At 45.9% G+C, this 144,179-nt stretch overlaps 1 protein-coding gene across 1 annotated transcript; it reads left to right on the top strand.

Annotated features, from left to right (window-relative positions):
* Positions 1-39,463: 39,463 nt before the first annotated feature.
* Positions 39,464-113,138, top strand: LOC141167328 (uncharacterized). Its single transcript, XM_073654750.1, has 13 exons — positions 39,464-39,473; positions 41,296-41,433; positions 58,064-58,117; positions 60,206-60,250; positions 61,702-61,752; positions 62,738-62,788; positions 62,870-62,995; positions 64,428-64,469; positions 76,600-76,677; positions 82,921-82,974; positions 101,149-101,300; positions 111,090-111,202; positions 113,006-113,138. Exons 1-13 carry the CDS (start codon positions 39,464-39,466, stop codon positions 113,136-113,138), a joined length of 1,047 nt encoding a protein of 348 aa, XP_073510851.1.
* Positions 113,139-144,179: the final 31,041 nt, after the last annotated feature.

The following is a 144,179-nucleotide window of genomic DNA, read 5'->3' as shown; positions in this document are numbered from 1 at the left end:
TGCTCGTCACAGAGCCTGTAACCCTTCAGGTGGGAATGCTGCACTCAGAGAAGATCTCCTTTCACGTGCTGTCCAGTCTCTCTCACGCTCTCCTGCTTGGTCTGCCCTGGATTCAGAAACATGGTCCCATCCTGAATTGGAGTTCCGGTGAAGTGCTTCGTTGGGGTCAGAAATGCCATGAGTCCTGCCTGGTTCCGGTCCGTCCAGCTCGACCTCCGTCAACTCCGGCTAATCTACCTGGTCTACCGGTACCTTACTGGTCCTATGCAGACATCTTCGACAAGAAGGAAGCAGAGACACTGCCACCTCATAGACCATATGATTGCCCTATCGACCTGGTTCCCCGTGCCTCTCCACCCCGTGGGTGTATCTACCCGTTGTTGCTGGCCGAAACTCGGGTCATGTTGGAGTACATCGAAGAAAATCTGGCTAGAGGTTTCATTCAGAAATCCACCTCCCCGGCTGGAGCAGGATTTTTCTTCGTAAAGAAAAAGGATGGCTCTCTGCGTCCCTGTATTGATTTTAGGGGACTCAACCAGATTACCATCAAAAATAAGTACTCCCTGCCACTCATCTCTGAACTGTTCGATCGTCTTAAAGGCGCGAAGATCTTCACCAAACTTGATCTTCGCGGGGCGTACAACTTGGTTCGGATCCGCCTGGGAGACGAGTGGAAAACGGCATTCAATACCCGGGACGGCCACAACGAATACCGTGTGATGCCCTTCGGTCTCTGTAACGCTTCAGCAGTCTTCCAAAAGCTAGTTAATGACATCTTCCGTGATCTCTTATACTCATGCGTGGTGGTATACCTGGACGACATCTTGGTCTTCTCTCCGGACCTACTCACATACCGGAGGGATGTTCGTCAGGTTCTGCTTAGGCTCAGGCACAACCACTTATACGCAAAATTTGAGAAATGCCTGTTCGAGCAAACCTCTCTTCCATTCCTGGGCTATATTATCTCTAAGACTGGTCTACGGATGGATCCAGAGAAGGTCTCTGCCGTCTTGAAGTGGCCTCGACCGGAGGGGTTGAAGGCGATTCAGGGATTCCTGGGCTTCACTAACTATTACCGCCTCTTCATCCCACATTTCTCTTCCCGGACTGTTCCCAACTCTGCGCTCACCCGTATTGAGCAAATCCTAAGGAAAGGATCTCCGAAGCGGAGGAGGCCTTCCTCTCCTTAAAACAAGCCTTCTCTTCTGCCCCAGTGCTGCACCGTCTGGATTGCAACAAACAGTTCTTCCTGGAAGTTGATGCTTCCTCCTCCGGAGCCGGAGCGGTGCTCACCCAGAAATCTCCGTCCGGGAGAATGGTAACCTACGGCTTCTTCTCCAAGCTTTTCTCCTCGTCTGAGCGCAACTACTCCATAGGAGACCGAGAACTGTTGGCCATCAAACTGGCACTAGAGGAGTGGCGTTACCTGCTAGAGGGGGCTCTGCACCTGGTGGTCATCTACACTGACCACAAAAACCTGGCATATCTACAAAATGCCCAAAGACTCAATCCGCGTCAGGCCCGGTGGTCTTTGTTCTTCGCCCGTTTCAACTTCTCTCTACATTACCGCCCTGTGGACAAGAACATTAAGGCCGACGCTTTGTCCCGATCCTTCCTGTCCTCCGACCATGAGGAGGAGCCTCTGCATATCATCGATCCCTCCAAAGTGATGAATGTGGCTCCGTTGGACCTGTCTCGTCTCCCACCCGGTAAGACGTTTGTAGCAGTTCTGGATCGTAAGACTGTTCTTCACTGGGGTCATTCATCTAAACTAGTCGGTCATGTTGGACAGTAGAAGACCTTCCTACTCATTACCCGGCATTACTGGTGGCCTTCCCTGCGCAAAGATGTTGAAGACTTCATCACGGCCTGTTCGTCCTGTGCTCACAACAAGGTTCCCAGACATCTTCCAGCCGGCCATCTCCTGCCTCTGCCTGTACCTGCTGTTAGAACCCTCCTGTTTGTTTTTCTTTCCTTCCTGTGTTTTGCGATCATGTGACCATTTGCCTTTATATTCCAGCTCCGCCCTTTTGGCTGTGCTGGACTTCAGTTTTTGACTGCTTCTCTAGCCAGGTGCTTCTGTGCCTATCTGGCAGCTCGCTTGGTCCTTCTGGGACCTTTAGTGCCTTTTTGTCAGTTTGTATTTTTGTGTTCTGCAGCTACTTCTCTGTTTAGGAGGTGTCCCATTTTTGGCCCAGTCCTTAGTTCTTTTAGGGACCTCTTCCCTAATGCTATAGGTCTCCGTTTAGACTAGCCGAGGACTAAGGCGGGTCTGTTCGCTAGGAACAGGCAGCCCGCTACATCATAGGGATTCAGCTTCGTCTTACTGTAGGGACAGCCTTCCCCTATCTTTCCTTAGTTCATGTTGCAGATCATAACAGTAAGTCCAGCCCAAAAAACTAAAAGGAAAGAAATGCGGGGATCAGTATGGTTTCCATCCAAGATTTGGCTCAACGCCTGCAGGGATTATCTCTGGAGGTGGCCGAGCTCCAGCAACACGTGAGTAGCTGTTCTGGAGCGCATTTTGTGGAACCGAAGGTAGGACTGCCTGATGGTTTTTATGGTAAACAGCAAGATTTTTTTTCCTTTAAAAATTCTTGTTTGTTATATTTTCGTTTGAGACCAAGGTCCTCTGGGAATGAATCACAGCGCATTTGTTTTATTATGTCACTTTTGCGCAAGGAACCACAGGGGTGGGCTCTTTCTCTCCAACCTAATGATCCGTGTTTTAGGTCGGTAGAAGAATTTTTTTCTGCTATGGGGCTATTATATGACGATCCTGATCGAATCTCATCTGCTGAGACCAGAACTCAAGCGTTTGAATCAGGGGTCAGGTGATGTTGAAAATTATTGCACACACTTCAGAAGGTGGTCCTCAGAAGTTAAATGGAATGATGCAGCGCTTAAATGTTTATTTCTTGCTGGTCTAAGTGAAAGGGTTAAGGATCTGCTAATTGCATTCCCTGCACCTGAGACCTTGCAGGATGCCATGCAATTAGCTATACGTATGGACAGGAGATTGAGGTCCAGGGTGAAGGATGTAAAAACTCCTGTAACATCAGGTCCTAGTCCCCAGAAAATCTGCTCAGACGGCGGAGAACCGATGGAGGTTGGGGCGATGTCACTCCGCTCTCAGGAAAGAGACCGGAGGTTTGCCGAGGGATTGTGCCTTTATTGTGGTAAAGCTGACCATTTGATTAAGAACTGTGAGCTTCGTTTAAGTAAAGAAAAAAAAAGGTCAGTTACGCCCGTATAGCGTCTTTACGCTCTGCAGGAGTGTTTCTTTCAGGGAGCACTACTCTGCAGGAAGATTTGATTAAATTTCAGGTATTCGTGGATTGTGGTTCAACACTTAATGTGATTGATAAGGGGTTTTTGGAAAACCTTTAATTGGAATCCAAACCTTTGTCATCACCTATTTCTGTGATTGCAATTGATAACACTCCTTTGAAATGTATTACTCACAAGGTTGCTGCATTTCCAATCACTATCAATGGAATTCACCAAGAAATTTTGGACTTGGTTGTATTAGATAATTTACCCTCTCCAGTCGTTTTAGGTTTGCCTTAGTTAAAGCTGCACAATCCTTTACTGGACTGGTCTACTAATGTGATTAAGTCTTGGAGTCCGAAGTGCTATGATAAATGTTGTAATGGTCGCATTGCGGCTGTGGAAAAAGGGGAATTACCTGTACCTATTCAGGATTTTTGGAAGGTTTTTTCAGAGGAGGAGTCGCAAGTTTTACCTCCTCATAGGGACTATGATTGCGCCATTGAGTTTGTTCCTGGAGCTACTCTTCCCAAGAGTCGCTTATTTAATCTGACTATCCCTGAAAGAAAGGCCTTGGAGGAGTACATACAGACTAGCCTAGCTGCTGGTCACATTAGACCTTCTAAGTTGCCTGTGGCCATTGGATTTTTCTTTGTTAAAAAAAAGGACTGGGGTTTATGTCCTTGTCTGGATTTTCGTGAAATTAATAAGATTACCGTACGCAATTCCTACCTATTGCCGTTAATTCCTGACTTATTTAACCAGTTGGTGGGGGCCAAGTGGTTCTCTAAAATTGATCTCCGGGGGGCATACAATTTGTTACAAATGAAGGAGGGTGATGAATGGAAAACTGCTTTTAACACTCCGATAGGTCATTTTGAGAGTCTGGTGATGCCTTTTGGTCTTACCAATGCACCTGCATTTTTTCAGAACCTTATTAATGACATTTTGAGACCTTTGATTGGTAAGAATGTGGTTGTGTATTTGGATGACATTTTGATTTATTCACCAGATCTAGAGTCCCATTGGCAGAGTGTACGTGAAGTTTTGCAGTTATTGAGTGATAATTCACTCTTTGCTAAGCTGGAGAAATGTGAGTTCGCTGTGCAGAGAATTAGTTCTTTGGGCTACATTGTCTCCAGCGAGGGCTTTGAGATGGACTCGGTGAAGGTTCAGGCTGTGCAGGAATGGCCTAGGCCTATTGGTTTGAAATCTATACAGAGATTTTTGGATTTCCCCAATTATTACAGGAAATTCATTAAGAATTTTTCTATAATTGTTAAGCCTCTGACCGGTCTCACCAGGAAAGGTGCGAATACGGTCCAGTGGACTACTGAGGCCATTGAAGCATTTGTGTATCTCAAGGAGAGGTTCAGTTCTGCCCCTATCCTTATGCAGCCTGATGAGACCAAGCCTTTTTTGGTCTAGGTCGATGCTTCATCGGTGGGGGAAGGTGCAGTTTTGTCTCAGGAGAACAGGGATGGAGTACATCCTTGTGCTTTTTTTTTCAAAATTTTTTTCGGAAACCGAACTGAATTATGATGTTGGTAATCGGGAGTTGCTGGCTTTTAAACTCGCGTTTGAACATTGGCGTCATTTTTTGGAAGGTGCTAGATTTCCTATACAGGTTTTCACAGATCATAAGAATTTGATCTATCTGGATGCTGCCAAGCGCTTGAATGCCCGTCAAGCTAGGTGGGCACTTTTTTTTTCTCGGTTTCATTTTTCTGTTACTTATATCCCTGGTACTAAGAATGTTAAAGCCGATGATTTATCTCGCAGCTTTTCTCCTACGGTTGGTGCCGAGGAGGAGGAGAGCATTTTACAGAAAGGAGTTGTGGTGGCGGCATTGGACTCCGTTTTGGAAGATGGGATTCTGAAAGCTCAAGATGATGCTCCATCTAACACTCCCCATGGGAGGTTGTTTGTGCCTAGAACCTTTAGGAGAGATTTGTTTGTGGAGTGTCATGAGTCTCGGTTGGCAGGTCATCCAGGAATTTCTGAGACTAAGAGACTTATCAGTCGCAATTTTTGGTGGCCTGGATGGCAGAAGGAAGTCATCAAGTGGGTGCGTCAATGTACGGTGTGTGCTAGGTCAAAGGCTTCACATACCCCTGCTGCAGGGTTGCTTTGCCCTCTGGAGGTTCCTAGTGCACCTTGGACGCATCTCACAATGGATTTTATTACTGATCTTCCTGTGTCCGAGGGTTTCACTGTCATCTGGGTGGTCGTGGACCGTTTTAGTAAGATGTGTCATTTGGTTCCATTCATTAAGTTGCCCTGCGCCAAGACACTCGCTAAGGCATTTGTTAAGGAGATTGTCAAGCTCCATGGCGTTCCCACGGATATTGTTTCTGATAGAGGACCTCAGTTTGTGGCTCGCTTTTTGCGTGCTTTTTGTGACAGGTTGGGAGTCCATTTGTCATTTTCGTCTGGGTATCATCCTGAGTCTAATGGACAGACTGAAAGAAAGAACCAGGATGTTGAACAGTTTTTGCGTTGTTTTGTGGCGGACAATCAAGAGGTGTGGTCTGAGTTTCAGCCTCTCGCAGAATTTGCTCTTAACAACCATACATCCTCCTCTGCTGGGTGTTCTCCTTTTTTTGTTGTACTGGGAGACATCCGTCTTTTGGTTCGTTCTCCAAATTGGGGTCGGCGGTGCCGGAGGAGAAGAATTTTTCTGGTGATTTGGAGAGAGTTTGGACTAATGTACGTTGCAACCTTCAAGAGGCTAACAAGAAGTCCAAAAAGTATTTTGACAGAAAACGTAAGGAGGTTTTGTTTACTGTGGGTGACATGGTTTGGTTGTCCTCAAAGAACCTGCGGTTGAGGATTCCCTCTAAAAAATTGGGTCCTAAGTTTGTGGGGCCATTTAAAGTGCTTCAGGTGGTTAACCCATCTGCTGTTAGGTTGGATGTCCCTACTTCCTGGAAGATTAATCCTGTGTTTCATGTTTCCTTGTTGAAAAAGGCTGATGTATCTGATAGGGATGCTACTGTAACAGTTCCTCCTGTGGTGGAAGACGGCGAATATGAAATTTCTTGTATCCTGAATTCTAGATGGCATAGAGGGAGATTGCAGTATCTCGTCGCATGGAAGGGTTTTGGTCCCGAGGATAACTCCTGGGTAAGGGCGGATGATGTCTCTGCCCTTAGACTTGTCAAAGCTTTCCACAGGAGTTTTCCAGATAGGCCTGGGCCTGGAGGATCCTCATAAAAGAGGGGGTACTGTTAGAACCCTCCTGTTTGTTTTTCTTTCCTTCCTCTGTTTTGCGGTCATGTGACCATTTACCTTTATATTCCAGCTCCGCCCTTTTGGCTGTGCTGGACTTCAGTTTTTGACTGCTTCTCTAGCCAGGTGCTTCTGTGCCTATCTGGCAGCTCGCTTGGTCCTTCTGGAACCTTTAGTGCCTTTTTGTCAGTTTGTATTTTTGTGTTCTGCAACTACTTCTCTGTTTAGGAGGTGTCCCATTTTTGTCCCAGTCCTTAGTTTTTTTAGGGACCCCTTCGCTAATGCTATAGGTCTCCGTTCAGACTAGCCGAGGACTAAGGCGGGTCTGTTCGCTAGGAACAGGCAGCCCGCTACATCGTAGGGATTCAGCTTAGTCTTACTGTAGGGACAGCCTTCCCCTATCTTTCCATAGTTCATGTTGCAGATCATAACACCTGCTGCCCAGTGGCAACACATTGCTATGGACTTTATTACTGATCTCCCTGTTTCTGCCGGTTGTACTGTCATTTGAGTGGTCGCGGACCGCTTCTCTAAAATAGCCCACATTATCCCTCTGCCTGGTCTCCCGTCTGCATCTGTGCTGGCTAAGGAATTCATCCATCACATCTTTCGTCTCCACGGCCTACCCCTCCACATTGTGTCTGATCGAGGGGTCCAGTTCACTTCGCACTTCTGGAGAGCTACGTGCAAGCTGCTGGATGTCTCCCTGGATTTCTCCTCTGCTTATCATCCTCAGTCCAATGGCCAAGTGGAACGTATCAACCAAATCCTTACCAGCTTCCTCCGGCACTTTGTCAATGCTCACCATTCCGATTGGGTAGAGCTTCTTCCGTGGGCAGAGTTCTTTTATAACAACCATGAGAGCGAATCTTCTTCCAAATCCCGTTCTTTGTGGTCTACGGTCAACACCTTCAGATTCCGCTTCCTGTCTCCTCTTCTGTGGACAATCCTGCTGCGGAGTCTCTGGTCAGTGAATTTTCCACTATCTGGGAGGACACTAGATCTGCTCTTCTTCAATCCTCCGAGCGGATAAAGAGACATGCCGATAAGAGACGTCTGTATCCGCCTCAATTCCTCCTGGGAGACAGGGTCTGGCTCTCCTCCAAACATTTTGTTTGTCTTAAAATTCCCTCCTATAAGTTGGGTCCACGGTTCATTGGCCCGTTTGAAGTCCTCAAGCAAATCAATCCAGTGGCCTACAAGTTAAAACTCCTGCCCACCTTACAGATTCCCAACTCCTTCCACGTATCTCTCCTCAAACCTGTTGTTCTTAATTCTTTTTCCGATGATCCAGGTACCACCCCTGCTCCAGTCTCCACTGAGGACGTCTATGAGGTAGAGAACATTCTGGCCACCAAAAGGGTAAGAGGAAAAACCTTTTTTCTGGTGGATTGGAAGGTGTTTGGCCCAGAGGAGAGAACTTGGGAATCCAGGGAGAACATCCACGCCCCGCTTCTTCTTACATTTTTTTTTACAGGCCTAAAGGATAGGGGGCGTAAAGGGGGGGTACTGTAGCATCAGCGTCTCTGCCCCCTGACAGGCAGAGACGCCGTCCCCCTTACCGCCGTGCTCCAGCCCCGGTGTCTTCCTGCTCTCCAACTGCTGCCGGCGCGAGCAGCTTCCCGGGCACTGTGCTTAGGGCGCGCGCGCACTCCCTCCCTCTTAAAGGGACCGGGCGTGCCACCCTAAGGAGTCCCCGGCCAATGGCCGGAGGACCTCTCATATAAAAGGCACCTTCTCCAAAATGTAGGTGCCCGTGCAAGGTTGTAGCTCTGTGTACTAAACTCTGCTTCAGCCCTCAGGTTCCACTGTTAGCCTGACTACCATTCCTGTCCGCCAGCTTGACTATCAGTCCTGTCCGCCAGCCAGTATACTCTCCAGCCCGACGGTCTGCCTACGGTCCAACCCGCCAGTCTGTCTATGGGCTAGGCCAAATCTGCTTACCCGGAGAACTTACCTGTAACCTGCCTGTTACCTGCCGTGCCTATCGGCCTGCCTACCTGGAGGCTTCTGCTTGTTACCTGCCAGCTACCCGTGGTGTCTGCCAGTCCGTCTACCCGGATCACCCGTCTGCCTGCCAGCCGTGCTCATCTGCTGTACCAGTCAGTCCCTGCCATCTGACCCTTGGGAGTCACCTGCTCTCATACAAGGTTGGTCCCAGAGTGGCACCTGGTCCCTCTGCTCGGTCCCTCCCTGGTTCACAGAGTCGATTGAGCTGCCGTGCGACCTTGGTCAGTCCGAGTTGATACTTAGTTACGCCCCTCTGGCCCCTCCTTGCACCGCAGCATAGAGGTTCCACCACCCGATTCCATAACAGCCTCTTTCTTACCTTGATGCTATGCATGAAGTCCTCTAATAGCAGGGCCCAGTAGGCCTCTGACTGCGCAACACATGTTTTGACATCGTGATGGGCATCGTCGGATGGACTGGCTAGCGCTACATAGCACCAGAAACCCCAGCACAAAGTGAAGATGCAGGAAGAGTACGTCGCACATGGTGTTGATTCAAGATATTTGATGGAGTTGTGCGGAGACAAGATGGGGAGTTGTGGTGAGCGTTGTGTGGGCTATCACACATTTTTATTCACTCTATGTTTGCTATACTTTGCAGACTGGTGAGATCCGGGAGCATAATAAGGAACATTTGATTAGCAATGAATAATCTTAATGCAAATCTTATTTCCTGGCTAAATTCGCACAGACTTCTGAATTGACTTTCGGCTGATTTTCTCATCACTAGTAGCTAATCTAATACATATAGAATAGTCCTAGACTTTACAAATTTTGGGAAAAAAATACTAAATCTTACTTGGAATGAAAGACTAATTATTGGCCTTTGGGAAACGAAGATGCCCAGATGGGTAATTATTTGTAAAAGGTTGTCTAATGACAGACAATAATGACATACCACTATCTACATGGTTGGCCGTTGGCTATAACAAGCGCTAAGGCTAAAGAAGTTGAAGCTGTGTCTGTTCACTTTTTTCTAGCGATCAGTGAGGTCAGACCCCTAGTGATATGCCATCCATGCATTGTTTTATCAGTATGGGTAGAGAAAAGTATAAAATATCATTATTTGTATTAACCATGTAAGATGTATTTATAGGGGCAATGGGTAACGTGTATGGATTTGTTTTTTATACCCTTACATCATAATTAATAAAGGTATACTCTTCTATATAATTTTTTTTTCTAGAATGTTAACATTGATCATCTCTCATATCAACCACTAGTTGGGAATTACAAATTTGCAAAACGGTTACAACAGAATTTAATTGCAGCTTCAAAAATCTCTGAACATTGAGCTCCTTCTTGTGGTTCTTGTTGAATAATAATGTTACCACGTGATGATGCAAAAAAGGAGTTCTGTGGGGCCCACTCTGACTAACGGCTCCATAACAGTTGCATGGTCCATGTCTACGTTAGGTACTCCACTGAAATTAAAGTACGGAATTGTACAGTACATTTTGTCAAAATGTACCCCCTAAACTGAGATCTCCGGTACTGTGGTTGCAGACAGTCTTATATATATTTACATATGCTCATGTACTTCTAGTGAAATGATCTCCATAAACACAGCATTTCAATACTGTATATACAGTTATACGGACATGTATGAGTGAACAAACTCTAACCAATTCTTCAACCGAGATCAAAGCTTAGGTTACGACTAAAATCTGAGATAATGTAGACTCAGCACATGTCCGATCTTCTGCTAAGGCCAGGTGCAGAAGACCTTATTTTCAGTCCTAGTGCGATCTGACAAAACATCGGATCGCATTGGGACAACTATTATTCTATTGGGCTGCGCACATGTCAGATTTGTTCCTTGGACTGAGCCTGTCCGAGGGAAAAATCGCAGCATGCACAAGCTTGATCCGATATTTGGAATACACTCGGCCATGCAAGTGACTGAGTCCTTGGAAACCATCAGACTGCAGATGACATTTAAGCACAATCCGATTTCGATGGACAGACAGAATGGAGAAGATATTTCTCTCCAACTTCTCATCAGAGAGAATAGGATCACACTCTGATCACAGTCTGATCAAACTCTGATCAGAGTGTGATTAGCATAATCAGCCTGATTCTTTCGGATGAGAGAATATACGTTCAAGTGACCCTAGCCTTACGAAGACCACTTGAAAAATTAACTTTGTCCACTTTTGCAAATAAGCTTGCAAGTGCCCTGAGGGTGGTCCAATGGCAGGCAATTGCTTCATCGGTCCTCAGTAAACTCTCCCTAGCACCCCCCTTTCAGTCTTGAAATCTTGCAAATGTACTGTTTGTCCTGGACAAGGGATAAGCACAGTCCTTTTCCTGTTGGGGGAGTAACAGGCTTATTGTCATAAGTGAGCCAATTGTACACAATAGTTGGAGCGCAGCATGGGCACTAGACCAGGAACGCATGATTTTTGTGCCAGTCATAATGGTGGAACTATCAATTAATTCCAAAACAGAGTCATTGATTTTGCTTAGGAGAGCTGGGCCACTTGCCAAAATTGGGATGTAAATGAAAAATGGAACCCCAGTCACTATAAAGACATATTAAGAAAATAATTTTGGATCCATTTAGTAAACTAAAATAATGCTGCAGTGGTAGATATTCACTGGAAGATGCAGCCATTTTTCCTTCATCTCGCTTTTGTTTTTTTTTGTGTTTTTTATTTTTTCCTCGACATATTCATAGGAGGTCTTGTTGTTTTGTGAGACAAGTAGTAGGTTCGAATGACACCATTCACTTTAATTTTATAATGTGCTAAAAATGGAAAAATAATCCAAGAGGAGTAAAATTGAATATAAAAAAGCAATTCACTGTTGTCTTTTCTGTTTTGTTAATACAATATTTGCTTTGTAGTAAAAATGGCCTGGTAACTGTTTTTTGAGCCAGTACTGATACAGCGATATACAAATTTATATATTTTTTGCTTATTATTTAAGAAAGTACCTTGTAAATAAAAATTATGGTATAAGTGCCTGTGTTCTGAGAGCCATCATTTTTTTATTTTTCAATAGGGCTATATAAGGGCTTATATTTTTCAGGGCAAGTCGTAGTTTATATTGGTATTATTTGGGGGTTCATATGGCTGTCTGATTTCTTTTTATTTCATTTTTTGGGGAAGAAAACAAAAAAAAATCCTGGCTGCAATGACACATGAGTCAACAGCGTGATACAGCAGCAAAAAAAGTCAAACACAGTTCTGGGATGTATTAAGAGAAGCATAGAGTCTAGATCACGTGAAGTAATTATCCCCCTCTACTCCTCCTTGGTCAGACCTCATCTGGAATACTGTGTCCAGTTGTGGGCGCCACATTTTAAAAAAGACATAAAAAAACTGGAGCAAGTTCAGAGAAGAGCAACCAGGATGGTGAGCGGACTGCAAACTATGTCCTATGAGATACAGTTAAAGAATCTGGGAATGTTTAGCTTGCAGAAAAGAAGGCTAATAGGAGACTTAATAGTGGTCTATAAATATCTGAAGTGATATTGTGGCGCCCTGCTACGCAATGGTGCCACAGATCCCAGAGGGGTGCATGGACGGATTTCTCCACAAGAGGCCCTCACAGCATACATACACCTCCATCCTACCACCTCAGACCACCAGAGGGAGCACGGATAGGGACATATATATACGGAGGGTGGAGTTAAGCAGGCAGTCGGAGGAGAGCCCTTGCAGAAGCTATACTGCAGTGGAGCTCAGCCAGTTTAGTTCAGACTCAGGGAGCTCAGAATAGTGAGCCTAAGGCATGCCGACGCCATAAGAGCGGTGAAGCGCGGCAAGCTGCTGCTAGTGTGTAGCCTAGTGAGGGCCTCGAGCGAGGCTGAAGGCTAGTGGAGTGAGTAACATAGGGGGCAGAGGCGATGTACCAGCTCACCCCAAAAGCATTTACCGGACACCGGGTCCGTGTCTGCAGGGTCCTATACTCCCTGCAGAGACAACCGGAACCCCTGGAAGACTTCAGGTCCCAGGATCACCCAAGAGCTGATACGTACCAGAGCCAGGTGTCACGGAGGCCCCGCTACCAGGGAGAGTGATCTCCAACCAAAGTCCCTACCACAAGATCAGCCAGTGCAGGACAGAAACGAAGTTAGGCCTAGCTCCAAGCAGGTCAGAGACTTACCAAACAAAGTCAAGAGACAGGAGGCCCTACACCCACTCACTGGGGAAAGTCCTGATAAGCACCCCTCACCCTACAGTGCTCCGGAACGTGCCTGAATTAACACCAGTAAAAGGTACTGAAGTGACTATCGTGTGTGTCCCTGTTCTTACTCCGACCCGGCTGGGTCCCCTCTGTCCTGCATCCCTGCATCCATGCTGCCCTGAGGCCCTGCTCCACCTGTGGGGAGCCATACCACCCAAGCTGCCTAACACTGGCCTCAGAGGACTGCTGCAGCGCTGGTGATCTTCACCAGAAACCACAGGTGGCATCACGAACATTTAAATTCCCCTTTTTAAGAGATACCCCAGGGTACGGGCCTGGGAGCCGACTACTGCGACATCCCCCAAGACCAGGCATCAAGGCCCAGGCACCGAGTCGTCCCCATCCCCTGGGCGCGTCAATATCACAGTGTGTAGAGGGATCATCCTTTTTCTCATTTGCACATGGAAACACGGGAACCAATGGAATGAAACTGAAAGGGAGAAGATACAGATTAGATATTAGAAAACTTTTTGACAGTGAGGATGATCAATGAGTGGAGCATGCTGCAACGAGAGGTGGTGAGTTCTCCTTCAATGGAAGTTTTCATACAGAGGCTGGACAGACATCTGTCTGAGATGGTTTAGTGAATCCTGCATTAAGCAGGGGGTTGGACACGAGGACCCTGGAGGCCACTTCCAACTCTAACATTCTATGATTTCATGGCAACTCATCAGCACTCCGCAAATGCATCGCTAGTGGTCGATGAGCTACAGAATGAATGTAGTGCCAATCAAACACCTCCCTGATGGTATTAGATGATGGATAAGCATCTGCATGTATTTCTCAGCATTAACACCAATAAGTGGGCAAAGTTCAGGACCACACATGCAGTAGTCGGTCAAGGAAACTTAGTGCAGCTGAAGAAATACACATCATGCTTTTTCCCTTCAAAATCAGATGTCCAGTACTGCTATCAGCTCAGAACTGTCAGCAACCAATGTTACCAAGCTACACCCATCTGCCATTTGGAGAAGTCTGGACTAAAAGTGTTTTTTTTCCTTTACTTTTTGTGATGTTTTAAGAGGAATTTCAAACGTGTAATACTGCAGTCACTTACCACAGTTTCATCATCACCGCCTTCTGAAGTAGTCCTAAATCCATGGTGCTGACAGAAGTTGTGGGAGAAGTGACCGAGGTGCTGACACTCTGCTTCTGTTCCTGCCAACCAACAGCTTCTTACTGTGATAGAAGACGTCATCAGGGGGCAGTGATAGAAGTACTGTGAGTGACAATGGGGCCTCCCCACAGCTTCTATCTTCACCTACAAATGAGTCATCATCTGTAGGCAGCACTGGTGGCACTCACCCTGCTTCTATCACTATCCCCTAATGATTCATTTGAAGGCAGTGATTCAAGTTGTGGGGTTCCACTGGTGTCACTCAACCTGCTTCTATCACTGCCCCGTGATGACGATTCGTTTGGGGGCAGTGACAGAAGCTGTTGGGCCCCACTGGTGTCAATAAACCTGCTTCTATCACCGCCCCTGAAAAAGTGGGATGGGGGGTAGAAAATAATCTAAAACCCTTGTAACTGAAGAGACAATGAGGAGGTTCTTTATAATAAATAGTATATCTTATTACTACTGTATACATATTCAAAACTTGTAACATCAATGGATTTACAAGGACATAATACTCCTAAAGATCTGTCTCATTACATGAGCTGCATAATTTGATGCAGTAATAATATAATCACAGACATAAATTAACCCTAATATTAGATCAAATAAACAGAATAAACAAATGTAATGTAGTTTAAGGAATAGATACAAAGTAGACAAGAAATAGTAAGCAGGAAAAATTCCAATCACTACAGGGGTCTATTACCTAATGAAATGATAATGTAAGTATTTTCGAACCATCCACACCCAAGAGAAGAAACAAGGAACCTTGATGTGTGTTTCACTGTTATACACAGCTTCGTCAGGAGGTAGAGTTAATTAAAAGGAGAGATATATAGTTCCAAACTTACCAGTATGGTGCACATTCAGTGTGATGCGTTTCTGGATGATGGCGGGGCCCAGGTCCAGAGTGCCTGGCGAAAGTGCGTGACTGGGGTCCCAGGTACCTCGCCAGAATGGCCTAAGACCAAGATGGACATGCAACATCGTGAAGAGTAAAGTGCACCTGTGGTAATTAAAGGCATAGTATTCGTTATGTAAGAAACAAAACATGCTGTAGCATAAATACAATTGTATACAGTGCATACCAAAAGTTTGGACACACCTTCTCATTTAAAGATTTTTCTGTATTTTCTTGACTATGAAAATTGTACATTCACACTGAAGGCATCAAAACTATGAATTAACACATGTGGAATTATATACTTAACAAAAAAGCGTGAAACAACTGAAAATATGTCTTATATTCACCTTTTGCTTTGATGGCTGCTTTACACACTCTTGGCATCTTGGCATTCTCTTGATGAGCTTCAAGAGGTAGTCACCGGAAATGGTCTTCCAACCCTTATAATATTTGAAAGGCAAAGGGGCCATTATACTGTGTGCGGGCCATTATACATTGTAGAGGGCTGTGTGGGGTCGATTATACTGTCTGAAGGGTTGTGTTGGGGCCATCATACTGTGTGCAGGAGTGTGGTGGCCATTATTCTGTATGAAGGGCCATTTTACAGTATGGAGGGCTGAGTGGGGCCAACATGATGTGTGGAGGTCTGTGTTGGGGCCATCATACAGTGTGTGGGGAACTTTGGGGGCATCATACTCTTGAGGCCACTGTGGTATCATACTTTGCAAGGGAGGGGAACCATAGGGTCATTATGCTGTGCTTGTGGAGGGTATCGTGGAGGAATTCACTGTGGGGTATCATACTATGTTTGGGGGTGCTTTTGTTGGCATCATTCATTATGGAGGCCATGAAAGGGGAATCTTAGTGCGTGGGAACACTAAGGGGCTTCAATAGGAGCAAAAATACTTTGTAAGGGTTGCAAAGTTGTGGGATTGGTCTTCTGTGATCCCATTGAATATTAGTTGTTTTTTTGGGGGAGGGGGCAATTAGGACTTCTGCTATGGGGCCCCATGGTTTGTATGTATATACTGTATTTAATATAATAATGGCATACATTTCACTGTGAATGTTCAATAATATCATACTGTTACATTTAGAGTGTTATATCATCGCAAATGATTAAGAAATGCTGATAATATTGGATGATATACTGAGATCGTACATAGAAAGGAGATTTAGGGTATTAAAAAGATCATATAGATATAAATTAAAGCTGTGCTGTTGGAAATTTGGATTATCAATAAGTACCAAGGCATGCAAAGGAAATACATTAATATAACATATCTCAATAAAGGAATTAAAATGTACAGTATTAAATTTAAGGAATTCAAAAATAACGATTTAATCAAGAAAAGATTAATAGCTGACTGTTTCAGCTGGCAACACCATTTTTAAGAGGACTATCCATTTTGTTTCTTTTTGAACACTTAGCTAAAGAAGCACTTCCATCGATATTTGTTTCATAAAATGTGTGTATATGTGCATGTAATGTAGTGTGAGTGTATTAATATACTCACCGACCGCTGCTCTCTCCGGTGTCCAGCGGTATGAGCTAGCTAGTCACAGTAGGGGTGGTGTCCCTGAGAAGAATAGAAGAATGGCGCTGGACACTTGAGAAAGCAGCGGTAGGTGAGTACAGTGACACCCTACATTACATGCACATATACACACATTTAATTAATAAAAAAAATAGTGGGAGTGCATCTTTAGAAAAAACAAATGACGAGCCCAGGGGATGGGGATGACTCGGTGCCCGGGCCTTGTTGCCTGGTCTTGGGGATGTCGCGGTAGTCGGCTCCCGGGCCCATACCCTGGGCCTCTCTTTAAAAAGGTGGATAATTATGTGAAAGTTCGTGACGCCACCTGTGGTGTCTTGTGAGGATCACCAGCGCTGCGGCAGTCCGCTGAAGCCGGTGTTAAGGTAGCTTGGGTGGTATAGTTCCCCACAGGTGGAGCTGGGCCTCAGGGCAGCGTTAATGTAGGGATGCAGGACAGAGGGGACCCAGTCGGGTCTGAAGAAGGATAGACAAACACACGATGCACTTCAGTACCTTTTACTGATGGAAGTTCAGGCACTTTCCGGAGCACTGTAGGGTGAAGGGTGCATTTCAGGATTCTCCCCAGTGAGCAGGTATAGGGCCTCCTGTTTCTTGCCTTCGTGTAGTAAGTTTCTGACCTGCCTGTAGCTAGGCCTAACTTTGTCTCTGCCCTGCACTGGCTGACTTTGTGGTAGGGCCTTCTCTTGGAGTACACACTCCCTGTTTGCGGGGCCTCCGTGTCTCCTGGCTCTGGTACGTATCAGCTCCTGGGTGATCCTGGGACCTGAAGTCTTCCAGGGGTCTCCGGTTGTCTCTACAGCGGAATATATAGCCCTGTAGACGCGGACCCGGTGTCCGGTATATGCTTTCTGAGGTGAGCTGTACAGCTCCTCTGCCCCCCAATGCTACTCACTCCTCTAGCCTTCGGCCTACTCGGGGCCCTCACTAGGCTATACACATTGGCAGCTAGCTGGCTGCCTCTTCACCGCTCTTAGAGCATCGGCATGCTCCTAGCTCACTAACCTGAGCTTGCTGCTGGAACTGACTCTGTTCCCTAAGCAGACTTTGTTCCTCTCTGCCTGTCAGCAGGAACTCTGTTCTCTGTCTCCACTCACTTCCTGAGAACTGAGCTGAACTGCCTAACTCCACCCTCCAGTGCCCTATATATGTCCCTATCCGGGCTCCCTTTGGTGGTCTGAGGTGGTAGGGTGGAAGTGTGTGTATGCTGTGAGCGGCCTCTTGTGGAGAAATCCGTCCATGCACCCCTCAGGGATCTGTGGCACTATTGCGCAGCAGGGCACCACATTCCCCCCTAGCAAAGCTCAGCACTCCCGGGCTGAAGCACATTTTTATCAACCAACAAACATAACAATGAACAATCTTCCCTTTATGGGAGGCACATTTTCTTAAACGTTGCATAAAAGATGAATAAATATATATGTACATATACTATAAGCAATGAGCAATGAGCTACCTTGAAAGTCCAAGTCTCTTCCGGAGAGGTTGTTCAAAGGGGCACTCCAGGGAGTGCAAATATGTACAAAGAAAGTCTTTGGGCTGCACATAGTCCTCAGCCACAGAGTTCTTAGATACCCATAGGGTAATAGAAAACAAATAAGCAAAGTGTCCATATCACTTGAATTGTCCATTCAGGGAAAAGACATAAATTAGATGCATACATAAAGGCAATACACAGTATAATACAATATACAATACACTACAATACCCCAGGGGTAACTATCTACATTTGTCAGTGTTTCTACTTTACTCAGTGTACCTGACAGGGGGTTGACCTCTCGTGGTACGTGTAGACCTGCGTAGTGCGGTGGTTTGTGTGGTGTCTGAATCAGCACTATCAGCTACCCTGTCTGTCCTACGTGTGGGTAGGTTGTAAAACTGCCTTAACCTCTCTATGGGACTAGCAAGTGTACCATTGGCTGGGCCTTCCTGCTCCGCTCCTGCCAGGGAGCCTTCATCCGGGGATTCTTCTGGAGTTGGCTGTTCTGCAGCACTAGGCTCTTCTGCAGCACTTACATGTTCAACTTGCTGTGGAGGGTCTTCTGGCTGTTGGAAGAAGTGAAGTACTGGAATTATGACTGCACCTCCGATTTGAGGCCAATCTGCCTGGAAATCTCCTAGTTCAGTATGTATTACTGCTTCTTCAGGTTCCTCTGGTATGATGAGAGGCACTTCTTCTTGGGGCTTTAGCAGATCTGGACACAACTTCAGGTGGTCTCTAGATACCGTAGCAGTTGTTCTTCCTCCATCTTTGCTGATCAAACACGTTTTTCTGTTATCAAATCTTTAATTCAACACAGTGTAGGGTTCTCTCTCCCACTGGTCATCAAGTTTGTGGTTTCTCCTTTTTCTTTTCAATACCACTTCTCCTGGTGTGAAAGGTTCTGCTGGTGCACTCCTGTTGTATTGAGCTTCCTGCTTGTCCCTCAGCCGAGTGAGACTGTCTTCGACACAGGCCTGTACTCTTCTGTACTGTTAGTGTCTGGTCGTGTCCCAGTCTTCAGTGGTCACATCTGCTTCTGGTTCTACAACACCAAGCTCCAGGTCCATGGGCAACTTTCCTGGTCTTGCTCACATGAGATAGACTGGAGTGCAATTGGTGGAACTCACAGGTATGTGGTTGTACAGATCTACCAGGTCAGGTAGTAAGTCTGGCCATTGATTTCTCTCCTCAAGTGGTAAGGTCTTCAGCAGGTCGATGACAATGTTGTTCATCTTTCCACAGAGACCATTGGTTTGGGGGTGGTACGGTGTAGTTCTTATCTTCGTACACCCGTACAAATGGCAGAACTCCTTGAACAACTCGGCCTCGAAGGCTGGGCATTGGTCTGTCAGCACCTGCTCAGGGTATCCATGGGGTCTGCAGAAATACACTTGGAACATTTTTGCTGCTGTTTCTGCCATCAGGTCTTTGACGGGGACGACCACCAGGAACCTGGAGTAGTGATCCACCATGGTCAGGGCATAGGAGTGTCCTGGCCTGCTGGGTGACAACTTGACATGGTCCAGGGCCACGATTTCCAGGGGTCGAGTCGTCTTGATGGATTGAATGGGTGCCTTCTAGCTGCTGTAGTCCTTTCTTCTGATGCTACAAAGCCCACAGTCTCTGCACCACCTCTCAATGGAGCTGCGCATTCCCACCCAGTAGAATCGACACTTCAACAGGGTTTCTAGCTTTTTCCAGCGAAAGTGCCCCGCCTGATCGTGGTAGGCCTCCAACACTATCTGGATGTCCGTCTTGGGCACTACTATCTGCCATGCCATCTTGTGGGTTTTTGGGTTGACGTACCTTCGGCACTGCTTCTCACTGTAGATAAACAGCCGGCTTCTCTCATTCCACAGCAGTTTTGCTTGGAGAGACGCATCCTTCTCCAGGGAGGAACCTTCTTGGGTTATCAGCTCCTTGATACGGCTGACAACCGGGTCGCTGTCCTGGGTCTCCTTCCAGCTGTGGTGAGGCAAGGGGTTTAAAGTCTTACCACGCTGCCTCCTGGAGGCTCGTTGCTCGTGGATCATCCCATTCCAGTGAAAGGCAGGTAGCTCAATCTCCTCCAGGTCATCCACTTCTTCTTCTGTGTCTGACTGGTGAGGCATCCTGGACAGGGCATCGGCGTTGGCGTTCTTGCGGCCCGCCCGGTACTTAATTGTGAATTGGTAGTTTGACAGCCGAGCCATCCATCGTTGTTCCATGGCTCCTAGCTTGGCTGTTTCAAGATGGGTCAAGGGGTTATTGTCAGTGTAGGCAGTGAACTTGCTGGAGGCTAAGTAGTGCTTGAACCTTTCAGTGATGGCCCAGACCAAGGCCAGGAACTCTAACTTGAAGCTGCTATAGCTCTCTGGGTTCCTCTCAGTCGGGCGGAGCTTCCTACTTGCGTATGCGATCACTTTCTCTTGGCCATTCTGCTTCTGACTTAGGACAGCTCCTAATCCTTCATTGCTGGCATCAGTATGCAGCAGGAACGGTTGGCTGTAGTCAGGGTAGGCTAGGATCTCGTCGCCTGTCAGGATCTCCTTCATCTCCTGAAATGACTCGGCTTGCTCTTTACCCCAGTGGAATGGGGGATTTCTGCCTTTGGGGGACTGTCCTACCAGGTCTTGCAGAGGCGCTGCCTTCTTGGTGTAATCTTTTACAAACCTCCGGTAGTATCCTATCAGTTCCAGGAACTGACGCACCTCCTTGAGGTTCTTCGGCTCCGGCCATTTCAGGATGGCAGTAACCGTCTCCGGGTCTGGAGCTACCCCTTCTGGACTGATAATATGCCCCAGGTACTGTACCTTTCTCTTGAGCAGGTGGCACTTTGAGGGCTTCAGCTTCATCCCGTACCGGGACAGTGACTCAAATTCCTCCGCCAGGTGCTTCAAGTGGTCCTCATACATTTTGGATTACACTATCACGTCATCCAGGTATAGTAACACAGTATCGAAGTTGCGGTGTCCCAGGCAGCACTCCATCAATCTCTGGAAAGTTCCAGGGGCGTTGCAGAGTCCAAACGGCATACTGTTGAACTCGCTGAGTCCCATCGGGGTGGTGAAGGCCGTCTTCTCCCGATCCTCCTCAGCCACAGCTACTTGCCAGTACCCACTAGTGAGGTCAAGGGTGGAAAAGTAATTTGCAGACTTACGTGGTAAAGGGTATGCATCTTTATGTGTAATGCGATTTACTTGTCTGTAATCTACACACATCCTCATGCTTCCGTCCTTTTTCCTGACTAAAAGTAGGGGAGCTGTCCAGGGACTACAACTATCCCTTACTACCCCTGCCTTCTTCATGTCATGCAACATCTCCTTGGCTTTCTGGTAGTGTGCTGGAGGTATAGGCCTGTACCGTTCCTTGATGGGGGGATGGTTGCCTGTGGGGATGTGATGTTGTACCCCCTTAATCCTCCCAAAGTCAAGTGGGTGTTTGCTAAATACCTGCGCGGATTCCTGAACCACCCGGTGTACCCCCTGTTTCTGGTGGGCAGGAGTGGTGTCTGTCCCAACATGGATCTGCTGACACCAATCCTCCACCTGGGTTGGCGGGTCATTATCCTCCACTTGGTCTGGGGAGGTTAAGGACTCGGCCGTGTGAATGGAGTTGTTATTTACAGCGTGTAACTTGGCAACAGTGGCATAACGTGGTAATCTGACTTCGTCTTCCCCATAGTTGAGAAGATGGATGGGCACCCTCCCATTGCGTACATCCGCTACCCCTTTGGCAGTTAAGAGTGTAGGTCTGTGCTCTGAGCTAAGGGGTTCTACTACCGGCTGGTAGCTCTGTCCTTTAAGACCGATTGCTGCTCTACACCAGATAAGCATTTCACTCATTGGGGAAATCACAATGGGTATGGGGTCTGTTACCCGCACATTATCAATTTCACCACCGGTTAGCTTTACTTGCTGCTGGTACATCAGGGCTCGGATCTCCTTCTGGATTGCTCTCCTCTGCCCTGGTCTGGTGGCGTTAGCGAGCTGTTGGAGCAAAACACCACTTCCTCCAAACAGTTACCAACAATGTTAGTGCCTAGTACCATATTCAGTCCTGAGTCATCAGAGACAGTCTCTACTACAATGAGTCCCTGGTCCTTCAGCTCCACTCTTCCTACCTTTACCATCACATCCTTATCCCCGACTAGGTTAAGAGGGAGGCAGTTAGAGGCATATACTGAAAAATCTGGGTTTGGGGGTTGGAGACTGTCTATGGACCAGTATCTCTTGTAAAGGACATCAGACATAATTGTTACCTGAGATCCAGTGTCTAGCAGGGCAGGTATCGCAATGCCGTCCAGGATTATGGACAGAAAAGGTCTTCCTCCCACGAACCTGCTGTGCCAGTCTGAGGGGCCTGCTGAGTCTATTCCTGGGTTTTGGCCCTCGGACCCAGGGTCTGCTCGTTTAAAGGGCAATCGCGCACTGTGTGGCCTGCCTTCTGGCAGTGGTGGCAGACAAACTCTCGTTGAGGGTGGCGCTGCTTGTTGGTCCTTCCACGGTGTGGCATTGTCCTCCTCCGGGGCGGCGGTGTTCTCCTCCAGGGCGGCGACGTCCTCCTCCTTCCTCTCATCCAGGTGACATCCTCAGGGCAGTCGGCTAGCAGGATCCTTCCCTCCGTCTCTGGCTCCGTCCGTAGCTGCAGGGCAATTCATCACAGTGGCTAGGTTTTTAGTCAGCTGGTGCACTTCTGAGCGCAGACTGTCCAGCTCACTAGGGGGCGCTGCTTGCACTTTGGCTTTGGCAGCCAGCGGGGAACAGGTGGATGCTGCGGGCGTTGGAGTGGCCCCACCCTGGTAACGTTGGATATCAGTATCTGCTGTTTCCAGGGGTTGCAGCCCCTTCATAGCCATGTCCTTAAGGGTGTCAAAGGTAGCATCTGGATGATCCAAGGACCACCAACGCACAGTCCTGCTCTCCGCTTGGGACCTCAGCCCCCGGACAAATTGTTCTTTTAGCATTTTACTTTCATCAATTATGCTGGTTGGACTAACCTGTTTCAGGGCTCGCAGGGCCCCTTGTATACGGCAGGCATAGTCCCGAACACTGTCCTCCGGTTTCTGAGAGCAGTGGTAGAACCTCATCCGGAGGTCTGTCTCAGTGCGGTCCTCAAAGACAGTCTGTAACTTTTTGAAGATTGCGGACACTGACTCCTGGTCTGCGGCCGACAAAGTTTCTACCTCCCGCTCCGCAGCACCAGTCAATTGTCCTATAACAACAGCAGCTCTTTGTTTGCCCGTCATCGAATACATGTCCAGTATGCTGCATATTTTCCGCTTGAATCCAGACAGGTTGTCTGGTTTGCCGCTGTACTGGGGGAGCCACTTTACTCCAGGCATGTACGGTAAAGTCAATGGTACGATTGGGGCTACAGGCCCTGGTGATGGAGCGGCTGCTTTATCAGGGCTGTCAGCCTGGGCCGTGGTGTTGGACTGCGCTTCCGACATCCTGGCGCCCCCCTAGCGAACCGTGGCCTACCTTCTTTTTCTGTAGGCCGCAGCTCCGCAGGTGACGGTCTTTTGCTAGGACCTTGCGTCGCTCTACGTCCTCCGTCAGAGCGCTCGCTGGGCTTCCTGCCAGGACCTGACGCTGCGTCAGTGCGTGGGGCGTGTCCGAGACTTCATGGGCTTTTCCAGGTACGCCTCCATGTTTCCCGCGGTTACGCCCTTCTTCTCGCGCGGTGACGTAACAATGGCGGCAATCTTCGCCACAGTCAATATACAGTTTATGAACAAAGGCACACAGTACCCGGTGGCAACGGGCACAATTTCTTCCGTTGCCGCGGGCACGCAATCATGTTCGTGACGCCAGGAAAGAGATGACGAGCCCAGGGGATGGGGATGACTCGGCGCCCGGGCCTTGTTGCCTGGTCTTGGGGATGTCGCGGTAGTCGGCTCCCGGGCCCGTACCCTGGGCTTCTCTTTAAAAAGGTGGATAATTATGTGAAAGTTCGTGACGCAACCTGTGGTGTCTGGTGAGGATCACCAGCGCTGCGGCAGTCCGCTGAGGCCGGTGTTAAGGCAGCTTGGGTGGTATAGCTCCCCACAGGTGGAGCTGGGCCTCAGGGCAGCGTTAATGTAGGGATGCAGGACAGAGGGGACCCAGCCGTGTCTGAAGAAGGATAGACAAACACACGATGCACTTCAGTACCTTTTACTGATGGAAGTTTAGGCACTTTCCGGAGCACTGTAGGGTGAAGGGTGCATATCAGGATTCTCCCCAGTGAGCAGGTATAGGGCCTCCTGTTTCTTGCCTTCGTGTAGTAAGTTTCTGACCTGCCTGGAGCTAGGCCTAACTTTGTCTCTGTCCTGCACTGGCTGACTTTGTGGTAGGGCCTTCTCTGGGAGTACACACTCCCTGCTTGCGGGGCCTCCGTGTCTCCTGGCTCTGGTACATATCAACTCTTGGGTGATCCTGGGACCTGAAGTCTTCCAGGGGTCTCCGGTTGTCTCTACAGGGGAATATATGGCCCTGTAGACGCGGACCCGGTGTCCGGTATATGCTTTCTGAGGTGAGCTGTACAGCTCCTCTGCCCCCCAGTGCTACTCACTCCTCTAGACCTACTCGGAGCCCTCACTAGGCCATACACACTGGCAGCTAGCTGGCTGCCTCTTCGCCGCTCTTAGAGCTTCGGTACGCTCCTAGCTCACTAACCTGAGCTTGCTGCTGGAACTGACTCTGTTCCCTAAGCAGACTTTGTTCCTCTCTGCCTGTCAGCAGGAACTCTGTTCTCTGTCTCCACTCACTTCCTGAGGAGAACTGAACTGAACTGCCTAACTCCACCCTCCAGTGCCTTATATATGTCCCTATCCGGGCTCCCTCTGGTGGTCTGAGGAGGTAGGGTGGAGGTGTGTGTATGCTGTGAGCGGCCTCTTATGGAGAAATCCGTCCATGCACCCCTCAGGGATCTGTGGCACTATTGCGCAGCAGGGCGCCACACAAACATATTTTTTGCAAGTGACATGCTCACTTTAAGACACAAAGCATTTAAAGGAGCTATCGTGCAATATTTTATTTTTTTTCTACAGATCTAAGAACTAACAGGCAGGTAGTTTCTAGCTACCTGCCTATAGTGCCCGGCGCCGATCTCTGCAAGCACAAACTGTTCCTGCCAAGCGATTCTGCTGCTTCTGTTTATGAGCAGCTACTTTTCTTCCACTTTGTTTTATTGCCTGGGTGTAACTGCCAATGTCATGGCGATTGACAGCCGGCTCCCCGCTGCCTAACTGTGGTGAGTCGACTGTCAATCAGCATGCCGTTGGCAGTCATGCCCCATGACCAGAGCGGAAGAAGAACAGCTGCTCTATTGATCAGCAGCAGAATCCCCGGCAGGAGCAGTCAGTGACCGCTTAAAGCCGGTGCCGGGTAGAACAGGCAGGTTGTAAGCAACTACCTACCTATTAGTTTTTAGGCCCATATTGAAAAAATAAAATAGTCCTGGACAACCACTTTAAAGGAATCTGTCATGTCAAAAAGTGCTATTAGCCTGCATATATGGGGTTAATCTGCAGGTTAATAGCATTCTAAAGCCATGTGTGCGCTGCACTGAGAACCCTGATGCCAGGAAGAAATTAACTTTATTTCTTCCGCCGGCCTCCGGCTTCAGACATAAAGTGTGGCCAGTGTGTCTTCAGTCACTGCTGAGTACATGGTGAGCGGTGGCTGTAACCACACTCTGGCACTGACAGTCGGCTCTGTATTGATGCAAACCACACCTCCTGAGGTTTCAGGAGGAATAAAGTTAATTTTCTCCCAGCAGCCAGGCTCTCAGTGCTATGGCAGCACGGTTTTAGAAATTTATTAACATCAGAACCTGATATCTGCAGGTTAATAGCATTTTTTTTACGTAATAAGGTCCCTTTAAATATTGACTAATATAAAGAAGACTTACTCCATACAGAGAGCTGTTTCCAGTTGGGTGTGGGTTTAGTTCTGCTCTGGTTGTCTGTTAGAGGAAGGAAAATATTACTTTGAAAACCTCAAAATACACAAATTTACATACCGTAAACTGCAGTAACAAATGCATCAAATATTTGGGCTGGGAAGGGGAAGTTTGGGTTGTGATCATTTGTATGTGGTCAGATACTTATAAAAAGCAGAACTAAATTATAACAATAAAAGGCATCAAGAGAGAGCCAAATATGGATAACATATACGGGAATTCAATGGGAAAAGCTAAACAAGGTATTACAAAGGTTTTATTTAACTTTTTATAATAATATTGAGCCATTTTCTATGGAGTGAATAAGAATGATCTATTCTTCAGTAACATTTTTATGTAGTTGGGGCAGGTAGTGATTTTATTCTGTATTTGGTATTTTTTTTGTGGTTTTAGGGTTATATGATTATCTTGTGATTTCTTTGCTTATTTGTTTTTGGGACTTTAATGTGGGTTAGATAGATATTGGGAAATGTTTTGCAGAGGGACTGATATGACTCGAAACCCTATTGATGCTCTTTATATTCTCTAACATTATCATGAAATGTGGCAGATTTATTGCAGACATTTTTTGGACTCACTCATTCATCTGAATATGGACTGCAGATATCTATGCAGATGCTGCAGTACAAATCCTGTTCACATGTATGGAGCTATTTATCCCCATCCCACCAAAGCCTGTTTTAATCTTCCTTGTGAAGATCTGAGGTTGTGGGTTGTAAATAATCACCTAGGTAGGTTACAATGCAACAATATTTTATTCCTTATATTATATATTTATAAAGATCAAGGTTTTCCAACATCTCCAGGTAAATGGCCAAAATACAATTGTCTGCCATCCCCTTCTCGGGATGGTAGTTCCACGGCCTTTGTACCAGCCGATACTTACCGTCTCCCAACTTTTGGTTGGCTCACAGATTTCATATCTCCAGCCAGTATAGTCTGTAGCCACAGTCCATGATCCTCCAGACGACAGATAAAAAAAGCAGAACATTAATAAAACACAGCAAACAAATTTCTAATAAAACACAATAATACTATCAACGGAAACGGAGCTCCGTTCTGGAAAAGTCTGATAGTCTTTAGTAAGTGGCCTGCTCCTCACATTCCTGATCAGCCCAATTTTTTTTAAATCTGAACAGTGTCACTTTATTTGGTAAAAACTCTGGAATGCTTTTCACGACACATTGTACTTCATGATAGTAGTACATTTAGGCCGATATGATTTGTATTTACTCATGAAAATATCTAACATTTAACAAAAATGTTGTAAAATTCGCATTTTTTGAACATTAAATTTTTATGCCCTTAAAAAACATAATCATACCACTCAAAATAGTTAATAAATACCATTTACCACATGTCCACTTTACATCAGCATCATTCTTGAAAGCACTTTTTATTTTTTAAAGAAGATAAATAACAGTGGCGCTGGTAGGTAGTCAATTAGGCCTGCAGCAAATTAGAACAAGAGCCACTACTTGTCCGAAGGTGCCAATACTGGTACCAAGAGTTAAAATACTATTAGAAATAATTTGCGCTGCACTAAAGGACAAGGGTAGGTCAATGAGGGTACAGGAGAATTGAGAAAAATCAGTTTATTAAAAATTAGTAAAATTGAAAGATAAAAAATATAAAATGAGGTCAATGACCAAGAGCAAAGTTGGTAAGAATTGAGGTCCCAGTGGAGATCCAATTGATCCAAATAATTTAGAGGTGTGCACCAATTTAGTGTGGTGGTAGTAGTCTTCCGCTAGAGAGAAGAGAACAAGGGGAGACGGATTAATAAAAGAAGGTGTCTTAAACAAGGTGTATTTAGAAATTAAGGTGCCAGCGATGGTTACCTGGAGGTTTGATGGTTCTAATATATGCACACAGGTGGCGGGGTCATCCACATTTGCTTGTGAGAAGGTGCTGATTAAAATTAATAAGGTATAGTTAAATGAAATAAAATTTGTATGTCTGACAATTAGGCTGAGTTCACACGATGCGTTTTTAATGCGTTTCCGCGGTGGTTTTGCAGTTGCGTAAACGCAGCGGAAACGCATTAAAAACGCATGGTAGAAGGGCAGCAATGTTCCCCAATTGAAATCCGCATGTGCTGTGCCCATGATGCAGATTTTTCCGCAGCGTAAACGCTGCGCTCAAAAATCCGCAGCATGTCAATTAATTTTGCGTAAACGCGGCATTTTTGCCGCCATTGACTTGCATTAGAACGCGCCAATTCCTCAAGACTGCATTTGTACTTGCGTTATTGGCGTGTTCTAATGTACGGATGGTACCCGGGTGTAGATGAGAGGAGACTCTCCTTCACACCCAGGTACCATTAAAAAAGCTGTAAAAAAAGAATAAAATAAAAAATAAATGTATATTTACCTTCTGTCGGCCCGCGCACCGCTCCTGCTTGGTTCCCGGCACTTTGCAGTGAGTTGAAGGACCTGTGCTGACGTCAGAGTCATGTGACGGGTCACGTGACTCTGACGTCGGCAGGTCTTTCAATTCAAAGTTGCCGGCGAGGGAGAACGGATTGAGCAGGACAACGCGGGCCATCAGAGGGTAAAGTATACATTTATTTTTTATTTTTACCACTCTCTCGGGTCACACTATATAAATCCATGCCGGTTGCATGGATTTATATAGTGTGACCTAGTTGTCACAAGCACTTTCCAGGTGATGCTAAAATCGCCTGGAAAGCGCTTGTCAATCCAAATGCGGAAACGCATGTGAATCCGCATGTATTCCGCAGGAAAAACGCATGCACAATCTGCATGCGTTTTTTCTGCTAGGGAGATGCAGAAATGATGCAGACATTTTCTGCTTCATTTCTGCATCGTGTGCACATACCCTTAGGATGTAAATAAAGTATTTAAAATATTTACCAGTTTCTGGATTGAAGCTGTCCTGAAATGATATATTGTGCTTGATGGTTTTAAAACCAGCTAATGGGACAGGTATAATAGTGGTTCCTGCTGCGAACCTGAGTGGATAAAGTGGGTAGATGTAATGGTAACCTAGTCCAATGGGTACTAATTGGAGCCAGTGGGGATTACCTGTTTTAGAGGAAGAGGTCTATGTCAGACACTGCGCTGTGAGGCACTCAGATAGGTAAAAGTGAGGCGTAGCTTCTCTGGTTCTGCTGTGCTGTGAAAGGCTGTACCCTGAGATCACTGCTGCAAACCTGAGTGGATAAGGTGAGTAGATGTAATGGTAACCTGATCCGATGGGTAATTATTGGGGCCAGTGGGGATTACCTGTTTTTGAAGAAGAGGTGTGTGTCAGACACTGCGCTGTGAGGAACTGTGCTGTGAGGCACCCAGATAGATAAGGAGTGAGGCGTAGCTACATTGGAATGCTGCGCTGTGGAAGGCTGTACCTTGAGATCACTGGCAGAGATGGTGGAGATGTGCAGCTTACCTCCATTCCACTATGCTGGATTCGCCAAGTGAGTAGAATAGGCGGTAGATGGGAGGAGCAATGCGTGTAGGAGCAGAGTCCCGGCCGGTGACTCGTGCTCAATTGTTACCTTACGTGGCAGTGCGGCGGCAGTGCAGGGCCTTACAGGACCTGACGTGACGTCACGTGATCTAGTTGAGTACGGTGCGGCAGAAGGACCAATTCCGACGCGTTTCAAAAGCGGCGGCTTTCTTTATCAGGGATACTATCAACGGAATCGGAGCTCCGCTCTGTAAAAGTCTGATAGTCTTTAGTAAGTGGCCTGCTCCTCACATTCCTGATCAGCCCAATTTTTTTAAATCTGAACAGTGTCACTTTATTTGGTAAAAACGCTGGAATGCTTTTCGCGACACATTGTACTTCATGACAGTAGTACATTTAGGTCGATATGATTTGTATTTACACATGAAAATATCTAACATTTAACAAAAATGTTGTAAAATTCGCATTTTTTGAACATTACATTTTTATGCCCTTAAAAAACATAATCATACCACTCAAAATAGTTAATAAATACCATTTACCACATGTCCACTTTACATCAGCATCATTCTTGAAAGCACTTTTTATTTTTTGCTAGGGTGGTTACAATTTTAGCAGCAATTTTTAATTTTGTCAAAATCTATATTTTCCTTAGAGATGATTTCACTTTTGAAGTGACTTTAAGGGGATTGTATATCAGAAAACCAACAAACGAGACCACATTTTAAAATCTGCACCCCTCAATATATTCAAAACTACAGTCAGAAAGTTAATTAACACTTTAGGTGCTTCACGGGAATTAATGAAAACTGGAAGAAAGACGTGAAAAAAATGAAACTAAAATGTTCCATTAGCCCCAAATTTTTCATTTTCACAAGGTTAAAATGAGAAAATAGACACCACAATTTGTTGTGCAATTTCTCCTTAGTACTGGGATACCCCATATGTGGCTGGATACTACTGTTTGGACGCACGGGAGGGCTCGAAAGGGAAGAAGCGATATTTTATCTTTGAAGTATAAATTTGTCTGGAATACATTGCAGATGCCATGTGGCATTTAGAGATCCACTGAGGTGCTAGAACAGTAGATTCCATCCACAAGTGACCTCATTTTGGAAACTGCATGCTTCAAGGAATTTATCTAGGGGTGTGATTAGCATTTTAAAACAACAGGTCATTTGCAGAATTTTATAACATTGAGTAGTGATATATTAAGGTTTTTCCTCAAAATTTAACCCCAAACTTCTTAATTTTCACAAAGGTAACAGGAGAAAATAGACCCCTCAATTTGTTGTGCAATTTCTCCTGCATGCTGCTATACCCTATATGTGGTCAGAAGAAAATGTTTGGGCACACGGCAGGGCTCGGAATAAAAGAAGCATGATTTGACTTTTGTTTGCCCAAACAGCAGAAACACCCTACAAGTGACCCCATTTTGGAAACACCTCTCCAGGAATTCATCTAGGGGTGTAGTAAGCATTTTAAACCTTAAGGTGATTCAAGGAATTGTAAGACATTGGGCTGTGGAAATATTCTATATAAAGTGGGGAAAATAAATATTTGATACACTGCTGATTTTGCAAGTTTTCCCACCTACAAAGAATGGAGAGGTCTGTAATTATTAACAAAGGTACACTTCACCTGTGAGAAACAGAATCTTGAAAAAAAATCCAGAAAATCACATTGTATGATTTTTAAATAATTAAATTGCATTTTATTGCATGAAATAAGTATTTGATCACCTACCAACCAGCAAGAATTCTGGCTCTCACAGATCTGTTAGCTTTTCTTTAAGACGCCCTCCTACTCTGCCCTCATTACCTGTATTAATTGCACCTGTTTAAACTCGTTACCTGTATAAAAGACACCTGTCCACACACTCAATCAATAACACTGCAACCTCTCCACCATAAAATATGAGCATGTCACTTATTTTAACCACTTTGGGTTTTCTGAACCCTGAAGCAGTTAAAAATAATGACACAAGACAGAACATGTGCACAACAATATCATTTTGACATTGTTGTGTACTATGTTCATTTTATAGGTCGTTTTTGTGTGTACATGATGTGTGCACATACCCTTACAGGGAAAAACAGGATAAAAAAGTGCCATAAGTCACGGGCAGAGTGACAGGTTCTGTTAGGACTCAGCAGGTGTGCCATGTAGGGCAGACACCCGTCGGTCATGTGACAATCATTCTATACACTGCATAGTGCTCATGCTATGTAGCTGGCAAAGGAGAAGACATAAGATGTAATAAACCACTTCTATCCTCTCTAGCTCCTCGGCTGTCTCTGATAGTTAGATTATAGTCAATGGCGTACAGCCAGTGGCGGCAGGCCATGCGACTGCTATGGGGCCCGTCAGCTGGTGGAGCCCAGTGTCAGCGCCTGCACCGAGCCAACCCTCTGCCCATCAGTGCCCAGACGCCACCTATCAGCGGCCACAATAATCATGGAGAAGGCAGCGTGAGTTGACGCTTCGGATGATCGCAGCTTCAAGTGTCCCATGGAGATTTTTGAAGCCAGTAAAAAGTAAAAAAAAAAAAGATTTTACAATTTTTTAAAAAATAAAAAAAATATTAAAGTTCCCCTTCCACCCCATTCAAAATAAAACAATAAGAAAAATTAAAAATACACATATTTGGTATCAAAACGCCAGAATTACTTTTTTTGGTCGCTGCAACATTGCTATCCCAAAATGGTATCAATAAAAACATCAGCTCAAAAAATAAGCCCTCACCCGGCACCAGATCCCTCAAAAAATGGAGTCGCTACAAGTCTCGTAAAATAACACCTTTTTTTTTCACCAACATTGGAATTTTTTTTCACAATAAAAATAAAAAAGAACCTATACATGTTTGATATCTATGAACTCGTAGTGACCTGGAGAATCTTAATGGCAGGTCAGTTTTAGCATTTAGTGAACATGGTAAAAAAAATAAAAATAAATAATTGTGGAATTGCACTTTTTTTGCACTTTTTTCATTGCTCTTGGAATTTTTTCCCCTTTTCCAGTACACTTATATGGTAAAATCAATGGTGTCATTAAAAAAAATTACAACTCGTCCCGCAAAAAAAGCCCTCACACGGTCATATTGATGGAAAAATAAAAAAGTTATGGCTCTGGGAAGAAGACAACCAAAAAATGAAAATGCAAAGCCGTAAAATCTAAAGGTGGTGAAGGGGTTAAGAGAACCGTAACTTTAAAAAAAAAATAAAAATTATTGTTAAAGCTGTTTGGGGGCTTATGTTTTTGGGACAAACTGTAGTTTTCAATGGTACCATCTTGAGACAGCTTTTTGATAATTTTTTATTACATTTTTTTTGTGTGGCAAGATTAACATAAAACAGTAATTCTTTCATTTTAATTCTCCTAAAGTGTTCACTGGGCAAGATAAATAACACGATAAAGTTATAACTTATTGCTTTATTAGCTCCTCTCTTTAAAATCCCTTTGTTTCCTTTTACGTTTTTTTTGTGTATTGCCATATTGTAAGGGTATGTTCACAAGGAGCTTTTTGGAGCAGATGTGACCTAACCATTCTTCACGCGAGTGAGCGTATATACAGTAGGAGCCGTTGATGAAGCCGTTTCTGGAAAACAATCACTGGCGGCATCTACCTAAAGTGACTTCTCCTGGGAAAACTTGGCAACTGCCCCCGCTTCAAAAAGATGTCATGTGCACATAGCCTTATGAGGATTTTTTTAACCGTTTTTTTTTTTCTGAAAAGATTTTAAAAAATGCTTGGTAGAAAAAAGGGCATTTCACTTCTTTGAAACAAATCCTGAAGGAAATGTTACAAGACTAGGCACTTTCCAATCAAATTGCGACAAAGAACGCTTCAGGAAAAAAACTCTTCCAAACCTCTTCGAAACTGCTTCAGGAAAACACCATCGGCGTCCTTTAAGACCTCTTTGCACCGATTTTGCCACAGGTGTTTGTTTTTGTTGTTAATTACATATTAAAGTAGTGAGCGACTTTCAAACAGGAGGCACAAGAAGATTGGATCAGTCACTTCTTTTAGCTGCTTCACGACTTTCGAAGATTGAAGCAGTTACAAGAAACTTAAAAACACTGAACGTACAGTATGCACAGCAAGTCGTTTTGACATTACTGTGCATTTGTTCATTCTTTTTAACGTTTATTGAGCACTTTTTCAAGTGGTCTCCAGGCGGAATTTGCCTGAAAAAAAAGTAGTGTGCATATACCCCAAAAGAGAGGGTTTAATGAAGCATTTTTTACCTGAAAAACTTGTCATTTTTGAATATCTCAAAAACTCCTAAAAGTTAAAACTTTTGTCATGTATACTGTGGTATAAATGACATGATAATTTGTAATTTGATAAAAAAAATGGAAGGTTTGTGATCTATATCCGCGCTGACGGATGATGAAGAAACGTCAAATGCCAGAGATAATATAAAATAGTGGGTTTTTTTTCCATACATTTCGAAGTGTAACCCTTCTCCAGGAAATAAAAACCATATACTATATCATTTATAGGTATATGTTTTTTACTTCTTGAAGAAGAAGTGGGTTATACTCTGAATCGCGTAGAAAAATTAAAAAAAAACTATTTTATGTCATCTGTGGTGTTTGATGTTTCTTCATCAGCCGGCAGCGCGGATATAGATCACAAACCTTCCATTTTTTTCTGTTGTTTGTTGAAATCACCCATGGATCTGCAACAGCCATACAACCTGGGATCAGGTCAACATACATTTATACAATTTTTGAGAATTATCAACCGGATAAGACCCCGTTTTTGCACTATTGCTTCTCCTCAGCTTTTTATAATTTGTAATTTGGTCATTACAGATGTGGTAATATCAAATATTTATAGTTTTTTTCTATTATTTTTTAATAGGATTTAAAGGTATTTAATCAGGAAACAAAACATAGATACATAGTTATGTAGGTTGAAAAAAGACCTAGGTCCATCAATTTGAACCTTTCTCCACCAATTGTACATTTCGTCACTAAATTCATTTTAACCCACAATGTTATGTGTAGCGAAGAAATCATCCAACCCTTTTTTAAAAGCTGTTATAGTGTCTGCCATTTACATTTTTATTAACTGTTTTTTTTTTTACATTTTTCTAAATATTTCAACTTTTATTTAAACTTTTTTGGTTAGTCCCACTCGTACACTTTTACAACCAGTGTCATCACTAGTATAATACACCTCAATAACTCTGTGTTCTAGTGTATTTCACATGTTAGATTTAGAGCGAATTCAGATATCTGTACGAATCGGTCCAAGACCGGACTGCAATGCATGGATTGGCCATGGCTCTCCTGACCCGAATGTGACTGCTTCATATATTTCTTTGAAGCTATCACACTCGGGTCTGGACACCCTCGGCCAGTCCGTGCATTGCAATCCGATCTTGGACCAATTTGTACCGACATTTGAATGAGCTTTTACTTTGACATACAGATCATTGGACCCTGTTTCAGGCTTCCATAGATGGCAAACCCCCGAGATGCTAGGAGACACATAGGGACCTCTGGGGTACAAATAGAGCCCCCTCACTCTGTCAACTGCTTAGATGCTGTGGCTGATGAGCACTTCTCTGTCTTTACTACACACGCGTAATATGTCTTGGGGCGGGAAAGGCTTGGAACACTGGACAGCTCAATCGGCAGCCACTCTCTCACTTCTTCCAACGCTAATGCCATAACATACAATACCAGAGCACCATCATTATACTGTGTCTATGTAGGATCGCCATTATGTAACCAAGTAAGGAAGTCAAATATTTAACTAAATAACAGGCCCCCGGTATATAAGCTAGGAGAGATGTAGCTGTCTTTTCATGATGTTGAATGACCCATGGAGGTGTACCGGGATTCCCCCATGAAGTGACTCGTGTAACTCTGCACCTGGTGAATGGTCAGGGTAGGCTGTGATAAAAGGGAGCCTATTAGAGATCCTTAGCGGAAAAGTAGGACAGGTGAGTCGTCAGTCCCTTTTTTGTGCAGCCAATATTCCTGCAGATATCATAGTTTTTAGTTTAAGGACTGATCCAAAAAGTCTCGCCACTTGTTAATAAAACAACTTGCTCGATTGCAAAGTCTGTGTCATTCTAAGAAACCCCGCTTAAAGAAATCCAACCCATCAGGAAGATTTTTGCCCATTCTTCACCTTTATCAAATACTGTTGGTGTGACTACTTGATCGTTAACTGGCATTGTACAAAAAAATCTGAAACTTTTAGTCACTCCCAATGCTCATTCCTGAGATTTACCTTTTGCAAGTTTCTGAGCTCCAATCAGAAATAGCTTGGATGGTGGCCTGTACTGTACTGGACACTTTTCCCCCTATCTGTGCTCCACAGGAGGAATCACTTTACTACTAAAGGGTTGAATATATATCTTTGTTCCGTGTTAGCCAGTAGACAGAAAAATATTAAAATTTGAGAGTCCTCAAAAGGTAACAACCACTGAGGCCTCTCAAATTTTAATATTTTACTAGCAGGGAGCAACTGGTCCTGATGGACAGCTCCTCTCCCCAGACCTCTAGGCCACGTGCAGGCGTTGAATATTTGGTCAGTATTTTACCTTAATATTTGTTAGCCAAAACCAGGAGTGGAACCAGGAGCATAATAAAAACAAGAGCACCACTTCCGCATTTCTCACCCACTCCTGGTTTTAGCTTCTAAATAGTGAGATGAAAAACTCACTAAATACTCAACGTGTGCACGTAGCCTTAGTGGGCTGCTGCACACTAGTGAATGCTGCAGGTTCTTCTGGCACGATGTGCGGTCTGAGTCGCACTGGTCTGCTCTTCTTTCTTTCTTAGCCTCGTATTCATTGTTACTGGTGTTTATGACTCGCCCAGGGGGATATGGGGGAGACTCGGTACCCGGGCCTCTACCTTCTGTGGGATGTCACGGCAGTCGGCTCCCGGGCCCGTACCATGGGGTCACTCTTTAAAAGGGGGTTTGTTAACAGTTTTGTCTCGTGACGCCACCTGTGGTTTCTGGTAATGGGTACCAGCACTGCTGCAGACCTCCGGGGGTGATGGGATGGCAGCTGGGATGTTTCTGCTCCCCACAGGCGGAGCGGGCCCCCGGGACAGGGTAGATGAAAGGGATGCAGGTGAGAGGTGGCCCAGCCGGGCCAGGGGAGAATAACAGACATGCACACAGGGGGTTTGCTTCAGTACCTTTACTGGTGTAGATGGCAGGTACGGTCCAGGGTACTTGATAGGAAGGGTGCACTTCTGGACTCTCCCCAGTGAGTGGGCATAAGGTCTCCTGATCTGTTTCTTCCTCTCTCTAAAGATTCTGGCCAGCCTGGAACTAGGCCTAGCTTCTGTACTCTTTCACTCTCCTCATCTGCATGCTTGGTGGTAAGAACTTTCTTCTGGCTACCACTATCCCTGGACGCTGGGGCCTTCGTGGTTCCTAGTTCTTTAGATGATTGCAGCTTCAGGTCGACCAGGGGTCTAGAATTCTCCTGGTATACCGGTTGTCCATACTGGGCGTAGAGGACCCTGTAGGTGCGGACCCGGTGTCCGGCTTGTGTTCTGGGGTGAGCCTAAGATGCTCCTCTGCCCCCATAATTCCTCTCACTCTTCTCCTTGCCTCCGGCCCCGCTTTAGGCCCCAAGGCTTCAGCACGTGCTTTAGGCCATGGCTGGCACTCAGCACAGCAGCTCACATGCTGCTTCTTCACTGATCTGAAGTCCCAGCACACTCTCTTCCTACATAACTCCACCCCCCAGTATATATATCCCTAACAGGCTCCCTCTGGTGGTATGAGGTGGAAGGGTGCAGGTGTCTGTTATGTAATGTGGGTCTGTTGTGGAGAAGTCCGTCCATGCACCCTTTTGGGTCCTGTGGTACCTGTAATAGTAGGGTGCCACATTCCCCCCTAGTACAACTCAGTACTCCTGGACTGAAGCATTTCTGTAAAACAGGTAACAACAACAATTACAATAACAATAACACATATCAAAGTTACAGTGAGTCCCATAACCAGGTGTCCATCTCACTGGTGAAGGTGCAACATGAATAGCATGAGGGACCCGCCAGAAAACCCTCAACGTAGGCCGTGGGCGTGGCTACAGGGCATAAGTGATCCAGGTGTTGGACCACGTCTTCGGCCACGCCAAACGGGTTTTTGTTCAGTGGTCTTTTAATATAAAACCAATAGAGGGCACTGTGATAAGTGCAACTATTTACAAAGGACAGTTTTTGGCTGCTCACAGTCCTCAGCCTACAAGTCTTTATACCCTCACGGGTAACTAAATGCACACATGTATTTTTTAGTTCTCACAAAAACAAATTTTTGTACCCTTACGGGTAACTATGTACAGTACTTTTCAGCAGTTCAATAATGGTGCTCCCTCCGGGGAAGCACCTGTCCACAATAGGCTGGCCCAGCCGGGTCATCAGCTCTAGGTGGCGAGGGTTAGCTCTCCTCCACCACCCTGTGGACATACGGCAGGGCCATGGGTATCACTGAAGTCACGACCCTTGCTGGTGGGGCGGCCGCTCCGGCCTGAGCAGTGCCGGGCGCGAGTTGAGCATCGAGAGCGTTAACCGGTGCTCCGGAGTCTTGCTGGTCGTCGGCCATGGTTGCGCCCCCCTAGTAAACCGTAGCCTACCTTCTTTACTTTTATCAGGTAGGCCGCAGCTCCGCAGATCACGGTCTCCTTCCAGGACCTGATGCTTCCTGGTGCTGCGTCAGAGCGCGATGCGGGGCTTGAGCTTCGCGCGCTACCAACGGTCACGCCTCTCCGGTTCCCGCGGTTACGCCCCTCTTCTTCCCGTGCGGCGACGCGGTAATGGCGGCGATATTCACCACAGTTCAAACACAGTTCAAATACGGCACACAGTACCCGGTGGCAACGGGCACGAAATCCTGTTCGTGACGCCAGGAAGAGATGACTCGCCCAGGGTGATATGGGGGAGACTCGGTACCCGGGCCGCTACCTTCTGTCGGATGTCACGGCAGTCGGCTCCCTGGCCCGTACCCTGGGGTCACTCTTTAAAAGGGGGTTTGTTAACAGTTTTGTCTCGTGATGCCACCTGTGGTTTCTGGTAATGGGTACCAGCGCTGCTGCAGACCTCCGGGGGTGATGGGATGGCAGCTGGGATGTTTCTGCTCCCCACAGGTGGAGCGGGTCCCCGGGGCAGGGTAGATGAAAGGGATGCAGGTGAGAGGTGGCCCAGCCGGGCCAGGGGAGAGTAACAGACACGCACACAGGGGGTTTGCTTCAGTACCTTTACTGGTGTAGACGGCAGGTACGGTCCAGGGTACTTGATAGGAAGGGTGCACATCTGGACTCTCCCCAGTGAGCGGGTTTAAGGTCTCCTGATCTGTTTCTTCCTTTTCTAAAGCTTCTGGCCAGCCTGGAACTAGGCCTAGCTTCTGTACTCTTTCACTCTCCTCACCTGCATGCTTGGTGGTAAGAACTTTTTTCTGGCTACCACTATCCCTGGACGCTGGGGCCTTTGTGGTTCCTAGTTCTTTAGATGATTGTAGCTTCAGGTCGACCAGGGGTCTAGAATTCTCCTTGTATACCGGTTGTCCCTACTGGGCATAGAGGACCATGTAGGTGCGGACCCGGTGTCCGGCTTGTGTTCTGGGGTGAGCCTAAGATGCTCCTCTGCCCCCATGACTCCTCTCACTCTTCTCCTTGCTTCCGGCCCCGCTCTAGGCCCCAAGGCTTCAGCACGTGCTTTAGGCCATGGCTGGCACTCAGCACAGCAGCTCGCATGCTGCTTCTTCACTGATCTGAAGTCCCAGCACACTCTCTCCCTACCTAACTCCACCCTCCAGTATATATATATCACTAACAGGCTCTCTCTGGTGGTATGAGGTGGAAGGGTGGAGGTGTCTGTTATGTAATGAGGGCCTCTTGTGGAGAAGTCCGTCCATGCACCCTTTTGGGTCCCGTGGTACCTGTAATAGTAGGGTGCCACATTTACATCACCAAATCTCTCCAACTACAAATGAGCAACGAGGACACATGGCCAGAAGATGGGGCCACACTCAAGGGTTGACCTGCACTAATTAATCTTTATGGCTATTTGTCAATTGTAAGTAAGACATAGGGTGGTGCTATATGATGAGATGCTGGATAACAAAAGACCCATGCACTATATTGCACAATGGCCCCAAGATGTCTATGTCCACCTCTGGCCACACTGCCGGGCGCACCATCAACCACAGGCCAGAAGATAAGGTCATAGAGGCATAAGCAGATAAGTTCTCTCTCTGTTGAACTATCTTTAACCTCACATATCCAAGCACTGACATAAGACCTATATATTTTTTTTATTTTCTAAAGTTCACAGAGTGAATTGAAACTGAAATGGAGCATGTCTTATGGTAAATGTTAGTTTTGCTATTTTAGGCTGTCCTTTGGGAACATCTATTTCGGCCCTACCGCAGAGGTTACACTTTGCCCCGTTGCTTCAGGACAGGAAGAACACTTTATGAGTGGTTTATCAAGCAAGACAAGGCAGGGTGACTCATAAAACCCTATCCTAATGTAATGATGCTCAGCCACCTCTTGGTAAAGACTATAGATGTCAGCACAACAATGTTTTGCTCCAGAGAACAGGAAAAAAACAGTTAAAAAACATTGAAATATAATTATTTGCAACGAGAAGGAACCTCAAATGTATTGTTGTGCACCCAAATATCAGCCGGAGAAGTGTAAAGTGAAGTATCATTGATGTGGAGGAATTGGACTCCACCGCATAGAGCACTGACCTCTACCTCAATAAATACTTTCACAATTAATTGAATTGTGACCCATGTATCATAATACAGCATCAGTAAACCACCTAATTTATGCCCATATTGCTAGATGGGTACAAATTCCAGGGAAGAAACAACTCTATGGTTTTACAAAGTGATGTTCAACTAGAAAGTTTGGATATTAAATTTGGATCACCACTTACCTTCAGCTATAGACTAAAGTCTGACCCAACAGCACACCATATGGTAAGCCTTAGAAGAACTTGCAGATTTTGATGCTAGTACATATCTAGGGCAGGTGCAGATGATCGTATTTTTATTCCAATCGAATAGAACTTCGGATAGCACTTGGACCAATGTTATTCTATGGAGCCGCAGATTTTTTCCTTGGACCGTGCCGGTTTGAGGAAAAAATCACTCCAAGCCTGAGTCTGATCCAATAATTAGATCACACTTGGCCATGCAAGTCAATGAGTGTGTGGGAAACATCGGACTGCACTCAGATGACATCCAATTTCCACAGACTGACACAATAGAGAAGATGGAAACTTTTTTTTCCCCATCTTCTCCTCATCGAAGAGAATCGGATTACACTATGATCACATCCTAAACACGCTCTGAAATGCCATTACTTACGGATAGCTAAAAAGTTCTATATAATTATCTCAAAATTATGCCATTTTAAAAATTTGTTTGGTTTAGAAAAACCCATTTAAAATCCATCATTCGTTAGTAAGAATGACTGCGAGAAGATTCCCTCACCATTCAGGATTTCTATGGATTACTTCAGTTTGTTGAATACAATGAGAACTGTATAATGCTTTATGACCCCTGTTTGGGCTACACATTTGCTTTTGGGTTTCCACATAAGTTTCTAAAAGAAAAAGGATTGCCCAAAGCAGAAAAAAATGTATTCTATATTTTGAGATGTTGTTCCAAACTATCCACTCTCTGATGTTGCACGCAGAAGCAGCTTTGCCTCTCCAGCATCAGAGAAATGCAGATCCAGCTTCAGACCTTGTTCACACATTCAGTATTCGGTCAGTATTTTCCATCAGTATCTGTAAGCTAAAACCAGGAGTGGGTGATAAATACAGAAGTGGTGACGTGTTTCTATTATACTGATTGTTCCACTCCTGGTTTTGGCTTATAAATACTGATGTAAAATACTGACCAAATACTGAATGTGTGAATGTGGCCTCAGAGCAACGCTTGCAAGCTCTATAGGAAAGGGCTTTGAAACACTGCGCTCCTTGCCTAGGAGACCGGCCACCTCTGATAGGCTGTGGAGGTGGCCGATAATCTTGACAGCTAGTAAACAACAAAATTTAAAATTCTTCCATTCCATTCTCAATTTTAAACATTTATTATGTTGAGAAAAACCCTTTAAGTATACTTCACACAATAAATAACATTGACTACATATTACCTTTGTCTTTATCTTCAGTCTTCACTTCAACTAAAGATAATGATGACGACGATGATGATTATGAGAACACCAATCCTTGTGACACAGCACCGGTTGTGCCTTCCAGAAAGACTAGGAAAACAAAGAATGCGCAAAAAAATGACCTGCCTTTGAAAAGTAATGTAATGTTTTTGTCAGTGCAAATTATTACTGTACTGTAACACATCACTGAAAAAGGCCATATTTCCCAATAGATGGTCGGCACGTGATCACAAGCATACAAATCGTCAATGAGCAGTCACATGATGATGTAGTGTGAAATATAGCAAAATCCTAACAGTGTGTATATTACACACTGCCAGGATTCAGCATGTTACACGCCCTCTCTAGTTCTATATATGGCTAGACAACCCCTTAAATATATTTATTGTAAAGTTTTGCACTAATACCTTGTGCATGTTGTGGTTTTATTGGGAAACATACACTGAAGGCAAGAGGACAGTTGTGCATGGATGACATCTGGGCAGTATTACTAGGTGAGTGTGACGCGCCCCCTGGGCCTGTGTTGTGCAGGGAATACCCGGAGCCGGATCGCTGGGGGTTGTAGTCCTCGTGGAGATGACCCGGTCCGTGCCCAGGGTGGTCAATTCAGTGGCAGTCTTAGTGTAATAACAAGTGTCCGACTACGCCACCCGTGGATTGCGGTCAGTGGGGACCGCCGCTGCGCTGCAGACCGCTGAGGCTGATGCTGTATGCGCAGCCAAGTATGGGATAACTCCCCACGGGAGAAGTATTGCCTCAGGGCAGCTAGTGTGGATGATGAGAGTGATGGTGTTAGCGTCCCAGTACTGATGGTGCTGGTGTGGCGATGAAACACGGAGACGTGTGGTTGCAGTTTCCAATGCTTTACTCACAGTTCTTTACTGGTCCTAGTCACCTCGGTACCGGCGGTGACTGCCCAAGCCGTGCTGCGTCCACCAGGCAAGGGGCTCGACCAACTCCCAGGCAATTCCAGAGCGTGGCACAGGGCTCCCTTCTCTTCCTTTCTCTGGCCGTCCCCACCAGTGACCCACCTTTGTCCAGCTTACTCGGGCCTTCTCTTGGCGAAACCTATCTCCGGTTTCCCTGACCCTATGCGGTATGCTTTCCTGGTGGATGTAGTGAGGGGGCGCACCAAGTTGTGGTCACAACCTCCGGTCTTTGGCTGAGGAATTTATTGCCTCCACCAATTTGGGTTCCGGTACCCTGTTCTGCCAACCCGTCACCCCTAATCTCCTGGGCCTATGGGGTTCCTTCTTCTCTCGTGTCTCTGGGCCGATCTTAAAGTTCCTTTTTTTCTTTCCGTTCTGTTCCTTTCTATTTCCGTTCTCTCTGGCTCCGGCCTTCACCCTAGGCCTGCCTCGTGGAGCTGGGCCCAGACTGAGCCACAGCTCCCTGTCAGCCCTCTCTGGCTGAACTCCTTCTCTCACTCCTCTCCTCTGACTGAACTCACTGAACAGAACCCCTGTTCTAAGATGGTGCCCACCTTATATACTTCCCTCTATGTGTGAGCCCAGGTGACTAGCAACCAATGGGCTCCTACCTATGCCCAGAAACCCACCCCTATCTGCTCCTACACCACTGGGTGTACTTTCCCCTCCCCACTCCAGCCAGGGACAGATTCTGTCGTGCCTGCACTTCTGTGGGAGCACCGTTGAACTGTCCCTCGGAAATGGGGTGTTATGTTCTGCTACCAGAGCTAAGGAAAGAGAGGAGATCTGTCCCTACGATAGAACTCAGCTGAATCCCTACGATGTAACAGGGAACCTGATCCTGCGATCAGACCTGCTAAAGTCCTAAGCTAGTCTGTACGGAGACCTATAGATGTGGGGAAGGAATCCCTACAAGTACTAAGGACTGGGAGGAAAATGGGACACCTCCTAACAGAAATAGTAGCAGACAGACGAACAAACAAAATATATAGAACATAGAGGTCCGTAGACCAAGCAAACTAACAGTTAGATACAGAGCACAGGCTAGCTAGAAAGTAGTTATACAATGAAGTCCAGCAAAGCCAGAAGGGCGGAGCAGGATTAAATAGGCCAACAAGGTCATGTGACCAGCAAAGGAAAAAATCTAAGAGCAAGGTTCTAACAGTACCCCTCCTTCTAAGATGATCCTCCGGATCCCCTAGGACCAGGCTTATCAGGAAATCTCCTGTGAAACGCTCTGATAAGTCTGGACGCGGAAACATCATCTGACCTCACCCAAGAGTTATCCTCGGGTCCGAAACCTTTCCAGGCCACAAGATACTGCAAACTACCTCTATACCGTCTAGAGTTAAGGATGCGAGAAATTTCATATTCCCCGTCCTCCACCACCGGAGGAACAGAGGCAGAGGCGTCACCATCCGACACAACAGCTTTTTTTAACAGAGAGACATGAAATACCGGATTAATTCTCCAGGAGGTAGGAACCTCCAACCTAACAGCAGATTGGTTGACAACCTGAAGCACCTTAAAGGGCCCTACAAACTTGGGACCCAATTTCTTAGAAGGAATCCTCAACCGCAGATTCCTAGAGGACAACCAAACCATGTCACCAACAGCGAACAAAACCTCCTGTCGTTTCCTATCAAAGTAGTCTTTAGATTTTCTGTTGGCCTCCTGAAGATTACCACGCACATCCGTCCAAACTCTCTCCAAATCACCGGAAAAATTCTCCTCCTCAGGCACGGCAGATCCCAACTTGGAGAACGACCCAAACGACGGATGTCTCCCAGAACAACAAAAAAAAGGCGAACAACCAGCAGAAGAAGATGTATGATTGTTCAGAGCAAATTCAGCAAGTGGCAGAAACTCAGACCACCCCTCTTGATTGTCTGCCACAAAACAACGCAAGAACTGCTCAACATCCTGGTTTTTCCTTTCTGTCTGGCCATTAGATTCAGGATGATATCCGGACGAGAACGACAAATGAACTCCCAACCTGTCACAAAAGGCACGCCAAAAACGAGCCACGAACTGAGGACCCCTATCAGAAACAATGTCAGTAGGAACGCCATGAAGTCTGACAATTTCCTTGACAAAGGCCTTAGCGAGAGTTTTAGCGCAGGGCAGTTTGACGAAGGGAACCAAGTGACACATCTTGCTAAAATGGTCCACGACCACCCAGATGACAGTAAAACCCTCAGAGGGGGGAAGGTCAGTTATAAAGTCCATAGCCAAATGTGTCCAAGGAGCACTGGGAACCTCCAAAGGACAAAGCAACCCCGCAGCAGGAGTATGTGAGGACTTAGATCTAGCACATATAGTACATTGACGCACCCACTTAATGACTTCCTTCTGCCATCCAGGCCACCAAAAACTGCGACCCACCAGTCTCTTGGTCTCAGAGATTCCGGGATGACCTGCCAACCGAGATTCGTGACACTCAACAAACAAATCTTTCCTAAAGGTCCCAGGCACAAACAACCTCCCATGAGGAGTGTTAGATGGGGCATTCTCCTGTGCTTTAAGAATCTCATCTTCCAAAACGGAGTCCAAAGCAGCTATCACAACACCTTCTTGTAAAATGTTCTCCTCTTTCTCAGCACCGACTATGGGAGAAAAACTGCGAGACAAGGCATCCGCTTTAACATTCTTAGTACCAGGGATGTAAGTAACGGAGAAATTAAACCGCGAGAAAAACAGTGCCCACCTAGCCTGACGGGCATTCAGGCGCTTGGCAGCATCAAGATATATCAGATTTTTATGATCCGTAAGAACCTGAACGGGAAATTCCGCACCTTCCAAGAAGTGGCGTCAGTGTTTAAATGCGAGTTTAATAGCCAATAATTCCCGATTACCAATATCGTAATTCAGTTCAGTCTCCGAAAAAATTTTTGAAAAAAAGGCACAGGGATGTAATCCATCCCCGTTATCCTGAGACAATACTGCGCCAACCCCCACAGAGGAAGCATCAACCTCAACCAAAAACGGCTTAGTCACATCAGGCTGCATAAGGATGGTGTGATGAAAGCCGGCCGGTGGGTGCAGCTCTCTGGCGCCCCCTTACCTCTCAGGTCAGTCAAGGTACTGCACCTAGAGAAAGTAGTGCCAGGAAGCTGCAACCAGCGCAGGGAACACGGTAGTGTGTTATCCCTTCAACGTCACTAAACCGTAACGTCACTACACAGCACAACTCGCTAGCGCCCTCTTAGCCTCAGGTCAGTCAAGGAACTGCACCTAGGATAAGCGGTCGCCAGAGAGACTGTCCTGTAACCTACTGGGTATCGGGGCCCTCTGTAGTGAGGGCGGTATATATATCTTCCTTGGCCGCGCCAGGAATATATATATCTGAACCTCCGACCGTCACTACCAGCCTTCCCCAATCCCCAGTTGGTATGCTGCCACCAGTCCCTATTTTAGATATACGCCCAGTCCGTGAATGGGCCTATATCGGGTCAGGAACCAACCCTGGGTAGCGTTTTTGGCTTGAGCCGAGCTCACACGGACGTGCGTTCGTTATGCAGAATAAAAGGCAGGCCCACAATTACTTGAGGTAATTGATTATAATAATACACTAGATACACGATATACAACTAAATATACACAGGTATAAGGTCAGGCTAAACTATACAACAATGGAATACAACACACAGAATCACCACAGCATATCAGTTACCGGTTTCTTGATTTTCTTGTGACGCAGGGAGAGGATTCTGCGGTCGCAGGCACGGTTCTTTGTTACAGGCTGAGGCCTACCACCGCATGGTCAAACTGCTCCTCCCCTTGGTGGCCTCAGCTGGTGCTCAGATGTTCAGCACACCACTCTTGGGTCAAGACTGACTTATCTCTTGTCTGTCCTGCTATCTTACCTGCCCCGTCCCGCCCACTGCTGGTGAGGTCAGCTGGCTCAGTCTCCACCCTCAGGTCTAACTTCGATCAGAAGCCCAAATTCTATGGAACCCAATAACTTCTTCTGGGATGGTCTCATGATACCCCCAGGGGTTCCCATGGATTCGGGCCGCCGTAACCGACCTTTTGATATCAATTATGATACCATACGGTCCTCAGGAATGGCTCCGCGCTATATCTTGGCTTCCAGAGCACGTACAAACGTCTACCGCGGAGGCTTGTGTGCGCAATGGCTCCGGGACGCCGTGATATTTTTTTATTGGCCCATCCCACGCAACATGCGTGTACTATTCATGTTTCTATATCTTATGCCTCCATGCTTGTGACAGACAAAGAAACTAGTCCTATGGGACAAATGGTCAGGTACAGATAGACGAAGCACCCCCCCCTGCTGGCTGTGTTTCCTCTCGAAGTCTTTGAAGCTCCTAGCATTCAAGTGTTAAGTAGGCTTCTTATCTTACAGGAGCCTGGATGGGGGGAAACTATCTAGTTGACGTTTTAACAGAAGGTCCCAAGGGTGGGGGCTGCTGAAGTGTGGCCATCCCTGGATATGATTTATCATTACCAAGATGGCGGCTACAGGTTCATCACACCTCCCCCTATACGAGGGCGCGAGGGGGTAGCACATTCCTGTGTTCCCCCGTGCGTCCTTCTGCACCCTCCCCTTGCCGGGATAACCCGTCAGCGTTACCGTGGTCACGGCCTCTTCTGTGGCGAATGGAGAAGTGGTACTGCTGGAGAGCGAGGCTCCAGCGTAGCAACCTGCCATTCGACCCAGAGACCGTGTGTAACCAGCTGAGGGGGTTGTGGTCCGTCTCCACGGTGAAATGGCTCCCGTACAAGTAGGGCTGCAGACGCTGCAGGGCCCATACAATTGCCAGGCATTCTTTTTCCACCGTGGAGTAAGCCACCTCCCGGGGCAGTAGCTTCCTGCTCAGGTACAAGACAGGATGTTCCTGGCCTGTCGTGTTGACCTGACTTAGCACAGCACCGAGGCCAAAGTCACTGGCGTCGGTCTGTACCACAAACGGCCGGTCGAAGTCGGCAGCTTGCAGTACAGGGGAGCTACTTAGGGCGGCCTTGAGTGCCCCGAAAGCTGTCTCGCAGGCGACTGTCCAGTCGACTGCGACGGGCAGCTTCTTCTTGGTGAGGTCCGTCAGGGGCTTGGCCAGGGTGCTATAGTGTGGGACGAACCTCCTATAGTACCCGGCGGTCCCCAAGAAGGACATCACCTGCTTTTTGGTCCTAGGAGTGGGCCAGGATGCGATGGCATCCACTTTCCCCGGTTCTGGCTTCAGAACCCCCCCGCCTACCCGGTGACCCAGGTAGAGGACCTCACTCATGCCCAGCTGGCACTTTTCCGGCTTGATGGTCAAGCCTGCCCGGTGGATCCGACCGAGCACCTGCCGCAGGTGCTCTAGGTGATCCTCCCAAGTGGGACTGAAGACTGCAATATCGTCCAAGTACGCAGCCGCGTACCCTTCAAGTCCCTCAAGCAGCGTATTGACCATCCGCTGAAAAGTGGCAGGGGCATTCTTCATGCCGAATGGCATCACTGTGGACTCGTACAGTCCAAAAGGGGTGATAAAGGCAGAGCGTTCCCTTGCCGCGGGGGTCAGAGGAATCTGCCAGTACCCCCGGCTCAGATCCATGATGGTCAGGTACTTAGCCCCGGCCATCCGATCGAGCAGGTCATCGATGCGTGGTATGGGGAACGCATCGGTGGCCGTTACAGCGTTGAGCCCCCGGTAGTCCACGCAGAACCGTGTAGTTCGGTCCTTCTTTGGTACGAGGACTACAGGCGAGGCCCACGCGCTGCTGGATGCCTGGATCACCCCCAGCTTCAGCATCTCGTCTATCTCTTGGCGCATGTTTCCCTGCACCTCGAAAGAGACCCGATATGCTGAACGCCGGATCGGCGGGTGATCGCCAGTGTCCACGTCGTGGACAGCCATCTCAGTCCTTCCGGGCAGGCTGCTGAACAGCCCCCGGAAGGGGTGCAGGGTGGTCCCCAGCTGGGACCGTTGGTCCTCCGTGAGCTGGTGGCCAACCCCCACATCCTCGATGGACCCACCCGCCTTGGCTTGGGTGAGCAGATCCAGGAGGGTTTCTACCTCTCCTTCCTCGGGAAGGTTGCACACTGGGTGGGCAGTCACTTCCCGCTCATGATGAGCCTTCATCATGTTCACGTGGAAGGCCTTCCTCCTTCCACGGGCGTGATCCAGGGTGACCAGATAGGTGACGGCATTGAGTTTCTGGTGCACGAAGTAGGGACCTTCCCAGGCTGCCTGAAGCTTGTTCTGTGGTACGGGGACCAGTACCCACACCTTTTGACCCACCTGGTAGGTCCTCTCACAAGCATTCTGGTCGTACCACCGCTTCTGGTCGGCCTGGGCCTGGGCCATATTGTCCTGCACCAGCTTTGCCAAGGCCATCATCCTGTCCCGGTGGCGCACGACATACTCGATGACCGACACCTCGGGGGTGGCCAAATCCCCTTCCCATGCTTCCTTCACCAGAGCCAGGGGGCCCCGTACCCGTCGCCCGTACAGGAGCTCAAAGGGGGAGAACCCCGTTGAGGCCTGCGGAACCTCCCGGTAAGCAAATAGGAGGTGTGGGAGGTAACGCTCCCAGTCTCTCCCGTGGGAGTCGACCAACATCTTAAGCATCTGCTTTAAGGTGCCATTGAACCGCTCACACAGGCCATTAGTCTGTGGGTGATACGGGCTGGCCACCAGATGTTGCACCTGCATTTGCTTACAGAGGGACTCCATCAGCCGCGACATGAACTGGGTCCCTCGGTCGGTGAGCATTTCTTGGGGGAAACCCACTCTGGAGAAGATCTCCAGTAAGGCGGTAGCCACCTTGTCGGCCCGAATGGACGACAAAGCTACCGCTTCCGGGTACCGGGTGGCATAGTCCACTACCGTGAGTATGAAGCATTTCCCGGAGTGGCTGGGAGTGGACAGAGGTCCAATAAGATCCACAGCGACCCTCGAGAAAGGCTCTTCGATGATTGGCAGAGTTACCAGTGGGGCTTTGGGGCGCGGCCCCGCCTTCCCCACCCTCTGACAGGTGTCACACGAACGGCAGTAGGCACCCACCGCGGCTCCCATCCCAGGCCAGTAGAAATGCTGAGCTATCCTGGCCTTGGTTTTAGCGATCCCTAGGTGTCCGGCCATCGGAATCTCGTGTGCGATCCGCAACAATTCCGCCCTGAACGGATAGGGTACCACTAACTGTCGGTCCCTGGGCCACGCCTCCGGTGAACCCTGCTGGACCGTTACCCGGTACAGCCGTCCCTGGTCCCAGACCACACGCTCGCAGTCTGACTCCATGGGAGGCTGTGCCGCCTGTTCCTTGAGAGCTTTCAGGCTGTCGTCTGCTTCCAACGCAGCCTGAAATTCCTGACTTGATGTGGCCAGAATCGACGAAACTGCCACATCCTCTGTCAGCCCCTCCGGGCATGTCACCTGGCCGCTGTCTGACCCGGCAGACACTTGGTCAGAAGTGGGGAAGCCGTCGGACCTCTGCAAGGCTCCTTGGGCTCCGGCGCTCCCACTCCTGGTGACAGCGGCTATGACCGCTGTGACCGTGGGTAGTGCCTGCTTCCCCTCTGTTTCTGACCAAGCCGCCCGATCAGGCAGGCTTCCTAGGCCTTTGGACATCTCGGATGTGGGGAACTCCTGCCCTGGGGTCTTACCTGGCGGCTCCTCTCTTGGGACACCCCCACCTCCCATGGCCTGTTCCTCCCCCTGCAGTGGGCCTATACTCAGCAGCCTGGATACCCCTGGGAGCCCTACACTGCCGGTAGCTGCCCCCCTCTCCATCCCTGAGCTTCCCTCTACAGAATCCTGCCCGCCCCCTCCCTCACCGGAGGACAAGAGGTCACGGCACGCCGGCTGAGCACCTCTGCGGGCATCCCCACACTCCCCACCTGCTTTCACTAACCCTGTTTGTGTTGTGTCTGTGCAGGTGTTACCCTCAGGTTTCACTCCCTCCTCCTCAGCAGGACACACACTACATACAACATGGTTGGCATTAGCAGCAGACAAATCAATACACTCTTGGGGGGCCGAACTTGGGGGTTCAGAGGGTACATACTGCGATACTAGACGCCCCAAGTCGGTCCCTAATAAAACATTTGCGGGAATATTTGGCGTTACTCCCACCTCCCGCATCCCCCTTCCGGCACCCCAGTCCAAATACACCATGGCAACGGGAAGTGCCGGCTCCACGCCTCCAACCCCGGAGACGGAAAGAGTCTTTCCTGGTACCAAGTCCTGGGGGGACACCACCTCAGGCCGTACCAGTGTTCGTTCAGCGCCCGTGTCCCGCAGTCCCATGACCGCAGAACGGCCTATGGTGACGGGTTGGATGTTGTCCAGGGACCTACCACCACCCCCTCCCACACACAAAACATTGGGCGCTCTCTGGGAATGGGATGGGGTCTTTTGGCGCTGGGGACACTCAGCCCTAAAGTGTCCTGGTTTGTTGCATAGATGACAACGTCTTACGTCTGGTCCTTGCCTGGAGAGGGCAACAGGGGGATACACCCCTTGTGTTCTAGGGGCCGGGGAAACAGGGGCATGACTGGGCTTACCCCCTCTCCAGGTGCTGCTGGCAGACTTCTTCAGCTCAGGCGCCCTGTTATTGGCATACTCGTCTGCCAGGGCGGCTGTAGCAGAAGCCCCTGTTGGTTTTCGGTCACGGAGGAACTGTCGGAGGTCCTCTGGGCAGTTCCACAAAAACTGCTCCGTGACGAACAGTTCCTGGACCTCCTGGCGGGTAGTAAGCGCTAGACCCGAGGTCCAGTGCTCTGCGGCTCTCAACAGCGCCCGCATATGATCGGTCCAGGTGTCCTTGGGGCCACGCAGCAGGCTCCGGAACTTCTGGCGGTACGACTCGGGAGTGAGGTTGTACTGCCGGATCAGGGCCCGCTTGATGCAGTCGTAGTTCTGTACCTCCCCGGCAGGTAAGTCCCCCAAGGCATCCAGGGACTTACCCCTCAAACGGGGGGTCAGGTATCTGGCCCACTGATCCCGGGCCAGATGGTGCTGAAGACAGGTCCGTTCAAATGCCACCAGAAAGGAGTCCAGGTCCCCATCCTTCTCCAGTAGAGGGAAGTCCTCAGCTCGGACTTTGGACGACTTGGTCTCCTGATGGGTTGGTTGCTCTAGCGGAAGCCCCCGCTGGGCCAGGTCCAGTTGGTGCTGGCGCTCCGCAGCTCGCTCTGCACGCTCCGCAGCCTCCCGGCGCTCTGCAGCTTCACGCTCCGCAGCCTCCCGGCGCTCCGCAGCTTCGCGCTCCTCCTCCGCTGCCTTCTCTGATGCTGCCAGGAGGGTTTTGTAGACGGCATCGCCATGAGACTGGAGACTTGCCATAGCCGCTTGTAAAAGGGCTTGTGATCTGGACAGGCTGGGCTGGGTAGGTGGTGGGCAGCCCACTGCGGGACCGTATACTGGGGACTGGCTCCCTGAGGTGCCCGGGCTGGACTCCTCCTCGCCATGAGTAACAATGTCCTCCCCTCCTGCCACACGGACCGTAGCATTAGCCTCCTGCAGGGTCTTGCTCCTGGTGCCGTCTGCCATCTTGGTAACCGACACCGCTGCAACCCTGAGTTTGCACACACCTTGTTATACTTTTAGCCTGACCGTCTAACGTTGGGCTGACCTTAAGACTCCAGCAGTGGAAGTTACCACTGGCAGTCTTTAGTGCCTGGGAGTAGGGGTCCCACAACACTATTATTCTGCAATCCCACCGCTCTGCCACCAATGTGATGAAAGCCGGCCGGTGGGTGCAGCTCTCTGGCGCCCCCTTACCTCTCAGGTCAGTCAAGGTACTGCACCTAGAGAAAGTAGTGCCAGGAAGCTGCAACCAGCGCAGGGAACACGGTAGTGTGTTATCCCTTCAACGTCACTAAACCGTAACGTCACTACACAGCACAACTCGCTAGCGCCCTCTTAGCCTCAGGTCAGTCAAGGAACTGCACCTAGGATAAGCGGTCGCCAGAGAGACTGTCCTGTAACCTACTGGGTATCGGGGCCCTCTGTAGTGAGGGCGGTATATATATCTTCCTTGGCCGCGCCAGGAATATATATATCTGAACCTCCGACCGTCACTACCAGCCTTCCCCAATCCCCAGTTGGTATGCTGCCACCAGTCCCTATTTTAGATATACGCCCAGTCCGTGAATGGGCCTATATCGGGTCAGGAACCAACCCTGGGTAGCGTTTTTGGCTTGAGCCGAGCTCACACGGACGTGCGTTCGTTATGCAGAATAAAAGGCAGGCCCACAATTACTTGAGGTAATTGATTATAATAATACACTAGATACACGATATACAACTAAATATACACAGGTATAAGGTCAGGCTAAACTATACAACAATGGAATACAACACACAGAATCACCACAGCATATCAGTTACCGGTTTCTTGATTTTCTTGTGACGCAGGGAGAGGATTCTGCGGTCGCAGGCACGGTTCTTTGTTACAGGCTGAGGCCTACCACCGCATGGTCAAACTGCTCCTCCCCTTGGTGGCCTCAGCTGGTGCTCAGATGTTCAGCACACCACTCTTGGGTCAAGACTGACTTATCTCTTGTCTGTCCTGCTATCTTACCTGCCCCGTCCCGCCCACTGCTGGTGAGGTCAGCTGGCTCAGTCTCCACCCTCAGGTCTAACTTCGATCAGAAGCCCAAATTCTATGGAACCCAATAACTTCTTCTGGGATGGTCTCATGATACCCCCAGGGGTTCCCATGGATTCGGGCCGCCGTAACCGACCTTTTGATATCAATTATGATACCATACGGTCCTCAGGAATGGCTCCGCGCTATATCTTGGCTTCCAGAGCACGTACAAACGTCTACCGCGGAGGCTTGTGTGCGCAATGGCTCCGGGACGCCGTGATATTTTTTTATTGGCCCATCCCACGCAACATGCGTGTACTATTCATGTTTCTATATCTTATGCCTCCATGCTTGTGACAGACAAAGAAACTAGTCCTACGGGACAAATGGTCAGGTACAGATAGACGAAGCACCCCCCCCTGCTGGCTGTGTTTCCTCTCGAAGTCTTTGAAGCTCCTAGCATTCAAGTGTTAAGTAGGCTTCTTATCTTACAGGAGCCTGGATGGGGGGAAACTATCTAGTTGACGTTTTAACAGAAGGTCCCAAGGGTGGGGGCTGCTGAAGTGTGGCCATCCCTGGATATGATTTATCATTACCAAGATGGCGGCTACAGGTTCATCACAGATGGGAGCAGAGGTGAACCTCTCCTTGAGATACACAAAAGCTTCAATGGCCTCAGAAGACCACTGAACCGCATCAGCACCTTTCCTGGTGAGATCGGTCAGAGGTTTGACAATACTAGAAAAATTTTTTATGAATTTTCTGTAATAATTGGCGAAACCTAAAAACCTCTGTATCGATTTCAAACCAATAGGCCTAGGCCATTCCTGTACAGCCTGAACTTTAACCGGGTCCATCTCAAAACCTTCGCTGGAGATAATGTAACCCAAAAAACTAATTCTCTGTACAGCGAACTCACATTTCTCCAGCTTAGCAAAAAGCGAATTGTCCATTAATAACTGTAATACCTCACGTACGCTCCGCCAATGAGACTCCAGATCCGGCGAATAAATCAAAATGTCATCCAAATACACAACCACATTTTTGCCGATCAAAGGTCTAAGGATGTCATTAATAAGATTGTGAAAAATTGCAGGAGCATTAGTAAGACCAAAAGGCATAACCAGATTCTCAAAATGACCCACAGGAGTGTTAAAAGCAGTCTTCCATTCGTCACCCTCCTTCATGCGCAACAGATTGTATGCCCCCTTAAGGTCAATTTTAGAGAACCACTTGGCCCCCATTAACTGGTTAAACAGATCAGGAATCAATGGCAGTGGGTAAGGATTGCGTACAGTAATTTTGTTAATCTCACGAAAATCCAGACAAGGACGTAAACCGCCGTCCTTTTTTTTTACAAAAAAAAATCCAACCGCCACAGGAGACTTAGAGGGCCTAATGTGACCGGCGGCCAAACTTGTCTGTATGTATTCCTCCAAAGCCTTCCTCTCAGGAATAGTAAGGTTAAATAAACGACTTTTAGGAAGAGTCGCTCCAGGGACAAATTCAATAGAACAATCATAGTCTCTATGGGGAGGCAAAACCTGCGATTCCTTCTCAGAAAAAACTCTCCAAAAATCCTGAATAGGAACAGGCAATTCTCCCCTATCCAAAGCTGCAATACGCCCGTTACAACACTTGTCATAACATTTATGGCTCCAGGATTTAATTTCACTGGTAGACCAATCCAGTACAGGATTGTGAAATTTTAACCAGGGCAATCCCAATATTACTGGAGAAGGCAAGTTATTCAAAACTACCAAATCCAATTTCTCATGGTGAACACCATTAATAGTGAGAGGAAATTCACAGACCTTGAGAGTAATATTCTTCAAAGGGGAGCCATCCACAGAAACCACAGCAATGGGGGATGATAAAGGTTCGGGTTTTAAATTGAGTCTTTCCAAGAATCCCCCATCAATTACATTCAGAGTAGACCCACAATCAACAAACACCCGAAATTCCATTAATTTTTCCTGAGCAATCGTGGAAGCAGCTAAAAATACACCCTTGGAATTTAAACAGGCAATACGGGCATGACTGACCATTTTTTTTTCTTTCTTCATACGAAGCTCACAGCCTTTAATCAAATGACCAGATTTTCCACAATAGAAACACAAGCCTTCAGAAAATCTACGGTCTTTTTCTTGAGAGCGAGGTGCCACCGATCCAATCTCCATCGGTTCACCACTGTTAGTACACACATTCTCATAACCAGAAACTGACATAGCAGAGGATTTGCTCTCATTAACCCTTGCACGCAGTCTCCTATCCACCCGTATAGCTAATTGCATAGCCTGTTGCAAATCTTCAGGTGTAGGATAAGCAATTAGCAGGTCTTTAACCCTTTCATTGAGGCCAGCAAGAAATAGACTTTTCAGAGCAGAATCGTTCCACCCTGTTTGAGTAGACCAACGACGGAAATGAGTACAATATTTTTCCACATTACCTGATCCCTGTTTCAAACGTCTCAACTCAGTCTCAGCTGATGCGACACGGTCAGGATCATCATATAATAGCCCCAAAGCAGAAAAAAAACTATCCACTGATCTGAAGCATGTATCACTAGGTTGCAAAGAAAAGGCCCACTCCTGAGGCTCTTTGCGCAAAAGTGACATTATGAACCCTATGCGCTGGGATTCATCCCCAGAGGACTTGGGTCTCAAACGAAAATACAATAAGCAAGCATTTTTAAATGAAAAAAATTCTCGGTGTTCACCAAAAAATAAATCCGGCAAACATACCTTAGGCTCCAAGAAATGTGCTCCAGGACAGTTACTCACGTGCTGACGGAGCTCGGCCACCTCCAGAGAGAGTCCCTGCAGGCGATGAGCCAAATCCTGAACCGACACCATGATGGAACAGAAAAATCTTTCCTTAGAGAATTTGCAGGCTGGACTTACTGTTATGTTCTGCTACCAGAGCTAAGGAAAGAGAGGAGATCTGTCCCTACGATAGAACTCAGCTGAATCCCTACGATGTAACAGGGAACCTGATCCTGCGATCAGACCTGCTAAAGTCCTAAGCTAGTCTGTACGGAGACCTATAGATGTGGGGAAGGAATCCCTACAAGTACTAAGGACTGGGAGGAAAATGGGACACTTCCTAACAGAAATAGTAGCAGACAGACGAACAAACAAAATATATAGAACATAGAGGTCCGTAGACCAAGCAAACTAACAGAGTTAGATACAGAGCACAGGCTAGCTAGAAAGTAGTTATACAATGAAGTCCAGCAAAGCCAGAAGGGCGGAGCAGGATTAAATAGGCCAACAAGGTCATGTGACCAGCAAAGGAAAAAACCTAAGAGCAAGGTTCTAACATGGGGTGTGTGTGGTGCATGCAGCCTACCGAGTCCTGGTCCACACTCCATCCTTACCCGGGAGTGGAATATCACACCTCTGGTTTGAGGTGCAATACCCCTGTAGCAGCCGAGCCCTCAGGGTGCTACAAGTGCGTCTGTGGATTTGAGATGACTAAAGTAGAAAACATGAAAGTTGTTGTGTGTGGTGCCCAAATGGAGCAGAAACGCTTTGAGTACATTGGAGCTCAGATGGAACGTGACTCGGACACGTGACGGTGTATGTTTGGGGAAGCATCAGTGTGACCAAATGCATAAAGTGTTGTTTCCCCATCAGTAAGACCAGACAGCTTGAACAGCTGGTGGGTGTCAAAAATATCCAGTGACTTTTTTTTGAGGGGTGGACCAGTATTATGTAACCACTGGTGAACACAGACATAAAAAGGCCCCTGTGGAAAAACAATATAGGGGCCCTTTGCAGTTCAATCTAATATATAATTGTCTTATCCCGTCTGTCTATCTGTCTGTCTGTCCAGGAAATCCCACGTCGCTGATTGGTCAGGCCGCGGCCAATCAGCGACGCGGGATTTAAGAACAAGATGGCAGTAGTTAGCGGCTCACCCTCACCCGCTCACCCTCACACCCTCACGCTCACGCTCTGATGCTCACGCTCGGACGCTCACGCTCTGACGCTCACGCTCGGACGCTCACGCTCTGACGCTCACGCTCGGACGCTCACGCTCTGACGCTCACGCTCGGATGCTCACGCTCTGACGCTCGCGCTCTGACGCTCACGCTCACGCTCGGACGCTCTGACGCTCACGCTCGGACGCTCTGACGCTCACGCTCTGACGGTCACGCTCTGACGGTCACGCTCTGACGCTCACGCTCTGACGCTCACGCTCAGACGTTCACGCTCACACTAAGACGCTCACGCTCTGACGCTCACACGCTCAAGCTCGGACGCTCAAGCTCACACGCTCAGACGCTCACGCTCGGACGCTCATGCTCTCGCTCTGACGCTCACGCTCGAACGCTCACGCTCGGACGCTCGAACGCTCACGCCAAGTAGTGCACAACTCATTTAAATACTGCTTCGCTGATTAGTCGCGCTTGGTCGGCCGCATACATATTCTAAAATACCCGATGCATTAGAATCGGGCCACCATCTAGTAGCTCATCATAATGTTTTAGAGGTGGAAAAGCCCCCCTTTCCTACTGAGCCCTTGTGTAGCTGCACAATTTGTACCAATGATATTTCTGCCCCTGGTTTTAACAGTGTGCCACCTATGTCTTTGGAGGGGTGGTTGCCTCTGTGACTGTCTCAGGCATGTAGCTGCTACTGAGAGTGAAAGGTGAAGCAAAGCAAAGACTTGCAAAAGAGAGTTAGCCTCCAGCCTCGACTGACTAAGTGACCCGAAAAGAGGTTGATTTGAGAGAGATTGTCATGGGGACTGCAGTCATTGAGCGTGAAAGGATCCTTGAGGTTGTGAAAGGTTTAACAATTTGGTTGTGGATAGGGCCATCACACCCATGTAGAACCAGTTCAGACGGGGCGCATCTGGTCAGTGAGGCGCCCTACCCCTGTTGGAGGGTCGCAGAGAAGATGTCTGAGTGAGTCCGGTGGAGTCGTTAGGTGTGATTCCTGGCGAGGCCCAAAGAAAATCCTGAGATGACCGAGTCAGAAGAAGGGCTAATGCCAGTGAAAACACATCCAAAAATATAAGAAAAAGAAGAGTAGAAATTACAACTAACAACTTGTAAAAAGTAACTGTAATGTTCAAAGACTATACCTCCGACTGAAAGCGCTCCAGTCAAAAACATTGAACTGTTTCCTATGTTGTTACTTCCAGTTGTAGCATCGACATTGTTGCCCGGTCTAAGTAGATAAAGGATGTTTCACCATCCAGACGATCTCTTACATGTTGTCCTAAAAGTATAATTCAAAGCTGTTGAATAGCCAAACTAAAATTAACATATGTTACCTGAACTACAGGTATGGATAAGCCTGCAAAACAACATCCATCAGTTTGGACGACTCCCCAGAAAGGTAAGTCATGGACTCCTTACGGCTGTCTTTATTACTTCAGAATTGCAATTTTTGCTCTCCATTCAGTTTAACTTTTAGGAACGTAATTTAGGGTGTGCTTTCTTGGCAATAGCCCCAGGCAGGAGCTTTGTTCCATATCTTTTAAAAAGCTACACTTCCTTGGCCAAGAATTGTAGATGCAAGTTTTGGGGCAACAAAAAGAAAGCATAGCCAAGTAGGTCCTGTCAACATGTTATGATCTGTAGACAGTTTTATAACTTTGGGACTTTACCTGCCCGGATTAATCATGATCCATCATACTGTATATGCAGTGGCTCAATCCTCCATATAAGGTTGCATGTTTTTGGGCACTTTATAGACCTATTACTGTTGGCAAACACCAAAGTATTTTGATCATTTTGGTCTCTCGACATTATAGTCTGTGTTTCTCTGCATTATTTTTCCCTATCCCACCTTCCGTCATCTATAGTTTTCACTAACTGCACCTCACCTTGAGTAGATATGGACTTTCCTAGCTGCTGGTCCCCATAGAAAATACTCTGCCTTCTATCACAGTTGTGTTGTCCATGTCTGCAATAAAGATAATGTCAATGACCTTTGTCACGAGTCCGCCGCACAGTGTATCTTGGACACAGTGAGTGACAGTTTGGTTATCCAATCTAGTACAGGGGCGTACTACTGAGCTGTCAGTATTTTGATAGATAATTCAGTTGTCCAATCTAGTGCAGGGGCGTATTGAGCTGTCAGTATTTTTATAGACAGCCCAGTCGTCCAATCTAGTGCAGAGGGTGTGATGAACTATCATTATTTTTATAGACTGCTCAGCCTTCCAATCTGAGACTGGGAGGTGCTGAGCTTCTTTCACATGTTCCCTGTTCTAACTGATTACCTAGCTACTTAGCTAAGCTGTCAGTCCAAGATCTCTGCCAATCTTAGCATTTGCTATGTGGTGTTTTGGTGCCTTGTATTCCTGTGCTCTATATGTTGATCTATTGCTGCCTGACCTTGGACCTTGTTCTGATCATAAATTTGCCTAGTCCCTTTGCTCTGATCTGCTATCTTCCTGGCATTCTGACCTCGGACCGTGACCTGACTATGCCTTTGTCTTTCCCACTTTAGTTTACGATGTACTCTCTTGGTATCTGTCCCCATAACATTTGACTACCCTGACTCACGGCTTGTCCATGAGTAGTGACTAGCATTACATTCGGGTGTTTTAGTGTCCTGCTTCTTATTTCTAGTGGCATAGTAGCAAATCTCAAGTAATTTTGTACCTCGATTCTGAAGTCTAGTGGTTTAACTCCTAGTCCTTTATGTTCAGTCAATGGTTTACTAAACCTCAAGATCTCTATGAACTACACATTTGTCATACTTCATGCCCCTCCTTTGCCTCCCTCTGCCCCTTTGATCAAATCAGCATTTTGTGCCTCCTGTTTCCAAGATGGCTGCCAAAGTGACATGAGGAGTATAGTGTAAACCATGCCCTCCACAGCAGAGGAAAGACAGGTGAGTTGTGGTTTATACTTATCACTGCAGCTTCCATGCCACTACGGTGGTCATCTTGGAAGCAGGAGGAAAGGAATGATAATCTGAGCATAGGGGCGCAATTGGAGGCAAACGGAGGACACTAGGGAGACTATACATGAGAAATATATAGTCACTTTTCAGACCCAGGTTGGAAACTCCTTTTCTGCCATTTAACATGTAGTCATAACATTGTCTGTATCCAGGGAGAGCTCATTTACAGAGATTTTTCTGGCTAACATTAAGTTCAATATCAATTGTATAAATCCATAGGCACCAAGTTCATAATAAAGGCAGCAACTTTTTATTTATTGTGTAAAAATAAGTTGGTGTTTTGCTGATGGAATAGACTTATTAATGTATTTATTCCAGTTGTTTGCTGCAAATATATGGAAAAGTATGTTGTTTAGACCAGACAACATTTATGTCACAAAAAGTGGCATATAGTGGGCATGCCTTATGGCGTTGATGACAGATCTATTGTATATATTCTACTTTACTATATAATAGTGCTATGTCTTCTGTTACCTCTCATAAATTACATATATTTTTTTCTATCAATAGAAATTTTTCCTAAGGAGACTTCGAAGTTTCAGTCACCACATATAGGTGAGAATATAATGCACAGAAGATTTTCATTCTATGGGTGCTCTACTTTCACCATATTGTGTACCGTGATACAGTGTACACATAAAGATACAGCACAGTATCTACCCTAAAAATAAGTGCCATATAGTGTGGTGCACAAATAATACTCAGTACAGTACCTATGCAACAATACCACACAATAGCATACAGTGCTCAAGTAATACCAACATATGGTGATCAAATAACACCTCTATAATAAGATATTCTAATAACAGTTTTATTTACAGTGTTTAAACAAAATCCCTATACAGGTAGTATAAAGATTCGTGGTGGTTGCAAGGCTCAAGTAGCAGGCCTCCTGTTGTGTTTCTATCAGCAGGGGCAGGATGATCTATGCGCAGCTTTGTATGTAAGACTTCCCGAAGGACGGCTCTGGGACACGTGGGAGGGTAATTTTATATAAAGTAGATGGTAGCGTAGCATGGGTTGCCAGCGCCTGAGCCAAGTCAAGTATTTTCTGCCTTCCAAACCCGTAGACTGTTACAACTTCTTGAGTCCGTTCTATCAGTCCAGTATTGAATCTTTAGCTCCCAAGCACATGTATTGTATTTAAATAAAATACTGATATAATTATAATAATAGTAGAATAATGAAGCTTGGTGGCTCAGTGGTTAGCACTGCAGCTTTGCAGTGCTGGGGTCCTGGGTTCAAATCCCACCAAGGACAACATCTGCAAGGAGTTTGTATGTTCTCCCCGTGTTTGTGTGGGTTTCCTCTGGGTTCTCCAGTTTTCTCCCACATGCCAAAGACATACTGATTTAGATTGTGAGCCCCAATGGGGACAGTGACGATAAAGTGCTGCGGAATATGATGGCGCTATATAAAAATAAAAGATTATTATTATTATTTGTCATACTGAGAACCTTGTCATCCCAGTCACTGCCTATGTAGAGCGCAGCAGTCAATGAAAAACTCATATTGATTGCTGTGCTTTGCATAGTCTCGCCGACACCAACTGAATTGTCAAAGCAACCCCTAGTTGCTTTACTCTACTTCACAAGCCACTCCCGAGCCAGCACTTACTGCACCCCTGTGCTGCTCGAAGAATAAACAGAAGTTGGGAGGAGGCCACGTTTTTCACCCCCATAAAATTTGTCACATGGGGCAACCTCCCCTATACCCTCCCACTAGGTACTCCCCTAAAAGTAGATTTAATATCATAGTGCTAACACAATAAGTTTTCTGCTATTAACCACACTAACATAATCAGAGAGAGGGACTGCTGAAGTGCAGATCTGTTCTCCAACCTTTATTGTCTTAAAAAAGGCGTAATAAGGTCCATAGCAAATTCACCCATCAATATTGTAATGCACTAATAATGTAGCTCCAAAGGACCAAGTGACAATTTGGCTCTGCTACAATGATATGGTCATAAAAGCTTCAATTTGACATTTCATTGTTTGCATTTTCAGGTCTTGATTTTTCCTCAGGAGCCATTAATTCAGCATTTTCAGATATAGCAGGTAACCACTGAGTCATTCAGAGTCAATGTGAATAGTGTTGTGTCATAGAAATCAGATCTGTCAGAGATCTCTGAAGTATATTCTTCTTTTTCAATAGATCAACTAACTTTGCTGGCTTTTTCTCCTTCACTTCCTTTTTCACATTCTCATCTGTTTCTTTTACCTCTTTTTTTTTTCCTTTACCTTCTTCAGGTTTTACTTTTCATTCACATTTTCCTTAACCTCCTCCTTCTCATTTTCCTTCCATTCTTTCATCGCCTTACCATGCTCTTTAGTTTCCCCTCTATCTTCACCGACTCTGCTTTCATTTCTTTTACCACCTTCTTTTACTCCACCTTCTGATTCATCATCTTCTTCTCCTCATTGTTCACTCTTTCCTTACATTCTCCTTTCACTTCCTTCTTTCAATTTACCTTCTTCACCATTCCCTTCTACTTCAACCTACTCGATCACGGCAGCAGTATTTTTTTCACTTTCTCCTACTTCATATCCTGTTCTTTCACTTCCTTTACCTCCCTCTATTATTACACTTCCTTCTTTTATACCCCCCCCCCACTTTTTCCTCCTCATGATAATTTTTTTCATTACATTGTCTTCCACTTTCATCTTTCTCCAAGTTACCCTCTTCACTATCTTCTTCTCTTCCTTTTCTATATTACCTTTTTCCCATTCGCCCTCTTCTTTTTTCACCACTTTCCCCTCTTTTTATATCACATTCTTCTCATTCACCTGCTTTCCCTTATATTTTGCATCCAACCCTTCTTATTCTACTTCTCATTCACTTCTTCACCATCGCCTTGAATTCCTTCTTCACTATTGAACTGAGGCAGGTTCACTCATGCTGGATTCTCCGTCTGTTACCCGTAGGCTGGGCTCTTCAGCTCTGGCCCACTGTGGCTTGATGGCAATCTGCACCTTCCAGATAGATAGATGGACTGTATGGACTGTAGTAATATTCATTTTTCATTTCTTGCTATTTTTATAGAAGTCAAAATGGCATCTGTTTTGGCTAATACTAGATTTCCAGACGTAGAAGGTAATTCAGACTACAATTTTTTTCCACTATAATCCCACAAAAGCACTTATAATATCTAAAGTTCATTTTTTGTGTTTTCAGTTACGTCAAATGATAATAAGCCGAGATCTAGAAGGTCTAGAAGGTGCATGTTGGTGTGCCTGACGATGCTGATCGTCATCATCTTCGTCGCCTTAGCAGTCGTCCTTGGATTCATATTCTTTCGTTGTGAGTAAAAGCTAAGCAAATGTTCATCCTGAGCATAATAATTTCTATTCTATTTCTATTGTTGATGGATGGTATTACCCTGCAATATTTATCTCTATATATAAGTGATATGGAAATATGTTCTACTAGCAAAGATCTGGTCTTCACGGTTGATCTGAATAAAAAAAACTTATATTGAGTTAGAAATGAAAATGCATAGATAAGAGATTAAAGAAATTTGTGCATGGAAAATCGGTACCATAGTTTTGAAGGTCTGGCTTGTCCCTCCCAAAAAGTGCAGTATTTATGTTCTCATTCACTGGCCACTAGTCATCTTCATAGAGTGGGTCTCATCAAGTTTCAGGCACCCATTAACCTCACTATGTCATGACTTTGTGACAGGACGGGATGTTGTGCGAGGCCTAGTAAATGCTGGTGGCACCAAACACCTGTTGGGACCTGTGGTATGAAGAAGACTGGTGACCTGTGAATGAACATCAGACCGGAATGACCAAGTGGGGAAACGCTTGGACCATCTGAGAGCCGGAAAGAGATATTCATTTTTTTCAAACCCCTTCCTGGCCCATTTAAATCTAGTAAATTGACGGACGACCTCCATGTTTCCTGGATTCATGTGAAAGAAAATACAAAAAAATCAGATTCTGGCGAATCTAATTTTTGGGGTGAAATTTGAGGCAAATTTTATTCGCCATGAATGGATTCATCTCTAGTTTATATTTGTATTAAATATCAATATATAGAATTTACTTATATACTTGCTTTAACAATTGTGTCCACATCTGAAGATATCTGTTTTTTCAGCTCCAATTCCTGCTACCATCATTTAAAGTAGAAATCAGCTACAAAGAACTGGAGGACCCGGCGTATCTGATCGTTATGTAGACAGCCCATTGATTTCAATCAAACAGTGTAAAACCAGTCTCTGCCATGCGGTAGCGCTGCAGGAAAAATGAACACTTGCTGTCTGCTTGAACTGCGTCGACAGCTCACTTTTTGGGGAAGCATCAACAAATATCCCATAATCTGACTATCATCAGGGCACTCTTTTAGCAAAACTGTACAAGTCCAAAGAGGACAACACCTTTATAAAAGTATCTTTCACCAAAATTTTCATGTTGAGCTGGACACATGATGTAATAGTGGCTTCAGAGAGGAACAAACACTTTTTTTTAAAAAATTTCGCCTTTCCATTGCATAGATATTCGCAATCAAAGTATTGGCAACAAAGGAGTTAAAGTGGGTGTTATCAGACAGTTTTCACTGGAGGCGTGTACTTCTTTATTTTGCTCTGCAGCCACTATTACATTGTGTGTCCAGTTCAACATGAAAAATGAATGTTATCACTGAAATATATTCCCAAATCTAGTTCAATTTATAAAGAATTTGTAAAGTGTACAATACTTGTGATGGTTTTTCTTTTTGCTTTTTTTAGACATCTCTATCTCAAAAAAAGTGGCCGACGCAGAACAAACTGGTAATATCATCTTTATATAGTAAACTCCTATTCTTCTAAATAAAGACAGCTCGATTAATGGATATGAAATAGTTTCTTCATTACTGGTTTGGATTTGTCATTACACCATGAAAAGTCTGAATAACACAATGTAGCTAGGTTTCCTTTCACCGATATCTAAATACCCTGACTGAGGGTACGTGCACACTACAGATTTCTCTCCATTCGAGAAAAATGGTCCAATTATTTTGACCAGACTATGATCAGAGTGGCTTCAGTTATTCTCAGAGGTGGAGAGAATAACTGAAGCCAGAGTGGCTTCAGTTATTCTCGGAGGTGGAGAGAATAAAAAAATTTCTCCACCTTCTCCATTCTGTCAGTCAGTGAAAGTCAGACAGCACTCGGACTTAACCCTAACCCCAAATGAGACATGTGCACTGCTCGATAGAATATTATGGGTACGAGTGCTATTTGAGAAAACCACAAATAATACTCTTCCGATATAACCAGTCGAGTGCATGAGCCCTGAAGCAGAGTTTCAAGTTGGTACCACTCTCTGATAACCAAGGTACTAAACTTTCTCCTGAGGTCTTCTTCAGCCCCTACAATGACATGTGTTGCTTGAACTCTTGCCTCCACTGACCCAGTTTTAGAGGTTTTTTCTTGGATGCTGATACTGCTTCACCTGTAAAAAGTGTTGTACTCCACCCTTAAAGAGGTTGTCCAGGCTTGGTTTACAAGTCTGTAGTCACTCTATGTGACTGCAGATTTTTGAATCCTAACAGCTCATAAAGTACACGCTGTCAGGTTTCCCAGGTGCCAGCAACGGGAGCAGGTGGGCATGTAACTGAAAGTATGCAATTTACCTACTTTACGGTCACGTGCTGACTAGACACACACAGCTTCGATCAATACAAGTGTATTGAGTTAGACCGGATATGTCTAATTGGAATGTGGCCGGAAGTATGCAAATCATATTCATGACCACCAGCTCCCAGAATCGGAGAATCGTGACAGCGTGCACTGTGCACGCTGTAAGTATTCACAAGTCTGGACAACTTTTTAAGGCATTGTAGAGCCATTGAACAAATGAAAAAGAGAAAGACTAGAGGACAAATGTAAATAATCTTTATTTTAGTCATCACAATTTTTTTTTTTTTTTTAAAAAAAAGTAAAATAATTTAAAAACACCAGAAAACTAGTTCCAGTATTATGAAATGGATCCACCCCCTCTTCCAAGATATGCACTATACAGCCTGAGACCAAGTTGGTTCATTTAAACCAATATGTTGTGTTCAGTCGATGTAGTAAATAAGCACAATCACAAAACCTAGAAAAGAGTTGTTCAATATGATATAATATAAACCAATCTTTCTACTGTAATAGGAAACGTATAGAAAGACGTTTCAAAGATGAATTTAGGATAAGAAATGGTATAGGAGAATATTGGTTGGACAATAAGGCCAGGAAGATGAAAATCTACATATAAAATGAAGCTAGAACCTGATAAAGTTTGTTTAACAGTAGAGATGAGCGTTGTTCTACTCGAACTGTTCGCCAATCTCAAATTCGAGCTGTTTTGGGCGGTGTTCGAGCCGGTCGGCGAACACGAACAATTTGAGAAAAATTCGGCTGTTCGAGGTTATGTTCGATAACTGTTCGTGCACCAAAATCATAACTGGATTTTTTCTCAGTAATGATGAAAATTAATGTTAATACGCAGTTTGAGTGTACAGCGGGGCGGGGGGAGGGGCAGGGGATGGATCTCTGCAGGAACAATGAAGATCTCCATTTTTTTTTCTCTTTCCCGCATTTGCAGTAGGGAGGTGCAATCTGTCAGCCTATCAGCAGTGCACACACGGAGCGAAGTGCTTTTTTTCACACAAGCAAGGGCATGTGTGATTGGCAGTGTATGTCACATGTCCTTGCCCTATAAGACCAAGCCATTTTCCCCGTCGCCACCATTTTCTCACTGCTGCAGCTGCGTGTTAGACGGCACCGCTGTTGCTGTGTGCGCTATACCTTGTTAATTTCAAGCCAATTTTCGCACAAATATACAGATAGCTTGGGAGTAGGGAATAGTTGTGATTGCAGTCCTTTTAAGGACTAGGTTACAGCATTTCCTACGACTTTTATCAGGCAGGTCTGTGCTCTTAAATAGATCGGTTGTGGGAGTAAAGACTAATTGTAATTGCAGTCCTTTTCAGGACTAGGTTACATGAGTTCCTATCAGTTTTTGCCAGGCAGGTCTGTGCCAGTGCTGTGCAAGTTTTTTTCACAGCATTTGTCTGAATCTAGCAAAGCTAATCCTTTTTGGCCTATTGCAGAGTGTGTTAGTCAGTGGAGTAGCCTATCTGTGTTGCAAGATATACCACCTGTGTATAGAATACCAATTTTTTTACTGCACCTAGTGAAGTAAAATCTTTTGGGCATAGCATCATTCTATTAGTCCATCTATACTGACCTCCATCAGGTTGCAAACTGAATATAATTTTTTTCTGCATCTAGCTCTGAAAAAATATTTGGGCTTCTAGCAGTGTGTGGGACTTGGTCTATTAGTCCATCTATACTGACCTCCATCAGGTTGCAAATTAAAAATAATTTTTTTCTTCATTTAGCTCTGAAAAAATATTTGGGCTTCTAGCAGTGTGTGGGACTTGTTCTATTAGTCCTTCTATACTGACCTCCAGCAGGTTGCAAATTGAATATAATTTTTTTCTGCATCTAGCTCTGAAAAAATATTTGGGCTTCTAGCAGTGTGTGGGACTTGGTCTATTAGTCCATCTATACTGACCTCCATCAGGTTGCAAATTAAAAATAATTTTTTTCTGCATCTAGCTCTGAAAAAATATTTGGGCTTCTAGCAGTGTGTGGGACTTGGTCTATTAGTCCATCTATACTGACCTCCATCAGGTTGCAAATTAAAAATAATTTTTTTCTTCATTTAGCTCTGAAAAAATATTTGGGCTTCTAGCAGTGTGTGGGACTTGTTCTATTAGTCCTTCTATACTGACCTCCAGCAGGTTGCAAATTGAATATAATTTTTTTCTGCATCTAGCTCTGAAAAAATATTCGGGCTTCTAGCGGTGTGTGGGACTTGGTCTATTAGTCCATCTATACTGACCTCCATCAGGTTGCAAATTAAAAATAATTTTTTTCTGCATCTAGCTCTGAAAAAATATTTGGGCTTCTAGCAGTGTGTGGGACTTGGTCTATTAGTCCATCTATACTGACCTCCATCAGGTTGCAAATTAAAAATAATTTTTTTCTTCATTTATCTCTGAAAAAATATTTGAGCTTCTAGCAGCGTGTGGGACTTGTTCTATTAGTCCATCTATACTGACCTCCATCAGGTTGCAAATTAAAAATAATTTTTTTCTGCATCTAACCCAGCCAATAGTTTTGGCCTAATACCACAGTTTGGCCACTCAGCTCTGCTCGGTTACCATCCATTGTTTTTTTGTGCAAACAACTCCAGAGTTGTGAATTAGTTAACCACCAAAATGAGTGGAAAAAGGCCTGCTGCTGGTGGAAAGGGGAATAGGCGTGTTGGGAAGGGGAAAAAAGGTTGTGTCCGTGGGGTAGGTGCAGAAGAAAGACCATCTTCCAGCCAAACTAAAATGTCTACTTCTTTTAGCGGACAATGTGATAAGATCCCTTTCTTACGGCCACGCCAATCGCTACAAATTCCAGATGAGGCACAAAAACAGCAGGTGCTTCAACGGATATCAAGTGCTCCTTTAAGTGGGCTCTCCTCCACATCAACTTCAACATCACAAATACTCCAGTCCTCAAAGGTGTCACCCAAATCGCACTTGCTTCCTCACAGCTCCCAAATCTCCAGCTGCCCGTCTGAGTATGAGGTAGAACAGATGGCTGAGTCTGCAGAGCTGTTTACTCATACTATAGCCTGGGAATCAGAGGTCGACTCCAGCGCTTCTGTGAATCCAGACGAGGAAATGATCTGCACTGATGCCCAGAATCTTTATGAGTCGGATCCAGGACCAGACGCAGAAGGTTCTGACCATAATGTAGACCCTCATTCCCAAACTGTAACTCCTGTTGGTGGAGACAATGAGGAAGACGATGATAAGACTCAAATACCTGATTGGAGCGACAACTTTAGTTTTTTGTCAGGGCAGGAACAGGTTGGCTCTGAGGACGACGGGTGTGATAACGCACAGGGTGATGATGATGAGGTCGGAGATCCCACTTACTGTCAACCCACAGTCAGCCAAGAGATGAGGTCAGCAGAGGAGGTGGAGGAAGATGCTAGTGACGACGAGGTCAGGTTGCGCCTTCCTGGACAGAGACGTAGTACTGGAAGCACGTCAACAACTGCATCCTCAAACACAACTCTGCCTCTCACCACAAGTCGTGGTGGCTCTTCAGGTCGCATGGGTGCTAAGCCTTGCATAGCCTGGGCATTTTTTCAGATCGATAAAGATGACCCAACTCGTGTTATCTGTAACATTTGTCAGCAAAAGCTAAGTAGAGGCCAAAAAATACATAGTTTGAGTACTTCATGCATGAACCGGCACATGGACATGAAGCATAAGTTGCAGTGGGAAGCTCAGTGTGCTACAATGCGGTCTAGCCGGCCGGGCCAACCACCGTCTGCCATATCTTGTGCATCCGCGGCCTCTTCATCCTCTGTGACTGGGGGGACAGCAGTCACACCTGTTTTGGGGCGCAGAACTGCCACCTCTTTACCCGCAACAGCCAGCGTGATTGGCAGGTCATCATTTTCTTTGGAGGTGGTAACACCAGCTGGTCTTGAGCGCTGTCCGACATCGATAGCACCACCTTTGGATCAAGGCAACCTAACATGTCCGCCTGCATCTTCCTCACAGACCGGCAGTTTGCCGGGGACACCCTTATCAACCCCGTCTAAGCACAATAGCCAGCCCTCGGTCCCTCAGATGTGGACAAGTAAAAGACCATTTCCTCCTAGCCATGAGAAAGCTAAGAGGTTGAATTTCACCATCTGCAAGCTCTTGGCTACAGAAATGCTGCCTTTCCGCCTGGTGGACACAGAGGATTTTCGAGACCTTATGTCCGTCGCAGTGCCCCAGTACCAGATGCCCAGTCGGCACTACTTCTCAAAGAAAGGTGTGCCTGCGCTCCACCAGCATGTCGCACACAACATCACCGCTTCTTTGAGAAACTCTGTGTGTGACAGGGTGCATTTCACCACAGACACTTGGACGAGTAGGCATGGACAGGGGCGTTACATGTCGCTGACTGGGCACTGGGTAACTATGGTGACAGCAGGACAAGGGGCTGCTGTCCAAGTCTTGCCGTCCCCACGAGTTGTGCGTCAATCCTCTTTATGTCAAAGTTCCACCACTGCTTCTGCCTCCTCAACCTCCTCTCGGTCTTCCACCTGCACCCAAAGCCTGTCTGGTCATGCCACAAGCTTTCTAACTGCGCAGAAGGGATCCTGCACACCTCCTTACTATGCTGGCAGTAGGGCTCAACGTCATCAGGCGGTTTTTACATTGAAATGTCTGGGAAATGTGAGTCACACAGCTGAGGAGTTGTGGTCAGCTCTGGAGAACCAATTTCATGAATGGTTGTCTCCACTGGACCTGAAACCAGGGAAGGCCGTGTGCGACAATGCTGCAAACCTGGGTGCGGCCCTTCGCCGGGGCAATGTCACACACGTGCCTTGTATGGCTCACGTGTTGAACCTGGTTGTCCAGCAATTTTTAGCCCACTATCCCAGACTAGATGGCCTTCTGCAGAGGGCACGGTCGCTGTGTGCTCACTTCCGCCGTTCGCATCCCGCAGCTCAGCGACTTACATCTCTACAGAAGTCGTTGGGCCTGCCACTTCACCGGCTAAAATGCGATGTGCCTACCCGGTGGAATTCAACTCTGCACATGTTGCAGCGACTGTGGCAGCACCGACAAGCCCTGGTGCAATACGTTCTGACGTATAGCCTGGGCCAACGAGATTCAGAGGTGGGGCAAATCACGCTGGAGGAGTGGTCTCAGATCAGGGACCTATGCACCCTTCTGCACAGTTTTGAAATGGCGACGAAGATGTTTAGTGCTGACGATGCCATTATCAGCATGACTATTCCGGTGATTTACATGCTGGAGCACATGTTAAACAGAATTCGGAGTCAGGTGGTGGCACAAGAGGAGGTGGAGGAAGTAGAGGAGGAGGAGTTGTATGCGGAAGGGCTAACATCTGCAAGGTCCAGACGGTCGGCAGCACCAAGGCGGCAGGCATGTGAGGGTGGGGGAGATGGTTTTACCAGGGCGCATGGTAGCAGCCAAACTAGTGAGGAAGGTGCAGGAGCCCAGGAAGAAGTGGAGGACGAACTGATGGAAGACTCATCAGATGAGGGAGACCTTGATCACATTTCTGTTGTGCGAGGTTGGGGGGAGAGGACAGAGGAAGGAAGCATGATTGTTACCTCGCCACCAACACAACAGGGACTTGGTGCTCCTGGATGCGCAACACACATGAGTGCCTTCTTGCTGCACTACCTGCAACATGACCCTCGAATTGTGAGAATTAGAAATAATCCTGACTACTGGGTTGCCACACTGTTAGATCCCCGGTACAAAAGTAAATTTGCAGAAATTATTCCTGCCATAGAAAGGGATGCACGCATGCAGGAGTATCAGCAGAGACTGTTGCAGAATCTTACATGTGCTTTTCCACAAAATACCAGTGGTGCACGTAGTGAATCTCACAGTTCCAACTTGCCAACCGTGGGACCGTCAAGTGTTCAGCACTCAAACCGTGACAGAACCACAGTATCTGCTGGTAACATCAATTTTGCGGAATCATTTCACCACTTTTTTAGCCCATCCTTTGCAAGGCCACAGGAGACAAGAAGTCTGACACATAGTCAACGCCTAGAGACGATGGTACAGGAGTATCTCCAAGTAAACATTGAAGCCACGACTGTGTCACTGGACCCTTGCTCTTTTTGGGCTTCCAATCTGGATAAATGGCCGGAGCTAGCCACTTACGCCTTGGAGATCTTGTCATGCCCCGCAGCCAGCGTTCTGTCTGAACGTGTGTTCAGCGCTGCTGGTGGTGTGCTGACAGATAAGCGCACGCGGCTCTCCACTGATAATGTAGACAGACTCACGTTCATAAAGATGAACAAATCATGGATCCGAAACGACTTTTCTACCCCTGTGTCATCCTGGGGAGAGTAAAAGCTTGATGATTGGTTAAAATCACCCTACCAACCGTTTTAAGCTTTCAAATTACTAATCATGTTTATCTGTATCTTGACTGGAAAATAATTTGGGCTTTGTAGCAGTGTGCAGCACTGATCCTATTAGGCCATCTATACTAAAGCTTCACCAGATTTAAAATTAAAAATAATTTTTAGCTGCATCTAGCCCGGAAAATAATTTTGGGGCTCCGAGATGCGCAAGGCACATAAGTGCCTTCTTGCTGCACTACCTGCAGCATGACCCTCATATTGTCAGAATTCGAAGTAATCATGACTACTGGGTTGCCACACTCTTAGATCCCCCAAACTTTTCGATCAACCTTTTCATTTTAATAAAGACAAAAAAAATGGTCATTTTTGAAATTATAAGCATTAGCAGGTTGTTAGAAACTGAAATCAAACAGTTTTCAACTCAAAACTTTATTCTAGGTGATGTTAAATTTTCACATAGGACCCCTTGTTCGAAAGGAGCTTCTGAACTCTCTCGTCCATTGAATTTGTCAGGTTTTGGATGGTTTCTGCTTCAATTGTTTTGCATGAGGACAGAATACCCTCCCAGAGCTGTTGCTTAGATGTGAACTGCCTCCCGCCATCATAGACACTCCTTTTAATGATGCTCCAAAGGTTCTGAATGGGGTAGAGGTCAGGGGAGCATGGGGGTCACACCATAAGTTTGTCCCCTTTTATGCCCATATCAGCCAGAGATGCAGATGTTTTATGTGCAGCATGAGATGGTGCATTATCATGCAGAAAAATGATCTTGCTGTGAAATACACGGTTCTTCTTCTTGAACCATGGCAGGAAGTGCTGTTTGAGAAAATCCACATACATTATGGAGTTCATCTTTAGCGCCTTCAGGGATCCTAAAGGGGCCGACAATCTCTCTCCCCATGATTCCAGCCCAAAACATTACTCCACCTCCTCCTTGTTGGCGCTGTAGCCGTGTTTGCGTGGGGTGTCCATCAACCAGCCATCCTCCACTCCATCCATCTGGACCATCGAGCGCTGCACGGCACTCATCCGTGAACAAAACAGTTTTGAAATCAGTCTTCATGTAATGTTTGGCCCACTGGAGCCGTTTCTGCTTGTGTGAAGTGGATAGAGGAGGTCGACAGGATGGCGCATGCACAGCTGCAAACCTCTGAAGGACCCTGCATCTTGTTGTTCGGGGGACGTTGGAGGCACAAGCAGCTTCAAAAACTTGTCTGCTGCTATGACAAGGCTTTTTTGCCGCTGCTCTTTCAACCTGACGTAATTGCCTGTAGGAAAGAGTCCTCAATTTGCCCTTATCAGCACGCACACGTGTGTACTGTGAATCAGCTACATACTTCTTGATTGCCAAGACACTTCATCCTGATCATCGCACAATGTTGATTGTAGTGATGCCTTGACCTAAACACTCCACAATTTGTTGCTTCTCAGCAGCCGACACATTCTTTTTCTTTCCCATTTTGGCAGAAAATGTAGGCTGCTTAATAATGTGAGAGAGCCTTCTTAAGTAGTCTTGCCTTTCATTGGACACACCTGCCAAACTAATTAGCACAGGTGTCTGCAATTGCTTACAGTGATATAAAGAGCCCTGACACACATCACCATCAATGAGTTTAACTGACAAACAAACAAATTCTTCCCTTATCACTCCTAAACACTTTTTGTATAATAATTTGGAACGCAGTGTACATGTGCTTTTCCACAAAACACCAGTGGTTCACGTAGTGAATCTTACAGTTCTAACTTGCCAACCGTGGTCTGTATGGAGTTGTTCAATAAAGGGCCCAAAATTAAGATAACATAGATGGGAGAGGTCTCTATGAATAGGAATTCCTAAGTATTTGATACCCTGTGAGGGCCTGGCAAAGGGAAAGTTGGACTGGATGGAATCCTATATGGATTTGGGGAGGGAGACATCGAGGGCCTCAGACTTCGCTGCATTGATTTTAAAATTTTACCATGTAACAAAGTGATCTATTTCAGCCATAACAGCATGGATGGATATATGTGATTGAGTGATATATACTAGGACATCATCAGCAAATAGAGAGCACTTGTACTCGGTGCCTCCCACCTCAATCCACCTAATATTGGGGTTATGGCGAATTGATGAGAGCAGGTGCTCCGTCACTAGGATGTATAAGAGAGGGGACAGAGGACATCACTGCCTTGTCCCATTGGTGATTGTGAAAGGTGATGAAAATGTTCTGACGCACCCCCTGGGCCTTGGGACACCCGGAGCCGGACCCTTTTTGGTGGATGCTGGTGGTTGTAGTCTTCGTGGCGGCGACCCAGTTCCGTGGCTCAGGGCGGTCAAACCAGTGGCGGAACTATTTATGTGGTTTTCATGTTTAAATGTCCGACTACGCCACCCGTGGATTGCGGTCAGAGTGAACCGCCGCTACAGGGCAGACCACTGAGGCTGGTGTTGTGGGTGCAGCAGAGCGTAGCATAACTCCCCACGGGAGGAGTATAGCCTCAGGGCAGTGTATGCGGAGGATGGGGGTGATGGTGCAGGGCAGCAGCAGTAACGACACGGAGTCAGTGATGCAGTTCAGGGCCTTTACTCACAGTTCTTATTATCCAGACCACGTCTGCAGGTAACGGCTGCCCACGTCGTACTGTGCTCACCAGGTGAGGGGCTCAGACAACTCCCAGATAACTTTGGAGCACTTCACAGGACCCCCTTTGTGTGTCCTTTGTCTGGCCTTTCTTACCAACACTTCTGTCCGGCTGCCTCGGGCCTCCTCTTGGTAAACTTGGCGCCAGTTTCCCTGACCCTATGTGGTGCCTTCCTAGCGGGTGTAGCGAGGGGCTGCGCCACATAAAATGTCAGAGCCTCCGGTTTCTAGCTGAGGGTCGTTTCCTGCCTCCACTAGTTCGGGGACCGGTCTCCCCCTTTGGCCTGACCCCTCCACGCAGGTGGATTCGGGCGTGAGGTGGCGACTCGCCCGTCCGCACCCCTGGGATCCCTTCATTCCTCATTCCTGGAGCCTTCTCCGCTCCTCTTCCTTCCTTCTCCCTCTTCCAGGCCTGGGCCTCTGTTACTAGGCCCGCCTCCGGAGCAGAGCTCATGCAGAGCCCCTGCTCCCTGCCACTTCTGCTCAGACTTCTCTGCACTGAACTAAGATGGTGCCCACCTTTTATACTCCCTTCTCAATGCACCCAGGAACTGCTTCCTCCCTGCTCCTGCACTACAGGGTTCCCCTTCCTCAGTGTTCCCTCCCCCCACTCCAGCCAGGGACAGGGACTGTCGTGCCCATCTCAGGGGCATATTGGTCGCCCTGCCCCACGGCAATGTGGTGTAATGCATGCAGGTGTCGGGTCCTGATCCACACTCCATCCTTACCTGAGAGTGAGATATCACACCTCTGGGTGAGGTGCAATACATCTTTAGCAACCGAGCCCTCAGGGTGCTACAGTTCCATTTATCTTCAGCCTAGGTGACGTATTGCGATACAGGGCCGTGATTTTGGCTATAAAAGGGTCCCCTAGACCCCTACCCCAAGCTTTTTAAGAGAATCATATATGGCGTGCCAGGAGACTCTATGGAATGCTTTCTCAGCATCCAACGAGAGTATCTAATTACAAATTTTTAACTGCATCTAGCCCAGGAAATACTTTGTGCCTAGTAGCAGTGTCTGCTAGTAAGCGGATTATCCCGGCTGTTAAGCAAGCTGCACCACCTGTAGTTTAGACACTTAATTTTTTCAAAGGAAATGCTTCGGGACCATGGGATACTTAGTGAAGAGCATCAGGAGGCACCCCAAGGCATAGGGGCTGGGACTGGCAGTAGGATGCCTTGCGGTGGACAGCCGAGCTCGATCCTTATAAAAGCTTTTTAACTGCAGCAGCTTTAGTGGACGCTACTGGAGCTGGAATTACCGCGGCTGCTGGCATGAGACTTGTCCTCCAATAGATCCTTGTAAATGGATTTAAAGTGTATTCATTCAAATTAGAGAGACAATTTAAATTAAAAAGCTTAGAGCTGCCTCCACCACAGGGGGGCTCGCTCGACCCACCAGCGGACAGGCACCAGTATTGGGAGAGGGGGGCTGGCCGTCAGGGTTCACCGCGGCTCTGGCACAAACCCGGCGACACGGAGGTGGCACGGGCAGGAGCGGACTGGCCGTGTCGGCTTCTCACTTTTTGGATTTTAGAAGGGCATGACATGCCTATATCTGTGTCTCCCCCTCCTTTTACTCCTCCACCTCTTTTATTTTCGCATGACTATATGTACTTGTCACTTTTCCATGTGTTAGTTATGTCTTCTGAGCAGTTTGTCAGCTTTTGGACACCTTTGAAGGTGTTTTCTATGTGTTTCTATGTGTTTTTGTTTGCCTGCCATTGGTTTTAACGGTGTTCGAAGGTGTTCGACGAACAGTTCGACGAACAGTTCGGCGAACACACGGGTGTTCGACGAACCGAACCGAACTCGAACACTACGGGGGTGGCTCAACACTATTTAACAGTAGGACAAGTTTCCCCAACCCCACTTGTTTCACCCTTCAGCACTGCAGCTACCTCAGGAGTCTTGAGGAAGGTGCGGTGTGAAGCAGCAATACACATGGGGTTCATGCCCCCTCTCTTACATGGCAGCATTTACTTAGAAATCCAGGCCAGGGATGATGCGACTAGGAAGACTAGCCTGAGGTAGGTCCTCGATGGCTTCTTTCTGCCCCACTGCCATTAATTGAAAGGTCTTACCCTATATACACACACAGGGAAAGACCTGTAAGTTTAGGGGCAAGGAGCCGAGAAAAACCACTTGGCACAGGCCTCTTGGCTAGTCATCCGGGTCAAATCGTTCCTGTCCGGATTTTAAAAGCATGTTTTCTCTGAAACACCATAGCATTTCAAAGAAAAACATGGCTGAGATAACTCATCCAGACTGATTCATAAATCAAATTAATCATATAATCTCTTTAATTAGCAATACTTTATTACACTCAGTTTCAGATTTCAAGAAGAATAATATGGAGAAGCAGAATAATCTGATGACTAAGGTCACCGATCTCAACAATACCATGGGTAAGCGAATCTCTGATTTATTCTTTTACTCTATATTTATACATACTTTATAGACAAACTACATACCTAAGCTTTAAATGACATTTTGCATTTTTTTATCCTAAAATTCGGAATTCTGTCCTGATTAACTTTATTCATTCATTTATTTAACTCGCTTACATAGCACTATTAATTCCACAGTAATTTACAGACATCATCATCGCTGTCCCCATTGGGGCTCACAATCTAAATTCCCTATCAGTATGTCTGTGGAGTATAGAAGGAAATTGGGAAACTGGAGTTCCTCCATGTAAACACAGGGAGAACATACAAAGTCAATGCAGCTGTTAACTTCATAAAAAAACTTTATGTGGCCATGTTCTAAGCCCTATAACTTTTTTATTTTTCTGCCTATGGATTTGGAATAAAAAGTAAAGGAGCTGACTGTGACGGGGTGTGTGACGGAGCAGGGAGAGACAGTAGGCCGGTGAACAATCCAACAACCTTTATTTGGACTGGGAGAGTATAACACCAAAGATAGATATGATACCTTAGAGTCTGCAATGTGGCCACACAAAAGGAACAAATCCGGGGGCGTCACCCAGTAACCCAACGCCTAGGAAAATGGAACAACAGTCTTTAGACTAAGTCTTCAAATCCAGCAGGGTGGCAAGACATCGCAATCCCATGTGGCAACTGATCTCCAATCTCCACACATGGCACCAGGACCTGGCCTCAGCAAAAGTTCCTAGGCCTTCACAAGGCACAGCATCAACTAACAAACCAAACATGTGGCTTATTGTTCTCCTTCTCTTGGGGTCAGCCCCCTGGTTGGGCAGAGATACTCACACCCCACTCCCTTAAACATTTACTACAGGTAACTCAAATGATGAAGACGCTTCCAGAACTTCAGTCTCTGACCTGTCTGCAGTGCTGTGCACCAGTGAAGTCCCCTGCAGAGAGGAACAAAGACACACATGCCCTTACCAGATGGAGGAAAGAACTTGCAAATGTAGGCTTGATTACAGTATGGTCCATGAAAACAGGCTGGGGGGGACACTGTTACAACCCCTTCTCAACTTGTGTACAGACTAGTGACCTCAACAGGTCGCTTGTCAAGTACACATAGACATGGCAGCCAGGACTCATGGCTCCTCCTGTCTGGACAATCCATAAGTATTTTGGTGTTGGATCTCTTTCGGATATCAGACGATAAAGTAACAGGGCTGAAGGTCTGGGCTTCATTTCACATCCTCTTTGACTTAAACTCTGGTTCCTGCCCCCACAAATTGGCACTGTAGATCTCCAACATCATTTCCTAGGACAATATCTGCAGGCAGGCCACTTATCACCACAACCACTTATTGCTTCACCCCAAAGCCAAAGTCCAGTCCTACATTTTCTTTTGGGATATTCCTCCATTGGCCTCCAGCTAATTCAATGGTAATCCCAGGTCCTTGGTGTATTGCCTCAAGTCGAACCACTCTGGGATCAGCTATGGTGAGAAATGCCCCAGTGTCACAAAAACCAAAACTCTCCTACCATCAAGCACAACCTCCTGTAAGTGCTTTCTTTTGATGATTAGATGAACTCGTGGCTGTGGCCCGTACCCCATAAACCCCTAATGGTCGAACATGGATGTCTGAGTCATTAGGCTAGTCAACTTGGAGGGGTGACACCTCTTCCTCCATTGTATTTGGCTTTAAATTATTGATAGGCCGATTTGGTGCCGGGTCATTCCTGAATTGACCATGAAGGCAGGTGTCTTCAAGATGCCCAGGCTGCTTACATCGGTAACATCCGCGCTGTGTCACGCTCCTTCCCATTTGCATTTTGGGGAAGGAGGTAAGGTAACCTGGAGGCTGATATCCATGTGAAGGTGCATGAGGTGGTTGTTGGGGTTGAGGACAATTTCTCCACTGGATAGCTGGGCATGTGGCCTGCAGATTCCCGGGATGCCCACAACCATAACGCCTGCACTCCACTACTTTCTCTCCTTGTTGCATTCCAGAGGATGAGGTAGGACTAGCTGGAAGGTGACTCACATGGGTATCAACATGAGATGGTGGCCTAGTGGGACAGCAAACCTTCGGGACTGAAGGACAAGGGACCACTGGTGGTGAGGTGTTGGTAGTTTTTTCTCCATCCCCCAGTAGCTTTTTCCACTGAGGCTTGATAGTTAGAACCTCATCAGCTAAAGCGGCAACTTGTTCTACTGTCACTGGTTTTCTCTCATGCACCCATTCTCTGATCTCAGCGGGGCATTTGGCAAAGAACTGTTCTTTAAGCATGACCTGGAGGATGGTCTCCCAAGTTAAGGCTCCCTCTCGCCTGTTTGATCCTATGGGCATACATTTTAAAAGAGCCTTCCCCATTACAGGCTAACAAGCGGGACTGAGTCCTGTAAGTATCTGGAGTTACTGCATAATGTTCCAGGATGGTTTCTTTAATGTCCTCATATTCATGGTTCCACCGAGGGTCCATAACTCAATACGCTTCCACAGCTCCACCCTCTAAGAGTCCCACCAGATATCTGACCCGCTCCATTTCTGGAACTTCCATTAACTGACATTGATGTCAAAGTCTTGGAAGAATCTCTAAATGTCCCCTGAAGTCTCATTAAATGGCTTAAAGTCTTTGCGGGCCACTCTTGGGGCTTCCGTCATGGTGGGTGTTGTGCTTAATGTCTGCCTGGGGCTTCTAGCTGCTTCCATAGCGAGCTGTCTTTCATGAGCTCTCTGAATGGCTTCCCTTTTATCTTCTATGGTGGCGTCATCCCTAAGCAATGCCATCTCCTCCTCATACCACACAACCCACTGACTTTTTCAGGTATTTACCTCCAGGTCCCATCTTTCCTCCAATTGCTCTGGGAATCTCTCTCTTGTGCAGTCTTGAAGGCTAGTTCCTTCCAAAGCCTCAATTAGTTGATCTTCGGACAGTCCTTTGTAACTGACCCCTTTGTTTGTCGGTTCCCCATAGTCCAATTCCTGTATCCTGAGTTTTTTGGATCCATTCGTTGCTGGACTGCTGTTATCCATCCCCTCTGCTCTGATCGCTCTGCTGCCAACCAGTTTGTGACAGGGTATGTGATGGAGCAGGCAGAGACAGTAGGCAGGTGAACAATCCAACAACATTTATTTGGACTGGGAGACTATAATACCAAACATAGATATGATTCCTTAGAGTCTGCAATCCGAAGCCAAGGAAAATGAACAACAGTCTTTAGACTAAGTCCTCAAATCCAGCAGGGTGGCAAGACATCACAATCCCACGTGGCAATTGATCTCCAATCTCCATACACGGCACCAGGACCTGGCCTCAGCAACAGATCCTAGCCCTTCACAAGGCACAGCAACAACTAACAAACCAAACATGTGGCTTATTGTTCTCCTTTTCTTGGGATCAGCCCCTTGCTTGTTCAGAGATACTCACACCCCACCTCCTTAAACATTTACTACAGGTAGCTCAAATGTTGAAGATGTTTCCAGAACTTCAGTCTCTGACCTGTCTTCAGTGCTGTGCACCAGTGAAGCCCCCTGCAGAGAGGAACAAAAACATACATGCCCCCACCAGATGGGGGACAGAAAATGATAATGCAGGCCTGGTCACAGTATGGTCCATGAAAACAGGCTGGGGGGGTGACACTGTTACACTGACCACTATAAAGGTACCGTATATGAAAAATATTAGAAAATATTGATCTTAAAAAGAACTTAAAGGGTTGGTTCAAAACAAATGTTGATTTAAATCCTAAATGTCGCTTTTCTAATATACCATATATACTCGAGTATAAGCCGAGTTTTTCAGCACATTTTTTATGCTGAAAAAGCTCCCCTCGGCTTATACTCGCGTATATACTCGAGTATAAAGAAATTCTATTGGTGGATAGTGGGGGGGGGTTGCGGCGGCGACGGAGCGGGACATACGCAGTAGCTGGCTGCTGCAGCTACCACGTGTGCCCACTGCTAAAGGGAAATGAATATTCCCTTTTCTCCACTCCCATGGGCATGGAGAATAATGAATATTCATTCTCTTTAGTAGCGGGCACGGAGGAGCGCTGAGCCGCGGCTCCTGCTGACAATGCCCGCTACTAAAGAGAATGCATATTCGCTCCTCTCCACGCACATAGTCACGGCGTGGAGAGGAGTGAATATGCTGGAAGCTCACATCAGCATCTGAGAGCACATGGCAGTGATGCCATGCACTGCTCAGAACTGACATGAGCTGCTGCAGCAGAACAGGATGCAGCGCTGGAGCAGAGGTGAGGAAGGAAGGTGAGTATAAGTGTTTATTTTTTTTATGTGAGCAGTGATGGGGCCATACATACCAGGACTGGGGGATAAGGGGACCATACATACCAGGATTGGGCGGCCATGAGGAGGCCATGCATACCAGGATTGGAGATGGTGCCATACATACCAGGATTGGAGATGAGGGTACCATACATACCAGGATTGTAGATAAAAGTGCCATACATATCAGGATTTGGGATGAGGGGGGCATGCATACCAGCATTGGGGATGAGGGGGCCATACATACCAGGATTGGAGATGAGGAGGCCATGCATACCAGGATTGGGATGAGGGTGCCATACATACCAGGATTGGATATGAAGAGGACATACATACCAGGATTGAAGATGAAAGGGCCATACATACCAGGATTGGGGATGAGGGAGCAATGCGTAACAGAATGGGGAAATTTACCAGTAGCTGCTGCATTTCTCACCCTAGGCTTATACTTGAGTTAGTAAGTTTTCCCAGTTTTTTGTGGTAAAATTAGGTACCTCGGCATATACTCGGGTCGGCTTATACTCGAGTATACATGGTACTTTTATTGAAAAGTCCCTACCATTCCCTCTCTGCCCTATCTAACTGATTTAATTATTTTTTTTTTACCTTCCGTATTTTTAACTTCCAGTTTGATGATGTTTTGTTTGAGAATTCCCAGCGCATGCTGGTATACTCAAACGGGAAGTCATTAGGGGACAGAAGCTGCATTCACTGCCGAAGCTGACTTCTGTACCATGAAAGAAAGCGTCATTCGTGATGTCTGTTTCAGGGCTGGCTGGCCTCTGCTTTTCCTGCTCACTGCTTTGGCTCCTTACAATGCGCACTAACAGTGCACTCTCTTGCCAGCTCGTCACTTCTCATTACAGCTGGCGAGGGAGGGCACTGTCACTGTGCATTGAAAAGTAATATCTCACAGTGAGCAGGGAGCATGTGTTGGAATTGATAACCGACGACACATGCTCAGTAGAGCAAGGACTAACCCAGCCCCTAGAACGGATGTCACTGATGATGCTTTGTTTCAAGGTGGGGGCCGAGGTTGCGGCAGTGACAACAGCCTCTGCCCCCTGGTAATGTCCTGTTTGAGTATTCCAGCATGCACTGTAGATTCTCAAATGAGACGTCATCAAACTGGAAGTTAAAAAAATAAATAAATAAATAATTAGAGCAGTTAGAGAGTAGAGATGGAATGGTAGGGACCTTTTAAAGTATATTAGAAAAGTGATTTGATTATTACATTAAAAAGATAGATATTGAGGATTTCTGTCTCCTGCTAATGTAAAAACACCAAGTAAAACAAAAGACAATGTTGGCACAGTCTTCACAATGCAACATAGCTGCGGAAAAAACAACAACCGCATGGTAAAAATTAAATTTAGCCTATAGTCAAAGGATTATTCAGACAGGCAATCTCTGCATGAGTCACAGCTGTTTAACAGCCGTGACACTTGCAGGCGTGGCGACAGTGAATGAAACGCTGAGCACGTCAAAATACTCGGCGAGCACCCGAGCGTGCGCGCCCGGAAAGGGTTAATGATACATATTCGATGAACACTAGCCAGGATCACTAGAGTGCAGTGTTACCTCTGAACCCCAGCCAGCTTCAGCGCAGTGCTTGCAAGCTAGACAGCAGCAGTAAACGGTCTCCTAGGCAAGGAGCTCTAAAGAAAAGAAAAGCGTTAACATCTTAAGAATGGTAGCAAAGTTTCTTAAGAAGTAAAAAGCAAAAGTGCTTATTTTTACAACCACTGCCCGACAATATCAACCTCTGAAAATAGGAATAACCTTTTAAGGGGAAAGGAAAAGGAGTGCTGACAGTAAATTTATCTCAGAGGGCCATTAGAGGTTATGCCTAGCGAACACAAAACCAGACATTTCAGTTGGTCGACTATTTTGATTACTCCAAATTATATAATTCTATAAATCAGTTCAAACTGGAGCTGAAGCTGTGTACTCACTCTGCTTTATTTTGCAGTGAAATTGCAAGACTTACTCAAGGCCAACGTAAAGCTCATTAACAAGACGCTAGGTAAGTTGCACACCTAGACGCACATTGTTATGTTACTCATTATACGGTCCTCATACACGTTAGCACGGTGTGTAGTGAGACATGTAGCTAAACCCCCTAAAGAGGCTGTGAAGTTGTAACCTTCTTTTCTTGATTGCAGATTGCGACAGGAAAGGTGAAACTATAAGGTTTAAGAACAGGGGAATTTCAGAACATATAACTGTACAGTGCATAGGTACAGATAGTCTGCAATACACAGTATAACATGAGTTAATAGTACAAGGTGATGATTACCTATCTAATACAGCAGACATACAGCATTGTTAGCACATAGATAGTGGCTTACCAACTATGCTTGGAGCAGGCTGTTTGCAAGAAGCACAAGACAGAAAACGAGTGATGATGTGGTTTCTCTTTAAGAGCATACAGGAACAATGGTTGCTGTTCCTTTCACAGTGTCATAACAAGACCAGAGTGCAACAGGAACAATCCCACAATGCCTTAGTAACTTCCCATAATACATTGCAAACTAAAACTAGAATGCATACATTAAATCGCCATCACATGGTGCTGTTACCAAACAATATATGAAAATATACAGGATTCAAATGACAGAAAACAGACTGTCGTAACTCTGAGACACAAAGTATGACTAAACTTTCCAGATAGCAAATTTATTGCTAGGACAAAACACTTATTTCTATTGATTTATGAAGACATTAATGTTTTCAGTCCCCAGTGCCCCACCCCTATACATTACTATCCTTTACTAAACTTCTATAAATAGCAGATAAACGTATCACCTCTAACCTAGATGGCACATGTGTATCTATTTAATAGTTTCGTTAAAGTGCTGTTGTTGATATGAGGGTAATGGTATTAATGGTATTTTAGTATAGACATTATGCACTATTGTCCTTAAAGGGGTTTTCCACCTTTGGTGACAATTTTTTTTCTTACTTAAATGCATGTAATCGGGGCTAAATATCATTTTTGCAATTTGGTTTCATTAAAAATTTTGCACCGGTTGCCTCCTATAGCTGCTGTATTATGCTGTCTATTGCTGTCTACAGAATGAGGTAATGGGGTCGGCCACTTTATTTTTATTTTATCAGATGTGTTGGGGGCATGATTTTTTATACAGGTATGACAGGTTCTACTTCTGCTCTTTCCTCATAGTCTGTACGGCTCTACAGTCCATATAATGGCCGCTGGTGGAGGAGCATGTAACCAGACCTGTCCATTAGCCTCATCCAAGTGAAAACTGCTTTTCTATTGGAGGAGACTGATGGACACTTCTGGTCACATGTTCCTCCATCGGCAGCCATTGTATGGACCTTAGAGCTGTGCAATCTATGAGGAAAGCTGCACTAACCAGAGCAGAAGGAGAATCTGTCATGCCTGTATAATAGTAAGGGCCACAAAATCATGTCCTCAACACATCTGATAAAATAAAGGTAATGTTACCTCATTCTGCATCAGGTAATAGACAGTATGATACAGCGGCTATATGAGGGAAACTTTGCAAAATTGTTAATGAAATCCAATTGCAAAAATGATATTTAATATTTAGCCCCAATTGTATGCATTTGAGTAAGAAAAAAAATGTCCACAGAAATGTCCACAAACCCCTTTAAGTTGAAAACTTCACCTGTAATCTCACCTTCTACTAATAAAAACTAATTTTAAAGGGATCATTTGGTCACCAAATATTGATGACCTATCCTAAGGATAGGTGATCTATATCAGATCAGTCCAACGCCTGGCACAGCTACCGATCATCTGCTATAAGCTCTGGCGGAAGCCAGCTGTAGACACATTGAACAGAAATGTAGTACTACAGCTGCATTCATTGTGTAGTGACAGCTACCGGGTACTGCAGAACAGCTCTTATTCCCTAGAAGAATATGAGGTAATCTACAGTAACTGGCAGCAGTCACTATTGAATGGAGCTGAGTAGTCAGATAGGAAAATCACTAACCTGGTGAAGTTGTGCTGTAGATTGGCACAAATCTACTATGAGCTGGAGTTGTAATATCAAATATTGTCAACATGCTTCTGCTCCCGGGTGGGGAATCCCACCATAGGAGCTTCTGATTAGAGATGAGCGGTGTTCGAGTAGAACTGTTCGCCAATCTCAAATTCGAGCTGTTTTGGGCGGTGTTCGAGTCGTTCGACGAACGCGAACGATTTGCAAAAAATTCGGCTGTTTGAGGTTATGTTCGATAACTGTTCGTGCACCAAAAGCGTGTCCTGCATGTCTGGCGCTATTTAGAGCACCAATCATGCAGGGATTGTCTGCCACTCACTGTAATGCCACAGCCATGGTGGTTGTGGCATTACAGTGGCTGCCCAAATCGATGGGAACAGTGCTCACAGTGAAACATGAAAAGCCGGCAATTCAGCATCGGTACCCGACAATTTAGAACAGAAAGAATAGAGCATCACACATAGATTAGATAGATAGAAACATGTCAGTCACATATATATGAAGTACAGTGACAGTGTTGATTACTGTACTTGTCATTAAGTGTTAAAATAAAGGATTTATTAAAACAAAAAATTGGCGTGGGGTTCCCCGTAATTTTAGTCTCTAGGGAGGTTATGCAGACAGGGCAGATATTTGAAGCCTGGGAAGGGGGTAATACCCACGGAGCTTCCCAGGCTACTAATATCAGCCCCCAGCTGAATACCTAACCTTTACTAGCTATTAAAATGGGGGACCCCCCAAAAAATGACGTGGGGTCCCCCCTATTTTAATAGCTAGCAAAGGCTAGGCAGACAGCTGGGGGCAGATATTAATAGCCCAGGAAGGGGGCCATGAATATTGGCCCCCTCCCAGGCTAGAAACACCAGCTGTCAGCCGCCCCAGAAATGGCGCATCCATAGGATGCGCCAATTCTGGCACTTAGCCTCGCTCTTCCCACTGCCCTGTAGCGGTGGCAGCGGGGTAATAGGGCTGGGGTTGATGTCAGCTTATAATGCCAGCTGACATCAAGCCCAGGTTAGTAATGTAGAGGCGTCTATAAGACACCCCCATTACTAACCCCATAGTCAAAGTTAAAAAAAAACACAAACACACAGAATAAAGTCCTTTAATTGAAATAAACACACAATTCTTTATTGTTCTAAATTAAACCATACTTACCATCACGCCCATTCCAGCTGAAGCCAATGTCTTCTGCAATAAAAGTAAATTAATAAAGCAACATCATCCTTACCTTTCCATGGTTCCCATGACAGCTTCAGCTCAGCTACATTCACATGACAGGCTGGATCGCAGCCGAAAGCTGCCATTCAGCTTGCCATGCCGCAGACACTGAGAAGCGCAGGCATGCTTGTGCTCCTCAGTGTCTTGCTGTGACGGCATAAAGATGAGCCGAGGTCATGTCCAATGAACTCAGCTCACCTCATGCACGTCACTGACAGCGTGGGAGAATTCTCCTGCGCTTGCAGTCAGCGTGAGAGAATTCTCCTGCTGAAGTGCTGAGCGCAGGAGAATTTTCCCACGCTGTCAGTGACTTGCATGAGGTGAGCTTATGCCCAATGAACTCAGCTCACCTCATGCACGTCACTGACAGCGTGGGAGAATTCTCCTGCGCTCAGCGCTTGAGCAGGAGAATTCTCCCACACTGGGATGGCATTGAGATGACAGGCTGGATCACAGCTGAGCGCTGCTATCCAGCTTGTCATCCTTCAGAGACACTGCAGAGCGCAAGCATGCCTGCGCTCAGCAGTGTCTATGAAAGATGGCATGCTGGATGGCAGCGCTCAGCTGCCATCCAGCCTGTCATCTCAATGCCATCCCAGCATGGGAGAATTCTCCTGCTGAAGCACTGAGCGCAGGAGAATTCTCCCACGCTGTCAGTGACGTGCATGAGGTGAGACGAGTTCATTGGACATGACCCCGGCTCATCTGGATGCCGTCACAGGTAGTGTTGAGCCACCCCCGTAGTGTTCGAGTTCGGTTCGGTTCGTCGAACACCCGTGTGTTCGCCGAACTGTTCGTCGAACTGTTCATCGAACACCTTCGAACACCGTTAAAACCAATGGCAGGCAAACAAAAACACATAGAAACACATAGAAAACACCTTCAAAGGTGTCCAAAAGCTGACAAACTGCTCAGAAGACATAACTAACACATGGAAAAGTGACAAGTACATATAGTCATGCGAAAATAAAAGAGGTGGAGGAGTAAAAGGAGGGGGAGACACAGATATAGGCATGTCATGCCCTTCTAAAATCCAAAAAGTGAGAAGCCGACAAGGCCAGTCCGCTCCTGCCCGTGCCACCTCCGTGTCGCCGGGTTTGTGCCAGAGCCACGGTGAACCCTGACGGCCAGCCCCCCTCTCCCAATACTGGTGCCTGTCCGCTGGTGGGTCGAGCGAGCCCCCCTGTGGTGGAGGCAGCTCTAAGCTTTTTAATTTAAATTGTCTCTCTAATTTGAATGAATACACTTTAAATCCATTTACAAGGATCTATTGGAGGGCAAGTCTCATGCCAGCAGCCGCGGTAATTCCAGCTCCAGTAGCGTCCACTAAAGCTGCTGCAGTTAAAAAGCTTTTATAAGGATCGAGCTCGGCTGTCCACCGCAAGGCATCCTACTGCCAGTCCCAGCCCCTATGCCTTGGGGTGCCTCCTGATGCTCTTCACTAAGTATCCCATGGTCCCGAAGCATTTCCTTTGAAAAAATTAAGTGTCTAAACTACAGGTGGTGCAGCTTGCTTAACAGCCGGGATAATCCGCTCACTAGCAGACACTGCTACTAGGCACAAAGTATTTCCTGGGCTAGATGCAGTTAAAAATTTGTAATTAGATACTCTCGTTGGATGCTGAGAAAGCATTCCATAGAGTCTCCTGGCACGCCATATATGATTCTCTTAAAAAGCTTGGGGTAGGGGTCTAGGGGACCCTTTTATAGCCAAAATCACGGCCCTGTATCGCAATACGTCACCTAGGCTGAAGATAAATAGAACTGTAGCACCCTGAGGGCTCGGTTGCTACAGACGTATTGCACCTCACCCAGAGGTGTGATATCTCACTCTCAGGTAAGGATGGAGTGTGGATCAGGACCCGACACCTGCATGCATTACACCACATTGCCGTGGGGCAGGGCGACCAATATGCCCCTGAGATGGGCACGACAGTCCCTGTCCCTGGCTGGAGTGGGGGGAGGGAACACTGAGGAAGGGGAACCCTGTAGTGCAGGAGCAGGGAGGAAGCAGTTCCTGGGTGCATTGAGAAGGGAGTATAAAAGGTGGGCACCATCTTAGTTCAGTGCAGAGAAGTCTGAGCAGAAGTGGCAGGGAGCAGGGGCTCTGCATGAGCTCTGCTCCGGAGGCGGGCCTAGTAACAGAGGCCCAGGCCTGGAGGAGGGAGAAGGAAGGAAGAGGAGCGGAGAAGGCTCCAGGAACGAGGAATGAAGGGATCCCAGGGGTGCGGACGGGCGAGTCGCCACCTCACGCCCGAATCCACCTGCGTGGAGGGGTCAGGCCAAAGGGGGAGACCGGTCCCCGAACTAGTGGAGGCAGGAAACGACCCTCAGCTAGAAACCGGAGGCTCTGACATTTTATGTGGCGCAGCCCCTCGCTACACCCGCTAGGAAGGCACCACATAGGGTCAGGGAAACTGGCGCCAAGTTTACCAAGAGGAGGCCCGAGGCAGCCGGACAGAAGTGTTGGTAAGAAAGGCCAGACAAAGGACACACAAAGGGGGTCCTGTGAAGTGCTCCAAAGTTATCTGGGAGTTGTCTGAGCCCCTCACCTGGTGAGCACAGTACGACGTGGGCAGCCGTTACCTGCAGACGTGGTCTGGATAATAAGAACTGTGAGTAAAGGCCCTGAACTGCATCACTGACTCCGTGTCGTTACTGCTGCTGCCCTGCACCATCACCCCCATCCTCCGCATACACTGCCCTGAGGCTATACTCCTCCCGTGGGGAGTTATGCTACGCTCTGCTGCACCCACAACACCAGCCTCAGTGGTCTGCCCTGTAGCGGCGGTTCACTCTGACCGCAATCCACGGGTGGCGTAGTCGGACATTTAAACATGAAAACCACATAAATAGTTCCGCCACTGGTTTGACCGCCCTGAGCCACGGAACTGGGTCGCCGCCACGAAGACTACAACCACCAGCATCCACCAAAAAGGGTCCGGCTCCGGGTGTCCCAAGGCCCAGGGGGTGCGTCAGAACATTTTCATCACCTTTCACAATCACCAATGGGACAAGGCAGTGATGTCCTCTGTCCCCTCTCTTATACATCCTAGTGACGGAGCACCTGCTCTCATCAATTCGCCATAACCCCAATATTAGGTGGATTGAGGTGGGAGGCACCGAGTACAAGTGCTCTCTATTTGCTGATGATGTCCTAGTATATATCACTCAATCACATATATCCATCCATGCTGTTATGGCTGAAATAGATCACTTTGTTACATGGTAAAATTTTAAAATCAATGCAGCGAAGTCTGAGGCCCTCGATGTCTCCCTCCCCAAATCCATATAGGATTCCATCCAGTCCAACTTTCCCTTTGCCTGGCCCTCACAGGGTATCAAATACTTAGGAATTCCTATTCATAGAGACCTCTCCCATCTATGTTATCTTAATTTTGGGCCCTTTATTGAACAACTCCATACAGACCACGGTTGGCAAGTTAGAACTGTAAGATTCACTACGTGAACCACTGGTGTTTTGTGGAAAAGCACATGTACACTGCGTTCCAAATTATTGTACAAAAAGTGTTTAGGAGTGATAAGGGAAGAATTTGTTTGTTTATCAGTTAAACTCATTGATGGTGATGTGTGTCAGGGCTCTTTATATCACTGTAAGCAATTGCAGACACCTGTGCTAATTAGTTTGGCAGGTGTGTCCAATGAAAGGCAAGACTACTTAAGAAGGCTCTCTCACATTATTAAGCAGCCTACATTTTCTGCCAAAATGGGAAAGAAAAAGGATGTGTCGGCTGCTGAGAAGCAACAAATTGTGGAGTGTTTAGGTCAAGGCATGACTACAATCAACATTGTGCGATGATCAGGATGAAGTGTCTTGGCAATCAAGAAGTATGTAGCTGATTCACAGTACACACGTGTGCGTGCTGATAAGGGCAAATTGAGGACTCTTTCCTACAGGCAATTACGTCAGGTTGAAAGAGCAGCGGCAAAAAAGCCTTGTCATAGCAGCAGACAAGTTTTTGAAGCTGCTTGTGCCTCCAACGTCCCCCGAACAACAAGATGCAGGGTCCTTCAGAGGTTTGCAGCTGTGCATGCGCCATCCTGTCGACCTCCTCTATCCACTTCACACAAGCAGAAACGGCTCCAGTGGGCCAAACATTACATGAAGACTGATTTCAAAACTGTTTTGTTCACGGATGAGTGCCGTGCAGCGCTCGATGGTCCAGATGGATGGAGTGGAGGATGGCTGGTTGATGGACACCCCACGCAAACACGGCTACAGCGCCAACAAGGAGAAGGTGGAGTAATGTTTTGGGCTGGAATCATGGGGAGAGAGATTGTCGGCCCCTTTAGGATCCCTGAAGGCGCTAAAGATGAACTCCATAATGTATGTGGATTTTCTCAAACAGCACTTCCTGCCATGGTTCAAGAAGAAGAACCGTGTATTTCACAGCAAGATCATTTTTCTGCATGATAATGCACCATCTCATGCTGCACATAAAACATCTGCATCTCTGGCTGATATGGGCATAAAAGGGGACAAACTTATGGTGTGACCCCCATGCTCCCCTGACCTCTACCCCATTCAGAACCTTTGGAGCATCATTAAAAGGAGTGTCTATGATGGCGGGAGGCAGTTCACATCTAAGCAACAGCTCTGGGAGGGTATTCTGTCCTCATGCAAAACAATTGAAGCAGAAACCATCCAAAACCTGACAAATTCAATGGACGAGAGAGTTCAGAAGCTCCTTTCGAACAAGGGGTCCTATGTGAAAATGTAACATCACCTAGAATAAAGTTTTGAGTTGAAAACTGTTTGATTTCAGTTTCTAACAACCTGCTAATGCTTATAATTTCAAAAATGACCATTTTTTTGGTCTTTATTAAAATGAAAAGGTTGATCGAAAAGTTTGGGGGATCTAAGAGTGTGGCAACCCAGTAGTCATGATTACTTCGAATTCTGACAATATGAGGGTCATGCTGCAGGTAGTGCAGCAAGAAGGCACTTATGTGCCTTGCGCATCTCGGAGCCCCAAAATTATTTTCCGGGCTAGATGCAGCTAAAAATTATTTTTAATTTTAAATCTGGTGAAGCTTTAGTATAGATGGCCTAATAGGATCAGTGCTGCACACTGCTACAAAGCCCAAATTATTTTCCAGTCAAGATACAGATAAACATGATTAGTAATTTGAAAGCTTAAAACGGTTGGTAGGGTGATTTTAACCAATCATCAAGCTTTTACTCTCCCCAGGATGACACAGGGGTAGAAAAGTCGTTTCGGATCCATGATTTGTTCATCTTTATGAACGTGAGTCTGTCTACATTATCAGTGGAGAGCCGCGTGCGCTTATCTGTCAGCACACCACCAGCAGCGCTGAACACACGTTCAGACAGAACGCTGGCTGCGGGGCATGACAAGATCTCCAAGGCGTAAGTGGCTAGCTCCGGCTAGCTCCGGCCATTTATCCAGATTGGAAGCCCAAAAAGAGCAAGGGTCCAGTGACACAGTCGTGGCTTCAATGTTTACTTGGAGATACTCCTGTACCATCGTCTCTAGGCGTTGACTATGTGTCAGACTTCTTGTCTCCTGTGGCCTTGCAAAGGATGGGCTAAAAAAGTGGTGAAATGATTCCGCAAAATTGATGTTACCAGCAGATACTGTGGTTCTGTTACGTTTTGAGTGCTGAACACTTGACAGTCCCACGGTTGGCAAGTTGGAACTGTGAGATTCACTACGTGCACCACTGGTATTTTGTGGAAAAGCACATGTAAGATTCTGCAACAGTCTCTGCTGATACTCCTGCATGCGTGCATCCCTTTCTATGGCAGGAATAATTTCTGCAAATTTACTTTTGTACCGGGGATCTAACAGTGTGGCAACCCAGTAGTCAGGATTATTTCTAATTCTCACAATTCGAAGGTCATGTTGCAGGTAGTGCAGCAAGAAGGCACTCATGTGTGTTGCGCATCCAGGAGCACCAAGTCCCTGTTGTGTTGGTGGCGAGGTAACAATCATGCTTCCTTCCTCTGTCCTCTCCCCCCAACCTCGCACAACAGAAATGTGATCAAGGTCTCCCTCATCTGATGAGTCTTCCATCAGTTCGTCCTCCACTTCTTCCTGGGCTCCTGCACCTTCCTCACTAGTTTGGCTGCTACCATGCGCCCTGGTAAAACCATCTCCCCCACCCTCACATGCCTGCCGCCTTGGTGCTGCCGACCGTCTGGACCTTGCAGATGTTAGCCCTTCCGCATACAACTCCTCCTCCTCTACTTCCTCCACCTCCTCTTGTGCCACCACCTGACTCCGAATTCTGTTTAACATGTGCTCCAGCATGTAAATCACCGGAATAGTCATGCTGATAATGGCATCATCAGCACTAAACATCTTCGTCGCCATTTCAAAACTGTGCAGAAGGGTGCATAGGTCCCTGATCTGAGACCACTCCTCCAGCGTGATTTGCCCCACCTCTGAATCTCGTTGGCCCAGGCTATACGTCAGAACGTATTGCACCAGGGCTTGTCGGTGCTGCCACAGTCGCTGCAACATGTGCAGAGTTGAATTCCACCGGGTAGGCACATCGCATTTTAGCCGGTGAAGTGGCAGGCCCAACGACTTCTGTAGAGATGTAAGTCGCTGAGCTGAAGAGCCACCACGACTTGTGGTGAGAGGCAGAGTTGTGTTTGAGGATGCAGCTGTTGACGTGCTTCCAGTACTACGTCTCTGTCCAGGAAGGCGCAACCTGACCTCGTCGTCACTAGCATCTTCCTCCACCTCCTCTGCTGACCTCATCTCTTGGCTGACTGTGGGTTGACAGTAAGTGGGATCTCCGACCTCATCATCACCACCCTGTGCGTTATCACACCCGTCGTCCTCAGAGCCAACCTGTTCCTGCCCTGACAAAAAACTAAAGTTGTCGATCCAATCAGGTATTTGAGTCTTATCATCGTCTTCCTCATTGTCTCCACCAACAGGAGTTACAGTTTGGGAATGAGGGTCTACATTATGGTCAGAACCTTCTGCGTCTGGTCCTGGATCCGACTCATAAAGATTCTGGGCATCAGTGCAGATCATTTCCTCGTCTGGATTCACAGAAGCGCTGGAGTCGACCTCTGATTCCCAGGCTATAGTATGAGTAAACAGCTCTGCAGACTCAACCATCTGTTCTACCTCATACTCAGACGGGCAGCTGGAGATTTGGGAGCTGTGAGGAAGCAACTGCGATTTGGGTGACACCTTTGAGGACTGGAGTATTTGTGATGTTGAAGTTGATGTGGAGGAGAGCCCACTTAAAGGAGCACTTGATATCCGTTGAAGCACCTGCTGTTTTTGTGCCTCATCTGGAATTTGTAGCGATTGGCGTGGCCGTAAGAAAGGGATCTTATCACATTGTCCGCTAAAAGAAGTAGACATTTTAGTTTGGCTGGAAGATGGTCTTTCTTCTGCAGATGTTACTGTTGCTTTAACACCTACCCCACGGACACAACCTTTTTTCCCCTTCCCAACACGCCTATTCCCCTTTCCACCAGCAGCAGGCCTTTTTCCACTCATTTTGGTGGTTAACTAATTCACAACTCTGGAGTTGTTTGCACAAAAAAACAATGGATGGTAACCGAGCAGAGCTGAGTGGCCAAACTGTGGTATTAGGCCAAAACTATTGGCTGGTTTAGATGCAGAAAAAAATTATTTTGAATTTGCAACCTGATGGAGATCAGTATAGATGGACTAATACAAATAGTCCCACACACTGCTAGAAGCCCAAATATTTTTTCAGAGGTACTGTAGATGCAGATAAAAATTATTTTTAATTTGCAACCTGATGGAGGTCAGTATAGATGGACTAATAGACCAAGTCCCACACACTGCTAGAAGCCCAAATATTTTTTCAGAGCTAGATGCAGAAAAAAATTATTTTTAATTTGCAACCTGATGGAGGTCAGTATAGATGGACTAATAGACCAAGTCCCACACACTGCTAGAAGCCCAAATATTTTTTCAGAGCTAGATGCAGAAAAAAATTATTTTTAATTTGCAACCTGATGGAGGTCAGTATAGATGGACTAATAGACCAAGTCCCACACACCGCTAGAAGCCCAAATATTTTTTCAGAGCTAAATGAAGAAAAAAATTATTTTTAATTTGCAACCTGATGGAGGTCAGTATAGATGGACTAATAGACCAAGTCCCACACACTGCTAGAAGCCCAAATATTTTTTCAGAGCTAGATGCAGAAAAAAATTATTTTTAATTTGCAACCTGATGGAGGTCAGTATAGATGGACTAATAGACCAAGTCCCACACACCGCTAGAAGCCCAAATATTTTTTCAGAGCTAGATGCAGAAAAAAATTATTTTTAATTTGCAACCTGATGGAGGTCAGTATAGATGGACTAATAGACCAAGTCCCACACACTGCTAGAAGCCCAAATATTTTTTCAGAGCTAGATGCAGAAAAAAATTATTTTTAATTTGCAACCTGATGGAGGTCAGTATAGATGGACTAATAGAACAAGTCCCACACACCGCTAGAAGCCCAAATATTTTTTCAGAGCTAGATGCAGAAAAAAATTATTTTTAATTTGCAACCTGATGGAGGTCAGTATAGATGGACTAATAGACCAAGTCCCACACACCGCTAGAAGCCCAAATATTTTTTCAGAGCTAGATGCAGAAAAAAATTATTTTTAATTTGCAACCTGATGGAGGTCAGTATAGATGGACTAATAGACCAAGTCCCACACACCGCTAGAAGCCCAAATATTTTTTCAGAGCTAGATGCAGAAAAAAATTATTTTTAATTTGCAACCTGATGGAGGTCAGTATAGATGGACTAATAGAACAAGTCCCACACACCGCTAGAAGCCCAAATATTTTTTCAGAGCTAGATGCAGAAAAAAATTATTTTTAATTTGCAACCTGATGGAGGTCAGTATAGATGGACTAATAGACCAAGTCCCACACACCGCTAGAAGCCCAAATATTTTTTCAGAGCTAGATGCAGAAAAAAATTATTTTTAATTTGCAACCTGATGGAGGTCAGTATAGATGGACTAATAGACCAAGTCCCACACACCGCTAGAAGCCCAAATATTTTTTCAGAGCTAGATGCAGAAAAAAATTATTTTTAATTTGCAACCTGATGGAGGTCAGTATAGATGGACTAATAGACCAAGTCCCACACACTGCTAGAAGCCCAAATATTTTTTCAGAGCTAGATGCAGAAAAAAATTATTTTTAATTTGCAACCTGATGGAGGTCAGTATAGATGGACTAATAGACCAAGTCCCACACACCGCTAGAAGCCCAACTATTTTTTCAGAGCTAGATGCAGAAAAAAATTATATTCAATTTGCAACCTGCTGGAGGTCAGTATAGAAGGACTAATAGAACAAGTCCCACACACTGCTAGAAGCCCAAATATTTTTTCAGAGCTAAATGAAGAAAAAAATTATTTTTAATTTGCAACCTGATGGAGGTCAGTATAGATGGACTAATAGACCAAGTCCCACACACTGCTAGAAGCCCAAATATTTTTTCAGAGCTAGATGCAGAAAAAAATTATTTTTAATTTGCAACCTGATGGAGGTCAGTATAGATGGACTAATAGACCAAGTCCCACACACTGCTAGAAGCCCAAATATTTTTTCAGAGCTAGATGCAGAAAAAAATTATTTTTAATTTGCAACCTGATGGAGGTCAGTATAGATGGACTAATAGACCAAGTCCCACACACCGCTAGAAGCCCAACTATTTTTTCAGAGCTAGATGCAGAAAAAAATTATATTCAATTTGCAACCTGCTGGAGGTCAGTATAGAAGGACTAATAGAACAAGTCCCACACACTGCTAGAAGCCCAAATATTTTTTCAGAGGTAAATGAAGAAAAAAATTATTTTTAATTTGCAACCTGATGGAGGTCAGTATAGATGGACTAATAGACCAAGTCCCACACACTGCTAGAAGCCCAAATATTTTTTCAGAGCTAGATGCAGAAAAAAATTATATTCAGTTTGCAACCTGATGGAGGTCAGTATAGATGGACTAATAGAATGATGCTATGCCCAAAAGATTTTACTTCACTAGGTGCAGTAAAAAAATTGGTATTCTATACACAGGTGTTATATCTTGCAACACAGATAGGCTACTCCACTGACTAACACACTCTGCAATAGGCCAAAAAGGATTAGCTTTGCTAGATTCAGCCAAATGCTGTGAAAAAAACTTGCACAGCACTGGCACAGACCTGCCTGGCAAAAACTGATAGGAACTCATGTAACCTAGTCCTGAAAAGGACTCCAATTACAATTAGTCTTTACTCCCACAATCTATCTATTCAAGAGCACAGACCTCCCTGATAAAAGTCGTAGGAAATGCTGTAACCTAGTACTTAAAAGGACTGCAATCACAACTATTCCCTACTCCCAAGCTATCTGTATATTTGTGCGAAAATTGGCTTGAAATTAACAAGGTATAGCGCACACAGCAACAGCGGTGCCGTCTAACACGCAGCTGCAGCAGTGAGAAAATGGTGGCGACGGGGAAAATGGCTTGGTCTTATAGGGCAAGGACATGTGACATACACTGCCAATGACACATGCCCTTGCTTGTGTGAAAAAAAGCACTTCGCTCCGTGTGTGCGCTGCTGATAGGCTGACAGATTGCACCTCCCCACTGCAAATGCGGGAAAGAGAAAAAAAAATGGAGATCTTCATTGTTCCTGCAGAGATCCATCCCCTGCCCCTCCCCCCACCCCGCTGTACACTCAAACTGCGTATTAACATTAATTTTCATCATTACTGAGAAAAAATCCAGTTATGATTTTGGTGCACGAACAGTTATCGAACATAACCTCGAACAGCCGAATTTTTCTCAAATTGTTCGTGTTCGCCGAACGGCTCGAACACCGCCCAAAACAGCTCGAATTTGAGATTGGCGAACAGTTCGAGTAGAACAACGCTCATCTCTAGTCACAGGCTGACACTGAGGAGCGCAAGCATGCCTGCGCTTCTCAGTGTCTGCGGCATGGCAAGCTGGATGGCAGCTTTCTGCGATCCAGCCTGTCATGTCAATGTAGGAGAGCTGAAGCTGTCGTGGGAACCATGGAAAGGTAAGGATGATGTTGCTTTATTATTTTACTTTTATTGCAGAAGACATTGGCTTCAGCTGGAATGGGCGTGATGGTAAGTATGGTTTAATTTAGAACATTAAAAAATTGTGTGTTTATTTCAATTAAAGGACTTTATTCTGGGTGTTTGTGTTTTTTTTTTAACTTTGACTATGGGGTTAGTAATGGGGGTGTCTTATAGACGCCTCTCCATTACTAACCTGGACTTGATGTCAGCTGGCATTATAAGCTGACATCAACCCCAGCCCTATTACCCCACTGGCACCGCTACAGGGCAGTGGGAAGAGCGAGGCTAAGTGCCAGAATTGGCGCATCCTATGGATACGCCATTTCTAGGGCGGCTGACAGCTGGTGTTTCTAGCCTGGGAGGGGGCCAATATTCATGGCCCCCTTCCTGGGCTATTAATATCAGCCCCCAGCTGTCTGCCTAGCCTTTGCTAGCTATTAAAATAGGGGGGACCCCACGTAATTTTTTTTGGGTCCCCCATTTTAATAGCTAGTAAAGGCTAGGTGTTCAGCTGGGGGCTGATATTAGTAGCCTGGGAAGCTCCGTGGGTATTACCCCCTTCCCAGGCTTCAAACATCTGAACCACCCATCTGTTTAACCTCCACTAGAGACTAAAATTATGGGGAACCCCACGCCAATTTTTTTTTTTAATAAATCCTTTATTTTAACACTAAATGACAAGTACAGTAATCAACACTTTCACTGTACTTCTTATATATGTGACTGACATGTTTCTATGTATCTAATCTATGTGTGATGCTCTATTCTTTCTGTTATAAATTGTCGGGTACAGATGCTGAATTGCCGGCCGGCTTTTTTAAAGAGACCGTGCATGAAAACACTATTATTTTTTTTAATAAATCCTTTAACACTAAATGACAAGTACAGTAAGCAACACTGTCACTGTACTTATTATATATGTGACTGACATGTTTCTATCTATCTAATCTATGTGTGATGCTTTATTCTTTCTGTTCTAAATTGTCGGGTACCGGTGTATGCCGCTGTTGAATTGCCGGTAGCTTTTTTAAAGAGAGTGTCTTCTGAGCAGTTTGTCAGCTTTTGGACACCTTTGAAGGTGTTTTCTATGTGTTTCTATGTGTTTTTGTTTGCCTGCCATTGGTTTTAACGGTGTTCGACGGTGTTCTATGGTGTTCGACGAACAGTTCCACGAACATCTCGGTGTTCGACGAACCGAACCGAACCCAAACACTATGGGGGTGGCTCAACATTACTTCTGATATCCAAATGTTGGTAAAGAGAGACAAGTAAAAAGTGCCCCAGTCTCCTCTCAGTTTCCTTAGCGCTGCTGGTTTGTGATAAATATAAATCTCCAATCTTTATGCAAACACGGCTCCTTTAATGGTTCAGGCAACACGTTTCCATTTTCATTGGTATCTTCATCAGTTATGATGCCTGCAAACAGTACATATCCCTGGATGCTGGGACTTCATAAATATAATTTGGGAAGGATGTGGGTATGGTGAATACATCGCTCACTAAAATTGATCAAAAGGTGTGCTGGACCTGTGGCGCCCCTGAGGGTTCAGCCGCCACAGAGGTACTGCACCTCACCCAGAGGTGTGGTGTCTCTCTTCTCTCAGGTAAGGATGGAGTGCTGCTCAGAACGTCTACACCTGCATCCAACACTACACTGCTCCAGGCCGGCAGGAGGGGCAACATGCAGAGCGCAGCTGCTGAGCCCTGACCCTGGCTGGAGTGGGGGGAACCCAAAGGTAGGGGGAACCAGTAGTGGGTGTGGGAGGAGGAAGTAGTTAGAGGGAGCACTTTGGTAGGAGTATAAAATAGGGAAGCCATCTTGAGGTGGCAGATAGAGTTGAGTCGTGTAGAGGAGAGCAGTTCAGAAGAACAGCTCGGGACAGTTCAGAAGAACAGTCCTGGAGCAAAGTCTCACTAGGAGCTCTGCTCCACAAGTAGGGCCAAGTCTGGAGGCCCAGGAGGGGAGCAGGGAGTAGGCTCCATTCTAAGAAGGGATCCTAGGGGGTACGGCGAATGCAGGAAGGCACCCGTACGCCCCGCACCTGTCAGGAGACAGGGGGATCGTAAGCCGCATTCTAATCCCCAGGAGGGTCAAGCAGGTCCGGGATCCGACGCACAGGAGGGACTTCAGAGCACCCGAATGGGATTGAGAGTGGGCAGCACAGAGCAGGAGGGAGAAAGACCAGTGTGAAGTTGGTCTAAATAGGAACACGTGAAAGTGGGGTTCAGCCAGGTACCCCTGATCTACCTGAGGAAGCACTGAACCCCTGCCTGGTGAACGCAGCGCGACGCGGGAGGCTGTAAACTGACAGTGCACCCTGAGGAACTAAAGAACTGTGAGTAAAGACATGAATGACTGCACCGCACCGCCTCTGTCCAATTATTTCGTCTGCGCCAACATTCCCTCGCTGCACTACAACGCCCAGCGCAACCACCATCTACCTTACACTGCCCTGGAGCTCACTCTACCTGTGGAGAGCCACACCATCCCTGCTGCCGTAACACCAGCTCCAGAAGACTGCTCCGCAGCGGCGGTTCCCTTTAGCCGCATTCCACAGGTGGCATCACAAACACTTTAAATCCCTTATAAATAGCTCCCCCCTTTTGTTGACCGCCCTGGGCCACGGACCGGGCCAGCCACCGTGATATCCCCCGGCAACCAGAGGCCCAGCTGCCGAGTACCCCACGGCCCTGGGGGCGCGTCATCTCCTTGGTCCAGTAGCCACGTCAATAGTCTGTGGTCACGGGAGCAGAGCAATGAGAATCTCCTTTTACCTCTGACATTCCCGGTGCCTTTTCTGATTGGTAGACCTGGCATGGCATCATGTGTGTGTGTAGCTCTGCAAAATAATGACATTCCAGCATTCACTCATCAGAAGAGGCATTAGAAATGTTACAGAGAGAAGGAGGTTCGCAGTGCCATGGTCCAGCGGCCAAGGACTACAGTCTTAACCACTGGTCCAGGGTCCTGCTGTTATGCGCTGTGCAGAGGGACCCAGCAAGACTGGCACCAAACCAGCAAAGCCGCAGCCACAGACACACTTGGCACAAGCTGTCCAGCTAGGCGAGCCCTTGAGGGCCAGGAATATAGTTCATCAAGCTCCCAGTAAATGGAAGGAGACTTTGGGCAGAGCCCTTCACAGGCCCACTGTCGCAGGACAGCTGGCGTCTGGTGACGTGGCTGGTGCCTAGTCCAGGACCAGGTGAGTACCTCTGCAAGAACCCCAGGAAGTGTAACCAGAAGAGAAAAAAAGAAACCCACTGAAAAGATAGCAAAACCTACTGCTAGCACCACTCACCACTATAGCACATGGGAACTGCAATAAACAATAATATTCAGTCTCTTAGTATTCTCTAAAAAAAAGAATATTTTTGTGGTCAGTAAGCACCGTGAATGGATGCTTAGCTCCCTCAAGGAGATGCCTCCACTCATCCAGAGCTAACTTTATGATGAGAAGTTCACGATTGTTGACGTCATAACTGAGCTCTGGAGGAGAGAATTTCGAAGAAAAAAACGCATGAGGCCTAAAGATGGGATTCAGCTAAAGCCACCCGGTCCAGTTCATCAGAAATCTGCCCCACAGCCTTAAAAAATTCACCACTGTAGAGAGTATGGGTGAACCTGAGGGTAATGAAAATTCCCAAGACTGGGGATCCCCTCTAAGAAGGGAAATAACCAAACCCACCCGAGTACCTTCATTCTCAGAAGAAACAGGGCGAAGTTGGAAATATAATTTGCACCCGTCCTTAAAATTGTTAAACTGTTTAACTGAAGGTCCTATAAGTAAGGTCTTTGATATTAACTAGAAAAGTGCGATTATTTTTCTAATTGTTTATATTATTATTTCTTCCTAACTGCTTGTATCTCACTGCTTTATATTCCAATCCTACAGAGAATATCTGCAAGTCGTGCCCTGTTGGCTGGAATACGATTGGTTCTGCTTGTTATTATGTCTCTGGGCAAGAAATATCCTGGGATTTGGCACGTGAAGAATGCTACAAAATGTCCTCTGTCCTTGTAATGATAAAGGACAAAACTGAATCGGTAAGAGCTAGATACAGGTAATGGTATCTAAATATCTATTGTATTTTCAGATTACTGGGCACTCTTTTTTTAGGGACTGTAATGGGGGTGCATCTTATAATACGAATGTAGTTTACTAGCTGTGGTGAAGCAGGGTCCCAGGGATGCTACTGCAGGAAGCTTCTGGCATCGGTGGCAGGAGTGGGGCGATGCTGTGGGTCCCATGCTGGTAGGAGGGGGTCTTCGGCAGTGCGGGTGCTCCAGACATTTTGGGAAAGTCCGAAGCCCCCACACTTTCCATGCTTTTCAATGCAGTGGACTCCGGGAAAATGGCCTCCGGATGCGCATGCACAGATTGAGATCTCGGCATCAAGAACTTGGATACCGGGGGCTTTTCCAAACACCACCTCCTACTAACCTGGGGCCCGCAGCATCCCCCCACTCCTACCTCTGCCGGACACCACCTCTTACCAGTCTGGGCCCACAGCATCAGCTGCCTCCGCCGCCAACTTCCTACAGTGGAGTAAGCAGGAGGAGGCGGAGTGTATTTTATAATCTGGTGCATATTATAATCTGCAAAATATGGCATCTATCTATCTATCTATCTATCTCGGTCTGTTATTGACCAACTCCAAGGAGTTGTCCACCTTTTGGGACATTATTTATTTTTTTAACATGTAAATGCATGTAATTGATGCTAAAAAATAATTTTTGCATTAAAAATGTTGCACGGTTTTCTTTTTACGGCCTCTGTGTCACACTGTCTATTTCTGGCTGCAGAAGGAGTTCACTGACAATCAGTTAAGACGGTCTGACAGGGAGTTTGTAGCTCTTATATCTGTCTTTTTCTGAGCTCATCTGCAGATTTATGACCACAAATCACCTCAAAATTGAATGTACTGGAAAACAAAAGATTGATATACAAGTAACCAAATGGTGCCACATTTTTGACCCAATTATAAAAATAATTTTTAGGCTATGTGCCCACGATGCAGAAATGCTCCGGATTTTTCCTGAGCGTTTCTGCATCTCCCTGGCAGAAAAAACGCATGCGGATTGTACATGCGGATTGTACATGCGGATTGTACATGCGGATTGTACATGCGTTTTCCTGCCAGGGACAAGCGGAAGTGAAGCGCTTTTCACATTCATTTCCGCATGCAGGTTGTCAAGCGCTTTCCAAGCGATTTTAGCTTCACTTGGAAAGTGCTTGACAACTTGGTCACATTATATAAATCCATGCAAACAGCATGGATTTATATAGTGTGACCGTAAAAGACACATGACTAAATGACATCATGGCAGGTCCTTTTAGACCACCGCAAACTGCCGGCAAGCCAGGACAGATCGGATAAGGACACCGGGGGCCATCAGAAGGTAAGTATAATATTTATTTTTTATTTTATTCTTTTTTTTACAGATACTATGGTACCCGAGTCAGGAGGAGAGTCTCCTCTTCTCCAAACACGGGTACCATCCGCACACTGAACCGCATGCTATCCGCATGATATCTGCATGTGCAGATGCAGTGATGCTTATGTCATGCAGTCCAATGCAAGTCAATGGTGGCGAAAACGCTGCGATTCTGCAAAATAATTGTTAGTGCTGCGGATTTTTCCGCAATGATAATCTGCAGCGGAAATTTCCGCAGCATGTGCACAGCTAAATAGATAAGTAAAAAATAAATAAAAAAAGTCGATGACCCTTATCACACAGACAATTACACTGTTCATGTCTTATACTGCGCATAAATTGACAAAAGGTGTTCCAGGTAAGGTGATGAGATTGGAAGTATGGGTTTCACAGGTCCTTTGCTCATTAGTCACTGATGTCAATGGTGTAACGAGAGAACATTGGGTCTCAGGGCAAACTTTGGATCTGGGCACCCCAAAACTAGTCTGTTGTTCCAATGTGTGGGCCCCATTAACATTACTAGAGTCTATATAGAAATATGTTTGTACCCCATACAAAATATAATATAGTCTCTAAACATTTCTCAGGACTAGAAATGAAATAATTTTATAAACTCCAAATCTCCAAGGTTAAGTATTTCAATAGATGCCAACATGTAAATATGAATATATACTGTATATAACATATATATGTGTGTATATACAGTACAGACCAAAAGTTTGGACATACCTTGTCATTTAAAGATTTTTCTGTATTTTCATGACTTTGAAAATTGTACATTCACACTGAAGGCATCAAAACTATGAATTAACACATGTGGAATTATATACTTAACAAAAAAGTATGAAACAACTGAAAATATGTCTTATATTCTAGGTTCTTCAAAGTAGCCACCTTTTGCTTTGATGACTGCTTTGCACACTCTTGGCATTCTCTTGATGAGCTTCAAGAGGTAGTCACCGGAAATGGTTTTCACTTCACAGGTGTGCCCTGTCAGGTTTAATAAGTGGGATTTCTTGCCTTATAAATGGGGTTAGGACCATCAGTTGTGTTGTGCAGAAGTCTGGTGGATACACAGCTGATAGTCCTACTGAATAGACTGTTAGAATTTGTATTATGGCAAGAAAAAAGCAGCTAAGTAAAGAAAAACGAGTGGCCATCATTACTTTAAGAAATGAAGGTCAGTCAGTCTGAAAAATTGGGCAAACTTTGAAAGTGTCCCCAAGTGCAGTTGCAAAAACCATCAAGCTCTACAAAGAAACTGGCTCACATGAGGACCGCCCCAGGAAAGGAAGACCAAGAGTCACCTCTGCTTCTGAGGATAAGTTTATCCGAGTCACCAGCCTCAGAAATCACAGGTTAACAGGAGCTCAGATTAGAGACCAGGTCAATGCCACACAGAGTTCTAGCAGCAGACACATCTCTTCAACAACTGTTAAGAGGAGACTTTGTGCAGCAGGCCTTCATGGTAAAATAGCTGCTAGGAAACCACTGCTAAGGACAGGCAACAAGCAGAAGAGACTTGTTTGGGCTAAAGAACACAAGGAATGGACATTAGACCAGTGGAAATCTGTGCTTTGGTCTGATGAGTCCAAATTTGAGATCTTTGGTTCCAACCACCGTGTCTTTGTGAGACGCAGAAATGGTGAACGGATGGACTATACATGCCTGGTTCTCACCATGAAGCATGGAAGAGGAGGTGTGATGGTGTGGGGGTGCTTTGCTGGTGACACTGTTGGGAATTTATTCAAAATTGAAGGCATACTGAACCAGCATGGCTACCACAGCATCTTGCAGCGGCATGCTATTCCATCCGGTTTGCGTTTAGTTGGACCATCATTTATTTTTCAACAGGACAATGACCCCAAACACACCTCCAGGCTGTGTAAGGGCTATTTGACCAAGAAGGAGAGTGATGGGGTGCTACGCCAGATGACCTGGCCTCCACAGTCACCAGACCTGAACTCAATCGAGATTGTTTGGGGTGAGCTGGACCGCAGAGTTCATCAAGAGAATGCCAAGAGTTTACAAAGCAAAAGGTGGCTACTTTGAAGAACTTAGAAAATAAGATATATTTTCAGTTGTTTCACACTTTTTTGTTAAGTATATAATTCCACATGTGTTAATTCATAGTTTTGATGCCTTCAGTGTGAATGTACAATTTTCATAGTCATGAAAATACAGAAAAATCTTTAAATGAGAAGGTGTGTCCAAACTTTTGGTCTGTACCTTATATATATATATATATATATATATATATACATTTTTTTGCATTTTGCAGTGAGAAATAAGTATTTGATCCCCTACAAACCATTATGAGTTCTGGCTCCTACAGACCAATTCGACGCTCCTAATCAACTCGTTACCTGCATTAAAGACAGCTGTCTTACATAGTCACCTGTATAAAAGACTCCTGTCCACAGACTCAATTAATCAGTCAGACTCTAACCTCTACAACATGGGCAAGACCAAAGAGCTTTCTAAGGATATCAGGGACAAGATCATAGACCTGCACAAAGCTGGAATGGGCTACAAAACCATAAGTAAGATGCTGTGTGAGAAGGAGACAACTGTTGGTGCAATAGTAAGAAAATGGAAGAAATGCAAGATGACTGTCAATCGACATTGATCTGGGGCACCATGCAAAATCTCACCTCGTGGGGTATCATTGATCATGAGGAAGGTGAAAGATCAGCCTAAAACTACACGGGGGGAGCTTGTTAATGATCTCAAGGCAGCTGGGACCACAATCACCAAGAAAACCATTCGTAACAAATTACGCTTTAAATGTTTAAAATCCTGCAGTGCCCGCTAGGTCCCCCTGCTCAAGAAGGCGCATGTGCAGGCCTGTCTGAAGTTTGCCAATGAACGCCTGGATGATTCTGTGAGTTATTGGGAGAAGGTGCTGTGGTAAGATGAGACAAAAATTGAGCTCTTTGGCATTAACTCAACTCGCCATGTTTTGAGGAAGAAGAAGGATGAGAACAACCCTAAGAACATAGTCCCAACCGTGAAGCATGGTGGGGGAAACATTATACTTTTGGGGTGCTTTTCTGCAAAGGGGACATGACGACTGCACCGTACAGAAGGGAAGATGGATGGGGTCATGTACCGCGAGATTTTGGCCAACCACCTCTTTCCCTCAGTAAGAGCATTGACGATGGGTCGTGGCTGGGTCTTCCAGCAAGACAGTGACTCAAAATATACAGCCAAGGCAACAAAGGAGTGACTCAAAAAGAAGCACAGTAAGGTAATGGAGTGGCCTAGCCAGTCTCCAGACCTTAATCTCATAGAAAACTTATGGAGGGAGTTGAAGCTCCGAGTTGCCAAGAGACAGCTTCAAAATGTTAATGATTTAGAGATGATCTGCAAAGAGGAGTGGACCAAAATTCCTCCTCATCATCAACTACAAAAAACATCTGACTGCTGTGCTTGCCAACAAGGGTTTTGCCACCAAGTATTAAGTGTTGTTTGCCAGAGGGATGCAAAAAAAAATATCTAATATATACAATGTGATTTTCTTGATTTTTTTTGGATATTCTAACTCTCAATGTTAAAATGAACCTACCCTTAAACTTATAGACTGTTCATATCTTTGTCAGTAGGCAAACTTACAAAAACAGCAAGGGATGAAATAATTATTTCCCCCACTATATATATATATATATATATATATATATATATATATATATATATATACAGTACAGACCAAAAGTTTGGACACACCTTCTCATTTAAAGATTTTTCTGTATTTTCATGACTATGAAAATTGTACATTCACACTGAAGGCAGCAAAACTATGAATTAACACATGTGGAATTATATAGTTAACAAAAAAATGTGAAACAACTGAAAATATGTCTTATAATCTAGGTTCTTCAAAGTAGCCACCTTTTGCTTTGATGACTGCTTTGCACACGCTTGGCATTCTCTTGATGAGCTTCAAGAGGTAGTCACCGGAAATGGTCTTCCAACAATCTTGAAGGAGTTCCCAGAGATGCTTAGCACTTGTTGGCCCTTTTGCCTTCACTCTGAGGTCCAGCTCACCCCAAACCATCTCAATTGGGTTCAGGTCTGGTGACTGTGGAGGCCAGGTCATTTGGCGTAGCACCCCATCATTCTCCTTCTTGGTCAAATAGCCCTTACACAGCCTGGAGGTGTGTTTGGGGTCATTGTCCTGTTGAAAAATAAATGATGGTCCAACTAAATGCAAACCGGATGGAATAGCATGCCGCTGCAAGATGCTGTGGTAGCCATGCTGGTTCAGTATGCCTTTAATTTTGAATAAATCCCCAACAGTGTCACCAGCAAAGCACCCCCACACCATCACACCTCCTCCTCCATGCTTCACGGTGGAAACCAGGCATGTAGAGTCCATCCGTTCACCTTTTCTGCGTCGCACAAAGACATGTTGGTTGAAACCAAAGATCTCAAATTTGGATTCATCAGACCAAAGCACAGATTTCCACTGGTCTAATGTCCATTCCTTGTGTTCTTTAGCCCAAACAAGTCTCTTCTGCTTGTTGCTTGTCCTTAGCAGTGGTTTCCTAGCAGCTATTTTACCATGAAGGCCTGCTGCACAAAGTCTCCTCTTGACAGTTGTTGAAGAGATGTGCCTGCTGCTAGAACTCAGTGTGACATTGACCTGGTCTCTAATCTGAGTTGCGCTTAACCTGTGATTTCTGAGGCTGGTGACTTGGATAATCTTATCCTCAGAAGCAGAGGTGACTCTTGGTCCTCTTTTCCTGGGGCGGTCCTCAAGTGAGCCAGTTTCTTTGTAGCGATTTATGGTTTTTGCAACTGCACTTGGGGACACTTTCAAAGTTTTTCCAATTTTTCGCATTGACTGACCTTAATTTCTTAAAGTAATGATGGCCTCTCGTTTTTCTTTACTTAGCTGCTTTTTTCTTGCCATAATACAAATTCTAACAGTCTATTCAGGAGGACTATCAGCTGTGTATCCACCAGACTTCTGCACAACACAACTGATGGTCCCAACCCCATTTATAAGGCAAGAAATCCCACTTATTAAACCTGACAGGGCACACCTGTGAAGTGAAAACCATTTCCGGTGACTACCTCTTGAAGCTCATCAAGAGAATGCAAAAAGAGTGTGCAAAGCAGTCATCAAAGAAAAAGGTGGCTACTTTGAAGAACCTAGAATATAAGACATATTTTCAGTTGTTTCACACTTTTTTGTTAAGTATATAATTCCACATGTGTTAATTCATAGTTTTGATGCCTTCAGTGTGAATGTACAATTTTCAAAGTCATGAAAATACAGAAAAATCTTTAAATGAGAAGGTGTGTCCAAACTTTTGGTCTGTACTGTATATATATATATATATATATATATATATATATATATACATATACTGTATACAGTTGTGCTCAAAAGTTTAGATACCCCGGCAGAATTTTCGGGGCCTTGTTTCAGAGAATAAGAATGATAACAAAAAAACTTTTTCTCCACTCATGGTTATTGGTTGGGTGAAGCCATTTATTGTCAAACCAAGTGTTTTCTCTTTTTAAATCTTAATGACAACCAAAAACATCCAAATGACCCTGATCAAAAGTTCACATACCCCAGTTCTTAATATCGTGTATTGCCCCCTCTAACATCAATGACAGCTTGAAGTCTTTTGTGGTAGTTGTGGATGAGGTTCTTTAATTTCTCAGATGGTAAAGCTGCCCATTCTTCTTGGCAAAAAGCCTCTAGTTCCTGTAAATTCCTGGGCTGTCTAGAATGAACTGCACGCTTGAGATCTCCCCAGAGTGGCTCAATGATATTGAGGTCAGGAGACTGAGATGGCCACTCCAGAACCTTCACTTTTTTCTGCTGTAGCCAATGGCAGGTCGACTTGGCCTTGTGTTTTGGATGTTGGAACGTCCAAGTACGTCCCATTCGCAGCTTCCGGGCTGATGAGTGCAAATTTTCCTCCAGTATTTGCTGATAACGTGCTGCATTCATCTTTCCTTCAACTTTTACCAAGTTTCCTGTGTCTTTGTAGCTCACACATTCCCAAAACATCAGCGATCCACCACCATGCTTTACTGTAGGAATGGTGTTCCTTTCATCATAGGCCTTGTTGACCTCTCTCCACTCCAGGCCGGCACTTTCTGCAATCGAGATCGTTACGCCCACGTATTTCAACAAACTTAAATTGTTAAAATTAATTTAAGAAACTTTGTAATATATCTTGACTCGCCCCCTGGGCCGCGGGGCACTCGGGACCGGGCTTCAGGGCAATGCTGGGAGTAGTAGTGGCGACCCGGTCCCGTGGCTCAGGATGGTCAGACCAGTGGCAGTCTTTTATATATTTTAGGTAATGTCCGACTACGCCACCCGTGGATTGCGGCTATCATGAACCGCCCCTGCAAGGCAGTCCCCTGAGGCTGATGGTGTGTGCAGCTGAGTTAGTATAACTCCCCACGGGAAGAGTGTAGCCTCAGGGCAATGTAGTAGATGGTGGGGGCGATGGTGCAGGGAGTCCCAGTACCGTTAGTGCTGGCGAAGTAAGAAGCACAAAGACAACGTGTTGCAGTCCAGGGTCTTTTACTCACAGTTCGTATACTCCAAGCCACTTCGGTACCGGTAGTGACTGCCCAAGCCGTGCTGTGTCCACCAGGCGAGGGGCTCGGTCAACCCCCAGGCAATTCAGGAGTATGGCACAGGACTCCCTTCTATCCTTCCTCTGGCTCGTGCCCCACCAGTGACCAAGCTTTTGTCCAGCTGCCGCGGATCTTTGCGGGTAAACGTGGGCCCCGTTTCCCGCTATCCTATATGGTGCCTTCCTAGCAAGGTTTAGCAGGGGGTCGCACCAAGTGATGATCACGACCTCCGGTTCTTGGCTGAGGATTATTTGCCTCCACCAATTTGGGATCCGGTACCCTTTTCTTGCCTGACCCGTCACCCGATTTCACGTTGGTCCTTAGGGTCCCTTCTGCCTTCTTGTTTCTGAGCCCTTCTACACTTTGGGTACTTCTCTTCCTTTTCCGTTCCTTTCTGTTTCTGTTCCTTTCTGTTTCTGTTCCTTTCTCCTGGCTCCGGCCTTCACCCTAGGCCTGCCTTTGAGCTGGGCTCCTACAGAGCCTCCGCTCCCTGTCTTCTCCTCTCACTGACTAGACCCAGAACCAAGATGGTGCCCACCTTTTATACCTTCCCCTAGAGTGTGAGCTCAGGTGACCAGCAACCAATGAGCTCCTACCTACGCTCAGAAACCGTCCCCTTCTGCTCCTACATCACTGGGTTTTCCTCCCCCTCCCCACTCCAGCCAGGGACATGGTCTGTCGTGCCTGCATTACTGTTTAAATGGGAGCACCGTTGAGCTGTCCCCCGGAAATGGGGTGTGTGTGATGCATGCAGCTACCTGAGCCCTGGTCCATACTCCATCCTTACCCGGGAGTGGAATACCACACCTCTGGCAGAGGTGCAATACCCCTGTAGCGGCCGAACCCTCGGGGCGCTACAATCTTATCAGAGGAATATGGTTTTTTTCTGCACTAATGAGCTACTTCTTCTCCTTTCTAATACTGACTCACTGAGGTGTCAGCTTACACAGCATGCTGAAGTCTATGGAAAGGGAAGTGAAAAGAGGAGTGAGGAGGACTCAGCACAGTGAAGACTGAGCTGCAGCTTCTAGTAAATTAGGTTTATTTTAGTGCTGAATTCACAGCCACACTGCTTAGTACAATGATAAATGTAGTACATGCTGCTGCTGATACTGCTGCTCTTTCTGCAGAGAGCAAGAAGAGCGGAAATCCCTTTTTTCTGTGTGCTGCAATGGGTATTAAAAATAGAGAAAAAGTCTGCAGAGAGGAAACTGAAGCAAAATACAGGATATAAGGCTTATAATGTCCAGAAATACTGTTATTCTTTGTGCACACATACAGGACATCTTACTCTAAATTTAAAAGGGAACTTGTCATGTCCCAAAGCAGTATTAATATGCACATATGGGGTTAATCTGCAGGTTTATAGTATTCTAAAACTGTGCAGCTGCTCTGAAAGCCCAGCTACAGGGAGGAAATTAACTTTATTCCTCACTGCACCTGCCAGCTATCAGTCAGAGAGGTGTAGCCGGCATTTGTTCAGTAACTGCTCAGTACATAGTTGGTGACAGTAGTATCCATGTCCCGGTGCTGACTAACAGTAGTGTAAACCCAGAGTTACTTTTTCTTGCAACTCTTTCTATGTGTCTATATATTGTGAAAACTGGAAATAAAATAGGTAGGTTAAGAGGAATTAACACTGCTTACCTCACTAACCCTTACTCAATATATATAGTCAAAAAAGATCTAACTTAACATTAAAGATATTGGATGTTTCTATTTAAACCAGTTTGTATGAGAAAAATGTCATTGAACACTGCATTATTTAAACACTCATATTTCTAGGAGTCTTTGAAGAAATTATTTACGCCGGGTAAGAAATACTGGATCGGACTGAGGCGAGACGCTAAAGAAGTTCACGTCTGGAAGTGGCTGGATGGGACACAAGTCACGTTTACGTAAGTACTAAAGGTTTCGTGTACTAGTACTAAGAGGTCCCAACAGGAAGACATAACCTCAGGGTTTAAGGTACAAACACAAGTTCTTAATTTACTTACAAAAAGTATGAACCTTGGTGGTTCCCGCTCAGCTGAAGAGGTTCACAACTTTCCCCCCAAAGTTTGGAGTAGTAAGTGGCACTGTTAGAGGATGGGGTACAGGTATCTATCTGATTAACAGGTGTGGTGAGCTCCTTTCCCAGTCTACAGTTACTATGATATTGGTTCCAGTGGTGGAGGCTAGGTCTCTGTGTCACTCTCTTTGCGCTTTATCTACTACAACATTTCACGAGCGTGGTTCCTAGGCCACACATGGCGCCAGTCTCTCAAAGTGGGTAAACTTTTCAACTGATTGGTTGAAAATTGCTTGCTGTGGCATCTGCCCGCACCTGCCAATGGCAACTGTTACAGAAATCACTAATTACATGCTCTCCTCCCTAGGAACATACTCTTACAAGTAGACAATGGGTTAGAAATAATTTACATTTTTTAACATAATTTAAAAATTTATATGTATGAACCAAAGGAGCACATAAGAGGATTAAAATAAGGTCCCCTTTTTTGCACTGATTGACACCATCACAACTTTCCACCTAATATTTTTTGGTACTTGTTTGGCTATCTTCTCCTGAGCCCTTATATTTATCTTGACTAGCATCATCGATTGTGAAAAATCTACAGGTTTTAACTGTCCTTTAAATTAAGCGAAGTGGTCAACCTGAGCCAAATCCATGTACCCTGTTGTACCAATAGGTGACTGCCTCCATGGTAATCATGGCAGAGATGAGCAGAAGGATACAAAATATCCTGGTATGATGCCAAGATTGGTCCTCAGTGGCGGCTGGACCAGGAAAGTGTTCACTTCTGCACGGCAATCTTCTGCTAGGCATTCCTGGATACCTCTGTGGCTTACTTGGCTCCTGCGACATCATACCAAAGAGGACCAAACTAGACCAAAATAACTTGAATCTTTTCTCATCTCTAATGCATGTCCTTCAGAATAATACATGTGTGAACATTTTATAGCATATGGATAAAACTATAAAGACACAACAACTTGACAAACGAGAAGTAGAAACACAAATTAAGCATCATCTCTTCTTATCATCATCTTAAACATTATGCTTGAGAAGAGTGTAAGGTTATAACATCACAAATCGGGACTGTCGCATCAACAACATTTATCACATATTCCCAAGATAAATTATGAATATATGATTGATGGAGATATCGTTGGCGAGACCCCCAACAGACTACCAAAATCATGCTGTCTTTCTGTAGTTAGGCAGCGCAAATCCAGCTGTCAATCAGCATGATGTCAGCAGTCACACCCCATCAACAGGAAGAGTTGCCCTGTTGATGTGGAGCAGCTGAATCGCCGTCAGGAGCATTCGGGGACTGCACTGAGCAGGTGCCAGGTAGAATGGTCAGATAGATAGCAACTACCTGCCTGTTAGTTTTTAGGTCCATAGTAAAGAAAAAAAATAAAATAGTCCTGGATATTCCCTTCAATGGACAGTTAGTGGAGCAGTGGTCGCACATGCTCACTAATGCATAATTTACACATTAGACTTTTGGACCATGCTTGTGATCAGTGAGTCAGACCCCTAGTGACAATACTTTGTGGGACACCCCCCTTTAAGTAACCTAACAATGGACTGGATCAGAAGTATCATGGATTGAGTTTTTGGAATTTTACCACTGATTGGCTTATATTACAAATTTGTTAAAATTAAATGCTTGTTCTCTTTGATTTATTTACAGCAACTGGGATGTGAATGAGCCCAATTATCATTCAAGCCGTGAGCACTGTGGAGAAACTAAATCAGGACCTTGGAACGATCGAAACTGTATAGATAACTTGTTTTATATTTGCAAAAAGATAAAAATGTGCTGAGATCCATTATATACACAGGAGAGGCATTACATGAAGCTACTGGCCCTAATGCAAGACCTGTACTAGGCTCTCTACCAGATTTATGCCATTTATATTGCGGGTGTCTTCTTATGTGTCAGAAGGGCCTGAGTTTATTGCTATCTTTATACTCCATATATCTTCACCACTGAAAACAAATCTATTCAAACCAAATAATCAGGCAATAAACCTGAAAGATTTAGTAAAAGACCTGGAATATGCCATATCATAGTGCAATTGCTACACACCTTTCTGAATGAAAAACTGTAGTAAATCAGACAGAACAATCTGAACTATGTCCCTATTTTTCTTCACAAAAATGCTGCAATTTCCAAGGCGTTGTAAAAAGTCTCTGAAGTAAAGGGGTTCTCTTCTCTCATCAATATAAATGAGTCAAATTGTAAAGTTCACAAGGAAAGAGTGCAACGCTTACAAGCTTTTTGCCATACACCCTGCAAGCGCTGCTCTTGAACTCGCTGTATCGCTGGTTCTCCCCATCTTCATCTTCAGTGCCCCTTAGCTCCTCTGATACTACAAGGGTAAAGCTGCTTCTGCTTGTAGCATGGGAGAGTGTAAAGTTTGGGCCAGCTGCACAACAAAGCCGATGGTCCAAACTGTCAAACATCCATTTGGGCCAGATGCACAACAATGCCGATGGTCCAAACTGTTAATCATCCATTTGGGCCAGCTGCACAACAAAGCCGATGGTCCAAACTGTCAATCATCCATTTGGGCCAGCTGCACAACAATGCCGATGGTCCAAATTGTTAATCATCCATTTGGGCTAGCTGCACAACAATGCCGATGGTCCAAACTGTTAATCATCCAGGAAGCACCATCCTCCAGGAAGTACGAGAGTGATGCTCTCTGAAAAAAACACATGAAAACATCTGGTTACATACTTCATCACATACATCATCTTCACATGTGCAAGTGCAGGTTGTTTGCTAGTATCTTGCACACGTGAAAATTATGAAGTTTTTAACTAGATGAATAAAGTTGCATTTTTACATTTACATTGGAATTTTTCTTTCCATGAATCTATTAGTGCTGCTCTGACATGTTCGTGGGCAATCACTGGTCGCTTCCCATTTGATTCTTCTGAAATTTTGTCAATTAATGTGCGTCTCTTTTTTCTCAACACGTTTCTTTGCGACCCTGCTGACTATTTGTAACAAAACTTTTGATGGTTTTCTGATCGCCTCAATATCTTAGTAATCTCAGGAGTGGTGCCTCCCTCTGTACAACTTGTACCAATTGTTCAAATAAATGATATACATCGTGCTCCAAATTATTATGCAAATACTATTTTTCTCAGATTTTCCTAAAAGGTTGATTTAAATGAGTCTGAATAATATTCAAATCATCAACCGTTGTAGTCTAAATCACATTTTATTGGACAAACATCCCAATGATAGCAGTATTTTTTTTTTTATTTCAAAACTAAAAAAAAACTCAAAACGCACTGTTCCAAATTATTATGCACAACAGAGTTTCCAAACATTTTACAGGTTGTAAAGAACTGTAACTCGTCATTTTAGAACATTAAGAGGTCACAATTACTGAATTCAAAAGCTTTTTCAATCAAAAACATCTTAACAAGGAAAGTTACATGCAGCTGGGTCTGGGTGAGGGGAAAAGAGACTTCCTGATTCTACACTTAGCAGAGAAAAGAGAAGAATTATCTGGGTAGAAAGGCAGAATGAGAAATTGTAAGTACACAGTGCTGTATAATATGATGACTGCAATATATTAAGAGGATAAAAACTTTGATGGGAGGAACTTTGACTCCTCCTTCCTCCACTTTTTGTTCTCATTTGAAATGAGATAATTTAGTTTTTTTTCATAGATAAGAGGAGTAATAAAAGTTTGATGTAACAGTCAGTCTTCGTGAAGTATCAGCACCAGTGTCCTATCTTGCAAACATACTTCCGTTCAACAGCGCAGCCTAAATCATTCCATTTTCCATGAGATTCAACACAATCCTCTGTCTTCATGTTATTTGGCTCTCCTTTATTCCAGTTGCTGGAGAAGAATAAAAATAACATTTGTATTAAAATAAAAATAAAATGAAATAAAAAGTGAATATATTTTTTGAAGGGTAATAATTACAACTCAGGTTTTATAAGATCAGTGAAAGTATGTACAGCAAAATATGCGGACAGGAAAAAAAAGAAATTTTCGGCACATCCATTGGTGAAATGATTACAAATTCTTTATTGGTAATCCATTCAAAAACAGGGCCCCACTTGATGAACAGAAAACCTGACGTGCTTCTGGCGTGCAAGATGCCCTTAGTTCGTACCAATCATGTAGTGAGATGTATGAAGTGCATAATGTATACAAATGAACATCAAAAGCATAACATGTGTACAAAAAAGTAATCAATGTAAAAAGAAAAGATAGTTTTTAAAGTTCATGCCATTTAGATATTTTGTATCAAGTAAAGATGAGCGGCAAAATTCGAATTCGCCTGATCGTGCGGCTTTTTCCAGGAAATTTGATTTTTGCAGAAGTTATTTTCTGCAAATTTAATGTCCCTTATTATGCTCTATAATAAACGTAATATGTAAAAAATAATAGACATCATTAAGGGTGACATTATACCAAGATGGAAGACATTATACCAGGATGGAAGACATTATACCAGGATGAGGGACATTATACCAAGATGGAAGACATTATACCAGGATGGAAGACATTATACCAGAATTGTGACATTATACCAACATGGTGGACAGTATATCAGGATGGAGACATTGTACCAGGATGGGAGATATTATACCAACATGGTGGGCATTATATCAGGATGGGGACATTATACCAAGATGGTGACATTATACCAATATGGTGGATATGATATCAGGATGGGAACATTATACCAGAATGGGGGGCGGTATACCAGAATGGGGGACATTATACCAGAATGGGGGACATTATACCAGAATGGGGGACATTATACCAGAATGGGGACATTATACTAGAATTGGGGAAGTTATACCAGGATGGGGGACATTATACCAGGATCACATTGGGGTTGAACACCTACAGTACAGACCAAAAGTTTGGACACACCTTCTCATTTAAAGATTTTTCTGTATTTTCATGACTATGAAAATTGTACATTCACACTGAAGGCATCAAAACTATGAATTAACACATGTGGAATTATATACTTAACAAAAAAGTGTGAAACTACTGAAAATATGTCTTATATTCTAGGTTCTTCAAAGTAGCCACCTTTTGCTTTGATGACTGCTTTGCACACTCTTGGCATTCTCTTGATGAGCTTCAAGAGGAGTCACCAGAAATGGTTTTCACTTCACAGGTGTGCCCTGTCAGGTTTAATAAGTGGGATTTCTTGGCTTATAAATGGGGTTGGGACCATCAGTTGTGTTGTGCAGAAGTCTGGTGGATACACAGCTGATAGTCCTACTGAATAGACTGTTAGAATTTGTATTATGGTAAGAAAAAAGCAGCTAAGTAAAGAAAAACGAGTGGCCATCATTACTTTAAGAAATGAAGGTCAGTCAGTGCGAAAAATTGGGAAAACTTTGAAAGTGTTTCCAAGTGCAGTTGCAAAAACCATCAAGCGCTACAAAGAAACTGGCTCACATGAGGACCGCCCCGTTCATTTCTAGGTTACTCGGGCAGGCGCTCAGGTCTCCGCCCTGCACGTTTGGCGCTCTTTACAGAGCCAATGAACATGCAGGGATTGCCAGCCAGTCACTGTAATGCCGCAGCCATGTTGTTTGTGGGCATTACAGTGATTGGCTGGCCGAAAAGCGTCACCTCGAGTATTTAAAACTGGGCGCCGCCATCTTGGACACAGTCGCTCTGGATTAGACAGTGTAGGGACAGCGCTGCTGAGCTAGGGAGAGATTTATCCTGCGAAATAGTTAATGTAGGGTCTGTAAAGGCTGCCAGAACAAACAAACAGTCCTTCTCAGGACTAATATCCATCCCAGATATTAGGCAGGCAGGCTGTATAGGAGACGCAGTGGTTATACCAGCAAACGCTGCATTACAGTCCTGTGTGCTCCTGTTTCTGAAATTGCTGGACTTAGCTCCAGGTCTCGGGGGCCAGTAAAAATACTTTTTTTTCATCTAAATCCTCTTTTTTTTTTCCTCCTTCACACTGTACAAATACCCGTCTTATTAACCCATTGGTGTCCCCCCCCCCAAAAAAAAAGTGTGTCTCTGATTTTTCAGACACAAATATATCTGTTGAAAAGAGTCTGGTATAGGCCACAGAAACAGAAGTGTGGTTTTGCAGTTCCACGGGTCAAATCTCTGTAGTATCCAGTTTTGGGCCTTTTGTATCTAAAAAAAACAGTTTGAGTGTGTCGCTCACTGTTCAGCCGCAAATATATATATTTAAAAAAGACGAGTATACACCAGTAAATTATAACTGTGGGTTTGCTGTTCCATGGTAAAAAATCTCTATTATCCTGCTTTTTGCATTTTTTGCAGTAAAAATAAAAATCTAATCGTGTCTCCCTGATTGTCCAGACACAAAAATATATCTGTTGAAAATAGTCTGTTGTAGGCCCGACAAATCCCAGTGTGGTTTTGCAGTTCCACGGGTCAAATCTCTGTAGTATCCAGTTTTGGACCTTTTGTATCTTAAAAAAAACAGTTTGAGTGTGTCGCTTACTGTTCAGCCGCAAATCTATATATTTTAAAAAGTCTGGTATACACCAGTAAATTAAAACTGTGGATTTTCTGTTCCACGGTAAAAAATCTCTATAATACTGTTCTTGCGCATTTTTTGCCTTAAAAAAACAGTAGTGTCTCCTGACTGTTCTAACACAAAAATATATCTGTTGAAAATAGTCTGTTGTAGGCCCGACAAATCCCAGTGTAGTTTTGCAGTTCCACGGGTCAAATCTCTGTAGTATCCAGTTTTGGGCCTTTTGTATCTAAAAAAAAAACAGTTTGAGTGTGTCGCTCACTGTTCAGCCGCAAATATATATATTTTAAAAAGTCTGGTATACACCAGTAAATTATAACTGTGGGTTTGCTGTTCCACGGTAAAAAATCACTATTATCCTGCTTTTCGCATTTTTTGCAGTAAAAAAAAAACTTTAATCGTGTCTCCCTGATTGTTCAGACACAAAAATATATCTTTTAAAAATAGTCTGTTGTAGGCCCGACAAATCCCAGTGTGGTTTTGCAGTTCCACGGGTCAAATCTCTGTAGTATCCAGTTTTGGGCCTTTTGTATCTAAAAAAAAACAGTTTGAGTGTGTCACTCACTGTTCAGCCGCAGATATATATATTTAAAATTTTATGATATACCCCAGTAAACAATAACTGTGGTTTTGCCATTCCACGGTAAAAAATCTCTATTATTCAGGTTTTGGTATTTTTTCTGTAAAGAAAAACAGTAATAGTTTCTCCCTGATTGTTCTGATTGTTTAACAGAGTCGGGTGTAGGCGAGAGAAATAGAACTGTGGTTTTCCTCTTCCACGGTTCTAATCTACTTTTTATTACCCTTTTTCCATTGATAGTGCGAGTGTAAGCTATTTTACTTCCTTTACAATGGGCAAGGCGCGTGGAACTGGACGTTCTTGTGAAGGTGCGTGCAGAGGACGGGGCCGTGGCCAAGGTGAAAATGTGCCACAACCAACAGCCACATCTTCTCGCTCCCACTTCTTGACCGAATTACTAGGGAAGCACAGAACAATACCAGTATTGCGAACTGATCAGTGTGAACAGGTTATTAATTGGATAGCAGATAATACTTCCAGTTACCTGGGCACCACCACTAGAGATGAGCGTTGTTCTACTCGAACTGTTCGCCAATCTCAAATTCGAGCTGTTTTGGGCGGTGTTCGAGCCGGTCGGCGAACACGAACAATTTGAGAAAAATTCGGCTGTTCGAGGTTATGTTCGATAACTGTTCGTGCACCAAAATCATAACTGGATTTTTTCTCAGTAATGATGAAAATTAATGTTAATACGCAGTTTGAGTGTACAGCGGGGCGGGGGGAGGGGCAGGGGATGGATCTCTGCAGGAACAATGAAGATCTCCATTTTTTTTTCTCTTTCCCGCATTTGCAGTGGGGAGGTGCAATCTGTCAGCCTATCAGCAGCGCACACACGGAGCGAAGTGCTTTTTTTCACACAAGCAAGGGCATGTGTGATTGGCAGTGTATGTCACATGTCCTTGCCCTATAAGACCAAGCCATTTTCCCCGTCGCCACCATTTTCTCACTGCTGCAGCTGCGTGTTAGACGGCACCGCTGTTGCTGTGTGCGCTATACCTTGTTAATTTCAAGCCAATTTTCGCACAAATATACAGATAGCTTGGGAGTAGGGAATAGTTGTGATTGCAGTCCTTTTAAGGACTAGGTTACAGCATTTCCTACGACTTTTATCAGGCAGGTCTGTGCTCTTAAATAGATAGATAGTGGGAGTAAAGACTAATTGTAATTGGAGTCCTTTTCAGGACTAGGTTACATCAGTTCCTATCAGTTTTTGCCAGGCAGGTCTGTGCCAGTGCTGTGCAAGTTTTTTTCACAGCATTTGGCTGAATCTAGCAAAGCTAATCCTTTTTGGCCTATTGCAGAGTGTGTTAGTCAGTGGAGTAGCCTATCTGTGTTGCAAGATATACCACCTGTGTATAGAATACCAATTTTTTTACTGCACCTAGTGAAGTAAAATCTTTTAGGCATAGCATCATTCTATTAGTCCATCTAGACTGACCTCCATCAGGTTGCAAATTAAAAATAATTTTTTTCTGCATCTAGCTCTGAAAAAATATTGGGTATTCTAGCAGTGTGTGGGACTTGGTCTATTAGTCCATCTATACTGACCTCCATCAGGTTGCAAATTAAAAATAATTTTTTTCTTCATTTAGCTCTGAAAAAATATTTGGGCTTCTAGCAGTGTGTGGGACTTGTTCTATTAGTCCTTCTATACTGACGTCCAGCAGGTTGCAAATTGAATATAATTTTTTTCTGCATCTAGCTCTGAAAAAATATTTGGGCTTCTAGCGGTGTGTGGGACTTGGTCTATTAGTCCATCTATACTGACCTCCATCAGGTTGCAAATTAAAAATAATTTTTTTCTGCATCTAGCTCTGAAAAAATATTTGGGCTTCTAGCGGTGTGTGGGACTTGGTCTATTAGTCCATCTATACTGACCTCCATCAGGTTGCAAATTAAAAATAATTTTTTTCTGCATCTAACCCAGCCAATAGTTTTGGCCTAATACCACAGTTTGGCCACTCAGCTCTGCTCGGTTACCATCCATTGTTTTTTTGTGCAAACAACTCCAGAGTTGTGAATTAGTTAACCACCAAAATGAGTGGAAAAAGGCCTGCTGCTGGTGGAAAGGGGAATAGGCGTGTTGGGAAGGGGAAAAAAGGTTGTGTCCGTGGGGTAGGTGCAGAAGAAAGACCATCTTCCAGCCAAACTAAAATGTCTACTTCTTTTAGCGGACAATGTGATAAGATCCCTTTCTTACGGCCACGCCAATCGCTACAAATTCCAGATGAGGCACAAAAACAGCAGGTGCTTCAACGGATATCAAGTGCTCCTTTAAGTGGGCTCTCCTCCACATCAACTTCAACATCACAAATACTCCAGTCCTCAAAGGTTGTCACCCAAATCGCACTTGCTTCCTCACAGCTCCCAAATCTCCAGCTGCCCGTCTGAGTATGAGGTAGAACAGATGGTTGAGTCTGCAGAGCTGTTTACTCATACTATAGCCTGGGAATCAGAGGTCGACTCCAGCGCTTCTGTGAATCCAGACGAGGAAATGATCTGCACTGATGCCCAGAATCTTTATGAGTCGGATCCAGGACCAGACGCAGAAGGTTCTGACCAGGGGCGGACACAGACTGTAGTGGGCCCCTGTGCAAGAAATTTTTTGGGCCCCCCCCCTGCGCTTCATAAGGCAACAAAGTTATCTAAACATAACCCCCCCCATGTGCATCTCTCGCCTCCCCATGTGCAGCTCTCATCCCCCCCATGTGCAGCTCTCATCCGCCCCATGTGCAGCTCTCATCCCCCCCATGTGCAGCTCTCATCCCCCCCGTGCATCTCCCATCCCCCCCGTGCATCTCTCATCCCCCCCATGTGCATCTCTCATCCCCCCCCATGTGCATCTCTCATCCCCCCCATGTGCATCTCTCATCCCCCCCCCATGTGCATCTCTCATCCCCCCCCATGTGCATCTCTCATCCCCCCCACTCCTAGTTAACTACTTGTATTTAAAACAAATAAAACTTGTTATACTTACCCCCATGCGATCCCTGCAGAATCCTGGCGCTCGTCCACGTCGCTGCCACATGCATAGCCATCAGCTTTTGTTTTGGCCAAAAGATTTTTAAAGCCGCCACCACGATAAGGTAGACTCTTCTGGCAGGGCCCTACTCTAACCTATTAAAATTTTCTTAAAATATCCAATACTCTTTTTAGATATATTTTTATTTAGTTTTCTTTAAGGGAATGTGTCATATACATTTTTTTTTAAAATGACCAATAATACCACATACAGGGAATACCGCCACACCATGACCAGACCACATATTACCACAACATAGTGACCGAATAATACCACACAGAAGGGGGAAAAACTGCCACACCATGACCAGACCACATATTACCACCACATTACTAATATTACCACCACATTACTAATATTACCATAAGTGTCATTATACACGGGAGCTCTATACATGGTATGTATAATGTAAGTGTCCAGGTAATCTAGTGATCACCAGTGACATTATACACAGGAGCTCTGTATATAGTGTCAGTGTACAGGTAATACAGTGATCACCAGTGACATTATACACAGGAGCCCGGTACATAGTATATAGTGTAAGTGTACATGTAATACACTGACTCACTGGTGACGTCTCTAGGTGAAGTCCTTCAGCTACGCTTTTCTCCTTCATCCAGCACAGACCGCCATTACGTCTTCCAGCCAGGACTCGTCTCTGCATAAAATAACACAGTTATCTAGAGCACATTCCCCAACTTCTACATTACGCAGCTGAATACAGACGTGCATCCACCATCAATATATGGTTAGTTATTATACAACCTACCATTCCAAATATAAATTGTAATCCACCACGGTGCCCCCATTAACTGTAAATAGGCACTTAATATATAATTTAATTAGAACCTCTACTCTTTCCGCCAATTTGTTACCAGTTACACTCCTGCATCCGCAACGCCCCCTACTCTATACTTCCTGCTCCCCGCATTCATTATTTACATGCACCCCCTGCCCCAATTCATTATATCATGTCCTGCTCTCCCCACCCCATCATCATTTATCATTTACTGTCCCCCACCCCACATTCATTATGTGCAGCTCATTATCCCCCTACTCCCAATTCCCCCATGTGCAGCTCATTTTCTCCCAATTCCCCCATGTGCAGCTCTCACCCCTCCATGTGCAGCACTCACCCCTCCATGTGCACATCTCTCATCCCCCTCCCCCACATGTGCCCCTCTCTCATCCCCCCATGTGCACATCTCTCATCCCCCTCCCCCACATGTGCACATCTCTCATCCCCCTCCCCCACATGTGCACCTCTCTCATTCCCCTCCCCCACATGTGCACCTCTCTCATCCCCCTCTCCATGTGCACCTCTCTCATCCCCCTCCCCCACATGTGCACCTCTCTCATCCCCCTCCCCCACATGTGCACCTCTCTCATCCCCCTCCCCCACATGTGCACCTCTCTCATTCCCCTCCCCCACATGTGCCCCTCTCTCATCCCCCCCATGTGCACATCTCTCATCCCCCTCCCCCACATGTGCACATCTCTCATCCCCCTCCCCCACATGTGCACTTCTCTCATTCCCCTCCCCCACATGTGCACCTCTCTCATCCCCCTCCCCCACATGTGCACCTCTCTCATTCCCCTCCCCCACATGTGCACCTCTCTCATCCCCCTCCCCCACATGTGCACCTCTCTCATCCCCCTCCACCACATGTGCATCTCCCATTCCCCCCACTCCTAGTAAATTGTATTTAAAAAAAAAAAAAAACTTGTTATACTTACCCCCATGCGATCCCTGCAGAATCCTGGCGCTCGTCCAAATCGCTGACACCAGGTTCTCCTGACTTCCGGTCATGTGACGGTGCCGTCACATGACCGGAAGTCAGGGGAATCATGAAAGCGCTGCCGCAGCAGCGCAGCCCTGAGATGTCCCGGCCCCGGCGCTTAGCATGGGGCCGGGGGCCCCATGAGGAGAGAGACGCACAAGAGGGGGGCCCCCAAGGGGGCCCCTACCGGCTGGGCCCCATACTGGAGTCAGGGCAGTCATGCCCTGATGGCGGCCCTGCTGGAGGCTGAAGGGGCCCCCTCTCCCTCGGGGCCCCCGTTCAATGAACCGGCTGCACGGGCGGTAGTTCCGCCCCTGGTTCTGACCATAATGTAGACCCTCATTCCCAAACTGTAACTCCTGTTGGTGGAGACAATGAGGAAGACGATGATAAGACTCAAATACCTGATTGGAGCGACAACTTTAGTTTTTTGTCAGGGCAGGAACAGGTTGGCTCTGAGGACGACGGGTGTGATAACGCACAGGGTGATGATGATGAGGTCGGAGATCCCACTTACAGTCAACCCACAGTCAGCCAAGAGATGAGGTCAGCAGAGGAGGTGGAGGAAGATGCTAGTGACGACGAGGTCAGGTTGCGCCTTCCTGGACAGAGACGTAGTACTGGAAGCACGTCAACAACTGCATCCTCAAACACAACTCTGCCTCTCACCACAAGTCGTGGTGGCTCTTCAGGTCGCATGGGTGCTAAGCCTTGCATAGCCTGGGCATTTTTTCAGATCGATAAAGATGACCCAACTCGTGTTATCTGTAACATTTGTCAGCAAAAGCTAAGTAGAGGCCAAAAAATACATAGTTTGAGTACTTCATGCATGAACCGGCACATGGACATGAAGCATAAGTTGCAGTGGGAAGCTCAGTGTGCTACAATGCGGTCTAGCCGGCCGGGCCAACCACCGTCTGCCATATCTTGTGCATCCGCGGCCTCTTCATCCTCTGTGACTGGGGGGACAGCAGTCACACCTGTTTTGGGGCGCAGACCTGCCACCTCTTTACCCGCAACAGCCAGCGTGATTGGCAGGTCATCATTTTCTTTGGAGGTGGTAACACCAGCTGGTCTTGAGCGCTGTCCGACATCGATAGCACCACCTTTGGATCAAGGCAACCTAACATGTCCGCCTGCATCTTCCTCACAGACCGGCAGTTTGCCGGGGACACCCTTATCAACCCCGTCTAAGCACAATAGCCAGCCCTCGGTCCCTCAGATGTGGACAAGTAAAAGACCATTTCCTCCTAGCCATGAGAAAGCTAAGAGGTTGAATTTCACCATCTGCAAGCTCTTGGCTACAGAAATGCTGCCTTTCCGCCTGGTGGACACAGAGGATTTTCGAGACCTTATGTCCGTCGCAGTGCCCCAGTACCAGATGCCCAGTCGGCACTACTTCTCAAAGAAAGGTGTGCCTGCGCTCCACCAGCATGTCGCACACAACATCACCGCTTCTTTGAGAAACTCTGTGTGTGACAGGGTGCATTTCACCACAGACACTTGGACGAGTAGGCATGGACAGGGGCGTTACATGTCGCTGACTGGGCACTGGGTAACTATGGTGACAGCAGGACAAAGGGCTGCTGTCCAAGTCTTGCCGTCCCCACGAGTTGTGCGTCAATCCTCTTTATGTCATTTTTCCTCCACTGCTTCTGCCTCCTCAACCTCCTCTCGGTCTTCCACCTGCACCCAAAGCCTGTCTGGTCATGCCACAAGCTTTCTAACTGCGCAGAAGGGATCCTGCACACCTCCTTACTATGCTGGCAGTAGGGCTCAACGTCATCAGGCGGTTTTTACATTGAAATGTCTGGGAAATGTGAGTCACACAGCTGAGGAGTTGTGGTCAGCTCTGGAGAACCAATTTCATGAATGGTTGTCTCCACTGGACCTGAAACCAGGGAAGGCCATGTGCAACAATGCTGCAAACCTGGGTGCGGCCCTTCGCCGGGGCAATGTCACACACGTGCCTTGTATGGCTCACGTGTTGAACCTGGTTGTCCAGCAATTTTTAGCCCACTATCCCAGACTAGATGGCCTTCTGCAGAGGGCACGGTCGCTGTGTGCTCACTTCCGCCGTTCGCATCCCGCAGCTCAGCGACTTACATCTCTACAGAAGTCGTTGGGCCTGCCACTTCACCGGCTAAAATGCGATGTGCCTACCCGGTGGAATTCAACTCTGCACATGTTGCAGCGACTGTGGCAGCACCGACAAGCCCTGGTGCAATACATTCTGACGTATAGCCTGGGCCAACGAGATTCAGAGGTGGGGCAAATCACGCTGGAGGAGTGGTCTCAGATCAGGGACCTATGCACCCTTCTGCACAGTTTTGAAATGGCGACGAAGATGTTTAGTGCTGACGATGCCATTATCAGCATGACTATTCCGGTGATTTACATGCTGGAGCACATGTTAAACAGAATTCGGAGTCAGGTGGTGGCACAAGAGGAGGTGGAGGAAGTAGAGGAGGAGGAGTTGTATGCGGAAGGGCTAACATCTGCAAGGTCCAGACGGTCGGCAGCACCAGGGCGGCAGGCATGTGAGGGTGGGGGAGATGATTTTACCAGGGCGCATGGTAGCAGCCAAACTAGTGAGGAAGGTGCAGGAGCCCAGGAAGAAGTGGAGGACGAACTGATGGAAGACTCATCAGATGAGGGAGACCTTGATCACATTTCTGTTGTGCGAGGTTGGGGGGAGAGGACAGAGGAAGGAAGCATGATTGTTACCTCGCCACCAACACAACAGGGACTTGGTGCTCCTGGATGCGCAACACACATGAGTGCCTTCTTGCTGCACTACCTGCAACATGACCCTCGAATTGTGAGAATTAGAAATAATCCTGACTACTGGGTTGCCACACTGTTAGATCCCCGGTACAAAAGTAAATTTGCAGAAATTATTCCTGCCATAGAAAGGGATGCACGCATGCAGGAGTATCAGCAGAGACTGTTGCAGAATCTTACATGTGCTTTTCCACAAAATACCAGTGGTGCACGTAGTGAATCTCACAGTTCCAACTTGCCAACCGTGGTCTGTATGGAATTGTTCAATAAAGGGCCCAAAATTAAGATAACATAGATGGGAGAGGTCTCTATGAATAGGAATTCCTAAGTATTTGATACCCTGTGAGGGCCAGGCAAAGGGAAAGTTGGACTGGATGGAATCCTATATGGATTTAGGGAGGGAGACATCGAGGGCCTCAGACTTCGCTGCATTGATTTTAAAATTTTACCATGTAACAAAGTGATCTATTTCAGCCATAACAGCAGGGATGGATATATGTGATTGAGTGATATATACTAGGACATCATCAGCAAATAGAGAGCACTTGTACTCGGTGCCTCCCACCTCAATCCACCTAATATTGGGGTTATGGCGAATTGATGAGAGCAGGTGCTCCGTCACTAGGATGTATAAGAGAGGGGACAGAGGACATCCCTGCCTTGTCCCACTGGTGATTGTGAAAGGTGATGAAAATGTTCTGACGCACCCCCTGGGCCTTGGGACACCCGGAGCCGGACCCTTTTTGGTGGATGCTGGTGGTTGTAGTCTTCGTGGCGGCGATCCGGTTCCGTGGCTCAGGGCGGTCAAACCAGTGGCGGAACTATTTATGTGGTTTTGATGTTTAAATGGCCGACTACGCCACCCGTGGATTGCGGTCAGAGTGAACTGCCGCTACAGGGCAGACCGCTAAGGCTGGTGTTGTGGGTGCAGCAGAGCGTAGCATAACTCCCCACGGGAGGAGTATAGCCTCAGGGCAGTGTATGCGGAGGATGGGGGTGATGGTGCAGGGCAGCAGCAGTAACGACACGGAGTCAGTGATGCAGTTCAGGGCCTTTACTCACAGTTCTTATTATCCAGACCACGTCTGCAGGTAACGGCTGCCCACGTCGTACTGTGCTCACCAGGTGAGGGGCTCAGACAACTCCCAGATAACTTTGGAGCGCTTCACAGGACCCCCTTTGTGTGTCCTTTGTCTGGCCTTTCTTACCAACACTTCTGTCCGGCTGCCTCGGGCCTCCTCTTGGTAAACTTGGCGCCAGTTTCCCTGACCCTATGTGGTGCCTTCCTAGCGGGTGGAGCAAGGGGCTGCGCCACATAAAATGTCAGAGCCTCCGGTTTCTAGCTGAGGGTCGTTTCCTGCCTCCACTAGTTCGGGGACCGGTCTCCCCCTTTGGCCTGACCCCTCCACGCAGGTGGATTCGGGCGTGCGGTGGCGACTCGCCCGTCCGCACCCCTGGGATCCCTTCATTCCTCGTTCCTGGAGCCTTCTCCGCTCCTCTTCCTTCCTTCTCCCTCTTGCAGGCCTGGGCCTCTGTTACTAGGCCCGCCTCCGGAGCAGAGCTCATGCAGAGCCCCTGCTCCCTGCCACTTCTGCTCAGACTTCTCTGCACTGAACTAAGATGGTGCCCACCTTTTATACTCCCTTCTCAATGCACCCAGGAACTGCTTCCTCCCTGCTCCTGCACTGCAGGGTTCCCCTTCCTCAGTGTTCCCTCCCCCCACTCCAGCCAGGGACAGGGACTGTCGTGCCCATCTCAGGGGCATATTGGTCGCCCTGCCCCACGGCAATGTGGTGTAATGCATGCAGGTGTCGGGTCCTGATCCACACTCCATCCTTATCTGAGAGTGAGATATCACACCTCTGGGTGAGGTGCAATACGTCTGTAGCAACCGAGCCCTCGGTGCTACAGTTCCATTTATCTTCAGCCTAGGTGACGTATTGTGATACAGGGCCGTGATTTTGGCTATAAAAGGGTCCCCTAGAACCCTACCCCAAGCTTTTTAAGAGAATCATATATGGCGTGCCAGGAGACTCTATGGAATGCTTTCTCAGCATCCAACGAGAGTATCTACTTACAAATTTTTAACTGCATCTAGCCCAGGAAATACTTTGTGCCTAGTAGCAGTGTCTGCTAGTCAGCGGATTATCCCGGCTGTTAAGCAAGCTACACCACCTGTAGTTTGGACACTTAATTTTTTCAAAGGAAATGCTTCGGGACCACGGGATACTTAGTGAAGAGCATCAGGAGGCACCCCAAGGCATAGGGGCTGGGACTGGCACTAGGATGCCTTGCGGTGGACAGCCGAGCTCGATCCTTATAAAAGCTTTTTAACTGCAGCAGCTTTAGTGGACGCTACTGGAGCTGGAATTACGCGGCTGCTGGCATGAGACTTGCCCTCCAATAGATCCTTGTAAATGGATTTAAAGTGTATTCATTCAAATTAGAGGGACAATTTAAATTAAAAAGCTTAGAGCTGCCTCCACCACAGGGGGGCTCTCTCGACCCACCAGCGGACAGGCACCAGTATTGGGAGAGGGGGGCTGGCCGTCAGGGTTCACCGCGGCTCTGGCACAAACCCGGCGACACGGAGGTGGCACGGGCAGGAGCGGACTGGCCGTCTCGGCTTCTCACTTTTTGGATTTTAGAAGGGCATGACATGCCTATATCTGTGTCTCCCCCTCCTTTTACTCCTCCACCTCTTTTCTTTTCGCATGACTATATGTACTTGTCACTTTTCCATGTGTTAGTTGTGTCTTCTGAGCAGTTTGTCAGCTTTTGGACACCTTTGAAGGTGTTTTCTATGTGTTTCTATGTGTTTTTGTTTGCCTGCCATTGGTTTTAACGGTGTTCGAAGGTGTTCGACGAACAGTTCGACGAACAGTTCGGCGAACACACGGGTGTTCGACGAACCGAACCGAACTCGAACACTACGGGGGTGGCTCAACACTAATGCTGAGAAAGCATTCCATAGAGTCTCCTGGCACGCCATATATGATTCTCTTAAAAAGCTTGGGGTAGGGGTCTAGGGGACCCTTTTATAGCCAAAATCACGGCCCTGTATCGCAATACGTCACCTAGGCTGAAGATAAATGGAACTGTAGCACCCTGAGGGCTAGGTTGCTACAGAGGTATTGCACCTCACCCAGAGGTGTGATATCTCAATCTCAGGTAAGGATGTAGTGTGGATCAGGACCCGACACCTGCATGCATTACACCACATTGCCGTGGGGCAGGGCGACCAATATGCCCCTGAGATGGGCACGACAGTCCCTGTCCCTGGCTGGAGTGGGGGGAGGGAACACTGAGGAAGGGGAACCCTGTAGTGCAGGAGCAGGGAGGAAGCAGTTCCTGGGTGCATTGAGAAGGGAGTATAAAAGGTGGGCACCATCTTAGTTCAGTGCAGAGAAGTCTGAGCAGAAGTGGCAGGGAGCAGGGGCTCTGCATGAGCTCTGCTCCGGAGGCGGGCCTAGTAACAGAGGCCCAGGCCTGGAAGAGGGAGAAGGAAGGAAGAGGAGCGGAGAAGGCTCCAGGAACGAAGGGATCCCAGGGGTGCAGACGGGCGAGTCGCCACCGCACGCCCGAATCCACCTGCGTGGAGGGGTCAGGCCAAAGGGGGAGACCGGTCCCCGAAACTAGTGGAGGCAGGAAACGACACTCAGCTAGAAACAGGAGGCTGTGACATTTTATGTGGCGCAGCCCCTCGCTACACCCGCTAGGAAGGCACCACATAGGGTCAGGGAAACTGGCGCCAAGTTTACCAAGAGGAGGCCCGAGGCAGCCGGACAGAAGGTTTGGTAAGAAAGGCCAGACAAAGGACACACAAAGGGGGTCCTGTGAAGCGCTCCAAAGTTATCTGGGAGTTGTCTGAGCCCCTCACCTGGTGAGCACAGTACGATGTGGGCAGCCGTTACCTGCAGACGTGGTCTGGATAATAAGAACTGTGAGTAAAGGCCCTGGACTGCATCACTGACTCCGTGTTGTTACTGCTGCTGCCCTGCACCATCACCCCCATCCTCCGCATACACTGCCCTGAGGCTATACTCCTCCCGTGGGGAGTTATGCTACGCTCTGCTGCACCCACAACACCAGCCTCAGCGGTCTGCCCTGGAGCGGCGGTTCACTCTGACCGCAATCCACGGGTGGAGTAGTCGGACATTTAAACATCAAAACCACATAAATAGTTCTGCCACTGGTTTGACCGCCCTGAGCCACGGAACCGGGTCGCCGCCACGGAGACTACAACCACCAGCATCCACCAAAAAGGGTCCGGCTCCGGGTGTCCCAAGGCCCAGGGGGCGCGTCAGAACATTTTCATCACCTTTCACAATCACCAATGGGACAAGGCAGGGATGTTCTCTGTCCCCTCTCTTATACATCCTAGTGACGGAGCACCTGCTCTCATCAATTCGCCATAACCCCAATATTAGGTGGATTGAGGTGGGAGGCACCGTGTACAAGTGCTCTCTATTTGCTGATGATGTCCTAGTATATATCACTCAATCACATATATCCATCCATGCTGTTATGGCTGAAATAGATCACTTTGTTACATGGTCAAATTTTAAAATCAATGCAGCGAAGTCTGAGGCCCTCGATGTCTCCCTCCCCAAATCCATATAGGATTCCATCCAGTCCAACTTTCCCTTTGCCTGGCCCTCACAGGGTATCAAATACTTAGGAATTCCTATTCATAGAGACCTCTCCCATCTATGTTATCTTAATTTTGGGCCCTTTATTGAACAACTCCATACAGACCACGGTTGGCAAGTTAGAACTGTAAGATTCACTACGTGAACCACTGGTGTTTTGTGGAAAAGCACATGTACACTGTGTTCCAAATTATTATGCAAAAAGTGTTTAGGAGTGATAAGGGAAGAATTTGTTTGTTTGTCAGTTAAACTCATTGATGGTGATGTGTGTCAGGGCTCTTTATATCACTGTAAGCAATTGCAGACACCTGTGCTAATTAGTTTGGCAGGTGTGTCCAATGAAAGGCAAGACTACTTAAGAAGGCTGTCTCACATTATTAAGCAGCCTACATTTTCTGCCAAAATGGGAAAGAAAAAGGATGTGTCGGCTGCTGAGAGGCAACAAATTGTGGAGTGTTTAGGTCAAGGCATGACTACAATCAACATTGTGCGATGATCAGGATGAAGTGTCTTGGCAATCAAGAAGTATGTAGCTGATTCACATTACACACGTGTGCGTGCTGATAAGGGCAAATTGAGGACTCTTTCCTACAGGCAATTACGTCAGGTTGAAAGAGCAGCGGCAAAAAAGCCTTGTCATAGCAGCAGACAAGTTTTTGAAGCTGCTGGTGCCTCCAACGTCCCCCGAACAACAAGATGCAGGGTCCTTCAGAGGTTTGCAGCTGTGCATACGCCATCCTGTCGACCTCCTCTATCCACTTCACACAAGCAGAAACGGCTCCAGTGGGCCAAACATTACATGAAGACTGATTTCAAAACTGTTTTGTTCACGGATGAGTGCCGTGCAGCGCTCGATGGTCCAGATGGATGGAGTGGAGGATGGCTGGTTGATGGACACCCCACGCAAACACGGCTACAGCGCCAACAAGGAGGAGGTGGAGTAATGTTTTGGGCTGGAATCATGGGGAGAGAGATTATCGGCCCCTTTAGGATCCCTGAAGGCGCTAAAGATGAACTCCATAATGTATGTGGATTTTCTCAAACAGCACTTCCTGCCATGGTTCAAGAAGAAGAACCGTGTATTTCACAGGAAGATCATTTTTTTGCATGATAATGCACCATCTCATGCTGCACATAAAACATCTGCATCTCTGGCTGATATGGGCATAAAAGGGGACAAACTTATGGTGTGACCCCCATGCTCCCCTGACCTCTACCCCATTCAGAACCTTTGGAGCATCATTAAAAGGAGTGTCTATGATGGCGGGAGGCAGTTCACATCTAAGCAACAGCTCTGGGAGGGTATTCTGTCCTCATGCAAAACAATTGAAGCAGAAACCATCCAAAACCTGACAAATTCAATGGACGAGAGAGTTCAGAAGCTCCTTTCGAACAAGGGGTCCTATGTGAAAATGTAACACCACCTAGAATAAAGTTTTGAGTTGAAAACTGTTTGATTTCAGTTTCTAACAACCTGCTAATGCTTATAATTTCAAAAATGACCATTTTTTTGGTCTTTATTAAAATGAAAAGGTTGATCGAAAAGTTTGGGGGATCTAAGAGTGTGGCAACCCAGTAGTCATGATTACTTCGAATTCTGACAATATGAGGGTCATGCTGCAGGTAGTGCAGCAAGAAGGCACTTATGTGTCTTGCGCATCTCGGAGCCCCAAAATTATTTTCCGGGCTAGATGCAGCTAAAAATTATTATTAATTTTAAATCTGGTGAAGCTTTAGTATAGATGGCCTAATAGGATCAGTGCTGCACACTGCTACAAAGCCCAAATTATTTTCCAGTCAAGATACAGATAAACATGATTAGCAATTTTAAATCTGGTGGAGCTTATTATAGATGGCCTAATAGAATCAGTGCTGCACACTGCTACAAAGCCCAAATTATTTTCCAGCCAAGATACAGATAAACATGATTAGTAATTTGAAAGCTTAAAACGGTTGGTAGGGTGATTTTAACCAATCATCAAGCTTTTACTCTCCCCAGGATGACACAGGGGTAGAAAAGTCGTTTCGGATCCATGATTTGTTCATCTTTATGAACGTGAGTCTGTCTACATTATCAGTGGAGAGCCGCGTGCGCTTATCTGTCAGCACACCACCAGCAGCGCTGAACACACGTTCAGACAGAACGCTGGCTGCGGGGCATGACAAGATCTCCAAGGCGTAAGTGGCTAGCTCCGGTAATTAATCCTGATTGGAAGCCCAAAAAGAGCAAGGGTCCAGTGACACAGTCATGGCTTCAATGTTTACTTGGAGATACTCCTGTACCATCGTCTCTAGGCGTTGACTATGTGTCAGACTTCTTGTCTCCTGTGGCCTTGCAAAGGATGGGCTAAAAAAGTGGTGAAATGATTCCGCAAAATTGATGTTACCAGCAGATACTGTGGTTCTGTTACGGTTTGAGTGCTGAACACTTGACGGTCCCACGGTTGGCAAGTTGGAACTGTGAGATTCACTACGTGCACCACTGGTATTTTGTGGAAAAGCACATGTAAGATTCTGCAACAGTCTCTGCTGATACTCCTGCATGCGTGCATCCCTTTCTATGGCAGGAATAATTTCTGCAAATTTACTTTTGTACCGGGGATCTAACAGTGTGGCAACCCAGTAGTCAGGATTATTTCTAATTCTCACAATTCGAGGGTCATGTTGCAGGTAGTGCAGCAAGAAGGCACTCATGTGTGTTGCGCATCCAGGAGCACCAAGTCCCTGTTGTGTTGGTGGCGAGGTAACAATCATGCTTCCTTCCTTTGTCCTCTCCCCCCAACCTCGCACAACAGAAATGTGATCAAGGTCTCCCTCATCTGATGAGTCTTCCATCAGTTCGTCCTCCACTTCTTCCTGGGCTCCTGCACCTTCCTCACTAGTTTGGCTGCTACCATGCGCCCTGGTAAAACCATCTCCCCCACCCTCACATGTCTGCCGCCTTGGTGCTGCCGACCGTCTGGACCTTGCAGATGTTAGCCCTTCCGCATACAACTCCTCCTCCTCTACTTCCTCCACCTCCTCTTGTGCCACCACCTGACTCCGAATTCTGTTTAACATGTGCTCCAGCATGTAAATCACCGGAATAGTCATGCTGATAATGGCATCGTCAGCAGTAAACATCTTCGTCGCCATTTCAAAACTGTGCAGAAGGGTGCATAGGTCCCTGATCTGAGACCACTCCTCCAGCGTGATTTACCCCACCTCTGGATCTCGTTGGCCCAGGCTATACGTCAGAACGTATTGCACCAGGGCTTGTCGGTGCTGCCACAGTCGCTGCAACATGTGCAGAGTTGAATTCCACCGGGTAGGCACATCGCATTTTAGCCGGTGAAGTGGCAGGCCCAACGACTTCTGTAGAGATGTAAGTCGCTGTGCTGCGGGATGCGAACGGCGGAAGTGAGCACACAGCGACCGTGCCCTCTGCAGAAGGCCATCTAGTCTGGGATAGTGGGCTAAAAATTGCTGGATAACCAGGTTCAACACGTGAGCCATACAAGGCACGTGTGTGACATTGCCCCGGCGAAGGGCCGCACCCAGGTTTGCAGCATTGTCGCACACGGCCTTCCCTGGTTTCAGGTCCAGTGGAGACAACCATTCATGAAATTGGTTCTCCAGAGCTGACCACAACTCCTCAGCTGTGTGACTCACATTTCCCAGACATTTCAATGTAAAAACCGCCTGATGACGTTGAGCCCTACTGCCAGCATAGTAAGGAGGTGTGCAGGATCGCTTCTGCGCAGTTAGAAAGCTTGTGGCATGACCAGACAGGCTTTGGGTGCAGGTGGAAGACCGAGAGGAGGTTGAGGAGGCAGAAGCAGTGGAGGAACTTTGACATAAAGAGGATTGACGCACAACTCGTGGGGACGGCAAGACTTGGACAGCAGCCCCTTGTCCTGCTGTCACCATAGTTACCCAGTGCCCAGTCAGCGACATGTAACGCCCCTGTCCATGCCTACTCGTCCAAGTGTCTGTGGTGAAATGCACCCTGTCACACACAGAGTTTCTCAAAGAAGCGGTGATGTTGTGTGCGACATGCTGGTGGAGCACAGGCACACCTTTCTTTGAGAAGTAGTGCCGACTGGGCATCTGGTACTGGGGCACTGCGACGGACATAAGGTCTCGAAAATCCTCTGTGTCCACCAGGCGGAAAGGCAGCAATTCTGTAGCCAAGAGCTTGCAGATGGTGAAATTCAACCTCTTAGCTTTCTCATGGCTAGGAGGAAATGGTCTTTTACTTGTCCACATCTGAGGGACCGAGGGCTGGCTATTGTGCTTAGACGGGGTTGATAAGGGTGTCCCCGGCAAACTGCCGGTCTGTGAGGAAGATGCAGGCGGACATGTTAGGTTGCCTTGATCCAAAGGTGGTGCTATCGATGTCAGACAGCGCTCAACACCAGCTGGTGTTACCACCTCCAAAGAAAATGATGACCTGCCAATCACGCTGGCTGTTGCGGGTAAAGAGGTGGCAGGTCTGCGCCCCAAAACAGGTGTGACTGCTGTCCCCCCAGTCACAGAGGATGAAGAGGCCGCGGATGCACAAGATATGGCAGACGGTGGTTGGCCCGGCCGGCTAGGCCGCATTGTAGCACACTGAGCTTCCCACTGCAACTTATGCTTCATGTCCATGTGCCGGTTCATGCATGAAGTACTCAAACTATGTATTTTTTGGCCTCTACTTAGCTTTTGCTGACAAATGTTACAGATAACACGAGTTGGGTCATCTTTATCGATCTGAAAAAATGCCCAGGCTATGCAAGGCTTAGCACCCATGCGACCTGAAGAGCCACCACGACTTGTGGTGAGAGGCAGAGTTGTGTTTGAGGATGCAGTTGTTGACGTGCTTCCAGTACTACGTCTCTGTCCAGGAAGGCGCAACCTGACCTCGTCGTCACTAGCATCTTCCTCCACCTCCTCTGCTGACCTCATCTCTTGGCTGACTGTGGGTTGACAGTAAGTGGGATCTCCAACCTCATCATCATCACCCTGTGCGTTATCACACCCGTCGTCCTCAGAGCCAACCTGTTCCTGCCCTGACAAAAAACTAAAGTTGTCGCTCCAATCAGGTATTTGAGTCTTATCATCGTCTTCCTCATTGTCTCCACCAACAGGAGTTACAGTTTGGGAATGAGGGTCTACATTATGGTCAGAACCTTCTGCGTCTGGTCCTGGATCCGACTCATAAAGATTCTGGGCATCAGTGCAGATCATTTCCTCGTCTGGACTCACAGAAGCGCTGGAGTCGACCTCTGATTCCCAGGCTATAGTATGAGTAAACAGCTCTGCAGACTCAACCATCTGTTCTACCTCATACTCAGACGGGCAGCTGGAGATTTGGGAGCTGTGAGGAAGCAAGTGCGATTTGGGTGACACCTTTGAGGACTGGAGTATTTGTGATGTTGAAGTTGATGTGGAGGAGAGCCCACTTAAAGGAGCACTTGATATCCGTTGAAGCACCTGCTGTTTTTGTGCCTCATCTGGAATTTGTAGCGATTGGCGTGGCCGTAAGAAAGGGATCTTATCACATTGTCCGCTAAAAGAAGTAGACATTTTAGTTTGGCTGGAAGATGGTCTTTCTTCTGCAGATGTTACTGTTGCTTTAACACCTACCCCACGGACACAACCTTTTTTCCCCTTCCCAACACGCCTATTCCCCTTTCCACCAGCAGCAGGCCTTTTTCCACTCATTTTGGTGGTTAACTAATTCACAACTCTGGAGTTGTTTGCACAAAAAAAACAATGGATGGGATCCGAGCAGAGCTGAGTGGCCAAACTGTGGTATTAGGCCAAAACTATTGGCTGGGTTAGATGCAGAAAAAAATTATATTCAATTTGCAACCTGATGGAGGTCAGTATAGATGGACTAATAGAACAAGTCCCACACACAGCTAGAAGCCCAAATATTTTTTCAGAGGTAGATGCAGAAAAAATTTTTATTCAGTTTGCAACCTGATGGAGGTCTGTATAGATGGATTAATAGAACAAGTCCCACACACAGCTACAAGCCCAATATTTTTTCAGAGGTAGATGCAGAAAAAAAATATATTCAGTTTGCAACCTGATGGAGGTCAGTATAGATGGACTAATAGAGAAAGTCCCACACACTGCTAGAAGGCCAAATATTTTTTCAGAGCTAGATGCAGATAAAAATTATTTTTAATTTGCAACCTGATGGAGGTCAGTATAGATGGACTAATAGAACAAGTCCCACACACAGCTAGAAGCCAAATATTTTTTCAGAGGTACTGTAGATGCAGATAAAAATTATTTTTAATTTGCAACCTGATGGAGGTCAGTATAGATGGACTAATAGAGAAAGTCCCACACACTGCTAGAAGGCCAAATATTTTTTCAGAGCTAGATGCAGATAAAAATTATATTCAATTTGCAACCTGATGGAGGTCAGTATAGATGGACTAATACAACAAGTCCCACACACAGCTAGAAGCCCAATATTTTTTCAGAGGTAGATGCAGAAAAAAATATATTCAGTTTGCAACCTGATGGAGGTCAGTATAGATGGACTAATACAACAAGTCCCACACACAGCTAGAAGCCCAATATTTTTTCAGAGGTAGATGCAGAAAAAAATATATTCAGTTTGCAACCTGATGGAGGTCTGTATAGATGGATTAATAGAACAAGTCCCACACACAGCTAGAAGCCCAATATTTTTTCAGAACTAGATGCAGAAAAAGATTATATTCAATTTGCAACCTGATGGAGGTCAGTATAGATGGACTAATAGAATGATGCTATGCCCAAAAGATTTTACTTCACTAGGTGCAGTAAAAAAATTGGTATTCTATACACAGGTGGTATATCTTGCAACACAGATAGGCTACTCCACTGACTAACACACTCTGCAATAGGCCAAAAAGGATTAGCTTTGCTAGATTCAGCCAAATGCTGTGAAAAAAACTTGCACAGCACTGGCACAGACCTGCCTGGCAAAAACTGATAGGAACTGATGTAACCTAGTCCTGAAAAGGACTGCAATTACAATTAGTCTTTACTCCCACAATCTATCTATTTAAGAGCACAGACCTGCCTGATAAAAGTCGTAGGAAATGCTGTAACCTAGTCCTTAAAAGGACTGCAATCACAACTATTCCCTACTCCCAAGCTATCTGTAGATTTGTGCGAAAATTGGCTTGAAATTAACAAGGTATAGCGCACACAGCAACAGCGGTGCCGTCTAACACGCAGCTGCAGCAGTGAGAAAATGGTGGCGACGGGGAAAATGGCTTGGTCTTATAGGGCAAGGACATGTGACATACACTGCCAATCACACATGCCCTTGCTTGTGTGAAAAAAAGCACTTCGCTCCGTGTGTGCGCTGCTGATAGGCTGACAGATTGCACCTCCCCACTGTAAATGCGGGAAAGAGAAAAAAAAAATGGAGATCTTCATTGTTCCTGCAGAGATCCATCCCCTGCCCCTCCCCCCACCCCGCTGTACACTCAAACTGCGTATTAACATTAATTTTCATCATTACTGAGAAAAAATCCAGTTATGATTTTGGTGCACGAACAGTTATCGAACATAACCTCGAACAGCCGAATTTTTCTCAAATTGTTCGTGTTCGCCGAACAGCTCGAACACCGCCCAAAACAGCTCGAATTTGAGATTGGCGAACAGTTTGAGTAGAACAACGCTCATCTCTAATCCTGTGTAAAGAGGCTAGTAAAGATGCATCAAACTACTTCAATATTGTCGATTGCGCTTGTTTTATGGCCTGAACTCAGCGCATATAAATGCACCCGAAATGTTTCTTTCTGATTGTGTAATATGTGAGCATTAGGGGCCCCACTATAAACTTTTTGCCAAGGGCCCCATCTTGTCTAAAACCGGCCCTGGGTCTGTGCTCTGAATGGAATGAAAATGCTCCAATCAGAGCAAAGACCAGTGTGATAGTGATAGACAGGGAAGCTGCTGAAAGTCAGGGACAACCTGTAATATACTTACCCCTGGTAAAGGGTGGTGGAGCGGTGGTTAGCGATCTTCTGAGGAAGTGGGGCTATGTACCCGGGAGCCACGCATATGGTAACACTTCCGGGTCTCTATTCAGTGAGATCTAGAATTTATTTGCCAAAAATTCAACCAAGCAGATGAATTTGAATTTTAAACGATCCGCTCATTTCTACATGGTAATTTTTTTTACATTACCTATTCATTTGTGTTCACCCCCTCTTATTGATTGTCTCTGATCCTTTACTTGCCATGGTTCAATAATCTGGATCTAATATACTGCCATGAACTTTTTGCTGCACTTGTGACGCGCCCCTGGGCCTGTGTCGCGCTGCGTTGCGCACGCGGGAGCTTACCCGGAGCCGGATCTCTTGAGGGTTGTAGTCTCGTGGCGGTGATCCGGTCCGTGCCCAGGGAGTCAGACTAAGTGGCGCTGTATTAGCGGTAGATGTTGGACGACTACGCCACCCGTTGAGTACAGCTAAGGAGCTGCTGCTGCAGGGCAGACCGCTGAGGCCGGTGGTAGGATTGTGCAGCGTGATAGTATAACCCCCAACGGGAGGGGTATGGCCTCAGGGCAGCCGACGTGGATGATGGGGGTAGCAGGAACCACTCGGAGACGGTACGGTGTAGTTCAGGGTCTTTACTGGTGACAAAGATAGACCCTCCCGGAGTACTGGCTAGCGATTGGGGCCTGGTCAGTCCTTGAGCAGATGGGATCTCCCCTGGCCAGGCGGAGTTGTAGGCCTCCCAAACTAATGATACTCTTCCGGCTACCTTGCTAGAGGCGGGTATAAGTAGCCCACGTCCCTGAGTGTACCGTGTGGTGCTCACCCGTATGGCCGGTGACTCGGGGCCTTCTAGTAGCTTCCGCTCCATGACGGCGGTGCTGGTCCCACGCGTGTGACCGTGCCTTCGGGTTTCTGGGCCAGAGGACCTGCAATCCCCTGCCGGTCGGTTTCTGCTGCGGGATAGGAGTTAGTCCCCACAGCCTCGGACTCCGGGTCCGGTGATAACTTCTCAGTCAGGGCGAGCTCTGCAGCTGCCAGCCCCTGACTCCTTGTAGCACTGCTCCCACAGAGCTCCTGATGTTCTTTTCCTAGATCTGCTTCTCTTCTCTGTCTCTACTCACTAACCCTGCCTCAGCCCTAGGTTTATATAGGGGAAGTTCTTCCCCTCCCAGGACTGGGCAGGAGGTGTGGCATGCATAGGATCCCTGACCAAGAGACCTCCCACCTGCTCTCAGACGTAATATCTCTATCACTGTGGCAACCAGACCCCTGGGGTGTCACACTTGCACTTTACTATTTTTTCTAAGCGTAATAGTGAGTGACATCCGGGTCTGTTGTACAATACATGTATGATCTCATTAAGTCAATTATTGATTTAATCATTGCCCAGCACAAGCCTCGGCAGCAAGACGTTGCGCAATCAGGTGGCTGGTATTGATAACATACAACGCTTTTCCAGTGTGGCTCCTTCACGGGTGCCGCAATCTACTTTCCTATTATGTCAAGAAAACTTAATAAAGAGTACAAAGGAATTCAATTCAGTGCTGGAATATTTACCTCCCCTAGGTCGGAAGGTACTCAACAAGCTACTGGGGAAGAGCCGATGGTGGACTTGAGTATGACCAATGCTCATGACGCGCCAGGATCAAAGCCGCAAGGATGTCTTGGTGCTGATATCACTTGGTCGAAAAAGGGAAGATCAAAAACTGCAAATTAATGGTGGTGTCACTTGTGGACCTATCCAGGCTTGCACAAGAACGATCTTCCTACAGATCGTTCATCCGTCAAGCTGCCATAGCTCGAGACCGAGCCGAAGTTCATTAGATAAAAATATTACAATTAGATTCATCCTCCATACTCTTTATTTTATGTTTCTGGATAGTTTTTTTCATATAATTATTATTTTCTTTTTGTATACTCAATGAAGAAATACAATTTTTATGTATTTTGGGTGATAATTTCTGCATGTGGCTCTGTTAGGTTTCAATACTTACAATATTTAAACAGGAAACCTGTGATAGCACTCAAAATAAGGAACATGATGATGACAATGATCAGTGCTGCAAGAATTAACCGTGATTTTGTGCTGCTAGTTGATAGTTCTGAAAAAAAAAATCAATAAAAATGTCAGCACAATAATAAGTCAATGAAGATAGAATAATATACGATCAGCTCAAAATTGTAGAAGCATTTTGAAGAAACAGAGTTGAGCTTTTTTGGCGCAACCCATGGTGATAATTAGCAATTGTGCCAACCATCGCTATCTTTATTAAAATAAAAATCTAAAATTTTGCAATTTTCACACTGGTTACTAAACCTAATACTGCACTCACACTTTCTGTTGTGTGCAAATAACATTTCATCAGTTTCATTATCATTACAGGCTGGAAAACAACCACTGCAATCTACTGCATGTAGATACAAAATCTCCTTTGCACCAGATCAGAGTATGCCAAAAAAACTCTCCCATAGAAGTCGATGAGTCCATGTGGCTGCTGAAAAGAACGCCTGTGTGAAAATTGCATGATTTAAAGTTTTACTAAAATATTGATATAGAAAATTAAAAGAAATTAAATTAACAAACAAAAAAGTACTTAACATGAAAACCTAATATAATCATTTTCTGATGACACGTTCTTTTTAACACCATTAAGTGGTATCCTTTACAGCAGACAGGATCTGACTACCATAGGAGAATGTTGTGGTCATGCTTTTTGATTTGTGCAGAGGCCCGTAAGAGCTGACATCTCTGTTGTGAATGTTGGTACCTGTGTTATTTATATAGATATGTTATTTTTCTTTGTAATCCTGTCTGTGATGATAATGAAACAACTGCAAATCTCCACAGATCAGGAAGTGTCAGACTATTATAAAGCTCAGTGGCCACAGTGAAAACTGCAAGAACATTTGCTTGTGATATTGATATTCTTGCTGATTAAATAATGGAACACGGACTGAAACTTAACAAACCCCATTTTTATGGTGATGCTATCTGTCAAGATTTCTTGGGATTCGTTAAATAACAGAAGTCATAACACTAGTGTGAACATAGTCTTTGGCGTCATTCACTTCATAGGAGGTAAAGTATTAGATATCAGGTAAGAGATCCTGTACAGAAACCCGTGACTGTAGGATCAGACAACTCAAGATTTGTAGTTTGCAAACATAGAGATTCAGACAATGGTAGGACTTTTATAATCAAGACAACAATTACAAGTTGCTTCATTTTAGATGCATCGAAGCAGTAAAAAATGGATTCACTTATATCAGGAAAGATACTTTACCATTGGTTGCTTCATCCACTTCTATCGAACTGGCCAGATGTGGGCCATCCACATTCCCGTACACATTGTCCTTGTAAGGGTTTGCTGAGGAACGTCATGGAACCAAATAGACAGACAGAGAGTTAACATATAAAGCAAAAACCTTAAACAGATGAGTGAATAAATTGTATGGGAATCAAATTTGTGCGGAATTTTTATAAATTTGCTTAACTAGACAAATTTGAACAATTTGTGATTCACTTTGTGAGAATAATTTAAAATGGCCACCATAATTTTACACATGGCAGAAGACTGCATGAGCCAGTGAAGACTCACATGATCTCAGACATGGCTAGTCTTGCTAATCTGTCTATATCTCAGGCTTACGCTTCTCCATAATTTCTTGCAGCTATCACATCACATGGTATAACACAACCAATCAGTAGAGACTAGCACTGCCTGTATAAAAGCACAAGCAAGAAGGCCAGCAGCCATTTTTTGGATAGTGAGAGGATGTCACATCTCAGAGGGAGAGAAAGCCATAAAACACTGAAGATACTGTACAGATTGTGTGTGACAGTACATCATAGCAATTGCAAAAAGAACTTCGGCACTCCATACATGAAAATATAAGAAATATTGTATCTAGACTAATGTCACTTTGAAAAATGAAGGTTTTTTGCGCATAATTTGGCCAATTTATGTGTGCCCATCAACCACGACAAGGTCACCTTCGTATGATGGGAAACTACGCTACGCTACCACTGGATATGCCACTCTTGGGCTGTAAGCCTGTATGGACAATATGTCTTTGCTTGGGCTTTTAACCTACAATGTATGGGCTGGTAGAGCTAGTTAAAACCACCTGTGACTGAATGGGAGGGACACATGGTCAGAAAAAAGGCTGTCAAACTTCTAATAGTGTGAACACGTACCTGCTGCAATGCTCCAGGAGCGGGATCCCAAAAATGATTAATAGAAAAAAAGAGAGGGGTCGCTCACTGGTCTATTCGGGTGCTCTGAAGAAAAGAGTAATCTCAATTGCAAAAAGAACTTCGGCACTCCATACATGAAAATATAAGAAATATTGTATCTAGACTAATGTCACTTTGAAAAATGAAGGTTTTTTGCGCATAATTTGGCCAATTTATGTGTGCCCATCAACCACGACAAGGTCACCTTCGTATGATGGGAAACTACGCTACGCTACCACTGGATATGCCACTCTTGGGCTGTAAGCCTGTATGGACAATATGTCTTTGCTTGGGCTTTTAACCTACAATGTATGGGCTGGTAGAGCTAGTTAAAACCACCTGTGACTGAATGGGAGGGACACATGGTCAGAAAAAAGGCTGTCAAACTTCTAATAGTGTGAACACGTACCTGCTGCAATGCTCCAGGAGCGGGATCCCAAAAATGATTAATAGAAAAAAGAGAGGGGTCGCTCACTGGTCTATTCGGGTGCTCTGAAGAAAAGAGTAATCTCAATTGCAAAAAGAACTTCGGCACTCCATACATGAAAATATAAGAAATATTGTATCTAGACTAATGTCACTTTGAAAAATGAAGTTTTTTTGCGCATAATTTGGCCAATTTATGTGTGCCCATCAACCACGACAAGGTCACCTTCGTATGATGGGAAACTACGCTACGCTACCACTGGATATGCCACTCTTGGGCTGTAAGCCTGTATGGACAATATGTCTTTGCTTGGGCTTTTAACCTACAATGTATGGGCTGGTAGAGCTAGTTAAAACCACCTGTGACTGAATGGGAGGGACACATGGTCAGAAAAAAGGCTGTCAAACTTCTAATAGTGTGAACACGTACCTGCTGCAATGCTCCAGGAGCGGGATCCCAAAAATGATTAATAGAAAAAAGAGAGGGGTCGCTCACTGGTCTATTCGGGTGCTCTGAAGAAAAGAGTAATCTCAATTGCAAAAAGAACTTCGGCACTCCATACATGAAAATATAAGAAATATTGTATCTAGACTAATGTCACTTTGAAAAATGAAGGTTTTTTGCGCATAATTTGGCCAATTTATGTGTGCCCATCAACCACGACAAGGTCACCTTCGTATGATTGGAAACTACGCTACGCTACCACTGGATATGCCACTCTTGGGCTGTAAGCCTGTATGGACAATATGTCTTTGCTTGGGCTTTTAACCTACAATGTATGGGCTGGTAGAGCTAGTTAAAACCACCTGTGACTGAATGGGAGGGACACATGGTCAGAAAAAAGGCTGTCAAACTTCTAATAGTG

This window comes from Phyllobates terribilis, unplaced genomic scaffold, assembly GCF_046119375.1.
Source record: "Phyllobates terribilis strain yellow unplaced genomic scaffold, ASM4611937v1 Scaffold_11__3_contigs__length_659146591, whole genome shotgun sequence".
NCBI classification, from domain to species: domain Eukaryota; kingdom Metazoa; phylum Chordata; class Amphibia; order Anura; family Dendrobatidae; genus Phyllobates; species Phyllobates terribilis.
This window is presented reverse-complemented; position numbering and strand designations above follow the sequence as displayed.

Bases quoted from the DNA above. Each gene is read 5' to 3' on its own strand.
- LOC141167328 (XM_073654750.1), top strand. The intron at 62,996-64,427 runs GTGAGTAAAAGC...TGCTTTTTTTAG, and splicing joins TGGATTCATATTCTTTCGTT to ACATCTCTATCTCAAAAAAA. The intron at 76,678-82,920 runs GTAAGCGAATCT...TTTATTTTGCAG, and splicing joins CGATCTCAACAATACCATGG to TGAAATTGCAAGACTTACTC.